Raw genomic sequence first — 116252 nt, 5'->3', positions numbered from 1 at the left:
TCTACAGACGTCCTCATGGAACAGTAAACACCAGAAGCCTGTGAACAGTTTGCTGGACAGCAAATCGTGCCCTCACATTGTAAGTTTCTCAGTAATCAATGGCATCAGAAGTTGATGTCACCGGGACGCCTGGGTGGCTCAGTTGGTTAAGCAGCTGCCTTTGCCTCAGGTCATGATCCCAGCATCCTGGGATCGAGTCCCACATCGGGCTCCTTGCTCCGCAGGGAGCCTGCTTCTCCCTCTGACTCTGCCTGCCACTCTCTGTGCCTGTGCTTGCGCGCTCTCTCTCTCTGACAAATAAATAAAATCTTAAAAAAAAAAAAAAAGAAGTTGATGTCACCGCCATCAGTGAATCGTAACAAAACCCATACTTAATTTTTATAGATCTTTCAAAAGTTCAAAAACAATTGCTATAATATACGCTGCTTAGAAAACAAAACTATTGATGGAAAGATCAATAAAACCCACTTGTAAGTGAGATGAGACCTTCTAGATTACCATGTAAGTAAGGCTGAAGATTTCTTACCTAAAGAAAACCCAATTTTAATAAATAATTCATAGAACATGTTCTGTTTTGCTAATTCAGTTAGGGTGATAGTGAAATATCTTCCCTTCATTTTTATGGTGTTTAAATTTCAGCTGAGGACAGCACGATATAAAAGATGCCTCTTAGCTTCGTGATTACGATGCTGTGGTATCTTTGGCCTTCCATTACCCAATTCGAAGCGAGGAAAGATCAAGTTTTAAAGTGGTGGAGTCTCTTAACAAGGCCATGGGAAACATATACATTCTTTTGATGATCATCTTATATTCTGACTCTGAAACTTTTTTTTTTTTTTACCATTTTTCTATATCCTGTTTGTGGTTGAAAAATTCTGATCACAAAGAATGATATAACACCCACTAAACAATAATTCAAATAAAATAATCTTAACATCTATTCATCATCAAGTGTTCAAATTTCCTAAAACCTTATTCATCATGTTACTAAATCCAGGAACTGGCCACTTTTCACACAGTTTACTCTCCTGTGTAGCCCTTGTAAACGAGGATTACTGAGCATGACTAAACCTACAATCAGGGTGTGTATCAAGGGTCACCACTGTTAGTTACCTCCTCAGCCCAGGCTTCCAAGATGGGTTCATGATCTGTGGCTCCAGCTTGAGGTTTCTTCTGTTCAATTTAGAAAAAGCAGTGGTTGCATGGTAGACTAGGTTTCACAGACATATTGTAAGACTGCTACAAGACAAGATATGATGTAAGCTCTGCTCAACAAGAGAAAATAACAGTTGATTTTTACTTGAAACGCACGCTCCTTTTCTTCACCTGTCCTCTTTCTCTTCTTTCTTGTCTTCCTTCCTTCCTTTTCTCCTTCCAGTACCTACTGAATTTCACCTATGCATGAAGCCCACTGTAAGGCCACTACACACGAACACATTGATGGAAGACCCTATTGCCATGCCTAGAGCAAAGCAGATTGTTCTGGGGTGGGGTGGGGGGGGCAGTAGAGATAGAATTGAGTACATGAATTCTACCTTTGATCCTGACATCATTGAATCCTTTATTTAGACTTAGCCTAGACACAAGTCAATTAATCTAAGCTCTCCTCTTGTGTCATGCAGTCCTTAATAAATGATTCTCCAACTTTTGTTTAAATGAATGAATAGATTTTGCCATGATGCAGTATGGCATGAAAAAAGACCTGTACTATCACTCAGAAAATGCTGAATAATTCACAAGACAGTATATATAAAGCACAGTGTAATAGAAAATGCATTGGAATAGAAACTCTCAGACCTGATTTCAAGTCCAAATTTTGTCCCCAGTGTGCTATGTGACCTTGAGTCAGTCACTCCCTTCATATGAACCTAAACTTCCTCATTTGAAAAATTAGAGGATTCTTTTAATCAAAAGTGACAGAAACTCAGGCAAAAAAAGAGCATTTTTGGACTCAAGCATCTTCAGGTATGGCTGGATGCAGGTATAGGACAGTATAAAAGGAATACTGTCTTTCTCTCAGCTCTGTTTATCTCTTTGTTGGCCTCACTTCCCCTCTGATAGATGGTCTTCTGCCAAGGGCCCAAGGGAAGGATCCACTGTAACTTCAGGCTTGCATCACCCTAGCTTAGTAGCTCTAGAGAAAATAAATTTTAAATATTTTATTTATTTATTTGACAGACACAGATCACAAGTAGGCAGAGAGGCAGGCAGAGAGAGAGAGGAGGAGGCAGGCTCCCTGCTGAGCAGAGAGCCCGATGTGGGGCTTGATCCCAGGACCCTGAGACCATGACCTGAGCCGAAAGCAGAGGCTTTAACCCACTGAGCCACCGAGGCACCCCTCAAAAATAAATTTTATTCCCCAAGATTCGTATACCAGTCTGAGGGAAGAACTTAGGTTGGGTCTGCTTTGGTCCTCTATCTATACTTTGGACCTATTTGGATTGCTAGGGAAGTAAGTACCATCACTGGCCAAGTATAGATCATGTGTCTCTCACTGAAATCAGGTTAGGGGAAGGATCTTCTTGGTTCCTGCCCTCATTTCATCTTCTGGCCAAAGAAAGGAACTAGAGAGTCTTAGGATAGCACAAGTATGTTCTTAGCCTTTCTAGAAAATCTGTTTCTCCAAATCTTTGCTATATTAGGAGATACTGTACCAAAGAGGCATTTTACCTTTAAAGCAAAACTATTGTCCACTTGCTTTGCTCATCCATCTGCCCTGTCCTAGAAGATGACAGTAAGTTTGAATACTTACTAGGAGGGTTTCTAAGTCCCAAAGAGATGAAGTGCTTGCCCAAAGTGAAATGGTTACCTTATGACAAAGACTGGGCTGAAACTCCCATCTACCTTCTCCCATCCAGTGTCCTCTTCATACCACCAGGCTTTTCTTTGGTCAATCAGATAATGTCTGTGGCCATGGGGCTAATGTAGTTTAGAGTCAGATGACAGGTTTGTTCCTTCTTAGTCCCACTTGAAAACTTTTCATTATACAATCTATATTCCTAGAACATGGGCATTTTTAGAGCATCCTGGTCGACAGGCTCAGTCAAATATTAGTGTTTCAGACTCAGGGGATATGCAAAAAGACTATGCTGAATTACAGGGCCTTTTGTAACAAATGCAGTCCAGTCATTTTCAAGCACACACAAAATCAAGGTATGGAGTGTGTACCGAGGAGATTGCAAGCCAGCAGTCGACTCTTTGGAAACTTTATTTCCTTTTCTGTAAAATGAGAAAGTTAGATAAAGTGACTTCAAAGGTCCTCCCAAAGTTTGTGAGTACATGCTTGAAGGTCTGTTGAATTTCCTTCAGACTTTAGACCCACGGGCAGAGATAATAATTTTAATTAATTTTAATTTTAATGTTAGTCATTACGGTAAGTAAAGCAGGTACAGTCTCAGGGTAGAGGGGCTGTGCATGTCTGTCCTGCATGGCTTTATCTCCGGAGCACTGACAAAGTCCTGCCCCCTTAAGCAGAGGCTTGGTGATTCCTGATACTTCACTGCTGGCCCTTCATGCACTTTGCTTCTGGCTTCCCTCTCTCCAGAAGGACATACCACAGCCTAGCAAGAGGCAACTTGTTTCAGTTGTGATCAGTGGCTTAGTTGTATGCCAGTTTTGAAAGGAAGAAGAGTGTAGGTCCTGGGCTTCTGAAGAGGGGACTGAAAGTATGAGGGATGGGCCATTAGGAGGCCAGGGCCACCCTCTGAACAGCAGGCAAGTTTGCAGGGGCTCGGTCTCCTCAGGAACACTTGTCTTTTCATTGTACCTGTGGTCAACACCGAGTACTTGTGGCACTCACACTTTGACCTCAGGAAAACACTCTTGGTTAACCACCAAGAGTGAGCCCTGCTTCCTTCTCAGAGCCTTCCTTGACTAATGTGTTTCACTCTGACATGCCCACGTAGACTAGAAGAACCATGTGAGGTTAGCTGAGGTAAACGACTGGCCCAGGGTCACCGTGGCACTCTGTTGACAGTCTACAAGTCATTTCACTTTTTTCTTATGCTAATAAGGCAGGCAATAATAGACTTTCTAAAGCACAAAGGATTTATTGTAAATGCCAGACATTTCTTGGGCTCATCTACATTTTCTGTTCCAATACAAAGGTGTCAGAAGCTGAGGGATCTTGAATCCGCAAAGCCTTCTACTGCTACCTGAAGTATAATAGAGATGTATAAGTACGAGTAATTATGCTGCTTTTTGGGGGGGAACACATTTTAAGGTGCTCCAGTGAAAGGTGTTATTTAATACTTAAATCTCTGAGAAATATAAAATGCATAATGATTATATGCTGTCCTTAGGCTAAAATGGGGAGATTTCTATCTGTAATTTTGTATTGGTGCTTGGGCTGTCTTTCCTGGAAAGGGGTGGGGCATGGTAGTGACAGGTCCTACCAGCTTATCTGCAGGTTCATTTCACTTGTCTATCCATCCACACCCATCCATCATCTCTCTACTGGAACAAAATATGATGTAAAATAATAAGACATTTATTCATTCGATTATACAGTATGTACCTGCTGCATGCCAGGTACCACTCTAGGTAGTAGTGCACATATACCAGAAACCAAATCAGGCAAAGATCTCTGCCTGCCTGCAGCTTATATTTCAATATGAGTGACACATAAAAAAACACGTAGTATATCATATAGTGGTTACTGAGAAAATAAAACAGCCCTGAAAGAGAAAGAGAGAGTGAGTCTTGTCAGTACCTTTAGAAAGAGCATTCCACATAGAGGGAAAAGTGAGTACAAAGGCCCCAAGACAAGAGAGTACTTTGAGGGCTTGGGGGGACAGGGAAGAGGAGGCCCTTTTGACTAGACCCTTTTGACTAGAGCTGAGGGAGGAGGTGGGAGAAGATGAAAGAAGTCAAAGAAATGCAGTGGGCAGAACAGATTAAAGGGAGATTTTATAGGTACTGTAAGGATTGCCTTTTACTTTGAGGGCAAGGATCCCTCTGGATGTTTTTGAACAAAGAAATGTCATGAGCTAACATCTGAACAGGATGACTCTGGCTAGTGCATTAAGATTTTATTGTACGAGTGAGAAAGGAGGCAGGCGGGGCAATTAGGAGGCCATTGTGCCCTCCCGGTGAGAGATGACAGGGCTTGGACCAAGATGGTGGTAGTAGGGGTGGTGAGAAGTATTCAGATTCTGGACATGTTTTGAAGGTCTAACTGAGAAGATTTGCTGACAGATTGCACAGAGACTATGGATGGAAATATGGGAGTAAAGAATGATTGCGAAGTGTGTCTTAGCAACAGAAAACATGGCATTGCTATTAGTGAGATAGGAAAACCACAAAAGAAGCAGGTTTTGAAGGAGAAGAGCTGGAAGTTTCTTTGGATGTAAGTTTCTGATGGCCGTTGGAAATCCAAGGGAAATCAAATAGAACATTGGATATAAAAGTCTGGAGTTTAAGAGAGAGGTCAGGACTGGAGATACACATTTAGGAGTCAATAAAATACAGATTGAGCTTAAAGACACAAGAAAGAAAGAAGTAGCCAGTGCAACTGGGGAAAGACTAGATATTGCATCCACAGTCTTTCACCCTGGGATAGGACATAATTAAACAGTGCACTCAAAAGTTCATTTTACATTATTGTCCTCTTTCTAGAAAAATGTTGGATTTGGGCTGGGACTCCAATACACTAAAGTCATAGGAATAGAATAATATGATGTCATCAGTTCAGAGAAATCTAATAGGGATGCTTTCCCATTATTCTTCCTATTTTATATCACACTGAAGTTTAAAAGTTGAAGCATTTTATTTAAAAACTATTTGAGTATATTTTTCTGCATAATTCAGAAGGAGTCATTACCATTCTCAACATCCTTCTGTGTAATAACAACAAAAAAAGTTAATTTAAGCTATTTGAAAATAGGTTTTATATGACTTCCAGAATATAGGGGAATCGGGGTTTGTGAAAAGAAAGTTTGGTCAAGTCCATTGACCTCATGGTCAAATTCATACTATTTTATGGTTGGATCATGTTCTAGCTCTATACTAAGAACAATCAGGAAAAGTGCTAGAGATGCTATTCATGTTGAGTAAGAAATTCTGAGATTTATTGATTGATGTTTTTACCACAATTTTCTACCTCATTTTATTGTGCTTCAAGTTATTGGGCTCTATAGCTCTTGTGGGGCTTTTGTTTTGTTTTTGTTTTTACAAATTGAAGGTTTGTGGCAATACTGTGTTGAGCAAGTCTATGGGTGCCATTTTCCCAACAGCATTTACTCACTTCGTGTTTCTCCCTTTTTGGTAATTCTTGAAATATTTCAAACTTTCTCATTATTATTATATTTGTTACATGATCTCTGATCATTGATCTTTGATGTTACTATTATAATTGTTTTGGGGTGCCATGAACAGTGCTCATATAAAATGGAAAACTTAACTGATAAATGTGTGTATTCTGACTGCTCTGTCAACTAACTGCTCCCCTGTCTGTCTCCCTCTCCTCGAGCCTCCCTATTCCCTAAGGCACAGCAATATTGAAATCGGGCCCATTGATAACCCTATAAGGGTCTGAAAGCGTTCAAGTGAAAAGAGTCAGGCATCTCACTTTAAATCAAATGCTAGAAACGATTAAGCTTAGTGAGGAAGGCCTACTGAAAGCTCAGAGAGGCCCAAAATTATGCCTCTGGCATCAGTTGGCCAAATTATGAATGCAAAGGAAAAGTTCCTGAAGGAAATTAAAAGTGCTACTCCACTGCGTAAACAAATGATAGGAAAGCAAAGCAGTCTTAACTGCTGATACCTGAGAAAGCTTTATTGGCCTGGATAGAAAATCAAACCAGCCAGAGCATTCACTTAAGGCTCCTTAAGCCTCCTCCCCTTAAGCCTCCTCCAGAGCAAGGCCCTCACTCTCTTCAATTCTATGAAGGCTGAAAGAGATGAGGAAGCTGCAGAAGAAAAGTTTGAAGCTGGAAAAGGTTGGTTCGCGACGTTTAAGGAAAGAAGCCATCTCCAGAACATAGAAGTGCAAGGTGAAGCAGCAAGGACTGATGGAGAAGCTGCAGCAAGTTATCTGGAAGATCCAGCTAAGATCATTCACCAAACAGCCGGTTTTCAATGTAGACAAAATAGCCTTCAGCTGGAAAAAGATGCCATCCAGGACTTTCATAGCTAGAGAGGAGAAATCAATGCCCGGCTTCAAAGGCAGGCTGATTATCTTGTTAGGGGCTAATGCAGTGGGTGACTTTTGGTGGAAGCTAATGCTCAAAATCCTAGGGCCCTCAAGAAAGATGTTAAATGTACTCTGCCTGTGATCTCTAAGTGGAACAACAAAGCCTGGATGACAGCATGACTGTTTCCCACATGCTCCACTGCTGAGATGTACTGCTCAGAAAAGAGATTCCTTTAAAAATACTACCATTCATTGAGAGTGCACCTGACCATGCAAGAGCTCTGAAGGAGATGTGCAAGATTAATACTGTTTTCATGCCGGCTAATACAACCTCCATTCTGCAGCCCCATGGGCCAAGGAGTCATTTTGACTTCCAAGTCTTATTCTTTAAGAAATACATTTCATGGGGTGCCTGGGTGGCTCAGTCAATTAAGCGCCTGCCTTTAGCTCAGGGGTCCTGGGATCAAGCGCCACATCTGGCTCCCTGCTCAGCGGGGAATCTGCTTTTCTCTCTGTCTTTGCTCTCCCCCACAATTATGCACTCACTTTCCCTCACTCTCTCTCTCCCTCAGTTGAATAAATAAAATCTTAGAAAAAAATTATTTTGTAAGACTATAGCTGCCACAGATAGTGATTCCTCTGATGGATCTGGACAAAGCAAATTGAAAACCTTCCAGAAAGTATTCAGTATTCTAGATTCCATTAAGAACATCAGTGATTCATGGGATAGGTTAAACTACCGACATGTACAGGAGTTTGGAAGAAGTTGATTCCAGCCCTTATGGATGACTTGGAGAGTTTCCAGACTTCAATGGAGGAAGCCACTGCAGGTGCAGTAGAAATAGCAAGAGAACAGAATTAGGAGTGGGGCCTGAGGATGTGACTGAACTGTTGCAGTAGGGATGATAAAACTTAAATGAGCGAAATGTTGCTTCTCATGGATGTTCAAAGAAAGTGGCTTCTTCAGATAGAATCTATTCCTGGTGAAGATGCTGTGAAGATTGTTGAGATGACCCAGAGGATTTAGAAGTCCCGCTGATGCGGCCGTGGAAGCTTTGAGAGGACTGACTCCGGTTTTGAGAGAAGTTCTGCTAGTAGGTTAAATGCTATCGAAATACATCCATGGAATGATACAGAGGAAATTGTTTGTGAGAAGAAGAGTCCATTACTGTGGCAAACATCACTGCTGTCTTCTTTTAAGAAATTGCCACAGCCCCACACAACCTTCAGCAACCACCGCCCCGATGAGGCAGCAGCCACCCAGCACTGAGATGACAGCTCGCAGAAAGCTCAAATGATGGGTAGCATTTTTTTTAAAGCAATAAAGCATCTTTAAATTAAGGCATGTACATTTTTTGGACATAAGGCTGTTACACACTTAATAGACTACAGTGTAGAATAAATAAGACTTCTAAACAGTGTGAGCAGTAGTGGACATTATTGTCGTGAGCACCTCTCTGTGTTGTACAGATGCCTGTGTGGCTCACGGCTTGTTCTTTTGTACTCTTTTCTGTCCTAGATTGGGGACCATCATCACTGATGGCCAACTTTAATGTTCAGGTTTGGGAGCCCCTTTTTTTCAGTGTCTTCCTCAATAATCTGCACTGGGAAACCAAAAAACTCATTTGACTCAATTTATTGTGGGATCTGTTTTATCACTGTGGTCTAGAACTGAACCTGTACTATCTCCAAGGTATTTATGTAGTTAATTTAAGGAAATGTAACTGAATTAAATGTAGGAGTCAATGAAGGAGATGCACATCATCACCACCCCCTTATAAAAAGCGACCTATATATGTCATTCTACAAGTTTAATATTTGTGAATTTTCCTGGATTGAAAATGAAAACTCTGTTCCAAGGGAAATACATCAATCTAATAAGAGTTTGACGGGGTTCTGTTCTGAAGCATCTGTATAATTATCCTGCTAAAAGTAATTATTCACTTTCAGGATATGACTCAATAGCAATTTGCTCTTAATGAAACACCCTCCATTCGATAGTGGACGGTGTCGTGATATCCTCTCAAAGATTTGAAAAGTTCCCTAGAGGTAAAATGGTGTGATTGATGTTGATAAAAGAAATGAGTAACAAAATTTTCTCTGAAGAGAAAACCTCTCTTATGAAACATAATGGCAAAGATGCTTAATAAGGATTTAGGGATCTAAATATACTCTTACTATGATTCAACCCAAAGGGATATTATATGCTAGGACACATCATTGTGGGAAGAAAACAGCTCCAGCTCTCACACATGAGATCTGCTCCTTCCTTCAGGAGGAAAGTCATTCCCCCAAACCTAGAACTTAGTGCATTCTCAAAAGACTGGGCTTCTCCCAAAAGCCCTTCTTAGATCTCATACCACCCTAAGTACTAGAAAGATGTGTGATCAAGAAAATGGTTTTACTTGATTTTTATTTGTACATGTTTTGCATACCTCATCCTGTTTTTGGAAGGCTCAAATAAGAACACTCATGTGTTACATTTGAAGATGTAATTCTCCCTGTGAATGTTGAGCTTTATACTTTCACTCAGTATAGGGAGCCTATATAGGGAAATGGAAAAATCAGACGTGCTGTGCTCTGTTTTAACTTCTACTATTGTAATAAATGCAATTACCACCACTGTCAAGCAGCCTCAGGTATGCATGTGTGTGTGTATGTGTGTGTGTTCTACAGCCATTTGAGTTTCCTGTATGGTTGTACGCGCCTGGATAGGTTGGACAGATGTCTGTGTGACTCACTGTTAGTTCGTTAGCACTGTTCTCTGTCCTTGATTTGTTACCATATTTGTTGATTGGCAAACCTTGTTTCTGTTTGTGAGCCTGTTTGTTGTTCACAGTCTCCTTAATAATTCGGTAACAACGAGCTGCCCTATTTCAGTTTGGGTGCTTGATTACTGTGTTTGTAGGCAGTTTACTGCTATCCTGTGGCATTTTAAATATTACTTCTATTAAGTATCATAGTATTGTTTTCTGTGTCCTCTGACAGTTCTGCTTTATGATCTCATTGTAATTGACTGGCAATAGAGTATATTCCTTATGTTAATGAATAATAATCATTAAAAAACACTGAAGCAGTTTCTTTTTAAAACCTGTAAGTCAAATTAAATATCTGTGTACTTAATTTTCAATTTTAAGAGACATTAATTTTTCAAAGATTTTGAAGTAACACAGGAAAACTTGCCATAAACGAGGAAATATAAATTTGTATCTTGAGTTTACTGTTTTATATAAGAAAAATAGTTCAGTGTTAAAATGTTCTTTTGTTCAAAAAACTAAGAAATTTTCATTTTTGTTAACGACTCCTTTTTTGAAATGCCCTCAGAAATGGCCGATTACCACAACAGCTATAAAACATGACCTACTAACCTGTTTTATTAAATGATCTAGAATGACCATCCTGTTTCTCTCAGTGATCCCAGATTTGTGCTGACAATCAAGTTAATAATACAGGTTTTGCCTTTCATAAATAAAACAATTGCAAAAAAATTATCTCTAGATTTTGATGAAGTATTTACATGATATGTTGTTCAGTTAATCAAGAAAATAGATGTATTCACTTTTCTTTTCTTTCTTTCTTTCTTTTTTTTTTTTTAAAGTAGGGTCCATGCCCAGTGTGCAGGGCTTGAACTCATGACCTGAGCTGAGATCAAGGGTCAAGGGTCAGACGCTTAACTGACTGTGCCACCCAGGTGCCCCCATTTGCTTTTTTTTTTTTTTTTTTAAGCAAAATGTATTTGCCAAATTTTTTACTTAGTTACAGCTTCTAAAACTAAGTAATCTACTAAATTGGAAAACATCATTCAGTGTTATCTTATAAGGGCCTGGTTAGAAAAGCATTAGTGAAAAGTAACAGGTCAAAAATAATTTTTCTTCTTTGCTTTAATAAATGAAAAGGTCAGGCCCATGAAAGCGTATAAGACAAAGCTACGTCACACCAGATAGAACGTGATGTTAATGAAATGTTGGGATCCACGCAATCCTCTTGATTTTATTCACTCTTCAATACAGGGTGATGGCTTAGAATCAATGTTGTCAGTGATGACTAACCTGACCCATTTAGAAATGCTTATTTCATAATTCCCCCTATTTACAGGGGCTTCCTACTGTGTTTGAATACAGTACAAACAGCAGCAAGTTCATCCACGTTTATAGACACAATAGCTGGTGTTCGTGATTTAAAATGAATTGCCTTAAGGTTTCTGTAAAATTAAATGCCCCCTTCTTTCCTTTGGGGAAACTTATTCCAAAGGAATATGAGGTGAAAGCTGAATCTTCAGAAAAATACTGAGAGTATTTAGAAAATAGATAAGAAAATAAATTCTTAAAAGAAAGGCAGGATAGATCTTCAGAGCATATTTAAATGTATTGTAGAGGTCAACGGAGATAAACTGTAACAAAGCAAATCTTAGAGTATCTTTTTATGTAGGTGTTGAGTTTGGCAATGTGCAAGAGGAAAAAAAGTGGGAAACGTACCTGAATTTTTCTCTGCCAAGTGGACAGTTTATATATTAAGGAAAATATGGCATTTTTTTTTCCTGTCACACTGTCAAAAATAAAGACTTTATATTAGGTAGCAAATATTACTGATACAATTCAAAGGCATGTTTCTTTCCAATAGGACTCACAGGCCATTTCATTATAGAGTTCTGAAATCATGTTGAATCAAATATGATTTAACTCTGTGTAGTCAGGAATTATCCTTACTCAGAGAGAGGTCTGATCTTTACCTCCAGCTCCTGTGTTATAATCTAAGTCCTTGGAATGTTCTGCCTGATAATAGTATCTGTTTATCTGGGGCTTTGGGTCACACCATATAGTCAAACAGTATGATTTATGGTGAAGGCTTTGGGCCAGGAGGTATTATCTCAACCTCTGGAGGGGCTTGAGTATGAAAGTCAGCCATGTAGGCAGAAAGTCAACCATGTCTTGTGAACAAGCCCCAGTAAAAACTCTGGACACAAAGGCTGGGGTAAGCTTCCTCTGTGGCAATACTCCATGCATGCTCTTCTAAATACAATTTAGTATTGTCCATGATTCCAGTGGGAGATGACAACTGGTAGCTCACATCTGAAACTGTCTTGAACTCAGCCCCATGCATCTCTTTCCTTCACTGACCTTAATCTGTATCCTTTCATTGTAATAAATCATAACCATGAGTATACCAGCTTTTGATGAGTCCTGTGAGTCCTTACAGTGAATTATCAATCTGAGGGGGGTCTTGGAGATCCCTGGTATCTTATGTTGGTATCAGGAGTGACTGCAGTCTGAGGAACTTCCTCTCCTTAAACTTTATATAACCACCGCCCCTGTGAGATATTGTTTTATGCTTGAATATTTTTGGTGAAATTTTGGTTGCACACTTACTATATGGCAGTCATTATGGGGGTTCTCAAACAGTCCAGGTTTCTCCTTTCAGGTATGTGGTATGATTGCATTTTCTCACCCCTTTAAAAGTAGATGTGGCCATTTTGACTAGCTTTTGGCCAAGGAGAATGGAATTGACATGTGGTTAGAAGCAGAAGTTGCAGTGTATTCATCCCACTCTCTTTCTCTCTGTGACAAATTGACAGTTTACTAGCTAGTAGCTTCTCCATCACCCTTGGTCCCAGAATGAAGACAACAGGGACCAGAGCTATCAGCTGCATTTGGAGAGAAATGCAGTATGACTGAGAAATAAACCTTTGCTGTACTAAATCACTGTGATTTGCTGCTGTTTGTTCCTGCAGCTTAAATTATCCTGATTCAAATGACCAGAATCACTATTTGTTCAAAGCATGACAAAATGACTATACAGAGATGCTGTTTTTAAAAAAATTATTACTGGCGTAATTCTGTGGTCCGTAGTTTGAAAGGAAGTAGATCACAATTATCGGACCAACGCTATTTTAGATATTACCATATCTATCAAAATCTAAAATATTTTAACCAGCAATTCCACTTCTATTAATGTTCTTCAGTAATATTCATAGAAATGCAAGATACATCATCTTCAAAGCATACTTCATAATAACAAAAATTAAATGTCCAGCAATACTTGGAAAACTTGTGATGTGACCACATACATGGAACTTCTCATTCAGCCATAACAAAGTATGCAGCAACCTCTCATTCCAACCAGGATAGAGAAGCAAGGACTAGATTGTTCCTCTGTGTAAATACTCACCCAAAAGCACACGATATATGATATAGGAGCTTTCAAGACACAAGTGATCTGATTCCTTACAAGTGCTCCCATTTTACTGCCTTGAGAGAGTTATAGGCTGCCATCTAGGAAGAGAGAAGGAACCCAGACTCTGTTTAGTAGACTCCCTGAATTTAGGCATCAGTGATAGGCCACTAAGGGAGTATTGAGGGTAATACTTAAAGCACTAAAGCCCATTGAGAATAGAAGAAAATGTCTTACAACAATGTACTTTGCTTCTACCTTAAGAAACTAGAAAGAGAATATTAAATTAAGTCCAAAGTGAACAAAAGAGAAGAAATAAAGGTCAGAACTGAAGTCAGTGAAATATAATACATAAAAAAAAGTTCCAGAAATCAGCTAAACTGATGACTAAAGAAGAGTGTACCAGTATCAGGAGTGAGAGAGGTGACATCCTCACAGATACGATAGACACAAAAGGGTAATAGGATAATATTAGGAACAGTGTTATGCCAACCAATTTAGTCACTTAAATGAAGTAGAGAAATTTCTTAAAAGACAAATTTCCAAAGCTCATTCAAGAAGGAATAGGTAACCTGGGCAAATCTACTAAAGTAGATACCTGAATTTGTAAATAAACACTGTCCTGCAAAAGAAACTCCAGTGTCAGATGGCTTCGTTAGCTGATTCTACCCAGCATTTAATGAATAAATAGTACCATTATTACACACTGCTCCAGAATACTGAAGAGGAGGAAGTACTTCTAGACTTGTTCTATGGACCCAGCATTACTTGATATCAAACTCTGCCAAAGATATTACAAGAAAGGGAAGTTACAAACCAATATACCCCTATGAATATAGATGCTGAAACTCTAACCAAAATTTTAGCAAACTGAATTTAACAATTGGTAAAAAGATAATGAATTATGACTGAGTTTTATCCCAGGAAAACAAGGTTTGATTAACATTTGAAAAGCAATCAATGTAATTCTTCATTTTAACAAATGAAAAAATAAAATTATAAAACCATCTCAGTAGTTATGAGAAAAAGCATTTGACAAAAATCTATTTTTTGTTAACCAAAAAAAGCTCTCAGCAAAGTAGGAGTAGAAGGGAATCTCCTCAACCGGATGTAGAGCATTATGAAAAGCCTATAGGTAACCACGTTCCTTTTTTTTTTTTTTCAGCATAACAGTATTCATTATTTTTACACCACACCCAGTGCTCCATGCAATCCATGCCCTCTCTAATACCCACCACCTGGTTCCCCCAACCTCCCATCCCCTGCCACTTCAAACCCCTCAGATTTTTTTTCAGAGTCCATAGTCTCTCATGGTTCACCTCCCCTTCCAATTTCCCTCAACTCCCTTCTCCTCTCCATCTCCCCTTGTCCTCCATGCTATTTTTTATGCTCCACAAATAAGTGAAACCATATGATGATTGACTCTCTCTGCTTGACTTATTTCACTCAGCATAATCTCTTCTAGTCCCGTCCATGTTGATGCAAAAGTTGGGTATTCATCCTTTCTGATGGAGGCATAATTCTCCATAGTGTATATGGACCACATCTTCCTTATCCATTCGTCCGTTGAAGGGCATCTTGGTTCTTTCTACAGTTTGGTGATCGTGGCCATTGCTGCTATAAACATTGGGGTACAGATGGCTCTTCTTTTCACTACATCTGTATCTTTGGGGTAAATACCCAGTAGTGCAATGGCAGGGTCATAGGGAAGCTCTATTTTTAATTTCTTGAGGAATCTCCACACTGTTCTCCAAAGTGGCTGTACCAACTTGCATTCCCACCAACAGTGTAAGAGGGTTTCCCTTTCTCCACATCCCCTTCAACACATGCTGTTTCCTGTCTTGCTAATTTTGGCTATTCTAACTGGTGTAAGGTGATATCTCAATGTGGTTTTAATTTGAATCTCCCTGATGGCTAGTGATGATGAACATTTTTTTCATGTGTCTGATAGCTATTTGTATGTCTTCATTGGAGAAGTGTCTGTTCATACCTTCTGCCCATTTTTTGATATGATTATCTGTTTTGTGAGTGTTGAGTTTGAGGAGTTCTTTATAGATCCTGGATATCAACCTTTTGTCTGTACTGTCATTTGCAAGTATCTTTTCCCATTCCATGGGTTGCCTCTTTGTTTTCTTGATTGTTTTCTTTGCTGTGCAGAAGCTTTTGATTTTGACGAAGTCCCAAAAGTTTATTTTCGCTTTTGTTTCCTTTGCCTTTGGAGACATATCTTGAAAGAAGTTGCTGTGGCTGATATCGAAGAGGTTACTGCCTATGTTCTCCTCTAGGATTCTGATTGATTCCTGTCTCACGTTGAGGTCTTTTATCCATTTTGAGTTTATCTTTGTGTATGGTGTAAGAGAATGGCCGAATTTCATTCTTCTACATATAGCTGTCCAGTTTTTTTTTTAAAGATTTTTTATTTATTTATTTGACAGAGAGAGATCACAAGTAGATGGAGAGGCAGGCAGAGAGAGAGAGAGGGAAGCAGGCTCCCTGCTGAGCAGAGAGCCCAATGCGGGACTCGATCCCAGGACCCTGAGATCATGACCTGAGCCGAAGGCAGCGGCTTAACCCACTGAGCCACCCAGGCGCCCCATATAGTTGTCCAGTTTTCCCAGCACCATTTATTGAAGAGACTGTCTTTTTTTCCATTGTATATTTTTTCCTGTTTTGTCGAAGATTATTTGCCCATAGAGTTGAGGGTCCATATCTGGGCTCTCTACTCTGTTCCACTGGTCTATGTGTCTGTTTTTATGCCAGTACCATGCCGTCTTGGGGATCACAGCTTTGTAGTAAAGCTTGAAATCAGGTAACGTGATGCCCCCAGTTTTATTTTTGTTTTTCAACATTTCCTTAGCGATTCGGGGTCTCTTTTGATTCCATACAAATTTTTGGATTATTTGCTCCAGCTCTTTGTAGAATACCGGTGGAATTTTGATCAGAATGGCATTAAAAGTATAGATTGTTCTAGGAAGTATAGACATTTTAACAATGTTTATTCTTCTGATCCAAGAGCATGGAATGGTCTTCCATCTTTTTGTGGCTTCTTCAATTTCTTTCATGAGTGTTCTGTAGTTCCTCGAGTACAGATCCTTTACCTTTTTGGTTAGGTTTATTCCCAGGTATCTTATGGTTCTTGGTGCTATAGTAAATGGAATCGATTCTCTAATTTCTCTTTCTGTGTTTTCATTGTTAGTGTATAAGAAAGCCACTGATTTCAGTACATTGACTTTGTATCCTGCCACGTTACTGAATTGCTGTATGAGTTCTAGTAGTTTGGGGGTGGAGTCTTTTGGGTTTTCCATATGAAGAATCATGTCATCTGCGAATAGAGAGAGTTTGACTTCTTCATTGCCAATTTGGATACCTTTTATTTCTCTTTGTTGTCTGATTGCATTGCTAGGACGTCTAATACTATGTTGAACAAGAGTGGTGAGAGTGGGCATCCTTGTCATGTTCTTGATCTCAACAGGAAGGGTGTAAGCTTTTTCCCATTGAAGATGATATTTGCTGTAGGTCTTTCAGAGATAGATTTTATGAAGTTCAGGGATGTTCCCTCTATCTCTATACTTTGAAGCGTTTTAATCAGGAACGGATGCTGGATTTTGTCAAATGCTTTTTCTGCATCAATTGAGAGGACCATGTGGTTCTTCTTTCTTCTCATATTAATTTGTTCTATCACATTTATTGATTTGCGAATGTTGAACCATCCTTGTAGCCCAGGAATGAATCCCACCTGGTCGTGGTGGATAATCTTTTTAATGTGCTGTTGGATCCTGTTGGCTACGATCTTGTTGAGAATCTTAGCATCCATATTCATCAGTGATATTGGTCTGAAATTCTCCTTTTTGGTAGGGCCTTTGCCTGGTTTGGGGATCAGGGTAATGCTGGCTTCATAGAAAGAGTCTGGAAGTTTTCCTTCTGCTTTAATTTTTTGAAACAGCTTCAGAAGAATAGGTGTTATTTCTTCTTTGAGAGTTTGGTAGAATTCCCCAGCGAATCCGTCAGGTTCTGGGCTCTTGTTTTTTGGGAGGTTTTTGATCACTACTTCAATCTCGTTACTAGATATCAGTCTATTCAGGTTGTCAGTTTCTTCCTGGTTCAGTTTTGGGAGTTTATAGTTTTCCAGGAGTGCATCCATTTCATCTAGGTTGCTTAGCTTATTGGCATATAACTGTTGATAATAACTTCTGATGATTGTTTCTACTTCCCTGGTGTTAGTTGTGATCTCTCCCTTTTCATTCAAAATTTTATGAATTTGGGCTTTCTCTCTTTTGGATCAGTGTGGCCAATGGTTTATCGATCTTACTGAGTTTTTCAAAAAACCAGCTTCTAGTTTCATTGATATGTTCTACTGTATCTCTGGTTTCTACCTCATTGATCTCAGCTCTAATCTTGATTACTTCCCTTCTTATGTGTGGAGTTGGTTTGATTTGTTGTTGATTCTCCAGTTCTTTAAGGTGTAGAGACAGCTGGTGTGCTCTGGATTTTTCAATTTTTTTGAGGGAGGCTTGGATGACTATGTATTTCCCCCTTAGGACCGCCTTTGCTGTATCCCATAGGTTTTGGACCGAAGTGTCTTCATTCTCATTGGTTTCCATGAATTGTTTCAGTTCTTCTTTGATCTCCTGGTTGATCCAAGCATTCTTAAGCAAGGTGGTCTTCAGCTTCCAGGTATTTGAGTTCCTTCTGAACTTTTCCTTGTGATTGAGCTCCAGTTTCAAAGCATTGTGATCTGAGAATATGCAGGGAATAATCTCAGTCTTTTGGTATCGGTTGAGTCCTGATTTGTGACCCAGTATGTGGTCTATTCTTGAGAAGGATCCATGTGCACTTGAGAAGAATGAGTATTCTGTTGTTTTAGGGTGGAATGTTCTGTATATATCTATGAGGTCCATCTGGTCCAATGTGTCATTCAATGCTCTTGTTTCTTTATTGATTTTCTGCTTCGATGATCTATTTCTGAGAGACATGTGCTAAAATCTCCTATTATTAATGTATTCATATCAATATGACTCTTTATCTTGATTAACAGTTTTCTTATGTAATTGGCTGCTCCCATATTGGGGGCATAGATATTTACAATTGTTAGATCATCTTGGTGGATAGTCCCTTTAAGAATTATGTAAGAAATTATTTAAGAATTATTTAAGAAATATGCCTGGGTGGCTCAGTGGGTTAAAGCCTCTGCCTTCGGCTTGGGTCATGATCCCAGGGTCCTGGGATCGAGCCCCGCATCGGGCTCTCTGCTCAGCGGGGAGCCTTTTTCCTCCTCTCTCTGACTGCCTCTCTGCCTACTTGTGATCTCTGTCTGTCAAATAAATAAATAAAATTTTAAAAAAAAGAATTATGTAGTGTCCTTCTGTATCTCTGACTATAGTCTTTAGTTTTAAATCTAATTTATCTGATATGAGAATCTCCACCCTGGCCTTCTTTTGAGGCCCATTTGTATCAAAGATGCTTCTCCAACCCTTCACTTTCAGTCTGGGTGTATCTTTAGGTTCAAAATGGTTCTCTTGTAGAAAACATATGGATGTTCCTGTCGTTTTATCCAATCTGCAACCGTGTGCCGTTTTATGGGTGCATTTAGGCCATTCACATTGAGAGTGATTATTGATAGATAAGTTTTTATTGACATCGTGGTAACCACATTCTTACTGGTTAAAGAGTGAATGCTTTCCCCCTAAGATCAGGAACAAGCCAAGGATGTCTGCTCTCACCACTAGTATTCAATACTGTACTGCAAGTACAGTGCAATCAGGCAAGGAAAAGAAATAAAAAGCACTTACATTGGAAAGGAGGAAGTTAAGCTTTTCATTCATAGACAACATGATTGTCTATGTAGAAAATCCAATGGAGTGTACTAGATTCCAATGGAAGCTCTTAGAACTAATAAGTGATTTTAGCAAGGTTGCAATATACAAGATCAATATCGAAAAATTAACTATTTCTGGCAACAATAATTAGAAATTAAAATTTTAAAAATAACACAATTTATATTTAAAAAAATGTGCCATACCAGGAGAGATCTCTGCAAGACCTGTATGAAAACTATAGACCCCACTGAGAGAAATTAAAGATCTAAATAAATAGATATATTGTGTTCATGGGTTTGAAGATTCAATATTTTTAAGTCAGTTCTTCTCATATAGATTTCTAAATTGCAGGCCATCTCTAGCAATATCCAAGCAAGATATTTTGTAGATATTGACAAGATTATTTTAAAACTCATATAGAATGAATATAGAATAGCTAAACAACTTTGCAAAAAGAAAGACTTGGAGGGTGAAAACTACCTGATTTCAATAATAATATAAAGCTATAGAAATCAAGGCAGTGTGATAATAGCATAAAGATAGGCAAATCTATCACACAGAATAAATGGTTTAAAGATAGATCAACTCATACATGAACAATGGGTTTTCCATAAAGGTGCAAGGGCAATTACGTGGAGAAAAAGTCTCTTCAAAAGCTGGAGATGGAATAATTGGATATATGTATACAAAAATAGTGAATTTTGATTCCTACCTTGCACCACGCACAAATATTAACTCAAATGAATCATCTGTCTAAATGTAAGACATGAAGTTATAAATTGTATGGGAAAAAATCTTTGTGAACTTGGCTTAGGAAAGGATTTCTTGGATTTGACATCATGATCCATAAAAGAACAAATTGATAAACTGAACTTTATCAAAATGAAAACTTATGGTCTTCAAAGGAAGAATAGAAAGAAAATCCAAAGATTGGGAAGAACAGAGTTATAAGTCATATGTAGGAGAACCAACCCTATTGACTCCATCTCTCCACCTTTAGCTATCTGTTCCTTCAAGTCTGATCACTGACAGCCCTCCTCCTCCCACCATCACCACTGCAGACTTCTGGGACCCCTTGGGGATTAATAGGCATATCTTAGAAATGCCAGCCAAGGCCAGGATATGGGGGAGGCTTGCTATGGCCCTCTGTAAATTTGTTAAAGATAACCTAATCTCTCGCCTTCCTCCTACAGGTGGTGCCAAAGGATCTAATGGAATATTTGATGTCAAGTAGGTGTATCTGAACCCTTCTGTCTCACTACACTGCCCTTCTGCCAGTCCCCTTGCATTGTCAAATCTGTCGACCAAGGTCCAGACTTTGTGGAGAACAATTGCACAGCTGGATTGTCACCCACCAAATCTTCCCTGTGAGTATGTTACCCTGAAAGTAACTGTGTTAAAACTCTATGGACTGGCCTGCTTCATTTTTCAGTCTCAAAGTGCCTTCTTCTTCTTTTTTTTCTTTTTTAAATTTTATTTATTTATTTGAGAGAGAGACAGTGAGAGAGAACATGAGCGAGGAGAAGGTCAGAGAGAGAAGCAGACTCCCCGTGGAGCTGGGAGCCCAATGCGGGACTTGATCCCAGGACTCCGGGATCATGACCTGAGCCGAAGGCAGTCGTCCAGCCAACTGAGCCACCCAGGCGTCCCTCAAAGTGCCTTCTTGATTTGGGGAATACTTTCTAGTCCCTCCCCCACCTTCTAACAGTTGTATGTCTAATAGAGGAATTTTATCTAAATATCTAAATATTTTTCCAAACGCAATAATGAGAAAATGAACCAATTAAAATTAGGCAAAAGATTTAAATAGACTTCACCAAAGAAGTCATACAGATAGTAAATAACTACATGAAAAAAAAAATGCTCAACATCATTATTCACTAGGGAAATGTAAATTAAAACTGCACTGTTATCTCCCAGATACCTATTGGATTAAAAAGTGTGGGTGAGGATGTGAAAAAAATGGATCTCCAGTAAACTGCTGGCAGCAATATAAAATAGCCTCCTTGGAAACACGTTGGCAGTCTTCTTTAGAAGTTAAACCTATGCCTTATATGCAATGCAACTATTGCACTCCTGGGTATTTAACCAAGAGAAATGAAAGCATAATTGTATATAATGATGTGTACAGTAAAGCTCACAGCACCTTAATTTTGCAGTGGCCCCAAACTAGAAATAACCTTCGTGTCCATCTTCAGGTGAATGGATATACACTGTGGCATATCCATACAATGGAATACTACTTGAAAAAGAAACTAAGTATAACATCCAGTAACCTGGATGAATCTGGACACAATTATGCTGAGTGCTCTGTGACTCAGTTCACATAAAATTTGAGAAAATGCCAACTAATGTATAGTAGTGTCAGAAAGCTGATGCGGGAGAAGTTGAAGGAGGGATTACAGAAGGGTGTAAAGAAACTTTGGAAGATGTACATATATTCATTATCTTGATTGTAGTGATTGTCTCAACGGTGTCAAAATTTACCAAATTCTATGCTTTAAGTGTGCAGTTTGTTCATTATACCTTAATAAAGCCATCTGAAGAAAAAAAAAAAAAGTCTGGGGGGCACCATCTGTGTTAATATGGAACTATGTCCATGACAAGCAAAAACAGAAGTTCCAGAACATTACGTATAGTTTGATTTCAGGTTTTAAAAGAACTAATGTTTAAGAAAAAGTAATAAAATCCTTACCCTATGAAGGTACACTTTTTGTGTGTGTGTATATTGATGGTCTGGTAGTTTACACAATGAACTATTGCGGTAGTTAGCCCCAGGGAAAGAGATGGGGCACAGGACAGAGAGGTAATAAATACATATTTAACACTGACCTCTTACCACTTTTGATATTTTAAGTTTCATCTATTTGCATATTAATAAATCGTGACCTTTCCCCAGGGAGGCTCATTTCTAAGAACTGGAACTCTAAGTTCACTCTCCTTTGGCCCTCAGTTTGACAGCGCAGGGGTCACAGAGGTGTAGCTGAAGACCAGCAGGCAGAAGCCCTCCCACTCACGCCCGGAGGAGGCGCCCCCGGGACCTCGCAGCAGGTGTGCGTCCGCGCACGTGGACCTCCCGAGGAACGGGGAGCAGGGCGCATGTGAGGCGGGGCCGGGGAGGGAACCGGGCGAGGCCGGCCCAAGGGACTACGGCCACTGCCGCCGCCGCGGTCTCGGTCTGCGTCCCCGCGCCTCCAGCTCCCTAGCCGCCACTGGAGCCCCGGCGGGGTGGTGGGTCACTCCCGAGCGGACGCACACAGGCGCCCGCGGAACTCCCGCGGTTACAGGCTTGAAGGTAGCAGTTCCTTGTGGGGGTCGCAGTGGTCTTAGAAGGGTGCACCTCCGCAGACTTTGAGGGAGTCGGGGGCCGGAGCCCGGGTTCTGCCTGGCTCAGGCGAGTGGCGATGTAGGGATGGGGAGGCGCCGTCGGTCCCCGCGCCCGCTCTGGGCACGAGGAGGCGTGACCTGGCCTCGTCGCGGGGCCGCTGCGGACCCAGGCGCGGCCCTAGGATGGGGGTGGTGGGAGCCCGGTGGCGCGGCCCCACTCCAGACCACAGGCCGGGCCGCCTAGCAAAGCCGGCGTTTGATTTGCCAGGGGTGGGGGTGGGGGTGGGGGTGTCGTCTAGCCAGTTTTATGGCTGCGCGGGGTTCGCTTCTCACCGTGTGCGTTTTTCCAACAGGGGCCTGCGCGGGACCCGCCTTCCTGAATTCGGTCATTTTTTTCCCGTCTTTGGAGGGTAAGCTTTGAGGGGATTGTCTGCATCGTAACTCGGCCCTCGAACGCTCCCTCGCGGATATTTTGAATAAGGGTAGTTGGGGATAGTGAGCGGTGGTCACTGATAGACGGGGTCGCTTTTGCAGAACATCTGGAAGGGTTTTAGGAGGGTAGCGGAGCGTTTATGTCTGCCACAAAGAAATGGCCAAGAGAGAGGCAGACACCAGCCTTTCCCGTGGTTTTTGAGAGTCCGCACTCAAAGGTGGACTAGTTTTGCCTTGGCACCTGCGCAGACATTTTTCCAAAAATGTGAAGTTGAATGAATTGATTATATTCTCAGAAAGATGTTGCAAAATGCTTTCTTGAAACCCTTGTATTATTGTTAGATCCCTTAATGTGACCAACCCTAGGACTGGGACCCTCCTCCCCAGTTCTGAAGTTTTCCCTGTAGAGGGCCTGGCTTGGTGTCCTCACAGCCTTTTCTTTTTCAGAGTCTGGCCTGTGAGGTTGGAGTGGGAGAGGGTGGGGAGGGGGAATGGAGAGGGAAAAGCAGCCTAACAGCCTCCCCTCCCCAGTTCAGGGATTCTCACAGATTGCCTGGTTCAGATTCTCTGTAATAGAGGATTACAGGTGCTTTAAGTCTATGTATATTTTGAAAACTTCAGTTTTCCTATGAGTCACTAAAAGGAAAGACGCCTATTTTAAATTTAAAATTTTTCTTTTTACTTTTTTAAAAATGAGTATACTTAATACCACAGAGAGACTTTGGAGACAGTATAGAAAATTGCTAAATCAGTGGTGAAATATGAGAACACCAAAATTCTGGAAATCAGTGCTTTAGAAAAGATTTACTTTTAACTTATTGTTTGTCTTGTTGAACCTTGATGATATTGTAATTTGACTTTTGTATTCTTAAAAAAAATGCAATTTTTAGATTTAGATGGCAACTAAGGTGATGTCAGCTGCAAAGAATATAAATGTTTATTTTACAGTATCTCTAAAAAAAATGTTTTTCTCTGTCCTTGAGTGATATTTATTGGGAGAAAGTGTTGGCCCTTAACATAATTGGCTCTATTATTAGAAAGTTGTGTGTTTGAAAGCTGTATTTTGAAGCAGATCTTCAGTTCTCCTGCTCTAGCCACACTTTCTGATTTTGGTAGCAGCAGTAAGATTTTTAGTGTGCTGGTTTAGAAAGCAGCTTAAATAAAGGACATTTGGTAATTATTTCTGTTCATTTTCATCTTGGTGCTTCTAACAACTTTGTCTAGCCTTTTAGGTAGTTTTGAATCTTTATTCTCTTATCTGTAATATTTATACAATATTCTAGCATTGTGGCGATTGAATACTTGAAACTTTTCAAAGTACTTCCTTTGTCTTCATTTAACCAATCTGGAAGAATCTGGCGATGCTGCAAAAGGTGGTTGTTTCCACTGCAGGCACCAGCTTGGCTTTGGATGTTCAGTCTTTCATTTACTCTTTGAAAATGTTATTCTAAAGAAAACTTTTGGAGGTTTCTTAGATACTCAGAAGATCCAATTCACATGGTCACCTGTTCCACCAAATTAGTAAACATAATAAAAAGGAAAATCGGGTTAGGATGGTTAGCAAAGTCACTGACTGGACTTTGATTCATTGTTACATTCTTTCCCAAATGCTAATAAACCTTTTTCAGGCTCTGGAATATTGCAGTTGTAAGTTTGTCTCATCACTTGATCGGGTCTCATATTCTGGTTTTAAGTTCTCCTATTGCTCAGAATTCTGATAGTGACTCAGAAACAGCAATCAAGTTTCTTCAGTACCCAAGGAAGTAGTTCATCTGGTCCTGAAAACTCCAGTGAATTGATCTGAGATAGGTGCTGGCTCACCATCTTCTTAGGCTTCTAGTGATTTACTGTTTATGTACCATTAGGACATTACTGCTGTATTCTCCAGCACACAGGAGGGCCTGCAAACACAGAGCTGTCTCTATTACCCAGTAGAAAAGTTTCTGCAGTAAGTAAACTTGTGCGTAACATCTGATGAAGGAAATACAAGTCACTTGACTTGTTCCTTCCCTTATTTGTGATGTTCTTTTGAAAATGGTGCCAGTAGCTCCTTTTCTGCCTACTTCTGGAGTGGAATAAAAAGCGGGTGAACCAACCTTGACATTACCTTGTAAATACAGGTAGTGGAGGAAGAAATTAAATTGTGGATGTTGGAGCTCAAATTCTTTCTCCCTATTTGTTCACCAAAGCTCGGTTAGGAGTAAGATTCAGAGAGAAATTGAGACCTGGCAGGTAGCGCACAGCAGTCAAGATTTTAGTGCATTAATGGGCTGTTTCCTCCACCTCCCCTGTAACATTGAATTTGGCTTATGAAGGTAGTAGAGTGCATTTATTTATTTACTTTGACTTTACAACATTTATTCATGATGCCAAGGCAGTGAGTATTATCCTGGTGTAGACCCATTATTATTTTCTTCCATGTCCATAGACTGCTCACAACTCTGGCAAGTTAACTTTGCCTGAAATTGGTCGGACCTCAAAGACAATATGAATGAATGGACTGAGTATGAATGAATCACTTAACATCTGTCAACATAACTGAAAAACTTAAAAAAAAATCTACAGTTATTAGATGAGTCAAACTATATTCAATTAAATTTTTATGTCTTCTTAATTATTGTAACTGTAGTGGCATTATGTGCTCTTAAAATCTAGAACTGTAAGATTTACACAGCCTACAAATAAATGTAAGCTTGGACTACTTAGACACTTTGTAAAATCTCTCCATACATGTTCATTAAAATAGAAATATTCAGAGCCCTTTGTTTGATCCACGGCTTTCTTAGTAGATCTTCTAGCCTGATTCTTGGCAAAGGTTACCATATTCCCGCTCACCTAGCCAGTTGTTTGGATGGACCAGTTTCCTCCCAAGTAGAAAACAGTTGTTTGGGATCAACAATTTTGTAACAAAATCCTTCAACATAATGCGATGATAGGTAAATGTCCTAAGCATAAAAGTTACTGGATTTTTACTTATACATTCTGATGAATTATTTTGTGGTATTTTGCCAAGCTAGGAAGTGAGATCAAATGGATGTTGGTGAGTACCCCATGGCAGCAGTTCGTTTGCTCAGAGTGAACTATAACTTGGAAGCCTTCTTTAGGTAAGAAAGTTGGCAGTTTGAAAAAGCAACCATCAGGTTTTTTTTTAAATGATCCTGTATGTTTAGGTTGGAGTTTTTTATATAAAGGTTTTCAAGCTAATAAAGATTAATTTGCCTTGTATTCTAAGATATATTTAACTGATGTTCATTGATACTGACTTAAATGTAAAACATTTGACTTTTAGAATAGTCTTAGACTCTGAAAATGAATGTCCACAAAGAAAAAGAAAATTAAAATATTATTTTAACAGGATGACTGGTATTCATTGAATGTCTGTCATTTATGGTGATTCTGTCAGTGAACTGGCAATTTAATATTTTGCTGAATAAATGAAACAATCTGTCCAGGTTACCTAGAGTCACTTTAATGTACAGCACAGTCCTTTTGTTTACAACTGCAAGGTAGTTTGCTAACCTGACCTTTCATTGAAATCTTATTTTCCTTTTGGCTGTGCTGTTTTTCCAGTAAGGGATTATATTAGGGTTAACTCTTTTTGTGATCACTTAGTGAAAATTTAACAATCCATTCTGTAAGTTTACCAAATGAAACACATATAAGCAAAATGTCCATTAATGTGCTTCATATCAGAATTTAGGATCCATTGTTCATTCTTTTACCTTACCTGGGCCAATGTATTTCATTTTAGCGAATTAAAATGAAAGAGTAGGGCAGCCCTTTCAAAATAAGCATATTTTGCCAGAATAAGCATGTTTTAAATATGCTTTGAATTATTGGTGTCAGCACTTTGATGTATTCTGTATTATTGGGCCAGCTCTCAGTTATGTGTATAATTAGTCGAGTCATATTTAATGTGTGTGGTAGCTCTTTGCCTCATGCTTGGGATACAACTTTGCACCTATTTTAGTTTTCCAAACCCTAAAGATGTCCTTTCATTTTGTTCAACAACTATAATTATAGGTCAGCCCTGCTTTGGGATCCAGCTCTCTATTATGGCTAAGAAGTATTTTACATCAGGCAGAGATATATATATTTCTAACATTCAAGGATGAAAAGAGAGTTAAGTAGTCAAGCAAAGTTAAATGAAGTTGGGAGCCCATTCCTACCATTATTTTGCCTCTCAAAATAATTGTATATATAAAGCACTTTGCATTCTTATGTAGACTATATGTACACAGTAACCCTATATATTTGGGTATATCTGGACTTGAAATTTGTTGTAACTTAGGTGTGTCTCAAGCTGGCTCCTCCCTGGACAATCATCCTGCCTTTTTGTTGGGGAAGAATGCTCATCCCTTTACTGTTTTACATTTGCCACTGAGGGTCAGGTGTGTTGCTACGCCCAGTTTCTCTAGAGAGAGCTGCTGTGTCCTGGGTGTTACCTGGAAATTGTGCTTCAAATTAAGTAATGAAATTAGTTTAGAAAAATTCACTGGACAATTTAGTACAACAAGAATCACTGCAACATTTCTTAAGCCTTTACTGTGTTCTGGTACTTATGGACTTTAATCCTCCCAACTGCCTTATGAAATTAGGTACTGCTGTTTTCCATGCTTTTTAGATGAGGAACCTGAGGCTTAAATTTATGCAGACAAGATCACATGGTTAGTCAATGGCTGAGCTGGGGCTTTTCCAGGCCTCTGCTTTTGATAATGTTTTACTGTCTTTCAGGACCCCAGGAGTTGTTAGCAGAATTGCATGGTGATGCTTTCTTCTCTGTAGGAGATAGTAAGAATATAGTAATTGACCAGTAATAAACCTGCGAGACACACTGCTTCTGTGGACATTCCCTCCCAGAAGCCTCCCCAACCTTTCCCTCCCAGACACAAACTCAGTCACATATCATTGCTTTATTCTTCCAGTGCGACTTGTCCCAATGTCAGGGAAGGCATTTATCATGGTCCTTCACCATTTTACCGTAGCTCTTGGAGAGCAGGCTCCCTCTTACCTCTGTATCTGTAGCCTGTGGGAGTACCTATCAGTGCAGGATAGTGGAAGATTACTATTAAAATCTGCTTAACTGTTTTTCATTTTCTAATGTTACTCTGTGCAGTTGGAGTATAGATGTCTGATGGAAATGTGGATCTTATATGATCACAAAATCTTTTATTGTTTACAGAATGAAGAGGAACAATTTATCTCTTGTGAATAAAATCGTCCGATCTTCACCAGCAGTGAAACAACCAAAAGTTGGCTTCTTCTCTTCTCTCAATCACACCCACATGCACACTGTCCTTCTAGACTGGGGGAGTTTGCCTCACTATGTAGTATTACGCATTTTTCAGTATCTTCCTTTAATAGATCGGGCCCGGGCGTCTTCCGTATGTAGGAAATGGAATGAAGTTTTTCATATTCCTGACCTTTGGAGAAAGTTTGAATTTGAACTGAACCAGTCAGCGACTTCATATTTTAAGTCCACACATCCTGATCTCATTCAGCAGATCATTAAAAAGCATGCTACCCATCTCCAGTATGTTAGCTTTAAGGTAAGAAAAATAAGCATTAAATAGAAAGAACTTAGGTTATGTTAGTGTCATTTTCGTGTATCTAGATCCTTATGCTGAGGCAGTCGGTGAATTTTGCAGAATTTTTACTCCAACCTATGTCCTGTTTTTCTGTAATCGTTTGCACAGATCGTTTGCACAGATTGAAGTGTAGAACTTGAGCTGTAACTTAAATGTCAGTTTCCTTCATCTGGATGGTACTACTAAAATTTAGGTCATTGTAAAGGATTGGGAAGCATGGAGCACTTAGAAAGTTACGCTGTCATCAGCTCTATTCCTCACTTTTTGTCTGAGACCTTTTGTGGAAAGAAGAAATACTAATTTGTTGTATAGTTTGATGGAATAAATAGAGTTTTGCATTGGGATTCTGTTACATAGTTAAATTGCCAGTAAGTTTCTAATAACTCACCTTCGGGAAATGAAGATTTAAAATTGTTTTTATAGGTGGATAGTAGTACTGAATCAGCGGAAGCTGCCTGCGATATCCTTTCTCAGCTGGTAAATTGTTCTATCCAGACCTTGGGCCTGATTTCAACGGCCAAGCCAAGTTTTATGAATGTGTCAAAGGTAAAGATGCCAGGCTTTTTTGTGAGAGACACAAAAATTCTCAAATATTTCAATCTAGGCAAAAAGAATTATTTTCCATAAAACAGGCCACATCCTCCTTATCTTCAAAGAATTACTTAAAGCAGGTCCCTATTGATTAGCACTTACTTTTGCTGAAATAGCTTATGTATGGCTTCATCCTTTCGACATATTTTGTAATTCTAATTATTGTTTCTATAGTAGCTATCATTAATATAAAATTTAGATGTTATACTTGGAATTTTCAAGTGCCAGTTAGTTTCTTTGAATATAGAGCATGTCTGACTAGTAGTGGATGTTTTTCTTGTAATTCTGTAGCCTCTCCATTGGAGGTTAGAACAACATAATGCTAAATGAACTATACCAGTTAGGGTGACGTCAGATTCTGTGTAATAGAAACTCCAAAACAATAGTAGCTTAAACAACATGGCTGGAGTTTCTTTCTTTTACATTAAAGAAATCCATGCATGAGCAGAGCCTGTATGAAGTTGTTAGGACTGCAAGCTCCCTTGAGGCATCTTGTGTTCTTGTAGGTGTTTCAGATGGCTTTCTGAGCTCCAGCCATCATGGCAGGAAGCGCTGGAGGAAAGGGGGAAAGAAGGGTATGCCCACTGTTTTTCAAGAACCCTAGCCATGAGTACTGGTAATGCTTTTGTTGATATCTCACTGATGAGCACTTAACTGTGTGGCCACGCTAGGTTTCTGGGTGACGAGGAACCATTTTTTAGCTGACGGGTAATGTGCTCAGCTCAAAATTATGACCCGATTAGCAAAGAAAGAAAGGATGAATGGGTGTTAGGAAGCCACCAGCTGTCTCTGATACTCGGAGAGATGCACGACTTTGCCAGAAGCATAAACTAATAACTGTCTTCATTCAGGCTTCAGCTTGGGTCCTATCTCCTCAGGCAGACCTTCCTTGACCACTTTGCTAAAGCAGCACCCCTTCCTCCAGTTACACTCTGATGTGTTACAGTATTTTTTTTAATGTCATTCTTTAACACGTGTATTCTCATCCCCTACAACAAAGTGTATGCTCTTTGAAGGCAGGGACTCTGTTTTGTTTATTTGCCGTTACAAGCCAAGAGTTAGAGTAGTGCCTGATACACAAGAAACATTAATTTTGGTTGTCAGTAAAACTGGCCGATGGAAACCTTCCTGTAGTAAGGTTATCCTCTTCCTGTGGAAGAGGATAGGGGAATAGTAGCATATTCTCGCTCATAAACTAGGTCATGACTCTCAAGCATTTCCACCAGCCTATTTATCTTTTTGAGAGATAGTCAGGGAAAATAGGTCATTTGGGAATTAGGGTAATATAAGCAATCAGATGGAAACTTACTACTTTTCAATAGTTATTTCCTTGTGTATGAGTGATGGAGTCAGCTTCGCCTGAAATTCTTAGATTCTCAGCTATCTCAGATGCCGCACATCAGCTTCGGTTCTGGGGAGCTGGTGCAGTCGCCGGGGTGAGGCAGCCATGATGAGCACGTGTCCTTGCAGGCTCTGCCTCTACAGTCAAATGACTGAGTGGCTTCTGGCAAAGTCATGCATCTCTCTGAGTGTCAGTTTTTTCACCCGTAAACTGAGGAAAGGATAGGGTAAAAATAGAGTATTTTGCTAGGCGTAAAGAGTGCTAAAGGAATTATGTGGACACCATGATGAGGTAGGTCCTATAATGCTGAAATACGTCCTGCAGGACTAAGAGTCCAGTGAGAATTGATTAAAGGGAAAATAAGCCTTGTATTTCTTAAGGAAAAAGTAAAGTATTTCTCTCATGATTTTTGGCACAGTAAAATTTAGCAAAGAGATCTAGCCATCCATCATTTAAAAATTTATATTAATCAATATATAATTATTATAAATCAGTATGGTTTCTAATAAATGAATGAGAGTTATAACCAATTGGTCATTGTCATAGGAGTATTAGTATCTTTGGCAGAATCCACATTGACTTTGAAAAGAGAAAAATGATCATGCCTGTATTTGGTTTTCAGATTTTCTATCTGTGTCAAAAAATACTGGATCTGAATGAACCTTGTGAAGTTTTTTCCATTTTGGAATCAAACTATAAATAGGCTTTTGTCAATTTTTATAATTTTTAAAAAGATTTTACTTATTCATTTGCCAGACAGAGATCCCAAGTAGGCAGAGAGGCAGCCAGAGAAAGAGGAAGGAAAGCAGGCTCCCCGCTGAGCTGAGAGCCCAACACGGGGTTCGATCCCAGGACCCTGAGATCATGACCTGAGCTGAAGGCAGAGGCTTTAACCCACTGAGCCACCCAGGCACCCCTGTTTGTCAATTTTTAAAACATAGTTTTAAAAATGTATCTTTATTGGGATGCCTGGGTGGCTCAGTTGGTTAAACATCTGCCTTCATCTTGGGTCATGATCTCATGGTCCTGGAATTGAGCCCCTCATTGGGCTTCCTGCTCCGTGGAGAGTCTGCTTCTCCTTCTCCCCTGCTCCTTCCTTCCTCTTGTTCATGCTCTCCATCCTCTCTCTTGAATAAATTAAAAATCTTAAAAAAAAAAGTTAAAAATTAAAAATTTAAAAATCTTTTTTAAAATATTAAAACATTTATTTAGATGACTTTCTAGCAAAATGCATATCGCTAAAGAATAAGATCATTTGTTTATTCATTGAGAAATATTTACTGATCTTCTGCAGTGTGCCAGATATTATTGTAGGTGCTGGAAATATAGGAGTGAATAGAACATGGAAGTTCTCTTTATTCTATGGCAGGCATGGAAAAGGTTTAGACAGTAAGTATTATGGGCTTCACAGGCTGTGATTTTGGAGCTCCTCCCCTCCAGCATAGTAGTGTGAAAGCAGACATAGTACGTAGATGGAGGAGTGTGGTTGTGTTCCAGTCAAACGTTAATTGTGGACACTGGAAGTTTCTTGTAATTTTCACATGTTATAAAATATTATTCTGGACAAAATTTCTTTCAACTGTTTATAAATATAATAGCTATTCTGAACTCAAGAGCAATACAGTAACAGACTAGGCTGGATTTGGCTGGCAGGTCACAATTTGTCAACCCCTGTTCTAGGAAATAAATGCAATTATATCCTTTTAATACTGAAAATCAAACCCTTAGAATTAAAGTAATTGGAAGGTATGTACATGAAATGACTAATGGTGTCATTAAAATGCTAATATGTTGATTGTTTTTACTATGTTATTGTTAGTATCTGTTGATATAGTTTCAATGAACTATTTGATTGAATCCGTAGATTTTAAGTAAAGTTTTTTTCCTAATTCTTTTCTTATTGCTGTGCAAGTCTCATTTTGTGTCAGCACTTACAGTTGTCTTTGTCAACTCAAAATCATTATCATCGATCAAAATTGAAGACACACCAGTGGATGATCCTTCATTGAAAATTCTTGTGGCCAATAATAGTGATACCCTAAGACTCCTAAAAATGAGTAGCTGTCCGCATGTTTCCTCTGATGGTAAGTTATATCTTTTTTAAGCAAGCATGATGTTTTTGTTATACTATTAGTATAATATATATCATATGTAATCCATATAATATACACGTTTGTACTCTTATATACTATATACTATATCATAGAATAGTATATATAATATATACTATATGTATAATATACCATATGTATGTATATTCTACTGTACTCTATATTATGTGTAACAATGCAATTTCACATAGAATACTACATGCTTATGAAACATAATGAAAAAAGTAACCTTTTTTCTAAAGAAGTCTTAATCTGTAAGGTAGACAATAGTTTAAATTGCTTTTTTTAATAAATATTTTTAAGGATTTTATTTATTTTTTATTTTATTTATTTTTTATTTATTATTTGTCAGAGGGAGGTGGGGAGAGAGGGCACAAGCAGGAGGAGTGGCAGGCAGAGGATGAAATAGGCTCCCCACCGAGCAAGGAGCCTAAAGTGGGACTCAGTCTCAGGACTCTGGGATCGTGACCTGAGCCAAAGGCAGACGCTTAACTGACTGAGCCACACAGGTTTCCCAGTTTAAATTGCTTCTAAAGATATTTTAGTCATATGTATATTTTAATATACATAGGTTTTTTACTTTTACATGTAATTATGTATATATATCTCGACATCCGTCTCCTCAGAAGTCATTTGATGTCTATTTTATTATATTTTATTTTGAATTATCTTTTTTTTAAAAAGATTTATTTATTTATTTCAGAGAGAGAGAGAGAGTGCCAGAGGAAGAGAGCTAGTGAGTGTGGGGTGGGGAGGGGTAGAAAGAGAGGAAGAGAGAATCCTCAAGCAGACTCCCTGCTGAGTGCAGAGCCCAACATGGGACTCAATCCCAGGACCCTGAGATCATGACATGAGCTGAAATCTATGAAATCTAGAGTGGGTCGCTTGACTGACCAAGCCACCCAGGCAGCCTGTTTGATATCTATTTTAGTAAATAATGAATAACTGATGTCAAATTTAAGTTTATAAGCTATCATATTGGTATCAGTGTTATTCTTTGGTTTTAAGAACTTTTCCCCATTTCCCACAGGAATCCTTTGTGTAGCTGATCGCTGTCAAGGCCTTAGAGAACTGGCATTGAATTATTACATTCTAAGTGATGAACTTCTCCTAGCACTTTCAAGTGAAACTCATGTTAACCTAGAGCATCTCCGAATTGATGTTGTGAGTGAAAATCCTGGGCAAATTCAATTTCATTCTATTAAAAAACAAAGTTGGGATGCACTTATCAAACACTCCCCTGGAGTGAATGTTGTTATGTATTTCTTTTTATATGAAGAAGAATTTGAGGCATTCTTCAAAGAAGAAACCCCTGTTACTCACCTTTATTTTGGTCGCTCAGTAAGTAAAGCGATTCTAGGACGGATAGGTCTTAACTGTCCACGACTAATTGAGTTAGTGGTATGTGCTAATGGTCTTCAGACTCTTGATACTGAACTTATTTGTATTGCTGAACACTGTAAAAACTTAACAGCCTTGGGCCTTAGTGAATGTGAAGTTAGCTGCAGTGCATTCATTGAATTTGTAAGACTGTGTGGGAAAAGGCTAACCCAGCTCTCTGTAATGGAAGACGTTTTGATCCCTGATGATGAGTATAGCCTAGATAAAGTTCACACTGAGGTCTCCAGACATTTGGGAAGAATGTGGTTCCCCGATGTCCTGCCTGTCTGGTGATTGTCTACCAAAGATTCTTAATTTTTAAAAAATTATTAAAATTAGCTTCTTTCTTTCTATGCAACTATAAATTTTAAGATATGTTGCTGAACTATTTTAAGTGAAATATCTTATCATTTGCAAACTGTCTTAATGGATTAGAATAGAAACATTTGAAAAAAATATGAGAAATAGAAAGAGCCAGAAATTTCCATAAATAGGACATAGATCCTGTATTGTGGATTAGGTAGTTGATAGGCTAAAAACTACATATGGTTTGTACTTTTGAGTTCCTTAGCCTTTGCTGAAGGTACATTTTAGCTTGCTCAATAAATTTATAATATTGAGCTTTGGATCCTTAAATTATGACATTTGTAACTTTATATTGCTTTAATTGCTTCTCTTTCATCTTGGTATGAGTATGTTTTACAAGATATATAGGATTAAATCCAAGAGTAAAATAAAAGTATAGACACAGAAGCTGACTTAATTGTACTTAATTTTTAGCACTACATAAGATCATATTATAACTCAATAAACAATTTCTAATTTCTAACACATTGAATTCTACTTCATTTAACTCAGGAGAAGATGGGCATTAGGTCGAAATTAACACTGATCAATTTGTAAAGATACTGTGACTGTTAGTTGATTAAGTATACTTATCAGCCTTTTGGCTAAGCTCTAGTGAAAAAAGTACATTTTGCAGAGTGTCTTTGGGAGGGAATCTGCATATACTGATGGCATACTGCTCTGTCTGGAACCGTGCTAGATATCCTTTGTAGAAGTGATCTTATAATGTAATTAGTAGCATAGCTAAAACTCTTTAGTAGTTATAGATTGCTTTTAGGGTGAAAATATATCCTTAAAATGACCTACAGTACCCTACATGGTCTGGCCTCTCCCTGATTCTTTGCCCTCATTTGCTCTCAGAGCTACCCCTTGCCCTTCTGCTCCATTCTCTTGCAGGTCCGAAAGACAGCCATGCACCCTCTAGTCAGGGCGCCTGAGGATATAGTCTCTTTCTGCCTCCATCGCTCTGTTTGCTTCCTCAGGTCTTTCTTTCCTTTAGATGTCATTTCCTTAGGGAGGCCTCTGACTTTCAGCACTCTCTGACTTCCATTTGTGGCACTTACCTCTATTGTAATTTGCCATTGACTTGTATGATTAGATTATTCTCTGCTAATTCCACTGCCCTGTGAACTTTATCAGTGCAAGATCACTGTCAGGTTTGGCTCACTGTTGTATCCCCAGCATCTAGCATAATATTTAGCAAATAGTAGACAATCAGTACGTTTTACTTAGATACTTTCATTTCCAGAGTTCCCTTGCATCTTCCCCCAGTATCTTCATTTTCTTTCTAAGAAAGCAATTAAACTTAAAAAGTTTATTATTTTCCAGTTTTAAATGTTTTTTTTTAAGATTTTATATATTTATTTGACAGACAGAGATCACAAGTAGGCAGAGAGAGAGAGAAGAGGAAGCAGGTTCCCCGCTGAGCAGAGAGCCCAATGTGGGGCTCGATCCCAGGACCCCGACACCATAACCTGAGCCGAAGGCTGAAGCTTTAACCCACTGAGCCACCCAGACACCCCTTAAAAGTTTTTTAATGAGGAAAAAAATTTTAATCTTCTTACCTGTTAAAGAAATTAGAATTAGGATACCTTGTGGTATGTAAGTGGTAACTTTTTAAAAAGAGCATATTTTCTGTGTCTCTTTTTTTTTTAGAGAGTAACTTGTGCAAGCATTCTCTTGCAGTGTGCCACATCCTTTCTCACTTTGAGCTCTGTAAGAATGGGCATCTTCCCTTCTTCAACTTTGTGTTTGGGACTCTCAGACTACTGCATAGCACATTAGTATACCCTCAGTAAATGTGAGTGGGGTTGAAATACTGGTTAAAAAAATCAGATTCTTGGGCGCCTGGGTGGCTCAGTGGATTAAGCCGCTGCCTTCGGCTCAGGTCATGATCTCAGGGTCCTGGGATCGAGTCCCGCATCGGGCTCTCTGCTCGGCAGGGAGCCTGCTTCCCTCTCTCTCTCTGCCTGCCTCTCCATCTACTTGTGATTTCTCTCTGTCAAATAAATAAATAAAATCTTTAAAAAAAAAATCAGATTCTCAAAGACAGTTGTTACTATTGCAGATCATGTGATTTATACCTTAGGATTTCAGGAGAGTACAGAAGCAGTATATTGTAGGGCACTCAAGGTCTGGTTTGGCTAACAGGACACACATGGAGGAAGTGGCATAACAGAGAGGAGGGTCAGGCTCTTTGGAGGTCAGAGCAGTGGTGGAAATACTGAAGAGGTGAACTCTGGTCTCACGGGATAACGTGATGTGTAGTGGAGGGGTAGGGTGGGAGTATACCTATCTGAATAGTAGGTGATAGGATGCCTGTGTTGGTTTCACTAATGAGCAAAACAGAGAGGGACTGATGAAAGGTGGTCAAGGTGGAGTTTCTCCCTATTGCCTGCTAGCACAGAATGATAATGAGTACCTATCACCTCTCATACATTGAGTGAGATGTTGCCACTCTAAATGGTGGCCTTTAGTAGTGGTCTTCAGTGGTGGTTTTTAGTAGTCGGACTTAGTGAACTAAGCACTATAAGAACTCTTAAAGGCAAATGCAGTACAATTGATCAGCTCATTTTCATGACCCTGGTTGGTCTAACTGCATTTATAAATTCAACAGCAAACATTTGTAGGATAGCCAAAATCAAGACAAGAAAATGGAGAGTATTTTTAATGCTTTATCTAATGAAAATGTCTCCATTTACTTTGGAAGTCTATGAAAAGTACAGTTTACTTAAGATTAGAGGATTCTAGATTAAAATGGCCACTTATCTTGTTCTTCCATTAAATTACTTTTCTGCAGAAAACTCAAAATATTTTACAAGTAAAAACTAATTTTGTTTGCATTATTATCTTAACAGTCATCAAGCCTAGTATGTGTCACAGTTTTTAAAGTATATTTTACAGTCATTTTCACTAAGGAAAAATATGTTATTCAGTACTATTCTGTCATTTGAACCTTAACAATACTTTAAACTGAAAGTTTTGACACTCAAATCTAAAAAGGAAAGGAAATTTTTAACAAAACAAAACAGCCCTCCGATCAAATGCACCAGAGGGCGCTGTATGCTGGTTCTTTCTAAGAGCAGTCCTTTAGTTTAAAGTTTGCATTTCCATTTAACAGCTACAAGAGTGCTTATGGAGTGCTAGACAGAAGGCATCTTGCTCTACCTTGGGGAGGCTCTCTGTTCCAGTCAAAAGGTCTGGTTTTTAAAACAATCACTAAATAAGGTTGATTATTTCTTGTTCAGACGTCTTAGAGCTCCTTTAAAAATTGTTTCGAAGTCTCTGTGCTAATTCCTATTCTGTGTTCTGAATGAGAACACAGCCTAGTCTTTTAAAAGCAACTTTAATTTCCGAAAACAACCTAAGGAGATTATTAAGGTAGATGATCAAACCCAACAGTGTTGGTTATAGTTCTTTTTAAAAAAAAAAAAAACAGAAATTAAAATTCTTAATTTGTTAGCCTTACATGAGATGTTATGATCCAGTAGAGAATACTATGTAATTGCATATGGGAACGTCTCAGTAGAGGCTCTGAATCAAGAGTCATCAGGAACTCTTCTTCCTGACCACCCACCGGCAAGTCTTGTTACTACTATAACATATTATAATAAGTACTCACCTCCTAGCTGTAAAATGACAACATTGACATGACAGTAACTTAAATGTTTCTTTGTGGCTTCTATTACTTAGTCCTGCAGTAACAAGTGTCCATTATTTGCTTGATTTCCTTTAAATTTATTCTTATCGCATATATGTGTTCCTAAAAATTACATTTTGGTTTTAATTGTTTTGACTTTATAAAAAGAGTATCCTACTGTATATAATCTTCAGGACTTTTTTTTAAACTCAAAATTATATTGCTATGATTCATCCATTTGTTATGTTTAGCCGAGGCTCATTTACTGTGACCACTGTATACTATTCCATTCTGTAAATAACTCATAGCTCACTTGTTCATATCAACTGTAGTAAGCGTTTGAGTTGTTACAGGGTTTGCCATGACAAAAGTGATATGAACGTTCTCATACATATATGTTAGCATACAAATGCAGCTAATTCTCCAATAATAAAGCTCAGTTAATTACATTTTCCTCTAGCACATCTGTACTAAGAATGGAATCTTTCTGCTGGAGTTTTCTACATTCCAAAAGGATTTAAGCAAAAATTCATGGAAAATTTCCAGGATGATAAATTCCTGTAATGCCGTCTTACTGAAATCAAGAATACTGATGTATTTTCTTATATTTATGTTTCGAAAATGTTTTGCTCATGTAGTTTGGGCAAGTGCGGATGGGAAAACCAGCGAATTCTGTCTTCTCCATGCAAACAGTTCACCCTTTGACCGGTTTGACAAACCTGAGGATATTGCTGGAGCTCTTCCCTACCTTTACTCAGAGTTTCACTCCAGTTTATTCACTTAATATTTATGGAGTATGTATGTGTGTCCAGCACTGTGCAACACTCTATTCTTGTACCAGGAGAACAGCTTCCGGTTTTTTCCTGTTCTTAGGCAGAAAGGTAGCTAGTCTTAGAAGTGTCAAAAACATGGTCTGGAGAGGCCAGAATTTGTATGTTTATTTATCCTGTGTATTTAGGACTGAGAAAACTTTAAAAAACAAACAAGTAAAACCCCTCAGATCCCATAGGTGACAGAAAAATCAGAGGACTCTCAGAAATTAGTTGACAAACATTCAAGTGGTAATGAGTTGAAATAAAAATGCTATTTTTTTCTTACATTCATTGTGTTTTTATTTGGACACAAATTTCTTGAAGAGTAGGAATGCATCCAGGTTTTTAAGAAGTTGGTTTTCTATTTAGAAGTTGTGGTCATGTATCTTCCACTTACAGGTACATGGTAGGATCACTCAAGTCACAGTTTTCAATATGTATGTGCGACTGTATGCCAGGATAGACTTTCTGCAAGGGCAGTAGAGTTCCTAGTTTTTCCCCCTTCTTGATAGAGCCTTTATATTTAATTGGCTTAATGTAGAACATTTTAATACAGAAACCTAAAAGAAATCAGAAGTTAATTTAGTCAATATCTGGGTTTCAGTAGTCTCAAATCAGAAATTCAAAAAATAAGAACAGGAATGAAAGAGAAGACAAAAAGAAGTGAGACGTGGTTGAACTCAGTGAGGGAACAGAAGAAGACATCAAAATCATATCAGAGATGAAGACTGGATGTCCAAGAGAGAGTAGATGAAAATGAAAATTTAATGAAGACACTGAGGAATAGCAGAAAGCACTAGGCTGCTGAGAAAATTGAAACTTTTATCATATTTTTTATTCTTACCCAGAATAATTTCAACTCCAAGACCTAGTTTAATAAAGTGATTGGACTTAAAAAAAAAAAAAAGAAAAATGGACATAATTGGCACAAGAATGCAAATCTTACTAAGTACTAAAAGAAAAAAAATTAAAAACAAAGACCCACCAAATAAGTAAGGTTAATTTAATACCATAATTATGATGTAATATGACAATGTTGGGATGCATACATGAAGTAAATCTATAAATGTTAACTCCTCTGTTAAAAAAAAAATTCTTACTGGTTTGAAAAGCAAAACCCAGTTCTATGTTGTATCCAGTAAAACACAATACAGTGTTAAGTTACAGTGGATTAAGCATTCATTTCATCTCAGGTCTTGATCTCAGGATCCTGAGATAGAGCCCCATATCGGGTTCCCTGCTGAGCAGGGAGTCTGCTTCTCCCTCTCCCCCTTCCCCTCCCCCTATTTGTGCTCTCTCTGTCTCTTTGTTACTCTTGCAAATAAATAAATAAAATCTTTAAATAAAAAAAGAAAAAGGCAAAAAATTAAGGGCTATATCAAGATTTGTCAAGCAGATGGAAATAATAAGGCAAGCAAGGGTTATGATTCTGTTATCAGAGAGTAAAACTCAAGCCAAAAATCACAGAAACAAGACAAAGGAGGACAATTTATATTGCAGTTATACTGCAATTAAACAAGACAAAGGAGGAGAATTTATGCTACAATATGCAAATATATACAATTATTTATACTGAAAGATACAATGAAGATACAGCAGTTACAATTGTCCATGGACAGATAACACAGAAACCATGTATAGAAAGCAGAGACTATCTGAGATACTGGAAGAAGTAGAAACTCACTAGTAATAGAAGATTTTAACCACATATCCGTGAAAACAGGGCAATTGGACAGAAAACACAAGAAATGCCTGAGAATTGTAGTTATCCACCATGGTAATCTTTAACCACATTTGGTTAGTCTGCACCTGAAATGTAGCTAATCTGAGTTAGATGTACTTAAAGTATAAGATGCATCTGGATTTTGAAGACCATACAAAGAAGGTAAAATATTAGTAATTTTTATGTTGCATTTTGAAATGATAATATTTTAAAGATACGTAGTAAAATAAAACATATTATTAAAATTAACTTTCATTGTTTTTTAACTTTCTTAACATAACTACTAGAAAATTTTGAATTATATGTGTTACTTTTATTTCTGTTGGACAGTACTGCTCTATATAGAAAATCTAAGCAAAATCAATACAGTATGTCTTAGGTACATGTTAAACAGAATATGTGCACACCCTCAACAATATGACAACTACTAATACAACAGTGCAAGGGAGACCTAAATAAATGGAAGCTGTAACATGTTTATACATTGGAAGACTCATTACTTTTAAGATCTCTGTTCTACTTGATTTGATCTATATAATCAGGGCAAACCCAATCAAAGTCCCAGCAGAATTTTTGGTAGAAACTGATAAGCTGATTCTATAAAGTATCTGGAAATGTAAGTGACCAAGAATTGTCAAGGCAATCTGAAAGAAGGACAGAAGTTGAAAGATTTATATTATCAGATATCAAGATGTATTCTAATGCTACAGTAATTAAGGCAGTGTGGTATTTGTGCAAGATTGACACACTGACCAATGAAACACAGTAGAAAGACCAGAAACAGACTTATTTATATTCAGATTACAATTTGTAACAATAGATTCTATACTGCAATACAGTAGGGGAGAAAACAGTCTTGTCGAGTTAATGGTTCTAAGTCAGGCACCAACATCCCTACCTCATTCTTTACACAAAACCAAATCCCAAATGGATTGTAAATTAAAATATGAAAGATGAAAGTATTTTTATGATTTTAGGGTGAGAAATGGGTCTTAGATAAAAAGTATGTTAACAATAAAGGAAAATACTAAATTAGACCGCTAAAAATAAGAATTTTGTATTTAAAAGATAGCATAAGGAAAGTGAAAGGTAGGGGCCCCTCGGTGGCTCAGTTGGTTAAGTGTCTGTCTTTGGATCAGGTCATGATTCCAGGGTCCTGGGGTCAAGTCCCACATCAGGCTCCTTGCTCAGTGGGGAGCCTGCTTCTCCCTCGCCTTCTGCCTGCTGCTCTTCCTACTTGTGATCCCTCTCTCTCTCCATCTCTCTCTCTCTGTGTCAAATAAATCTTTTGAAAAGAAAGTGAAATGGAACTCATGAAGTGGGAGAAGATATTTACAACACACAGATCTGACAGAGGACTCTTATGTACAATATAACAAAAACTCCTATATACCAGTAAGAAAGGTCAGAAAATACAGGGCAAAATACTTGAATAGGCACCTTGCAAAATATAATATCCATGTTATCAATAAATGTGAAAAGGTGCTCAGCTGCGTTAGCCATCAGGGAAATGCATATTAAAGCCAATGAGATACCGCTACATACTTATCAGAATGGCTGGAATGAAAAAAGTAAATAGCATCAAATATTGTGCATGGAGCAACTGGAACTTTTATGCACTCCTGGTCGTCATATCGTCATATAAATTGGAAGTAATACTCGGGGAAACTGTGGCAGTGGTGGCTAACGTGAAGGCGAACACAGCCCAAGTGACCCAGCATGCCCATTCCTACAGCATTCTGCCCTCACTGTGTTGATGCCAATTATGCATCCCGGAACTGGGGAAATGGCCACAGAGTGGACGTGTGGACACACTGGGACCACTATCAGATGGACCCTGATGAGAAACTACGTTGATCACCTGACCCTGGAAGCCTGTAGTCTGACTGGTTGACCACAGTGGCCTTTTGGATGTCCAGGATTAGTGTCCTCTTTGAGTGAGTATCCAGTAATCTCGGAGAAGTCCAAGTGTTTCTTCTTCCCCAGTGTGCACCCGTCCTGCTAAATAGCTGCAGGTCCCATTGAGGATAGCTAGAAGTAAGTTTTATGGTATAAATTTTTGGCCAAGTGACAGCCCTTCTTCAAAGGGACCCAGTCCTGGTTTCTTTCAAGGGGCTTTGGGATCATAAACTGGCTTGAGCCTGGCATTTGGTAGGGGGTAGGGAGAGGTTTTGTGTCCCACTCTTGTGATGATTAAAGTCACAATTTTGTTCATCAGAGTTCCCATTTACACAAATAAATCAGGCTTTAGTAGGCTGCCCATTTGTTCAGCTCCTGGGTCACCGTAATTAACCAGACAATGCCACAGATCTCTGTGCTTCAGACGAATCTGATTAGCACTTCAGCTGTGTTGCCTGCTGGGTAACCATGCCAACCTTGGCCTTGCCTCCTAAGTGCACTCTGTCCAGTGGCAGCAGTTTTCTCTTATCATTTCACACATACAGAGGACAGCCACCATAGAGATCTTTGAGGACCTGATGTCCCTCATGGAATGTTTCTTTCTTACAGTCAGAATGAGGGCAGTGTCCTCCAGCCCCACTCTCAACAGGACAGCACATTTATGTTCGTTACAGGATATGTGCAGGAAAATTCATAGTATTTTCTTAGTCACTTAAAACTGGATGCTGCAGAAATGTCCATTTAGAGAAGGGTAATTACATAGATGAAGATGTATGCATATAATGGAACAGTCTACATCATGGAGAACAAAATTTTTGGCATGCAAAACAAATCTTGCAAACATGAGTGGAATGAAAGAACGCCACAAAAAAGACTGCATACTGTTTAATTCTGTTTATATCATTTCCCAAGATAAGTGTGTGGTGGTGTAGTGATTATCCTTGTGGGAGGAATGAGTATATGTAGCACAGGAGGAGGTCCCTGGGATCCTGCTGATTTTATTTTTTTTTTTTTTGATTCAGGTGCTGGTTACACAGGTGTTCTCACCATTGTGAAAGTTTAGGAGCTGCGTGCTTATGCTCTGTGCACTTTTCTGTGTGAATGTTAGACCTCAGTGGATTTAAAAAAGCAAACAAACAAACAAATAAAAAACCCCAAAAAACAGATAAAGAATAGGCCCATACCTGGAGTACTAGATGACCCAACTTTACCTAGAACATAAAGGCCTTGAAAATATTTCTAGTCAACTTTTGCAGAAATGCCATCTTGGAAGTGTGGGATTTTGGTAAATGAAAGTATTTATTCTAGTAAATACTCTTGAAAGTGATTTTGTTTGTAGAACAAGAAGAAAGTCCTTCGATTGGCTGTGGGGTTAGGTAGAGTGTGTGCATAAACATCTCAGGGGAGGGACTTTTTAGTTCGATACCCTATGTTCTTTCTATTATAGATGTCACCATTTTGAATTAAGTATGAAACTTCAGTAAATGGCAAATGCATTAAATAGATAAGCATCAAACATTTCCAGTATGTGTCCCAGGTGTATACAACACCTCTTACCTCTTCCAGATATCCGAACACCATTATTAATGGCGTTTTTGTTTTTATGTGGCTTCTCCTGGCCCACAATCATTCCGGTGAAAGGTGCATACACGGTGGCTCCATCAGAGCACAAGACATCCACACCCTGGTGAAGCCTGTGAGTTCTAGAATGTAAATAAGAATGCACAGACTGAGGAACTGGCCTTGGAACTTTTTTGTCCAGAAACATGGTGTTAACTCGTTGTTCCCAGGCTAGGATATCTCCTAGAACTGGAGAACGCATTGGGATGTCCTTACTCTCCATTTTAACCTCCCCCACTGAAGTTAGAATAACCCTAAAGATTAAAACATTTTAGATAGTATTTGGTATGTAGAGAGCCTTTAAGAATTTATGAACTATGGTTATTATATGGCATTTTGGGGAAATGAGCCAATCTATGTAAGTAAATTTTATAGATACATGAATCTTGACCCCTTCAAGTCCACTTAAAAAGCTGTCTTTTTACGGAGACCTATTATATTGAATTATATTGCCCTCATCTTACTTTTGTCTTAGTAATCCCAAAGTGATTATAAACATCATTTACTGTTGGGGCATGTGGGTGGCTCCAGCTATGAAGCATCCAACTCTTGGTTTCAGTTCAGGTCGTGATCTTGGGGTCATGGGATGGAGCCCTGAGTTGGGTTGTCTTCTCATTATGGAGTCTGCTTGGGATTCTCTCTCTCCCTCTCTCCAGTAAATAAATAAATATTTTTAAAAAATCATTTACTGTATATGATATTTTAATACAGTGAGTTTAATACTCCTGAGTTTATCAGAGTGAATGAAGCACAAACACAAAATGATTCTGGCTTGTGAGATTTCTAAGTTGTGTCTGACAACCCTCACTGTTGTCCTTATGCCCACTCTTACCAACCTCTTCTCCTCTGTAAAAGGCCAGCACCTGAAAAATCAGATTCATGATGATTGTTGGATGTTTGTCGGCCTCCCTCTTTATTATATGCTGTGTTCCCAATTCAGAGTCCGTCCTTGAAGCAGAGGTCTTGGAAGCTGCTCTAAAGACATTAGTACAACTGCTTTCGCCCCTGGATCCTACTGTCAGAGGGAGATGAGCACTTGAGGCAAGGACATTAAGCAAAGAGGTAAGAACCAAAAGAATACCTTTGGGCCGTGTACTGGCCACAGCCGTGACTGTCACATGTCCTGATCTCATTGGAAGACTTGCCAGCACAGATATTAGCCCATGGTCCAGCCAGTGCTAAAAAAGAGAAACATGAGAAGCAGGTTTTCTGACCTCCATATTTCCAGTCTCTCTTTATCTTATATGTATCCCAGTGGATTCAAAAATTCTGTTTTCACTATAGCTTTTCTCTTTCTGTAGGTTATGGGCAGGTTTTCCTTTTAACTCTTGATTCAGATGGAAAATTAGCTTTTTTCATGGCCATAAAATAACTGTTTTATTACATACAGTAACTGTTTATTTGTAAGCATAAATACATCTCCATCATTATAGTCTGTTTCAGATTATTGACTAATGAGTGACATAGATTGTGCTTTTCAAATTTTCTTTGCTTATTACTTGGGACCATTATGTTCAGGTTAAGCAAAAATGAATAGCATGGTTCAAAGAAATAATTCTAGAAATTCTAAAGTAACTTTGAAATGTTCCCTTACTGCCAGTCTTAATAATCAAATCCAAGAAAACGTTTGAATTAAAAGAGTAAACAGACTCTGAACTAGCAAAGTTTATTTAGTACTAAATAAATCTCTTTCATATTTACAAACATGGAAGAGGGAGATTCTTAGAAATAAGAACTTGTCAGATCAATTTAGAGTGGAAAGAAAAGAAAAGGGAAAGAAGGGAGTAGAAATAATTATATGAAAAATTGTATAGCAATAAAGCATGGAAGAGGGGCTGGCTCTCTCGGTGTATTTTATCCGCACTTGTTTGAGGTATAGCTTGTCTTTAGTATGGTAAGCAGTAAATACTCAATTGAGTTAAATCTCCTAGGCTTTTGATGTTAGTATTCATAGAGAGATGTGGTTAGCAAATTCATCTTTTTATTTTGAAATAAACTAACAAAATAGAAGCAAAAACGAGAATGAGCTAATTTGATTGTTGATTTTATTTAAAGATATTTTACTATCTATTGATATACGTGGCATAAGAGGAGCTACAGAATATGGCCTTGTATATTCTTTAATATACTTTTTAGATGATGGGTTTCAGATGTCTTATACCTTTGAGCCAAGCTTCAAGTCAATATCTTGATCGAGATATAATACCATCACTTTGGCAACAAATATTTATCCCTGGGAATTGAGGCAGATATTAGACAACTTATTAAATGACTCATTTTTTTCTCCTGACTCTTAAGGGAGTGTTCCCCTTGTCTTAGTCCATACCAGTTGCTATTATCAGGAATTCTCCAAATCAAATTCTCACACAGACTTTTTATTTTCTAATGATGTTCCAATTAAATCCTAGACCAAGATTGATAAACCTTTAAGTCCTCCATTCTACTTTTCTGTTTCCCTCATTAAAGAGTGGAAATCATGGAGGACCGCCCACCCCCGACCATGTATTCTTCCTAGCCCATTTTCAGTAGTCAACCATGTAAGTGTCTGTTGTGGCTGTGATATTAATGACTTTTAAATCTTTTATTAATTTTTTTTCTAAATTAGCCAAGTTTCTAAAATTGTTTTTGACTTACCAGTTGAAATCAAGACAGCAGAGAGAAGGACTCCTGTGGAAAACATTTGGCTTTTGCTTTCTTTATGATGTTTCTTCCTCTGATAATTTGAATTGCCCCCACTCTCTGAAGAATAGCCAAGTTTGAATTATTTAGCCTCAGAATGTTGTATCTCTCATTTCTTTAATTTAGTGTGAGACACACACAAAAAATACGAGAATGAAGCAAGTCCAAGTTGAATATTCCCTGGGTACCTATCTGGTTCACATGTAGGACCTATGTAAAAGTGTTTGATCTGGAAAAGAAGGTAATTTTATTGGAAATGCTGACTAAATATTAACAGAAAACGATAAGGCTAGGTGACTGTCTTCTGGGCTGTGGCTGGCTTCCTGAAAGGTTGTATACATAGAAAAACTATAAAAATATACACAGATTAACTTTAGGATAATAAGTACCTCTGAAGAGGGAGGGAAATAGAATTATGGAGGGGTATACAGAATGCTTAAACTCTAAAATACTTTGTAAAAAGCATGAGAAGCCAGTGGATCAAAGTATGAATTAATCATCAGAGGTAGATACATGGTGATTGGTATATTAATATATGTGATTTTCTGTATATTTCAAGTACGTGTCAATACCTCCTTCTTGTTATGCTTAATATTATATGAAGCCCTGGGATTTTCTGTGGAAACATCCCCATGTAAATAATTTGTCAGTGGCTGCAGGAAACTGAGATTGTCGCCTCAGTTTTCGCTCCCTGCATCCCCACCCTTCCCATGTTCTCTTCAGAGGCAGGGGAGCTTTCCCAGCCTTTGCTGTGTGTCTCAGCTCTGCAACTTGCTTTGACCAATCAAGTGAGACACAAGTGACAGTTCATGAGTAGAGCCTGAGCCCTACAGGGAATTGTCTCTCCCCTTCTTGTGTTCTGCCTTCACTGTGCAGACAACCTTCCCAGACTAACTTGCTGGCCCTCCGGAAGAGGGTGAAAGTCACATGGAAGGGATCCACCCTAGCCAGGCCGCCCCACCTACAGCCAGCCTGGCACACCCCTTCATTTACGTTAGAAAACCATCAGCTCTCAGAGTTACAGAGCACAATAAAGGAAATATTAAGGGAGTTAAAGCAAATACAAGCTAGCCAACCAAATGTGCTCTGGAGGAGACTGACTTATGTTCATTTAGAAGTGCTAGCCCAGGGCCTGAAGGCACTCTCACTGTTTCTTGTGTATTGTCAGGGATTGTAAGGAACACTGAGGTGATGGCTACATGGTAGAGATCGTTTGTTTAGAGACTCTGACCTGTTAGTAGACAACATTGAGTTATCTATTTTTGAGTCAGACCTTCCTCTCCTCTGAGCTATACTTCCTCACAAGGAAATGTATGTGGATGTGAGGTTACTTGTTGGGCTATAGTTATGGAAGGATGTTTAACATTTGCAAGGTCAACTATCAGCATAAGTTGACCTCTTATGTCTCCCCCATCCCTCATGTCTGGACCATTTTATTTTTATGAGCACTTTCACAAAAGGTAAAGGGGTCAGGAGGAAGAGGAGAAATTCAAACTGGCTGTAATTCCAGTTTGAGGGCAGTAGTATTAAAAACTACTTCCTGTATCGAGACTAACTAGAAGTGCCTTGCCTCTTTTACCACATCATTCTCCTCTCCTGTTAGAAAGGTTTGCAGTAGAATAACGTGAGAGCTCACACACGTGACAGACTCGATTGTTTCCTCCTGTCTCGTCCCTGCTTCTCTCTAACTCTGTCTCTGCTTTCTCTGACGTAGGAAGTAAACTCACCCCAAAATGCCAGAGTGAGGGGACTGGTTGGATTCCAGGAGTTGATGAACAAATTGGTTCTGATTTAAAACCACTGAATCCTATACTTTGATTAGCCAAAGAAAGCACTTCATCTTATGTTAGGGCTAATACTATCCTTTTGTAATAATTTATTTATTATTAATAAGTAGCTGTATTTATTGTTCTGATTATGCAAGTAATGCATTCTTTTTTTTCTTTTTAAGATTTTATTTATTTATTTTAGAGAAAGGAAGAGGGAGCTGGGGGAAGAACAGATGAGGAGGGAGAGAACCCCAAGCAGACTCCATGCTAAGCTCAGAGCCCCATACCAGACCTGATCCTTCAACCCACATGCAGCATAGAGCCCAGTTCAGGACTTGATCTCATTACCTGAGACCGAGACCTGAGCCAAAATCAAGGCTTGGACGCTTAACCAACTGAGCCACCCAGGCACCACCATACTATATTTTTATGGCATAAATTATCTCCCCCCCTCCCAAAATTTCAGAAGAGTCTGAACATTCCCCACTAACATTTTTGGGTATATGTGTTTCTCTTTTAATTTTGACCTAGTCTCTCTTGTTCAGGAAAATACCCATATCCTATTAAATACTCTCTTCACCTGAGCATAACACTAGAAGTTAAATGCAAGAAAAGACTACAGATTTTAGTAGAATACTAAATAATGGAAGGGTTGACGTTTTGGGTATGTCTGAGTGCTTCCGTTTGGGAACATTTACATGAAACCTTTTTGGTTTTCCCTAGCTGTGGGAATAGTGGGTGAGAGGGCAAGGATACCGTTTCTTAATAACTTTGATATTTGGTTCGATCTGCAATTCAGAGGCCTTTGCAAAAGGGAGGAGGCCAGTGTGTTTTGCAAAGGGTTGTTGGCCTGGATCACCTGACCAAACATAATAGAGTCCTCCTATGTTTCACTGGGATAAACCTATCTAGAAACAGCATGTTGTGTTAAGCTACTGATTTATTAAACAAATGCATTCTGAAACCTGAAATAAGTCCAGAACTGCTCTACTAAAGTCAGCCCTAGTCTTGATTAGAATAAAGAAGGCATAAAACACATGTTCTGGCTGGTAGAAGCCTCAGCCTCATGATGAGGCCCCATCTGGCATCTTCCATCTCTGATTCAAGAATGCTGAGTGAACATTTAAATCCTTTCTACCTTCCTCAACTCTTATTTCCCCTCTCTTGTCATCCCTCACAAATCCTCTGTGTAGACAGAGAACAGTAACAATTTTAAGTATGAGACATTAGTCACCACAGCTTTGAGAGGTGAAATTAGCAAGGGGGTGGCTCTTGATTACAAAAATAATTTTAACATGGGGAATTGTTCCCAAGTTTTCTAAAGTATGGGGTGTTTGACTTCTCCTGGGAAACAGGAACTTAAGCATTTTTTAATAAGCCATTTACTTTGTCATTGATGGAATAATGGAAGGGATAGGTTGTAGTCCTTAGAATGGAGCATTCAAATTTCCGTGTTTTGAGTTAAGTTCTGTACTGCTGAAAGCAGAAAGCTATCTTTACGAAATATAGACACAGCACTTCAAGGTTAGAGGGATGTAACCTGGAGGTTTTCTGGCTAGAGACCCCCGAAGGAACATTGTCTATCTCAGAGTGGCAGCTATGCGGGTATAGGTAGCATGACTTCCCTGCCTGTGTTCAAGGCAGACACTATGTATCAAGCATGTTCCTCTGTCAGACTATTCAGGCATGTCCTCATGATCTTGCTCATTGTGGATTCTTTCCCAACTGTTACTATATTGAAATTAGCATCTCGATTGAAATCTACTTGTCATTCTTGATTGAGGCGAATTTACCTTCATCCAGAATCTGGCTTTTAGTTTTTATTCAGTATCCCAGAGTCTGAGGCAGGGCAGGTGGTTCAGGTTCATCAAGTTACTGGAGGTTAAATAAATGAGCACAGAGGTAGGTAGGTAGGTAAATAGCTATGATTTTCAGTGGAGATGATTTCTCTCTACTGACAGGATGTGCTTCCTCCCTTCTTGGTGTTAGAAATTTGGGAAAGTGGTTTGATGAATATAGAATGAGAGCAATAAGAGATAAAGAATTTTAAGGGGTTTTCCAACCATGTGGAATCTCTCTGTCTCTCTTTTGAGAAAATGGATTAGAAAATGTTTCCATCTTGGGTGACACCAAATGGGCCCACGAACTTCTGTCTCATTGATTCCCTCTCTGGCTCTCTAGACCCATGTTCTTCCATTGGGAGAACCTGGAGGTAGGAAAGGTGACACTTGATATGAGTGTTTGCTCAGGATTTGAGAATGAGCCAAGAGGAATAACTACCATATGTAGTAAATGTGTGTGTGTGTTTTATATCTGCTAACATATTAAATCTTCTTAAAATTAACATTTAATTCACATACCATAAAATTTACCCTTTTAACATAGTTCAGTGGTTTTAGTATGGTTACAAAATCATACAGTCATTACCTCAGTCTGATTTCAGAATACTTTTATCACTGCAAAGGAAAAACCTTACACTTTAGTAATCACTCCCCATTCCTACTATCTCTAGCCTCTAACACCTATTAATCTACTTTTCCTCTTTATGGATTTGCCTATTCTGGACATTTCATGTAAATGAAATCCTACAATATGTGGCCTTTTCTGTCTGGTTTCTCTCACTCAGCATAATGTTTTCAAGGTTATCCATGTTGTAACATGTATCACAACTTTATTCCTTTTTATGATTGAATAATAAATAGTCCGTTGCATGAATATGCTACATTTTGTAGTTGGTGGACATTTGGATGGTCTTCACTTTTGGCTCTGATGACTATATGATGTCTGTATGATGACTGTGATGGCCGTAGTGATGTGTATGTGATGGCCATGATGGCTGTCATGCACATTCAGCTACAAGTTTTGTGTGGACATGTATGTTAGTTCCCTTGGGTCTGTCTCTAGAAGTGGAATTGCTGTGTGTTTAACTTTTTTGAGAAACTGTTAAACTGTTTTCTAGAACAGCTACATCAGTTTATATTTTTGCACCAGCAATGCGTGAAAGTTCCATTTTCTCCACATCCTTACCAACAGTTGTTTTAATTTTTCTTTTTAATTATAACTATCCAAGGGGACATGTGGTGATATCTCATTGTGGTTTTGATTTGAATTTCTCTCATAAGTAATGAGGCTGAACATCTTTGCATGTGCTTATTGCCCATTTGTATATCTTCCTTGGAGAAATGTCTATTTAAATGTTCTGTCCAATTTTTAATTGAGTTATTTATCCTTTTATTGTTCAGTTGTAAGGGTTCTTTTCATATTCAAGATACTAGTCTTTGGGGGTGCTTGGGTGGCTCAGTGGGTTAAAGCCTCTGCCTTCAGCTCAGGTCATGATCCCAGGGTCCGGGGATCGAGCCCCACATCAGGTTCTCTGTTCCATGGAGAGCCTGCTTCCTCCTCTCTCTCTCTGCCTGCCTCTCTGCCTACTTGTGATCTCTGTCTGCCAAGATACTAGTCTAGTCTTTGTCAGATACATGATTTGTAAATATTTTGTCCCACCACATGTGTTTTCTTTTCACTTTCCTTGATGGTGTTCTTTGAAGCACAGAAGTTTTTAATTTTAATGACATTTACTATAATTTCTCCCTTTGGCTCTTGTGTTTTAGGTGTCATATCTGAAAAATCTTTGATCCAAGGTCATGAAGATTTATTTATGCCTTTGTTTTAAGAGTTCAGAATTTTGCATTTAGGAAATGTATTTTGATCCATTTTGAGTTAATTGTTGTTTATGGTATGAAGCAAGGAGTCCACATTTATCTTTTTTGTATGCAGATATCCAGTTTTCCCAGCACCATTTGTTAAAAAGACTTATATTTCCCTCATTTAATTTTTTTTGGCACCCTTGTTGGAATTCTGTACTGTCGATTCTGTTTCATTGATTTATATGTCTGTCTCATGTTACTACCACACAGACTTGATTCCTATAGCTTTCTAGTAAATTTCAAAATCAGGAAGTCTGAGTCTTCCAACTTTTTCTTTTTTCTCATAATTATTTTGGTTATTCTCGATCTTTTGCATTTTAATATGAATTTTTTAGAATTAGCTTGTTGGTTTTTGGAAAAACTGAAAGGCAGCTGGAATTCTGATAGAGGTTGAATTGAATTTTTAGATCCATTTGGGGAGTATTGTCATTTTGATGATGTTAACTCCCCAAGTTTTTGAACATGGAATACTTTTCCATTTGTTTAGGTTCTCTTTAAATTTATTTTAGTAAGTTTGGTAGTTTTCAAGATACACATCTTGCACTTCATTTGTTAAATGTGTGACTTAAGTATTTCTCTCTTTTTTTGATGTTGTTATAAATCAAATTGCTTTCTTAATTGCATTTTTATATTGTTCTTTCCTGGGATATAGAAATACAACTGCTTTTTGCATATATATCTTATATCCTATAGTCCGGCCAAATCCATTTATTTGGTTTAAGAGTTTCCATTTGTTGAGGGGGAGGAGCAAGATGGTGGAGGAGTAGGAGACCTAAATTTCATCTGGTCCCAGGAATTCAGCTAGATAGTTATCAAACCATTGTGAACACCTACAAACTCAACAGGAGATTGAAGAAAAGAATAGCAGCAATTCTGTGAATAGAAAAGCAACTACATTCTGGAAGGTAGGACATGCAGAGAAGTGAATCTGAGGTAGCATTTGGGAAGATAGACCATGGGGGTAGAGGCTGGCTCCCAACAAGCAGTAGAGCAGTAGGAGCACAAAATTGGAACTTTTAGAAATCTGCTCACTGAGGGACATGACTCTAGTGGTTAAACTGGGGTGGGGGGTAAAATTGTCTCTGGGTCAGTGTGGTCTCAGGATTTTGGGGTCACAGAAAGACCAGAGGTGTCTGAGTGTGGCAGAGCCCTCAGATATTGGAGTGGGGAATCCAGCTGTAGAGACAGAGCCTAGGAGTGGGCTCTCAACTTGAGGTTGTCATAAACAGTGAGCCCCAGCACAGTTGGGCTACTGCTCTTCCATCAGGGACCCAACAAGCAGCAGAGCTGGGGAAACTCACCTTCCACCTCCAGAAGGAGCAGTGAGGGAGCGCATGACAGGAATCTGCTGGGTTTGGAGACTCCAAATGGAGCTGTGTGCCAGAAATAGAAACACTTGTCACAGGCCTGGTGAGCTCGGAGTGCAGCTGGAGACCAGCGAGACGGGAGTGATTGACTGCTTTTCTCTCAGGGCACACTGAGGAGTGAGGCCCTGAGTTCTTGGTCCCTACAGGGCTGGAAATTGGGAGGTTGCCATCGTCACTCCGATCCTCCAAAGCCATACGGAAAGCATTCAGGGAACAAAAGCTACCAAGAGCAAACTGAGCAGATTACTTAGCCTGGCTCCTGGCAAGGGTGGTGCAATTCTACCTTGGGCAAAGACATTTGAGAATCACTGCAACAGGCCCTTCCCCCAGAAGGTCAGCAAGAACATCCAGCCAAGACCAAGTTTACTGATAAATGAGAACTGTGGAACTCCAGAGCTAGGAGAATACAGCCCGTGGAATTCATGGCTTTCCCTCCATCATTCTTTAGTCTTGCAAAATTAATTTTTTAATTTTTCGCTTTTTTCTTTTTCTATTTTTTAAAATTTTGCTTCTTTCCTTTTTCAACCAGCATCTTATCTTGTCAATTCCTTTTAAAAAATCTTTTTAAATTTTCATTTTTACAGTCATATTCCATACCTTCATCTTATTTACCCTTATTTTTTACATATATAAGTTCTTCTTTCTTAAAATTTTGGGAGGCAGTTTCTTCTAAGAGACCAAAATATACCCAAAATCTAGTGTGTGGCTCTGTTCTATTCACCAGCCTGATCATATTTTTTTTTCCCTCTCTTTTTCCCCTGGTTTCGGATCTCTTCTGATTTGTTTAGTGTATATTTTTCTGGTGTTATTGTTTCCCTTTTAGCATTTTATTCTTTCATTCATCTATTCTTCGCTGGACAAAATGACAAAAATGGAAAAACTCACCTCAGAAAAAAGAACAAGAGGCAGTATGGACAGCCAGGGACCTAATCCATATAGACATTACTAAGATGTCAGAACCAGAGCTCAGAATGACAATTATAAAGATGCTAGCTGGGCTCGAAAAAAACATAGAAGATACTGGAGAATCCCTTTCTGGAGAAATAAAAGAACTAAAATCTAACCAAATTGAAATAAAAAAGGCTATTAATGAGGTACGATAAAAAATGGAGGCTTTAACTGCTAGAATAAATGAGTCAGAAGAGAGATTTAGTGATATAGACGACCAAATGATGGAGAATAAAGAAGCTGAGAAAAAGAGAGGTAAACAACTAATGGATGATGAGGGGAAAATTTGAGAGATAAGTGATATCATAAGACTAAACAATATTAGAATAATTGGGATCCCAGATGAAGAAGAAAGAGAGAGGGGCAGAAGGTATATTGGAGCAAATTATAGTGGAGAACTTCCCTGATATGGGGAAGGAAACAGGCATCAAAATCCAGAAGGCACAGAGAACTCCTCTCAAAATCCATATAAATAGGACAACACCCTATCATTTAATAGTAAAACTTACAAGTCTCAGAGACAAAGAGAAAAATCCTGAAAGCAGCTCAGGACAAGAGGTCTGTAACCTACAAAGGTAGAAGTATTAAATTGGCAGCACACCTATCCACAGAGACCTGGCAGGTCAGAAAGGACTGGCATGATATATTCAGAGCACTAAATGAGAAAAATATGAAGCCAAAAATACTATATCCAACAAGGTTGTCATTGAAAATAGATAAAAAGCTTCCAGGACAAACAAAAACCAAAGAATTTGTAAACACCAAACCAGCCCTACAGGAAATATTGAAAGGGGTCCTCTAAGCAAAAAGAAAGCCTAAAAGTAACAGACCAGAAAGGAACAGAGGTAATATACAGTAACAGTCACCTTACAGACAATACAGTGGCACTAAATTCATGTCTTTCAATAGTTGCCCTAAATATAAATGGGCTAAATGCCCCAATCAAAAGACACAGGGTATCTGAATGGTTAAAAAAATAAGACCCATTGATATGCTATCTACAAGAAACTCATTTTAGACCCATAGACTCCTCTAGATTGGAAGTGAGGGGGTGGAAAACAATTTACCATGCTAATGGACATCAAAAGAAAGCTGGGATGATAATCAGATTTCAAACCAAAGACTATACTTAGCAATGAGGAAGGACACTTTATCATACTTAAAGGGTCTTTCTAACAGGAAGATCTCATAATTTTAAATATCTATGCCTCTAACATGGGAGCAGCCAATTATATAAGCCAATTAACAACAAAATCAAACACATAGACAATAATACAATAATAGTAGGGGACTTTAATACCCCTCTCAGTGAAGTGGACAAGTCATCTAAGTAAAAGATCACCAAGGCAATAAAGGCTTCAAATGACACACAGGACCAGATGGACATCACAGATGTATTCAGAACATTCCATTCCAAATCAACAGAACACATTCTTCTCTAGTGCACCTGTAACATTCTCCGGAATAGATCACATCCTGGGTCACAAATCAGGTCTCAGCTGGTACCAAAATACTGGGATCATTCCCTGCATATTTTCAGACCACAATGCTCTGAAGCTAGAACTCAATCGCAAGAGGAAGGTTGAAAAGAGCTCAAATACATGGAGGCTAAAGAACATCCTGTTAAAGAATGAAGAGGTCAACCAGGAAATTAAAGAAGAATTGAAAAAATTCATGGAAACAAGAAATGAAAACACAACTGTTCAAAATATTTGGGATGCTGTAAAGGTGGTCTTAAGAGGAAAATATATGGCAATATAAGCCATTCTCAAGAAACAAGAAAGGTGTCAAATACACAACCTAACCCTACACCTAAAGGAGCTGGAGAAAGAACAGCAAATAAAGCTTAAACCCAACAGAAGAATATAAATAATAAAGATCAGAGCAGAAGTCAATGAAATAGAAACCAAATAGAACAGTAGAACAGAACAACAAAAGTAGGAGCTGTTTCTTTGAAAGAATTACTAAGATTAATAAATCACTGGCCAGACTTATCAAAAGAGAAAGAACTCAAATTGATAAAATCATGAATGAAAGAGGAGCACTCACAACCAACACCAAAGAAATACAAACAACTATAAGAACATATTATGAGCATCTATATGCCAGCAAATTTGACAATCTGGAAGAAATGGATGCATTCCTAGAGATGTATAAATACCAAAACTGGACAAGGAAGAAATAGAAAACTGAATGGGCCCATAACCAGTAAGGATAATGAAGCAGTCATCAAAAATCTCCCGACAAACAAGACAGGGCCAGATGACTTCGCAGGGGAATGCTCCCAGACATTTAAAGAATTAATACCTATTCTGAAACTGTTCTAAAAATAGAAATGGAAGAAAAACTTCCAAACTCATTCTAGAAGGCCAGAATTACCTTGATTCCAAAACCAGACAAAGACCCCATCAAAAAGTAGAATTACAGACCAATATCCCTGATGAACATAGATGCAAAAATTCTCACCAAAAAACTAGCCAGTAGGATCCAACAGTACATTAAAAGGATTATTCACCACAACCGAGTAGGATTTATTCCTGGGCTGCAAGGTTGGTTCAACATCTGCAAATAAGTCAATGTGATACAATACATTAATAAAAGAAAGAACAAGAACCATATGATATTCTAAATAGATGCAGAAAAAGCATCTGACAAAGTACAGCATCCTGTCTTCATCAAAACTCTTCACAGTTAGGAATAAGATGTACATACCTCAATATCATCAAAGCCATCTATGAAAAGCCCACAGCAAATATCATTCTCAATAGGGAAAAACTGAGACATTTTCCCCTAAGCTCAGGAACACAGTAGGGCTGTCCACTATCACCACTGCTATTCAACATAGTACTAGAAGTCCTAGCCTCAGCAATCAGACAACAAAAAGAAAATGTACCTGAGTCAGCAAAAAAGTCAAACTTTCACTCTTTTGCAAATTATATGATTCTCTATGTGGAAAATCCAAAAGACTCCACCCCAAAACTGCTAGAACTCTTACAGGAATTCAGTGAAGTGTCAGTATATAAAGTCAATGTTCAGAAATCAGTTGCATTTCTATACACCAACAATAAGATAGATGAAATAGAAATTAATGAGTTGATCCCATTTCTAATTGCATCCAAAACCATAAGATGTCTAGGAATAAATCTAACCAAAAAGACAAAGAATATATACTCAGAAAACTATAGAATACTCATGAAGGAAATTGAGGAAGACAAAAAGAAATGGAAAAACATTCCATGCTCATGGATTGGAAGAACAAATTGTGAAAATGTCTATACTACCTAAAGCAATATACACATTTGATGCAATCCCTATCAAAATACCATCAACTTTTTTCCCAAGAAATGGAACAAATAATCCTAAAATTTGTATGCAAATTTTATTGCATTTATTTGCACCAGAAAAGACGCCGAATAGCCAGAGAGGTGTTGAAAAAACAAACAAACAAACAAACAAACCAAAGTTGATGGCATTACAATTCCAGACTTCAAGCTCTATTACAAAGCTATAATCATCAAGACAGTATGATAGTGTCACAAAAACAGACACATAGATCAGTGGAACAGAATAGAGAGCCCAGAAGTGGAACCTCAACTCTGTGGTCAACTAATCTTCAACAAAGCAGGAAAGAATGTCCAGTGGAAAAAAACAGTCTCTTCAACAAATGGTGTTGGGAAAATTGGACAGCCACATGCAGAAGAAAGAAAATGGACCATTTCCTTACACCACACACAAAAATAGACTCAAAACAGTTGAAAGCCTTCAGTGTAAGACAGAAATCCATCAAAATGCTTAGGGAGAATACAGGTAGCAATCTCTTTGACCTCAGTCATAGCAACTTGTTCCTAGAAACATTGCCAAAGGCAAGGGAAGCAAGGACAAAAATGAACTATTGGGACTTTATCAAGATAAAAATCTTCTGCACAGCAAAGGAAATAGTCAACAAAACCAAAAGACAATCAACAGAATGGGAGAAGATATTTGTAAATGACATATCAGATGACAGGCTAGTATCCAAAATCTGTAAAGAACTTATCAAACTCAACACCCAAAGGACAAATAATCCAGTCAAGAAATAGGCAGAAGACATGAACAGACATTTCTGCAAAGAAGACATCCAAATGGCCAAGAGGAACATGAAAAAGTGCTCAACATCACTTGGCATCAGGGAAATAGAATCAAAACCATAATGAGATACCACCTCACACCGGTCAGAATGGCTAAAATTAACAAGTCAGGAAATGACAGATGTTGGCAAGGATGTGAAGAAAGGGGAACTCTCCTATACTGTTGGTGAGAACAAGCTAGTGCAGCCACTCTGGAAAACAGTATGGAGGTTCCTCAGAAAGTTGAAAATAGATCTACCCTACAACCCAGCAATCACACTACTGGGTTTTTACCCTAAAGATACAAATGCAGTGATCTGAAGGGGCACATGCACCCCAGTGTTTATAGCAGCAATGTCCACAATAGCAAAACTATGGAAAGAGCTTAGATGTCCATCCAACAGATGAATGGATAAAGATGTGGTGTATATATATATTCAATGGAATATTATGCAGCTGTCACCCCCCCCCAGCCAAAATCTTGCTACTTGCAAAGACATGGATGGAATTAGAGGGTATTATGCTAAGCAAAATAAGTCAATCAAAGAAAGATGATTATCATATGATCTCACTGGTATGAGGAATTTGAGAAACAAGACAGTGGATCATAGGGAATGGAGGGGAAAATGAAACAAGGTAAAACTAGAGAGGGAAACAAACCATAAGAGACTCTTAATCTCAGGAAACAAACTGAGGGTTGTCTGGAGGGGAAAGGGTGGAAGGGATGGGGTGGTTGGGTGATGGACTTTGCGGAGTGTATTTGCTATGGTGAGCACTGTGATTTGTGTAAGACTGGTGAATCACAGACCTGTACCCCTAAAAAAAAAATATATGTTAATAAAAAAGTTTTCATTTGTTGATGGATTCCTTAGAATTTTTATATACACACTGATACCATCTGCAAATAAGCTTTTTTATTCCTCTGTTCCTTTATAACTGCCTTCTTTTGGGTTCAGTAGATATTTTCAGTATACCTTTTATTCCTAGCCATTTCTTTTCTATATATTTTTCAGTTATTTTCTTACTAGTTAGACTGATTATAACTTATAAAAATCTAGTTCAGTTTAATATGAACTTAATTGCAATTTATACAAAAGATTTTCCCCTATATAGCTCCATTTTTCACTCCTGTGCTTTGTCATATAAATTATACTGGTATATTTTGTGTGTTCATCAACACCCAGATTTATAATTACTGTTTTATTTGCCTATGTAAATAAAGTAGTTAGTTACCTTTACTGATGCTTTTTATTTCTTTGTATGGGTTCAAGTTATTATCTAGTGTCCTTTCATTTCAGCCTGAAGGGCTTTCTGAACATTTCCTGTAGAGCTTAAGTGTTAGCAACACATTTTCTCAGCTTTTGATTATCTGGGAATAGCTTAACTTCTTCATTTTTGAAGGATAATTTTGTCAGATGTAGAATTCTTATTTGGCAAGTGTTTTTCTTTTAGTACTTTCAGTTTTGTTTTGTTTTGTTTTTCTGTACTATGTCATCCCACTGTCTTTTGGCCGCCACCATTTCTGATGATAAATCAACCATTAACATCATTGAGAATTCCTTGTATGTATGAATATTTTCTCTCTGGTTGCTTTCAAGATTCTTTTATTGCCTTTGTCCTTTGGTAGTTTGGTTATGTTGTGTCTAGTCTTCGAGTTTTTAAGTTTACCTGGATTTTGTTGAGCTTCTCATTTGTGTAGATTGATGTTTTTCTTCAAATACTTAATTTGAAAAAAAAAATTTAGAGACATCACAAGCACAAGTTGGGGGGAAGGAGAGGCAGAGTAAGAAGGAGAAAGAAAATTTTAAGCAGACTTCACATCTAGTCTGGAGCCCAACACAGGCCTTGATTTCATGACCCTGAGATCATGACCTGAGCCCAAATCAGGAGTTGGATGTTTAATGATCTGAGCCATCCAGGTGCCCCTCTTTAAATATTCTTTCTGCCTTTTAATCTCTCTTCTCTCCTTCTGGACTCTGCTATGCATATATTGGTGTTCTTGACAGTGCCCCATGGATCTCTGAGTCTCTGTTAATTTTTCTTCATTGACTTTTTTTTTCTGTTCCTGAGACTAGATAATCTTACTCAACAAATCTGCAAGTTTGCTGATTTGTTCTTCTCTATGCTCAAATTGATATTAAACTTCTGTAGACAATTTTTTTCTTATTTCAGTTATTGTGTTTTCCAACTCTAGGATTCTTACTTGGTTTACACACACACACATACACACACACACATATATATGCACATTTATATTTATATAAATAAATATATAAAACATACATTTTATAATATATATTATATAGCATATAATATATATTATATAAACACATAAAATAAATATATAAATAAATATATTAAAATATATATATAAAATTTCTCTCTCTTGAAATTCTTGTTTTCATACTTTCCTTCAGTTCTTTACATATGATTTCTTTTAATTTTTTGAACATATTTAAAGTAGTTGATTTATAGTCCTTGTCTAGCCTGTGCAACATGTGTTTTTCCTAATGACAGCAGCTATTGGTTGCTCTCTGGGCTGAGTCCTTATGTAAAGTTGTGATCCCATGGGAAGTGCTTGTACCTGTAGAGAATGTAAATGTCCTCTCTCTTTCTACTGTGTGCTAAGGACAGAGGATCAAAAACGGGGAGGTTCCTCCTCATGACTCATCAGATGACATTGTCTGCTTCCACAGCTTATACCACTAATATTTTACCTGAGGTTGCTCGCAGGAACTCTTGTGAACTGATTGATTCGCCATCTATGAGAAACCTTTACAGCTAGAAGTCACTGGTAGTTACCTCCATAAAATAAAATAAGATCACTCTAGTCTGTGAGATTTAAATTATACATGAACTTTTCCTAATAAAATTTTCTTTGTCCCACTGGGCATAAATATACAATCAAGAAAGACCCTACACACATTCTTTATTTAAATCTACCTTTTATTTTTTTTTCCCCAAATGAGAGTTGGTTTTAAAATCCTGCCTGAGAATTTTGTCTTACAGCTGAGCATTTGATTGTAAGATTCCAGAATGTACTAAGCCCCAGTCAATAGACAACCCTCACTCTATCAAACACTTGCCGACTCACAGTGGGTATATTTCCTCACCCACTTTCACCATCTGCTAGTACTTTGACCAGCAGAGAGCAAATAGCCTTGGGCCACCTAGGGAAACACAGACTTAGATTACCTCAAATCATGGTAAACAGATGTAACTGGCCCAATGAGCTTTGAACCCTGAAATTGCACCACACACAGACATGGTCAGAGCATTGCCAGAGGTTACAACACACACATTCTTGGCACCATTGTTCTGATTGACTCAGACCAGCTGAACATCGTAAGTTGAATGATAATTAATTATAGCAGTGGAAGAAATAATGCTCTTCTGTTCAGGGATTAATATCTCTCTTTAGCTACCGATATCCCCTAAAAAAGAAACCATCTGTATGAATGACTTTCAAAGTCACAATACTACTTCACTGTTTGATGACACACGTCATCCCGCATTCAGTAGGCAAAGTGTGCAGGGCACCAGATGCAGCACTGTGAGAATGGAAGATGAGGTTGGAGGCAAGCAAGTCTGGAAAGACTAAGAACCTGGGAGGGGCCCATCCTGGATGTGGAAATGAGGGTAAGAATGAGCCAGGTTGAGTGAAACAGGTAGAGGGAGTGTTGATTGTCCCATAGCTGCCCGAGTCCCTGAAGGATTGCAGAGGGCCTTATAAATCAAGTCTAATCCAACTGTTTGCTTGTTTCCAAGAGTAGAGATGGAATTTTTGAATTTCATTTGCCTCCAGGGAGATCTGGAGCTGCTCCAGGAATATTTGTGTTGGATGCTATGAAAGAGGATAGAGAAGTCATTTTTGGATACATGAATACATTTGTGCAAGGACAAGGTACATTTGTATTTCTCTCTGTCTCCAAAGTTTATTTTTAAATTGTTTTATGAGAAGTTATGTCAGAGATATAAAACAATTTTCTTGTGGTAGCTAAATAGAAACTATCAAGAAAAGAAAGGCAGTTGGACCTTTTGGACATAAAAGACAGAATGTGACCTTCAAAGTACATCACCCCACCTAAACTGAATCTTAGCCAGACAGCAGGGTAAACAGAAGTTTTCGGGGAAAATATAATAGTTCTCGGCTGGAAGTATCTTTCATAGCTTCACATTCAGATAGAGTTGTCCCCTAAACAGTAGGGATCTAAACTCTGCAGATCCACTAACCATGCAGATTCGGGTTTTTAATCAATATGGTATAGTAGTATAAATGTTTTTCTCTTCCTTGACTTTCTTAATAACATTGTCTTTTCTCTGGCTTACTTTACTAGAGAATGGAACATAGGTGTCATTTGACTGTTTATGTTATTAGTAAGGCTTCTGATCAACAGGCTGTTCATAGTTAAGTCTTGGGGGAATCAAAAATCATACATGTCTGCCCAGGGCATCAGTGCCTCTAACCCCCATGTTGTTCTGGGGTCAACCACAATTTCCTTCCTCTGGAGATGTCTTTTTTTTGCACTTAACAAAAGAGTATCCATTTGTATTAATCAGGGTTCTCCCCAGAAACAGAACCAATAGGGTGTGTGTGTGTGTGTATACAAAATAACACTATTATTTTTGTATATATATATATATATATATATATATATATATATATATATATATATATTCTACATATACAAAATAACCCTCTATATGCTGAAGAGAGAGAAAATGCAAGAAGAGTTATTTAAAAAACCGGCTCATGTAATTATAGAGGTTGGCGGGTCCAAAATCTCTAGGCAGGCAGGAGGAAGACCCAGGAAAGAGTTGATGTTGGAGCTTGAAGTGTGAAGACAGCCTGGAGGCAGAATTCCCTCTTCTTTGGGGGACCTTCATCTTTTTTCTTTTAAGATTTCAACTGACTGAATGAGGTTCATCCACATTGTTGAGAGTAATCTGCTTTACTCAAAGTCTACAGATTTAAACGTTCATCTAAAAAAATGCCTTTACAGAGACATTTAAACTGGTGTTTGACCAAATGTCTAGATACCCTGGCCTCGCCAAGTGGATCCATACAATTAACCATCCCAGCACTGTTGCTTCAGAAATAAGAATTTAACTGTGTATTTCGACTTCGAGAGTTGAACTAGAACAGAGACCAAACTTGCCATGCTATGGGAGCCTGTGGCTGTGGGAGCCTTCATGGGACTTGAGGAAATTTCATTTTGTTGCTTTCATTTATGGAAGCTTTATGTCCTTAATTATGTTGTCACTGAAAACTTTCCTTATGGTCTGTCCAATTTAAGACTTTTGATGAGGAGTTAGAGGAGAAGTAAGACATAATGAAAATGACTAAGCCAGAGAAGCCTCCCTAATTCCCACATTTCATTAGCATGTTTTGCATTTTGTGAGAACTCGGTACATCCTTTGTGTTTTACCAGTGCCAAACCATACAGAAACAGAAGGGCTATCGGGGAAGAGCAGAGAGTAGGTGGTTTGTTGGAGCAAACAGAGAACCCCGCAAGGGAGCATGCATTCAGGTTAGCCTGAGGCCCCCACATTTTCAAGAGCAAATAGCACAGGCTGTTCCAATTCATCACTGAAGAACAACATTAGTTGGAAGGGGGATTTCTGGCCAAGGGTTTTGAAACAAAAATCACCTATTGCATGATTTAGTGCATTTGTTGATCATTATTAAATATTTTGAAACATCTTTTCATCATCAGAAGTTACAGTTTGTCCTTTTCTTACCCAAACCATATTGTAAGAAAAGAGAAAAAAAAACATGTTGCTTTGCCCAAATTAGAAGGGTTATGCAAAAATCTTCCATTTCACCACTTAGAGCACTTCATTCTTGGTGTGTTTCTTCTAAAAAGAATGAAGCACTTTTTTTTTTTTTTTTGCATTTACTACCTTTTTTGTTTCTGCTCCTGATTTGTGCCAAAACTGAGGCTCAGTCATGGTACGTGATGACTGTCTGACCTTGACTCCTTCTGCATCCATTGTCCTCTAAGGATGATCTCTCTGGGATGACGGTTACTTCCTGGTCTCTTGGAACCATGGGAGTTCCAGGTCTGAATAGGCAGGAGAGAGCTCTTTCCCCTGTGTATCTCACATTCACCTAAAGCACAAAATGCCCACAAGCAAAGACCGTGCTCTCTCCCGAGAGAGGCTGAAAATGTAAGAGTCGAGGGACCTAATTATCGCTGAGGCAGTGATGTGAGAAGGTGAGGGGGTAGTCTGGAACACAGATGGAGAATATGTGACAATAAAGAAACACTTTACAGTGGTGAAAGTGTGTGTTGGAAAGTTCCTGTAGAATAGCTTCACCGTCCTCTGAGATGGGGTAAGTAGATAATATGAAGATGGTAAAGAAATGACCATGAGCTTGAATTGGAACTGACCACTGTAACTGAGAAATGAGACATGAAGTAAAGGGTTGCCAAGTGGCTGGGGCCTGGGAAACCACACTGGGACTCTCCAGTAGTGTGTGACCACCCTGGAGTGGGGCCAGAGAACATGATGAGCAGAGGGAGGCCGAAAGGTAGCTAAAGCCCAGGGTTGACAAGCTTGAGTAGAAGTGCTGACCAGGAGTTCTTCACTAGACAGGAAACGAGAGAGGTCAGCCGGATACATGGAAGAGGCTTGAAGAGCTAAAGTCATGAGATGTGCCCTGACAGGACTAGTCTGGATACTGTCTGTCCATGGAACTCCTTTCTGCATCAACCACCACCATGAATCATTGTGAGTTTGCCTTCCCTGAGCACTTTTTTTTTTGCTGCCCTTATGCTTGAATGTCCTTCTTATCCTTAAGGTTCAGGTCAAGTGCTACCTGCTCCATGAAGTTCTCCTAGCTATTTCTAGGTTTGTCAGCACCCTTTCTCAAAACTCCCTCAGAACTTTTTTCTGGGACACTTAAATTACTTCAGAATTATAGTCATATATTTTATCCATTGTATATACCTTAATTCTTTGCAGAGATTTGCAAATGTCCTGGTGTAAGAACTGAGTCGTATGCTGCTTTTATTTTTCTAACAAGATAAAATGCTATTTAAATACAACTATGCTTAATAATAAAAAAAAGTACTGATTGATTATCCAGTAAATGACATTACTAGCATATACTTGTTTGGAGACTGGTGGATTTTGTCAGATTGTTTCTATTTGAGAATTTGAAATATGCTGTCCTGGTCACTTATGAGACATTCAAGTATCCGTCAAATAATCCTTATTTACAATATCGTTTATCTCTGTAAACCATTTGATTCTAGTAAGATGTGCATGGGAGATGGGGTGCCTGGGTGGCTCAGTGGGTTAAAGCCTCTGCTTTCAGCTCAGGTCATGATCCCAGGGTCCTGGGATTGAGCCCCGCACTCTGCTCCGCAGGGAGCCTGCTTCCTCCTCTCTCTCTCTTCCTGCTTCTCTGCCTACTTGTGATCTCTCTCTGTCAAATAAATAAATAAAATCTTTAAAAAAGAAAAAAAATGTGCATGGGAGAGGGGATCCCAAGTACTTTATATTCACAGTTACTAAATTATGATAGAATCAGAAGAGGACTCTCTCCAGGTATTTTATATTTCCTTGGATTACGTAGAGAGGAACTTTGCACTTTGTTTTAACATGGTGACTAGTATCTAGTAGAAATAAATATTAAATGATAGGGTGTGATGGGGAACAATTAGTGTATTGTATGGAAGATGACTTTTCTGCATGGTCCAGAATGGCTGCCAACAGGTCAGCCCTACCTCTAATTAACTGGTGACCTTGGGCAAGGCATTTCCTCTTTCTCCTTCAGGTTCCCCACCTGTGAGATACAGAGAGCTCTTGGAACCGCGGCCACCAGCTAGTGTCCATGGCCACACTGGGCTGTCCACTAGTGGGCGCCATTGAGCAATCTTCAGAGCCTCAGCTTCTGCCCTCCAGAGCAGGCCACAGCATTTCCCATCCTCACTGACGCATTTGGCTCTGAAATGGCGCAGGATTATGGAAGTCGTTGGCATAATTCGATTCCATCAGCTCTTCTGAAGGTCTTCCCTGGCTCTCTGGTTTTGAGTCATGCCCACACTGGAAGCTTGCAGTTTTGCTACCACAGCCCGTTGCCATCGAAACTGTTCATTCCCTGTGGAAAATGCTGACTCTTTCTCTTAATAGACAGTTAATCTCTTCCTATATATTGAAGGCAGACATCAACTTCCTTGGGCTGCTGGACTAAATCTCACAGGCAAAATCTTAGCAGTGACTTACCTTGTAGAGGTTCAGAGCAGAGGGAAAACTTAGGAGTCTTTCTCGACAGATCCTCTTGTTTTACAGAAGAAAATCAGGTTCACAGAGAAGTGATTGGTCCAAAGGCACCCAACCCTTCAGGGAGTGAGGCAGAGCTGGGACCCGGGGATGACTGTAACAGAGGTAGAACCAAAAAGGGATTCTCAACTCCATGGTTCTTCTTTCTGACACCTTCAGTGATGTGGATGGTGTGTGAGCTGCAGCTTGCATTAGTCTATTTTTGTATAAACGTCCTTCATGGTGCCTTTTTTGGCAACTCATATATGCCAAGAGCTAGACTAAGCCCCTCAAACACGTTATGTCTCATTTAATCCCAGGCTGGGAAATCCAGGCTCAAAACGATGGTCTCTGGACTGGGCTCAAGTCCCACCTCACTTCTCAAGACCCACGTGGGCTGGCACAAGTTGTATGCCCTCCCTGCACCTCATTTTCCTCTGCTGAGTCTGGGGACGATAATAGAACCTCCTTCTATCCAATGAGGTAAAGCGTATAAGCCACTTAGCAGGACCTGGCCCATGGGAAGCACCCCAGAAATGTTAACTATTATTTCTATGATCCTTAGTCATTAGTGTCCTTCATATTGGTAAGTAACACAAGAGCTATCTACGTTCTCCGTTGCATTTATCATGTAAATGAAGTATTCAAAGTGTACGTAGCTATAAATATGTTCATCATTGTATTGTTTCTTCTTCATCCTACAAATAATGTTACTGGGAAATGGATGGATAAATAAAACCAAAGTGGTATAATTATCCTAAAAGAAAAAAAAAAATCTATGGTAGGGGCACCTATGTGGCTCCCAACGGTTAAGACTCTGACTCTTGGTTTTGGCTTGGGTCATGATCTCAGGATCGTAGCCCCATGTCAGGCTCCACACTCAGCTCTGGTGCTCGCTCACTCTTTCTCTGTCTCCTTCTGCTCCCCCTCCCCCCCGCACGCATGGTCTAAATAAGCAAAAAAATAAACAAATAAAGATTTTAAAACTCTATGCTAGTCTTCAAAACCACTTTATGTCCTCGTGATGCCTCTCTTTACCCCCACATTTAAAGAGATCATAACAGAAACAAAAGAATGCTTGACATCAAAGTCATCCTCATCCTCACACTTCTCCCTGACAGTCACTCTATTTCTTTTAAAGATTAGCACTCCATTTATGGCTCCGACCAAAAGTCTCTTTCGGCTTTAGGACTTTATACTTTTTAATCAGTAGGAGATAATTGTGGTTCACTTTTCTCTTCACGGAAGGGGATGGCGAAAGACTGTGGAGACTTTGATTGCCTACACTGGTTCATGTGGTGGTACAGTCTGAACCGTACGTTAGAGCCCTGTACCCGTATCCCCCACGTGTTTACAAGTTACATAAGCTCCTGCTTTCTGGACAGCCATCAGCGTTAATGCATCCCAGAAGGAAGATTCTGCCTGAATTCTCTTGACAGGCTCAGCATTCAAAGCAATAGCTATGTTCAGTTTGTTGCATTCTGAACCTGAAAGCCGGAGTTCTAGATATAAATAGTATGCACAGTTGGACAACAGGATTGCCATCAGGGTGAGATCACTTCCAGGAAAACACTGAAGTGAAGCAATGGGAATAACATCTGGCCTTTCCACAGTTGCATTTGATTTATCCTTGGACATCCTACATAAAATAGAGACGGTATTTATTAATGACTTCAGTTTCCATGCAGTTCCCTCATTTTAAGTTGAAAAGTAGGACCTCCATAGCTCTTGGTCAAACGGACTATGTTTAGGGTACGGATGCAGAGCTCTTTGGACTTTATAATTGTTTGCTTGCTTGTTCCTCCCTGGTGCATCCCTTCCCACCTTATACCACACCAAAGGAACAGAGGCAAAGAGGACCCTAGAGAACAGTTTCTCTGTTGGGGAGGTAGGGGTTATAGTGATAGGATGGGAAAAAAATGTCCCTTCAATAAGATAAGATCAGAATGGAAATCTTTTGTTTCTCTCTCTCCATTTCAGGATCTGGATATCATTTTAGTTTTCCCTGTGTAGCAATGAATCCCCCTTTTATTTATTTATTTATTTTTTTGCCACATGGCCAACCAAAATAAAACCTCAACCCCCACCTTTCTGTGAAGATAGCTGTGAAAGCAACAAGTTCTAGCCAACAAGATATAAACAGAAATAGTGCTTGCAAATTCTAGAAAGTGTTTTTTACTTTTTTCTTTTTCTTTTTAAATGAGCTCGTGAAATCCCTTTCCTTACCTTTCTTCATCCTGTGTTTGGAATGTGATTCCAATAGCTGGAATTTCCACAGCCATTTTGAGCCGGGGGTAGCCTTGAAAATGGGAGGTATATGCAGCGAAAGCCCAGAGTAGGAAGAGCCTCTCAGTCTTTGGCACGACAGAGGATCTTGATAATCCTAGACAGAATTTCCAGATTACTATGGAAAAAATGGTATAAAAACAGTAATGTGAATAAAATAAAAATATACAGTGCAATGATTCATCAAAAAAGAAAGCTCCATGTAACTACCACTTGGTCACTTTTTGTAAATGCTCCACAGTAGACTCAAGGAAACAACGTATCTCTTGTGGTTTGGCATGAAAATGATGTGTCTATCACAGCAGTTTGCTAATCATGTTGTTTAGATTTACTGTGTTTCTGCTGGCTATTTGCCCTCTCAGTTATCCAAACACCCATGCTACAGTCTCCTGCCATGATTGTTTCTGACACTTTACTCAGGCATTAATATTTTGATGCTATTTTATTAGATGCATGCAATGCTAGAATAGTTAGATCATCCTCTGAATTGAATTATCTATTTATTTTTTAAAGTGTTTATCTCTGGTAATGCACTTTACCTTCAAGTCTTCTTTTGCCTTTGGATATTAATCTAGCAAAACCAAATGTACTTAGTGACTTCCTGTTAATCATCTTTCAGTCCTTCCTTTCAGCCCTTCTGGGTCCCTGTATTTTAGACGTATCTCTTATAAATGGTATACGGTTGGGGTTTTTATTTTTAAATCAGATCTTATAATCTTGGAACATGGGAACTTAGATCTCCATCAGTGGTCTAATGCGTTAGAGCACATAAACTGCCTTAGCCACATGGAAGGAGCACAATAGGGCTCTACCCCAAATGTGTTGGATGTTGGGGCTGATGACACCGTGCGCACATGCCAGCGGATAGGGAAAGGTTTATTACTTACATAATTGAAGCTGTCGGGGAAGACAGGTCAGGCTCCCCACGCAAGCCTGAAATGGCTTAGGGAGAGCAAGGAAGGGAGACAGCGGTTAGGAGACTGAGATGGGGGCTTGTGTGGCGTGAATCTCTTCCTGGTGCCAAAGGAGGGAGCATCAGCTTCTCCCTCTTCCTAGATGTGAAGACAGAAGTGAGACTTAAGAACTGCCAGCAGTCAAATATCCCAAAATGGAGGCAGATGCTGTTCATTACCCAGACCAGCATAATGGATATAACACCTGATGCTTTCGTTTAGATCCATCATCTCACTCAGTTGCTTTCTGTTTTTCTTGCCTGTTCTCTGTCACCTTCTCTCTCCCCTCTTGCCTCCCTTTTGACTATTTTTCTGTTTACATTAATCCCTCTGTTAACTTGAGCATCTTATATGAATTCAGTCATTTTTTTTTCTTCTTTACTGAAGCATAGGTGACATACAGTTTTATATTGGCTCAGATGTACAAAACAGTGATTTGATAATTCTGAACATTACACAGGACTGAGTGTAAGTGTAGTTACCCTCTGCCACCATACATTATTATGATATTATTGACTGTATTCCCTATGTGATAACTCTCATCTTCATGACTCATTTGTTTTATAACTGGAAGTTTGTACCTCTTAATTCCCTTCCTATTTTGTCCATCCCCCCCCCCCACCTGTCTCTCCTCTGGCAACTCCCATTTTGTTCTCTATATTCATGAGTTGGCTTCTGTTTGTTCCTTTATTTTGTATTGTAGACTCCACACCTACGTGAAACCACACAGTATTTGTCTTTCTTTGCCTGACTTATTTCACTTAGCATAGCACCGCCTAGGTCCGTCCACGTCACTAATTGAAAGATTTCGTCCCATTATGGCTGAATAGTATCCCATTGCCTGTGTATTACACCATTTCTTCTTTATTCATTCGTCCAGTGACGGATGCTTAGATTGCTTCCATAGCTTAGCTATTGCAAATATATCTACAATAAACATATGGGTGCCTATATCTTTTTAAGTTGTGTTTTTATTTTCTTTGGGTGAATGCCCCGTAGTGGAATTGCTGGACTATATGGTATTTCTACTTTGAAATTTTTTTGAGGATCTCCTTCCTGTTTTCCGCAGTGGCTGCCCCAGTTTGCATGCCCACCAACAGTGCACAGGGGTTCCTTTTTCTCCACATGCTCACCAACACTTGTTTCTTGTCTTTCTCATTTTAGCCAGACATTTTGACAGGAGTTGGGTGATATCTCATTGTGGTTTTGATTTGTATTTCCCTAATGGTTAGAGGTGTTGACCATGTTTTCATGTGTCTGTTGATTATCTATATGTCTTCTTTGGAGAAATGTCTATTCAGTCCTATTCCCATTCTTCTAAAGATTTATTTATTTACTTGGGAGGTGGGGAAGAGCACAGGGAGAGGGAGAGAAAACCTTAAGCACAGAGGGCATAGGGCTCAATTTCATGACCCTGAGATCACAAACTGAGCCAAAACCAAGAGTTGAATGTTTAACTGACTGTACCACCCAGGTGCCCCCTCTGCCTACTTTTATTGAATTATTTGAGGTTTCTTGCTGTTGAATTGTATGAGTTCTTTGTATATTTTGGATATTAACTCCTCATTGGATATATCATTTGCAAATATCTTCTCCCATGTAGTATGTTGCCTTATTATTTTAGTAATGGTTTCCTTCACTGTGCAGAACCTCTTTATTCTGAAGAAGTCCCAATAGTTTATTTTCGCTTCTGTTTCCCTTGCCTCAGGAGGCATATCCAGAAAAATGTTGCTAAGGCCAATGTTCAAGGAATTAGTCCCTGTGTTTTCTTTTAGGAGTTTTATGGTGTCATTTAGGTCTTTAATCCATTTTGAGTTTATTTTTGTGTATGATAGAAAATGGTCCAGTTTCATTCCTCTGCATGTAGCTGGCCAATTTTCACAACACCATTTGTTGAAGAGACTGTCTTTTTGCCATTGCATATTCTTACCTCCTTTGTTGAAGATTAGTTGACCATATAATCATGGGTTTATTTCTGGGTTCTCTATTCTGTTCTATTGATCTTTGTGTCTATTTTTGTGCCAGTGCCATTCTATTTTGATTACTGCTGCTTTGTTGTATATCTTCAGACCTGGAATTGACATACCTCCAATTTTGTTCTTCTATTTCAAGATTGCTTTGGTAGGCCAGGGTCTTTTGTGGTACAAATTTTAGGATAATTTGTTCTAGTTCTGTGAAAAATACTACTGGTATTTTGATAGAGATTGCACTGAATCTGTAGATCATTAGACATTCTTTTAATATTTATTCAAGAGATCATAGCATGCATTATGACTTATCAGAATCTAATATTAATTGTTTCTATTTCTTTCTGGACAATGCAGTAATTTTATTTAATGCTTTAATTCTTTGCTATTGATTGTATTTTAATTTTTGTGTGTTTTAAGCCCATAATACATTATTATTATTTTACACAGTTGAATGTCATTTTGATTTACTGATGTTTTTTCCACTTGCATTGTTCTTTATTTTTTCTTTGCATCCCCAAACTTCTGTCTGGGATCATTTTTTCTTCTACCCAAAAGATGCTTTTTAATATTTACTTCATTGCAGGCCTGCTGGAGAAAAATTCTCTCATTTTTCATTTGTCTGCATTTTAACATGTCACCATCTCTGAAGAATTTTTGTTGTGAATATAGGATTCTAGTCAGATTTTACATTTTACATTTTTTTGGCACTCTAGAGGTATTCCAATGCCTCTTGGCTCTCATTATTTCTGTTTAGAAGGCTGCCCTTTATCCAATTGGTACTCCTTTCCAGGGAACCTGTTTTTGTGGTTTATTTGGGCTGCCTTTACGATTGTTTTTGTTTGCTTATTTTGTCTGTGGTTTTCAATAGATTTGCTGTGATGGTCCTAGTATGGATCTCCTTTATTTCCCATATATGGGGTTGCTAGAATGTCTAGAATCTATGGCTTGATATCTTATGTCAGTTTTGGAAATTGCCCAGCCACTGTCTCTGAAAATACTGCCTTGCGTCCAGCCTCTCTGTAATCTTGCTCGGAGATGGCATTTAGACTCTGTAAGACTGGGGCCTCCTCATCTTCACTCTGCACCTTACGCTCCCCTTCTCTGTTTCTCATTATTTTTTTTTCCCCATGCTTCGTTCTGAAAAATTTCCTTCTTCTGACCCACATTTCTCAAAGTTCAGTGTCTTTAAAATCACCTAGGGATCTCATTAAAATATAGATTCTGATTCATACTAGGCCTATACTGGGGCCCGAGATGCTGCATTTCTAAAACGCTCCCAGACATAAGGAGAACATTAAATAAAAACTCAGGAGGTATGAAGAAAGTCCAGGATTTAATTAGTAACAACATACAAGTATTGGTTCATTAACTGTGACAAATATACCGTATCGATGTAAGGTATTACTGACTGTAGGAATTGGGTGTGAGTTTTATGAGAACTTCTAGTACTATATTTGCAGCTTTTCTGAAATCTGAAGCTGTTTTAAAATTTAAAAGACTACTTAAAAAAAAAAACACTCCCAGATTATGCCAATGATGGTCTATAAATCATACTTTAAGTATAATATTCTAGTCTGCCTCACCAATTTTCTCTTCAGCTGATTCTAATCCACTGTTAAACACATCTTTTGAGTGTTTTTTTTTTAAGATTTTATTTATTTTTTTGACAGAGACAGCGAGAGAGGGAATACGAGCAGTGGGAGTGGGAAAGAGAGAACAGGCTTTCCAGAGAGCAGGGAGCCCGATGTGGGGCTCGATCCTAGGACCCTGGGATCAGGATCTGAGCCAAAGGCAGACACTTAACAACTGAGCCACCAACGTGCCCCATATTTCAGCTATTGTATTTTTAATTTCCAAAACTAACTTTGATTCTTTTAATAACTTTTGGTTCTCTGACAAAAATTCTCAAGCTTATCTCCTACCTCTTTGAACATAATGAGCATAGTTGCTTTGAAGTCCGTGTTGTAACTCTAACATCTGAAGCCCATGTGGGTTTGTTTTCTTCTCTCTATTGTTTTTCTTATTTTTCTCTCATGCTGTCATGTCTTGGAGTGGCTCTGGTTATTTTTCATCTTGTGTGAAACATTGTATTTACAAAATTTTTTTGTAGAAATAGAGGACTGAGATGATGTTATAATTCTAGAGAAGGGTTATGTTTGCTTTTGCCAGATCCCAAAGCATCCCTAGAAGCCAGGATAAGCTCAAAAGAACTCCAAGATTGAGATGAACTGTGTAGTCCCTGCCAAGGCCTAGCTTCTCTTTTTCCTCCTACTCCCTTGAGCACAGCTCGTGAGCATCTTGGCCCAAAGCGGGGGGTGGGGAGGGGAATGTCTGTCTTTCTCTAGTTGACAGGCTCTGGATTCCATTGCTTGATCACATAGGCTGCATAAAGTTTGTTTTGACTCTATGTCTATGCGGTAGGTTGCATCACTTCAACCAGAGGCCATTGAGAGGAATACCTTTCTCTCATTCAAAATAATTCCTGTAATGTTAGGAATATACTTCTTCTCTCCCAAGTCTTCATAATGTGGAAGTCCTTCACTCAGCCCAAGTACCAGTGACTTCAAATGGGAGATTCAAGAAAACCATGGGCTTTGTTCTATAGCCATCCTTCTCTCTATCCTAAAAAGGTACATATTCAGGTCGAAGAATAAAATTGGAAAATTTTATTTCCTTTCAAGGAGGAAAATTAAGTCCAGTTCTGTGGTTCTCAAATGACCATTCTTATGCCTGGGGCCCATCCCCAGAGGTTTTTGAGTCAGAGTGTTTCCTACAAACTCTGGATGGTTTTGATGCCGGTTTTATCACAAGGTCTTCTCAAAATGCCTTCACAAACAGATTTGTGCCACCCTTCTCCACCCAGCACAAAGCACCTAGTGGCTTCACAATGCATTTAGACTGATCTGTGCCATCTGGCCCCAGCCCGTCCACTTCTTTAATCCCACCCCACACTCCTCACTTCCATGCTGTGCTCCTCAGCCATCTGGACTTCTTCCTGTTACTTTAACATGCCAAGCTGAGTTCTGCTTCAGGGCCTTTGCACTAGCTGTATCCGCCATCTGGATGCTCTTTCCTCTACCTTACTTCTCTTTGTCTTCAGATCTCACTTTAAAGGACTCCTAGCACTCTTTTTTTTTTTTTTAATTTATTTTTTATTTTCAGCATAACGGTATTCATTATTTTTGCACCACACCCAGTGCTCCATGCAATCCGTGCCCTCTATAATACCACCACCTGGTACCCCGACCTCCCACCCCCTGCCCCTTCAAAACCCTCAGATTGTTTTTCAGAGTCCATAGTCTCTCATAGTTCACCTCCCCTTCCAATTTCCCCAACTCCCTTCTCCTCTCTATCTCCCCATGTCCTCCATGCTATTTGTTATGCTCCACAAATAAGTGAAACCATACGATAATTGACTCTCTCTGCTTGACTTATTTCACTCCGCATAATATCTTCCAGTCCCATCCATGTTGCTACAAAAGTTGGGTATTCGATGGAGGCATACTACTCCAGACTCCTAGCACTCTTTGTCATCCTATTTTCTTTCCTTTAACTACTGTTGCTGTTTGATTTGTTTTGTTGGTTGTTTATTATGTGTCTGCTCATTATAGTTAAATGTGGGCAGGAATCTTATTTGTCTTGTTCACAGCTATACCCTCAGGATCTACCTGGCACATAGTAAATGCTCAGTAAACATGCGTCAGTTACAGAAACTGAATGTACCCAGACTGTCTGGGTGGACAGACACAGCTTATCTTCCAAGGAATGCTGTCCTCTCAGTTCTTTAGCGAGGTCTGGAGCTGACTTATTTATTCAGCTTTGCCACTTAATACTGAGCACACAGTCTACATGGGTTCTGTCTGAGGTGAGAAGTGGACAGAATTCCCAACCTGCAGGAGCACAGACTGATAGAGACAGACAGACCCATGGACAAATACGAGACAGTATGAAAGGTGCTTTGGTTCCCAGTTGGGGAACCAAAGAGAAGGCCACGATCTTTTCATTGGGCCCAAGCCCTTCAGGCAGTGAACTCAGGGAAAGCCACAGAGAAGGAGCCTTTGGGATGTGTGCATTTCCCTCTCTTGCAACATTTTGCTTAACGTCTCATTTCAAACTTTAGTAAGTACCATGAAGAACAAGAACATGGTTCTCTTAAACTGAGTAACAAGGGAGCCTGGCCTAGCCTGAGACTGGGAGAAGGCTTCTCTGAGGAAGTAATGGCCTGAGCCAAGATTTGAAAGAAAGGCAGGGGATCAGAGGGGGCTGGGGCAGTGCCAAGGGGTAGGGAAGAGGAGGGCAGCCAGGCACAGGTCATAGCTCATGCCAGTGTCCTGCATGAAGATGACCTATGTGCCCTAAAGGGGGAGGAAAGGAGAATGTGGTGTCAGAGGAGCCCGCAGGTGGGGGTGGGGGAGGAGTGCAGGCACCCACCCCACAGACTTTATAGACCACATGTGAGACTTTGGATTCAGTCTCAGAATAAAACGGGAAGCCCCTGAAGGTGTTTAAGCAGAGCAAAAGCCATGATCAAATTTATGTGTGGGAAGAAGACTCTGGCTATACTGAGGGAAATGGATCGAAGGAAAGAGAGAGATGAAGAAAGGGCATTGGGGAGGACATTGCAGTATTAGTGGATGGGCTTTAGTTACAGTGGAGGTGGAGAGAAGCAGACAGTTTGGAGATATTAAGCAGGAGATAGAAAGACTCATCTGCAGCGCTGTGCTCAAGGCTATGTCCGTCACCTCCCAGCAGAAAGTACCCAGATGAATATCTTTAGTGCTGTCAGCCTCCTGGATTAGCCCAACACACCATTCAGAAGGGTCAGTTCCCACACGTGCCTTCCAGAGCAACTGCAACGAAGCCATCTCATCTGACACGGCTCAGGTGGGTGAAGGTGAAGGGGGCGGGGCAGGTCTTCTGCATGTGGCACCCTTGGGAACTAGGGGTTGCTGGTTCTTAGCTCCCACAGCAGCCCCTAGAGACAGAAAGCTTTCTCCCGTCTTGTCCGTGTGCTCCAGCACCCTTTCCCCCATCCCCTGTTGTCAGCTGGCTCCATCTGTTCCACTCCTTCACACGGGAGTGGGTTTCGACCGGCCTAAACATGGCGGCTGCTTGAGCCCAGAAAGGGTTAAGTCAGCCCAATACATGTTCTGAGCCAAGTTGCCCGTCTCCGTCCCACTCGTTCTCTCCCATTTTATGTTTCCTCTCTTTTCGTCATATTTCTGTGCAGCTTTTTCTCTGGATTTCCCATCCATGGGGAGAACAAATGACATGCTAATGTGTTCAATTGGTATCATATGTGGTAGCTTGGAGGGAAGGTGCCAGAGTGTGTAAGGGAAGTTGTAGGGCAGCGGAAAGTATCCATGGCAATGTTACCCTGTTTAGCAAACATATTAAGAGAATTTATGCTGAGAGAATCAAAGCACAACTTAGAGGTACGTTTTGGCAGGTCCAGATTCAAATCTGGCATTTTCCACTCGTTGACTACAAAGCAAAAATAATTTTCATACAGTTTGTGCCTTGAACTTCATAGCAATAGCGAGGAAGGCTTTCTCTGACCATAGATAATTATCAAAGTGTCATGTGACTTTGGGGTGTATCCAGGACTCACAATACATCAGATTTCCTTTAGGACAAGTCTACACACCTTTTTCCTGCAGCAAGGTGACCTTTGATCATCCCTGTTTCAGGGATGTTCAGATATTTCATGCTTGTTGTTGTTGCCTTACAGATTCTGCAAGTATGTTGAGATATAAATATTGACATGAAGTCCCAAAAGGCTTACTCAGTGCAATCAGTATTTATAAGGAGTTAAGTCCTTGGCCGTCACTCACCAGTGTGTGTGCCCCCATGGCTACTCATTGAAGTCCTCCATGTCCCAGCACCAGGTGTCACTGCCTACCTCAGTGCATTCCAAATTGCTTAGAGTCTATGTCTTATCTAAACTGGCCTGAGAAAAAAGATGTAAAGCCTGATACAGTTTTCTGGAGGAAAATGGAGGGTCTGGTTTTTGTGTTGGTTTTGAAATTGACATAAATTCTGTTTTCATGCACATAAAATACGCCAAAACAAATTAGACATCGGCATAGGGGTTCTCTGGGACTTGAATCAAACTCATCCACCAAGGAACTGTGTCCTGCAAAGCTTTGTCTGCAAAATCCTAAGAGGATTTAAGTCTGGGGCTTTTTAAGAAGTAGAAATTTAGGTCAATCAACTTCCATTGGCAAACGTAATATGTGACCCAGTCAGGAACTATTTGGGTAGTTACAGCAATAAATATCATGCTGTCCTTGCTAATTGTAGATGAGTCACTGTTGAGAGGACTTTTTCCTGGTAGCCTGAGTTAGATGTATCCTAGGTAGTGGTCAGAGCCGTAACTAATATTTTGTCTTAGGTTCTTACAGACTGTGTGCCTTTTTGTGATTCAAACAAGTTTTTCTTTAACTAGTAATATATTATGAATAATACCCTATGCCAATGAAAACCTGGAAATCGGTTTCATTGGGATGTCACATTATCACGGAGCTTTGCACAGGGCTTAGTACATAGTAAGCATTTAGTGCATTTTTGAAACAATAAAATGACAAGGGCAGTGTGGTCTAGCTTTGGCACCAAGTTTAACAGGCATGCACAGGTCTCTCTATAAAACAAGTTGATAACATTTACTCTGTTTTCAGTGACCCTGATAATTACCCCAGCCCGAAAAGTGGCTATCAGGTTTATGGCATTCTTGTCATTCTTTTTTGTCTGTCATTCATTTTGCCAGACTGAACCCAGGCTGCTCTGACATGACACAAGCCAGGTGCCAGGGCTGCCTTTCCAACCCCAGAGTCTTCCCGTGGAAGAACACTGACCATGGGGACCATGGGGCCTCTGCCCCCAGGGGCTCAGTGCAGGGGGGAAAGCATGTCTGCATCCCGCCATCCTCCAAGCCCAGCATGCACTCAGCATAGTGCCCTTGGTATCGTCCTGCTGCTTCTGCCCACCCATCCCAAACTCTCCCCTGAAGTCACAGGTAACCACCCAGCTGATGATGGTGTATAAAGTTATTCAGAACACCTGACGTAAGGTGAGATTGGCAGAGTTAAGCAACCTTCTTCTGTCTCAGAAAATCTAACTGAGTCATTGTTTGGATGAAGTCATTGTCCAATCCATTTATCCACCAGACCTCCCACGTCGAATATTGTAGCTTTACTTCTTCATCTTCCATGTTATGAGAGAGAAAAAATAAGAAGGAGGAGGAGGAGAAGGAGGAGGAGGAAGAACTGTAAAAGGAAAGAGGAGGAGGGGAAAGGAAAAGAAAGAAGAAGAATCTGGATTGTGGCTCTCTGATGCCCCACTCCACTCGGGAACTTGAAAGGGAGGAATAACATCACGGAAAACCAGAGTCCACGTGCAGTAGGACATCACCTACTTTGTCTGAGAAGCACAGGGATCTTCAGAAGGACGTTCTGCCTCCCTAGAAAATCATTTCTAGAGAACCATTCCTAACAAGGACTTCAGAGGAAACAGGCTCTAAGGCGTCAACACCAACAAAATGGATGATTTCAAAAATCTTTGAAATGCACATAGCCAAAGAGCTCGTTTCTGTCGTTGGTGGGGCCTTGGTTTTAGCTCACATTGACTACTTCCCTTTCAAGCTACAAGCTCATGGAGGGCTGCCATGAACATGCCCTGGGAGAGCACTCTGTCAGCCAGCAAGAGGAGAAAGGGCACCAGACCACACTGACCAAGAAGATACTGGAAACCTTCTCCCCAGTGGCCCTCTCCCCTCCTGCCCGGAAATGCCTACACACTCTGCTGTCTGACTCATCCAAGGGCAGACAAAAAGCAATCCATGTTCGTTGATTACAAATCGGCCTATCTAGAATATAAATATTCCTTTCAAGTAGCTATATTACTCTATTTGTGAAGCATGTAGGAAGTCTGCTTTGTGGTCATTTTTCCATTAAAATGCAGTCCTAACAGAATTCCAGCTACCCAGTAACATCTGCTCCACATCTTCACATGATTTATATGACCATGTGGCCGACACCATGTATAAATATAGAGTCTGAGAGGGATCTTGTTCTAAACATGAGTAAAAATGGTAAGATAGGTACTTTATTACATCATCAATTTTTTTTTAAATCCTAGAACATCATATTGTCAACCACATTTATCATTTCACGTCAGGAAGACATAGGAAGGCTGTAGATGAATATGTTCCTTGTAATTAATTCTGAATATTTTAGGTAAGTTATTTCCAGAAAGAGTAGATTCTATCAACTCTGCTCTGTGGCTGGTGAAACTCGGTGGTCACACGACACATCAAATTACCAACACCCCATTCTTTTGACTCTTAGCTTACTTTTTGGTGGATAGTCTCCTCTGAGGGTTGTAAAAGTATTTAAAATAAAAGTAAGAAGCAACAGATGGCCACTTTGGATGGAGGGGAATGACAGAACCCCTCAAATGTCAGCAAGTTCCTGTGTCAGAGTGACCCCCTTCTTTGGTGGGGAATTTTGTGTGACTTCCTCTGGCTGCTGGGTGGGGAGAGGACTGGGCTGGCGGGGGTGCAGGAGGGAAGTAGGGAGGTCTGCCACTACTCCAGGTGAGAGATCATAATGGCTTGGCCTCGGTGCTTGGGTGTTTGCCCTGTGAACAAAGAGCAGAAGGCTAGTTCTAGAGCCATGTGGAAGGCCAAACAAGGAGACTTCCCAATTACGTATGGAAGATGAGGGAACAAGAAGGTGGTGAGAAAGCGTTGCTCAGGTTCCCGAGTGGATGGTCTGACCATTCATTAAGATGGGAAGTTCAGGAAAAGGCCAGGGGTCTGATCTTTAACGGACTAATGTGAGCTACTAATTGTGTGGCTTCATACATAGAGACCACTAGGAAAGCAGGCTGGGCTTGGGCCTCACTCCCCTACACACACACACACACACACATACCTGCTCCTGTCCATGTGATAGGTTACTGTTCTGCATAAACAGTTTTTGGAGAAAATAATCTTTAACCACAGAAAATACTGAAAACCCGTAATAGGCAATGGGGAATCGCCAAAGGATTTCCATCAGGGAAATGAATTTTGTATTTATGTCTATCTCAGAGTGCGAGAGAAGAGAGGAAAGAGGTTTGAATCATGGCAGGGGTCCTTTCCAGCTGTTTAGATTTGGGCAAATTAACTGAGCCCTCTGAGCCCCAGGTTCTTTGTCAGCAAAGTGGAGATAGGACTGCCTTCCTCACAGGGTTGTTATGAGAATGGTAATTAAAATATCTAGGATATTAAATAATTCCTATGTGTTGGTTCCCCTCTCTGTGACTGAGCACATCTTGGTCCAGATCAGCAAGTGGGGTGGCCAGAGGTTAATCCCAGCAGTCTCCGGGTCGGGGCAGTGGGGCAGAATCCAGATTGCTGGGTTATGGGGCGGGCAGGTTGGCCAGGCTGACGAGTATGGGGCTGGGGGTCCTGATGCAAGGCGGTGCTGTTGATCGTGTTCAGAGGTTCACGGGGCGAAGACAAGCCTGGAGCATTCTGGTTTGGTCAGGTGGAGGAGCTATCTGGCAGCCATTTGTATAAACAGGCCCTGTGTCCCCACTAGACCACAGAGCTGCTCTCCACTTGCCTTTCCTCATCAACACCCACTCTTCCCCTTTTAATCTCTGCTGCTCTTCCTAACCACAGCTGAGTACCCAGCCTCCTCCTTCCTCTTCCTGCTCTAGTGATCACAAGGTCCCAAGGCCCCCTGCTTCTCACAAGGCGCTAGCCCATGTGTATACTTTCTTTTCCAACCTCAGGATTTGGCTGCTGCCTCTTTAAGTCAGGGGTGCTGGTTGCTCAGGTATGAGCTGTTTCCTTCCAAAGACAGGAACTGTTTTCTTCTTAGCTGGCTCTTTCCACTTCTGGAAGCCTGCTGCTTTCTCCTTGCTTTCCAGTCACTGCCCTTGCTGAGCCTCCTCTCGTGGGCTGTGTCCTGGGTGACGGTGGGAAGTGGCATAGTGGCTAGCTAACCACAGGCTGCACAAGGCAGCATGACCTGGGCCATGGTCCTGCTTGATCCAGATGAGGAAGCCTTTTATTGGTGGAAGGCCTTGTGGATTTAGAGAGACAGGCTGTGACCCAAAAGCTCTTACTCTGGCCCATGGTGAGGCCTCAGCAAGAGACCCACCCCACCACACAGCACGGGAAGAGCTTGTGGGTGACCTGATTATCTTTGAACCTCTCTTCCAGAACACATGGCCCATCTTTGCATTCCTCTCGCTCCTTTTTCTGGGCTTCAGTTGCTGAGCAGTCCCTCTTTAAGTTGGTTGAGTCACCTTGTAAGCCATATCTTTGGTGTCAGCCTGGGAGTCCATCTCTCAGGGAGAAATGGCTCTCCCGGCGTTCTAGGGGCTGGCTGCCCGAACGTAGGTCTGCAGGCATGTTCCTGGCCTCACCATTTACAAATCCGATGCACATATCCCTTTCAGAAAGGAAGGGCCTATGACATTTCCAACAAAGTCTTAGTTGATTCAGAATATACAATTTTTTTCATTTTAAGTCAAACTTGTGGTATAATTTACATATCATAAAATGCATCCATTTTAAACATACAATTTGATGAGTTTTGACAAATGTTACTTCCATGTAGCCAGCAGCACAATCAAGATACAGAAAAGTTCCATCACCCCAAATCATTCCTTGTGCCCCTTGCCAGGGATGCCCCTGGCCCCCAGGCCCAGGCAGCTACTTACCGACTTTCTGTTATAGATTAGTTTTTGCTTTGTGCAGATTTTTATAGACATAAATCTTACAGTACGTATACCTTCCTGTCTTTGGCTTGGCATAATGTCTCTGAGGTCCAACCATGTGGTGGTATGTTATTAGTAACTTCTCCTTGTTTTAGCTGAGCAGTAGTCCATTGTATGGAAATGCCACAGTGTGTTCTCTTCACCTGATGGTAGACATCTGTGTTTCCAGTGTGAGGGTATTATGACTTCAGATGCCTTTTCTGATTCCAGAGTGGCCATGGGGATTGCCCTGAGAGAGCCTGGAATCTCAATGTGATCCTTGTGGTGGTTTATTATTGGTTGTAATCAACTGCAGGAATGCTTAACAGTTGTGCTGGGGGGATGGAACAGTCAGAGAGTGCCAGAGTACAGTGGGCGGCAGTTGCAAGGGGGTTCTCTTTTGGGGGGGTGGCATGTTAAAGCCCCATCTGATGAACGGGGACCCGGGGACAAAGGGCAGGGGAAGTGCCCCTGGGAGCAGACTGGAGCAGAACACAGAACAGAGCGATCCTGGCAGGTGGCAATGGCCCTTCAGATACCATTGGACCTGGAATAGAGAACTTGTGTTCAGTGAGAGGGTGAGAAAAGGCTGTAAGGCCTTAAACACTTGGGATTAAAAGCTCAGAATTAATGTCCCAAACAAACAAAATGGAGTTGCTGTTTGAGCAGGGAAGGGCATGGGCAAAAGCAGTGTTGGGCAAGATCCCCATCACTGGTGTGCAAGTTGGCTTGAATAGAGCAAAGAAAGCAAGAAAAGAGATAACAAACATTAGGTGTCTATTTGAGCTTGGCTTCTTGCCAGCTTCAAGGGTGGCCTTGTCAGCCGCAGCAGCATGCCTGGTGGTAGAGTGGAGTGAAGTCGCATGGGAGCTGGAAGCTGCAGAATGTACCACGGTTGTGGCGGACTCGTTCTCTGTTGTCGCATGACAGTGACTTCAGATTCAGTGGTTAAGATGACACATTTTTTTTTTTTTAATCTCATAGTTTCTTTGAGTATAGAGTTGACACATAGGTTAGTTGGGTTCTCAGCTCACGGTCTTACCAGGCTGAAATCAAGGTAGGCTGGCTGAGGCTGCGTCCTCCTCTGGAGCTCAGGATCCTCTTCCAGGCTCTTTCAGGGTGTTGGCACCATTCAGGTCTGGCACTTGTAGGGCTGAGGTCCCCATTTCCTTGCTGAGCTAGTGACTGCGTTCTGGGTTCTAGCCCCTGGGGCCCCCTCCATAGACTGTGACAGCACGGCTGTGTGCTTTCTTCATCTCTTTTAAGGACACTGTAGATTAAGTCAGGGGCACCCAGGATAACCTCCCTTTCATTTGACTCCAGGGACCTCAATTAAATCTGCAGAATCCCTTTTCCCATAGAAAGTACCAGTCATTGGAGTGGTATCTCATCATGTTTGTTGGTCCCACTCCTGCTCAGAAGGAGGGGATCGGGAACTATGTATACCAGGGAGAACGTATCTTGGAGCCATCTTAGGATTCTGCCTATCACACGTGGTTTGGTTTCTCTTTGACTTCCTGTTTCCCCACCTCTAAATAGAAGAGTTCTATTCTAGGTCCAACTCAGAGGTGGTTCTATTCTGTATCTTCCCTCATTTCCTGATAATGGAGTCAAGGTGGAAGCGCTCTTACCAAGCACGGCCTCCAAAATGTGACTAAAAGATTGTGGTGACCTGCTGGGCACAAACGGATGACAATCATTGAGAGGGGTGTGTGCTGAGGGAAGGGACAGCTAGTTGACTGTGGGTATGTCATGGAATGGGTGGTTGGTGGAACCAAGCAGCATATGGAAGGGCTGTACCTCCCAGCCCCTTCGTGAGTACCCACAGCCATGTGACTTACTTTGGCCAATGGAATGTGAGCAGCTGTGATCTATATCATTCCGAGCAGAAGCTCTAAGAGCCAGTGTGTGTGTTTTGTCTCACTCTTTTTTCCTCTGCCATGGGAACATGATTTGAGATAGTGGCTGCCCCATCAGCCTGGGTCCCTAAGAGAGAGTATGCAGAGCAAAGTCCTGCCAACCCATACTAGACTGTTGCATAAATGAAAAATAAACCTTTGCTGTTCAAAGACCTTGAGGGGCACCTGGGTGGCTCAGTTGGTTAGGCGTCTGCTGTCAGCTCAGGTCAAGATCTCAGGGTCATGGGACTGAGCCCCGCATGGGGCTCCCTGTTCAGTGGGGAGTCTGCTTCTCCCTCTCCCTCTGCTGCTCCCCCCGCTTGTACTGTGTGTGTGTGCATGCCAAATAAATAAATAAATAATCTTTAAAAAAAAAAGACCCTAAGAGTTGGGGTTGGTTGTTACTGCAGCATAATCTAACCTATCCCTGGCTGATAGAAAGTTTGACTTCTCATCTTGCTGCCACCTTCTTTTTTAATTGAAGTGTAATTAACATACAATATTATATTAGTTTCATTACAATGTAATGATACAATATTTGCATATATTGTAGAATTATGACCACTGTGAGTCTACTTAACATTTGTGGCCATACATGGTTACCAATTTTTTTTCTTGTGATGAGAACTTTTAAGATCTGTTCTCTTAACCACTTTCAAATATGCAGCGCGATATTATTAACTCTAGTTGCCATGTTGTATATTACATTTATTTATTTTATAACTGGGATTTTGTCCCTGTTGATGGACTTAACCCATTTTTCCCTCCAATCCCTCCCACCCCACCTCTGAAAACCTCCAGTCTGTTCTGTGTATCTATGAACTTGGTTTTGTGTTTTGTTTCTCTTAAGATTCTCCACATAAGAGCAATCGTATGGTATTTGTCTTTCTCTGACTCATTTCATTTCGTCAAGTGCCCTCAGGGTTCATCCATGTTGTTCCAAATGGCAAGACCATTCTTTTTTTTATGGCTGAGTAATAGTCCATTGTATCTGGATATATCACATTTTCCTTATTCATTCTTCTGTCAATGGACATTTAAGTTGCTTTCTCTGGGATGTCTCATCTTGGCCAGGCCCCAGTCCATTTATTTCTGTGAGATATAGCTGTAGGACCCACCCCAAAAATCTGCACGAAAAGTGTTTTTTTTCTGGCATTCACACAGAACTACCACCTGCTCACTGAGAGAAGATGATCCCTCACACTCTGGGACCTCAGCCCTCATGACAAACAAGCGATTTTTGTTTGAGAACAAATATGTGTAAGGAGCACATCCAGGGAGAGCTTCCAGCCAGATGTACCCTCACCTGCTTCGGACACTCTCAATGCAGTTTACTTGTCATCTCTTTCTGAAGGTCTCAGTTGTCATGCAATCTACACAGACCCTCACTCTTTTCTTTCCTGCACCTATGACTTGTTTGTCCATCATGCTGGCATCCTTACAATTCCTTTTTTTTTTTTAACAGACTTTCATGTTGATGATGCTGCTGTCTTAAGTCTTTTCTGCCACCACCTCCAAAAGGCCACTGAACTGTCTCTCCTTCCTGAACATTTTGAAACTCTTTGCCTTCTCTGATATCTTCTCAGATTGCATTTGTCTTCTCAAATGCTTCCTGTATGCTCCCCTTCCTTTGGGACCCTCTTTCCCTTTTCTTCCTAGACCTGTCTCAGCAAACCCTTTGCTCTGGGCTTTCTTCTCCTGTTTGTCCATATTTTAAGGCTTCAGGGGACACCGCTCTACTGGGACTGCCTATCAGCCACCCTCTGGCTCTCAAGACTATTGTCCCTGCTACACAACTGCCTGATGGGGGAAAACCCGGGGCCATGTTGAGCGGTTACACAGGGATCACATACGATAATCTGGACTCATCCCAAAGACAACGTAGATCACGGGTGACTACAGATGGAGACCCACAGAGGGTACAGAGGCAGGGACCCACTAGAGACTGAATGCAGTTGCTGCTTTGAGAAGAAATAAGGCCCCCAAAGCTTGATGGAATGTAAATTACACCACGGTGTAAAGAGGAGGGAGAGAAGACAGAGAGAGTCTGGCCATTATAACAATGGCAATAGCCAACTGTCACAAACTCTTATGTGCCAAGCTCCATGGGCACCTCCTGTGTATTATCTCCTGCGGTCATCTTCTCTTCTCTGAGAGAAAGGAAGTCCCATGCCCATCTGTCTCGTGAGGAAATACGGGCTCAGAGAGTTTAAGCAGCTGGCCTAAGGTAACACAACAAGGAATTGGAGAGCTGGGATGATAGATATCCTGGACAGGACCTCTGGTTCCAGAGTCTGGGCCCCTGCCCAGGAAAGTAGAGTGCCTCAAGGCCAGGAAAGGAGGACTCCCACGGGCAGGATGGCTGCCCCCTTGTTGCCACTGTTGGAAATGATTCCCTCGGCTGCGGGGAGTGAGGCTTGCAGCTCTCCAGCCGCTCAGCTTTCCTTCCTGGTTGCTCTATAAAATTCTTTCCCCTGCAGGTCCTAAAATCTCGGATCCTTGGGGTCCAGGCCACAGGTTCAGGGGTTGGCTCGCTTCCACCTGAGGTAGTGCAAGATGGCCTTGAGTTTGCAGCTGGGCCCATGGAGGCGCCCAGCAAGGTTGGACAGCCTTGCCTTTCAGACGAGGAGAGAATTGAATTATTGTTACATCAACTCCCCCAACACTTTGAAAACTATGGCCTCCCACCCTCCTTCCTCTACAACTTTTCTCTGCCTATAAAATGAAAAGCAGATTGCCTTGTCGGGGGCTCCAAACAGACCCTGAATCAGAGGTATGCATGTAGGGAAAGCACAGCATGCGCACGGCGGCTGGGCCATCTGCTTCTCATTGACCGCAGTGTAGCGGTGGTGAGACAATGGGCCAGTGTGCAGCCTGCACCCGGCTCAGCCGCAGCGGTGACCCTGGGCCTGCTGCCTGGCAGGCTGGGGAGTGGCCCTCCTCCGCCCTGGGGCCTCAGAGGCTCCAAGCTCGTTTCCTAGAGTGTGGGGGTGGTTCCCCCTCATCTGGCCATTTCTTCCCTCTTGTCTTCCTAGAAAGATGGGTTTCATCTGTTTCCTTAAGACTCCTGGTAACCTCCTTCAAAAGTGGTATTTATTTTATGTGTGTCTTAACATTGTAACAGCAGCCTGCATTCAGTGCAGAAAACCCAGTAGAGGAAAATAAAGCATAAACTAGTGACCGTCCCACGACCGAGGGTTAGCATGTGTTTGGCCAGGCTATTTTCCGTGAGTATTTTTCAGCCTTGTTTTTAAAAACAGCGATGGCCTAACATACTCTTCTGAGTTAGCATGCTGAGTACTTCAGCTGGATGATCTCAGGCTGCACAGAGTTAGGTTAGCTCTTTCATTACCACCTTTTTTACAAATGAGGACTCTGCAGTTTAGAAGGGGCAGAGACTCTGCCCAGGACTCCCCAGGGAGGTGAGTGGGTCCGGACTCAGTAGCAGGCTGGGCCCTTCAGATTCCACAGTCCAAAATCACCCCACAACACACACCTGTGTGCGATGCAGACAGTGTGTGTCCTGATTTTTCACTAAACAGCAGATATGGTGGGGGGTGGGAGGACACCTGGGTGGCTCAGTCAGTTAAGCCTCCAACTCTTGGTTTCAACCCAGATCATGATCCTGTGTCATGAACCGAGCCCCACGTCACTATTCAGTTAAATAGTTGTCTGCATGTGATTCTTACAGCTGCCTCCATCCCGTAGCCATTTCTCTGATTGTGAGTTGTTCCTCATTTTGCCATAATGATCCTGAGAAGTTTACTCAGTGCACATATCTATAAGCCCGTCTCCCATGATTTGGTAGTAGTGGAATTCTGCATGCGTGGACATTTGCGCCTGAAATAGTTCTGAAAGGTGTGGCAAATCGCCGTTAAGAAAAATTATACAGGCAACATGGGGTATTATAGTCTTCCATCTATCAAATTGGTAAGGCTTTTTAAAAATTTATACCTCACTTTCTAAACTTTTAACTCTTTTTTTAGTGATCAGGCAGTGAACTTTCTTACTCTTTTATTGTCAATTTTGATTTATTCTTTTGTGAGTTTACCGCTTATGCTCTTTGCCTCGTTTTCTCCTGTGTGATTCATTTTCAGATTGACTTACAGAAAATTACTACATTAAGGATATTAATCCTCTGCTGCCCAAATTGCAAATACATGTCTCAGTTTGTCTTGGTTTTATTCAGTTGCATCATAAGATAAAATGCAATTCAATTTATCTTAGGATGTTTTTGCTTCAAAATGTGATTCAGCTGATCTATCTTTTTCTTTGCACCTCCTTCCTTTACTGTTTTTATTTTTTTAACTTCCATCTGTCTCCTCGGCAATATGACATAAACATTCATGTTGAATATAGATTTTATCCTGCTGTTTGAAATTGAACTTGCTGCAGCATGAACTAAAGAACTGAGATGTCAGAGTGGGTGGCTTAGTGATGGAAGAAAGTGAATGGAAACCCTATCAGCTGATTGCCCAGGAAAATGAAACTAAGTAACCCATCCATCCTGAAACTGACATGTAGGCTGACCCAGTTACATTGTTTTATTTTATAACACAAATATGAGAGAAATAAATGTCTGATGTTTATTTCTTGGTCTGGTATTTCAAATTCCTCAGGAAGCTCTCACCATTTCTTACCTAAGTGATGGAATTCATAGGTGTTTTCTTTAAATACCTTAAAGTGTTCCTTAATTTTCTTCATAATTATTAAAAGCTAACATTTTATGACTTTGAACATTTTTTAGCATAGAACAGCACCTAGTATACATGTTCAGTTAAAATGTCATCTTTATTCTGCCACGGAGCTCAGAAGCAGGACGTGCCATCCTGACACCAGCCTAGAGTGCTTGGACCAGATGCCTCTGTGCTCCTCAATTTCTTCCCTGTGGAAAGGAATAGAAATCTTGTAGGTCAACAAGTTTGGGGTAGATACCAATTTGTGGAACTTTTATAGATGATCTCATTTATTTATATACATGGGGAACAGTACCCAAAAGGCAGGAAGGAGCCATACAATATACACATGAGCTATCCACCATACTGTTGAGAAATATGACCGAATGCCAGTGCAATGTTACATTTCCCTGGCCTCTCTTCGTTTCCTTCCTTTGATCTATTCCAGACAACCCATTGACCAAACCCAACCAGAAGCCAGAGGGCAAGAGAGCCTGGGCAGTGTGGCTTATAGAGGTTATAGATTCAGGATCCCAGCACAAGGTAGAAAAAAGTGGAGGACGGATCTCATGATAAGCAGCAGCACAGAGAATAGCTAGGATAAATAATAGAAGAAAATTAAAAATCCTTCAAAAGTCCACCAGCCAGAGGGCGTGCCTTGGCAGCTCGTGCGGTTAACTGTGCCTTTAGCTCAGGTCCTGACCTTAGGGTCCTGGGATTGAGACCCATGTTGGGCTCCCTGCTCAGTTTGGAGCCTGGTTCTTTCTCTCCCTCTGGTCCTCCCCCTGCTTATTCTTTCTCTGTTCCTCTCTCTTTCTCTCTTCTTTCAAATAAATAAATAAAATCTTTTTAAAAAATCTATCATCCAAGGTAACCTTGATTAACAGTTTGGTAAGTTTGCAATGACTTTGTAATATGCATGATTTTTATATAACTGAGATCTACTACATAGTTGCTTTTTAAGGCATTGTTAACCAGGGAACAATTAGAAGTCCACATCAAAAACTATTTAGAGAGTCTTTTCAATAAGTGGTGCTTGGCAAATTGAATAGCTACATATTGAAGAATGAAACTGGACCATTCCCTTACACCATGTACAAAGATCAAACTCAAAATGGATGAAAGACCTCAATGAGAAAAGAATCCATCAAAATCCTAGGGGATAACATAGGCAGTAACTTCTTTTACATCGGCCATAGCAACTTCTTTCAAGACATGTCTCCAAAGGCAAGGAAACAAAAACGAAAATGAACTTTTGGGACTTCATCAAGATGCAAAGCTTCTGCATAGCAAAGGAACAGTCAACAAAACTAAGAGGCAACCCACAGAACGGGAGAAGATATTTGCAAATGACACTATAGATAAAGGGCTGGTATCCAAGATCTATAAAGAACTCCTCAAACTCAACACCCAAAACCAAATAATCAAGTCAAAAAATGGCAGAAGACATGAACAGACATTTCTCCAAAACAGACATACAATTGGCTATCAGATACATGAAAAAATGCTCTACATCACTAGCCATCAGGGAAATACAAATCAAAACCACAATGAGATACCACCTTACACTGTTAGAATGGCAAAATTTAACAAAACAGGAAATAACAAATGTTGGCCAGGATGTGGAGAAAGGGGAACCCTCTCACACTGTCAGGAATGCAAGCTGGTACAGCCACTTTGGAAAACTGTATGGAGATTTCTCAAGATGTTAAGGATAGATCTACCCTACTACCCAGCAATTGCACTGCTAGTGCAAATTACTACTATCCCAAAGATACAGATGTAGTGAAAAGAAGGGGCACATGCACCCCAATGTTTACAGCAGCAATGTCCACAATAGCCAAACTATGGAAAGAAGAGAGATGCCCTTTAAACAAATAGTTAAAGAAGAGGTGGTCCATATATACAACGGAATATTGCTCAGAAAGGAAGAATACCCATTATTTGCATCAACATGGATGGGACTGGAGGAGATTATGCTGAGTGAAATAAATCCAGCACAGAAAGTCAATTATCATATGGTTTCACTTATTGTGGAACATAAGGAATAGCATGGAGGACATTAAGAGAAGGAAGGGAAAAATGAAGTGGGGGGAGGGAATCAGAGGGGGAGATGAACCATGAGAAACTGTGGACTCTGGGAAACAAACTGAGGGTTTCAGAGGGAAGGGGGATTGGTTAGCCCATTGATGGGTATTAAGGAGGGCACGCGTTGTGATGAGCACTGGGTGTTAATATGCAAACAATGAATCATGGAACAGTACACCAAAAACTAAGGATACTGTATAGTGACTAACATAACATAATTAAAAAAAAACCCATTTATGGAAGGGTTTGATGACAGATAATCATCGCATTTGAATTTTTTTTTAAAACTCTACTGGTAAATACATGCACAGACATATGTACCCATACAAAATGACCCAAATCATTCAATGAGAGTATTTTTTTCCCAGGCTGAGTTTTTCAAATGCAGAAAACTATTACTCTGGATTCTTGAACTGCAATTGCTCTCTTTTCTTACACTGTGCAACTATTCTTTTGTGAGAAACGATAAGATTTTTTTGTTCATTAATTTTCAAGTCACAGTATCATGAGTATGTGATCAGGGATGACAAACGAGTGACACATTGACCGCCATGTTCCATTTTGTTTCCCTAAGACAGACATCTCTCATTGATCCCTCCTTCTTTCCCATGGAGTGCCTGTGTGGCTCAGGTTGGTACCCAGCACAGCAATCCTTAGTACAGTAAGTCTCATCAACTGGGGACTATTGATGCCCTTTAAGTTTAGCAATCATTAAGACTGGTAGTATACTGCCTGATAGTTTCTATGGCCATCAACCATAGCAGAAGATTCCTCCTAAATTTGAAGTGTGGAATATGGCACCAAAAAATTCATTTCTTGGTCTCAGCAGAACTGCAGAGGCAGGAAAAACATTAGAAGAAAATAAGAAGACATGAGGCTAACGTTGCACAATTCTCCAGGAGAGCAACGCAACTAATTTTCAGGTTGGAATCTCCATAAAAGAAGAAGTACAAATCCAGAATTCCCTCTCCTCACATTCTTGGAGTTTATAATCTCAGTCATTAGTGGAAGTCTATTTTGCATGCTTAGGTATCTAAGAATGTCTGGGTCCCAACTCTTTCTTTCAAAGCCCTCTGAAAACTGCTCCATATAGAGGGGTGAAGAGAGTCTGAAACCAACCAATTTTTATATTCTTTATAAGAAATTGTGTTTTCCTTCCTTGTTGTTTATAACATAAAAGTAAATTATTCTTAAAATTCAAATATTTTGCTAGAATGCATTTTAAGTGAAGCCCCTCTCTTAGGGGTCCCAAAGGCCATCTATCACTAGGTTTGAACATTCACCAAAACGACGCACAAAACTCTGCATGTAGTGTCCTCATGATTACGATTTATTACAGCAGAGTCATGGGAGTATGCCACTAGCTTATAAGGGAAAAAGCACAAGCGAGTCTGGAAGAATAGAGGTGCAGGCTTCTTTTTGCTCTCTCCCTCCTGTGAAGGGTCACACACAGCTCACTCTTCCCCTGACAAGGAAAACAGAAGAACATATGTGTGAGGTGTCTGCCCAGGAAAGCCTGTTAAAGACTCCATTCTCAAGATTTTTATGTCTGATCATACAGGCACTCCACTTAGTGTGGACCAAAACTCCAGACTGCCAGAAGGAGAGCAGGCATTCAGCATAAACCACAGTATTTGTGAAAAACAGTTTAGGCACTGTGAGCCACTCCTACCAGGTACACAAAGTTTTCTATCAATGTTGGGAACTACTGACCAGCCAAGTTCCCAGATGCCAGCCAGCAAGGCTCCCTAAGAGTAGCAATTTCAGGTCTGCTTTATGAACGCTATTCTGCACAGCCCTCTTTAAGTTTATTTTTCTTTCAAGTGCGATGAGCCCCTTCAAGTTGCATACGAAATAAAGTTTTCTTTCATTATATCTTTAATTATCTCTTTTGTTGAAGTTCTGAGTTTCTTCCTTAGGATGTTCTAGAATTCTTTCTTTTTTTTTTTTTTTTAAGATTTATTTATGTATTTTAGAGAAGGGGAGAGAGTGTGCATGCAAGCTGGAGGCAGGGTAGAGGCAGAGGGAGAGGTCTCAAGCACACTGTGCTGAGCTTGGATCCCAACATGGGGCTCGGTCCCATGACTCTGAGGTCATGACCTGAGCCAAAAATCATGAGTCAGATGCTTAACCAGCTGAGCCAATCAGGCAGCCCATTGGTCACTCTGTAATTCTTGGGTTTGGTAAGATAGTGAAGGGGACACAAGCTCTCCTCTTCTTCCTTGTCGTTTCTGTCCAGTTGCCCTTCTCCTCTGCCTTCTCTCTGAGTTTCATGCTCGTCCTCCCTGTTACTCATTCACTTTGGTGTGGTGTCAGCCCTGCTTCTTATGCCCTGATTGAGAGCTGATTGATTGATTTTTTTTTTCTGCTATTATATTAGAAACATTTAAACTGCAAACCTGAGTGCTTTGTTTCAGATGTATTTTCTTCTTCTTGTGTCTCCCCCTCCGCTCCTCCTCCACAGTGACAGGTCTATCTAGATCCATTATTTCCTTGAGAGAAGATCTGGTGGCTTATGCCTATTGTTGCCTCTGTGATAACGGGGTATCTCAAAAGCCCTATCCAGTAGTTGAGTCATAGACTGTGGTTCCTAGTGACTAGCGGGTTTGCACTGATTGAACATCCATTAACTGAAATCCTCCTTCTCCTACCCCGCTGGAGAGCTCTCTGACACCAGGAAGAAATGGGGATCGTGGAAAGAACAGTGTGCTGGTGTGCCTACCTCCAAGCTGGGTCGTCTGTAGGCTGTGACTTTCATATCATGTCTGTGAAGACTCCCTTCCTGGCTACTTTGGAACCTCATTCCTCTCCATCCACATTTCCAAGATCATGAGGAAAGGGTTGCCTGTAGATGCAAAGAACACTGGATCCTGTCTCAGGGTTTTGGATAGGTCAGCCCTGTGGTTCTGGTTTTAGGGACTGATTCTCTGGCTCAAGAGTGGGGGGTCCTGAAATGGCATTTTGAAAAAGAAGATTTTATTTATTTATTTGACAGAGAGCATAAGCTGGGGAAGGGGCAGAGGAAGAAGCAGGCTCACTGCTGAGCAGGGAGCTGGATGTGGGTCTCCAACCCAGAACTCTGAGCTCATGACCTGAGCTGAAGGCAGATGCTTAAGGACTGAGCCACCCAAGCATCCCTGAAATGGCATTTTTTTAAAAATCCAGTTTGTTGCCTGGCATTTAGTTGAATATTGATCTTAATTCACAGAACGATGTTTTTACTGTTTCCAGTATCATCTTAGGTATTTTCATGAGTTTGGAAGGGCTCACAAGGGAGCTGTTAACCAAGCATCATTTAAAAACTCAGGTTCTAAGGAACCTTCTAATTAAGGGGCTATCCGGGCTCCCGAAGAATAAAGCACTGTAAGCAGCCATTGGATATTAGGTCTCCTTAAGGAGCTAGAACAGATACATGTGGAAAATAAGCCACAATCCCAGATGGTGTGTTTTGACGGTTGCACTGGGAACACAGGGGGCCAGGACTCCGGCACTCTGGCTTCCAGGTCCCACCTCCAGCATGGGTTTGCTCTGTGACTTCAGACAAGGCAGGGCACCCTTCTGGAGCTCTCTGGACTTGTTTACAGATGAGGGGATTGGTCTAGAACATTTCCAATATGCCTCCACCTTTAATGTTCATCATCTTTTTCAGCTGCTGTGATTCAGTGGGAATTCTGTAGAAAGGAGGGATGGGCTATCCTTGGCTGATGGATCACCTCCAAGGACCAAAGAAGAAGAAAGTACAGACCCCTTCCAGAGTCCAGCCTCCAAGCTGGGAGTGCCCTGCATCCTGCCAGGAGGGTTCAGCTCTAGCCTCTCTTGCCTGTCTCTTCGTCAGACACAAAATGGCCTGTAAATGATAGGAGTGTGCAGTTTACAAAGGTCTTGTCTGTTGGAATCATCTGCCTGTGTGCATGTGTTGTTCGGTGTAGCAGAAAAAGGATGTCAGGCCACATCTGAAAAGTGAGGAATCTGTTCTCCCTTTTATAACTGATTCATAATTTAGCCATAAAGAGTTGGGCATTGCTTCATTCTGACAATGAGCTGTGAGCCTTTTGTCAGGCTGTGTTTAGACAAGGGATATTGGGCACGAGTGAGTAAGCTCTGATACATCAGGGTGTGCAAAGACCTCAGGACCCATCCTGGAGCCTCCTCTGCTCCAGGTAGGTTTCCTTCCTGTAGTCAGAATTTCATATTCTAGTGTCTGACAGGCAGAGGTGAGTCAGCACCCATGAGAAAGAGCAGGGAGTGGGGAGGAACTGCTATCTGAGGAGGCTGCTCTTAGGGGTGACATTCCCCCTACCGCCACCTTGGGGCAGTGGTATGAAGACCTGGGGCCTCAGGGACTGTTCTTCCCATGAGGACACTGCTGGCTGGATGTCTTCCTGAGCGGGAGGCCTGGCTTCTATCTACCCTTTCTCTTGTGAGAGCTCCCTAGCCCCAGACAGGATAGGAGGGGCAGTTAGCTAATTTAGCAGATTATAAGACACCTCCAAAACCAGATATTCAGGTTAACGTGAAATTCACTTCTAGGGCATAAATAATCTAATTGGCTGTTGACACACAAACAGAATAGATGATCAGAAGCTCTCCCTTGTATTTGGTGTACTTCTACAAGGACTTATAGCTCACACTGGTGCCTCTCACTCATACCCATATCTGAGGGAGAGACAGGAGTGGGGAGAATCGTTTTTACAATTCATAGCTGTGAGGTGTTGCAAGAGAGGGAAATGAACACATCCCAAAAGCTCCTTCTCTATGGTTTTCCCTGACTTTGCTGCCTGAAGGCCTCGGGCCCAACGGAAAGATCGTGGCCTTCTCTTTGGTTCCCCAGCTGGATCACAGCATCTTTCACACTGTCTAGTGTTTGTTCATGGGTCTGTCTCTCCATCAGTCTGTGCTCCTGCAGGTTGAGAATTCTGTCCACTTCTCACCTCGGACAGAACCCACGCAGACCACGTGCTCAGCACTGAGTGGTGAAGCTCTGTAAATAAGTCAGCTCCAGACCTCGCTAAAGAACTGAGAGGACAGCATTCCCCAGAAGACAAGCTGTGTCTGTCCACCCAGACAGCCTGTGTGCATTCAGTTTCTGTAACTGATGCATATTTACTGAGCATCTACCAAGTGCCAGGTGGATCCCGAGGATATAGCTGTGAACAAGACGAATAAGATTCTTGCCCATGAGGGGTTTAACTATAATGAGAAGACAGATAATAAATAGCCAAAAAACCCCAAATAGCAGCAGTGTTAAAGGAAAGAAAATATGATGACAGGAGTGCCAGGGGTCCTTTAAAGTGAGATCTGAGGGTAAAACGAAGAGAGAGTAAAGAGCATTTCAGATGGAGGACACAGCTAGTGCAAAGGCCCTGAGGCAGAACTCAGCTTGGCATGTTAAAGTAACAGGAAGAAGTCCAGATGGCTGAGGAGCACAGCCTGGAAGTGGGGAGTGGGTGGGGTGGGATTAAAGAAGCGGACGGGCTGGGCCAGATGGCCCAGATCAGTCTAAATGCATTGTGAAGCCACTAGGTGCTTTGAACTGGGTGGAGGAATGTGGCACAAATCTCTTGATGGAAGCATTTCGAGAAGCTCTTGTGATAAAACCAGGGTCTCATCCTTCTGTGGGGATGACCTTTCATGCTCTTGTGCTGCTTTTAAGGAAGGGAGATGACTTTCTGCACTTTTGCTCCAACCTTGTTTGCTTGGGCTTTCTGGTGCATGTCGGGACCTATAGAAGAGAGGGACTGGCTCCCTTGAGGATGGAAAGCACAACTTCGGGCTTGAAGGCACTGAACAACTCCACACTGGCCAGACCTCTCAGTTGTAAGTGACAGAGACCCCATGCAAATTAGCTGAAGTCAGAAAGGGAATAATCTGATAAGGACAGTGGTTGAACTCACCTGAGGGGCTCAGTGTCAGCAGGACTGTCTGTTGCTTGGCTTCTCTTGCTCTGTTTCTTTGTTTTGACTTCATTTTCCCTTAAGCTAGCAGAGCTTCCTCCCAAATGCTCTTTGTCCAAAGTGGAGTCTCTGTCCTGGGCCCTGTGCCTCAGGGGGGCCATGCTTTGGAGTAACTTCTTTGAAATTACCAGAGCTGGAGGAATCAGTCCCATCTGTATGAGCTCTGGTCCTCTTCTCTTCCCTTTAGGGCCTCTGAGCCTCCTCCACCTACATGGATTCTACCAGATGCTCTGAGGAACTTGAGGGCTCACATCCATGGGGTTATCGTGGGGCCCTGTGGACGGGCACCAGTTCCACGATGCTGGCCTGGTGAGTAGGAGCTCACTCTCCCAGAGCAGCATGGTGTTTCTCTCATGGAATCTCACAAGATAGCCCCAGAATGGCACTGACCTGCTGATTTGGGATGACTTTTACTCCTGTGTGACATAGGATGAGTTCAGAGCCCTGGGCTACCCTGGCTCTTGGGCTCCAGCCACATGTCAAGGCTGGAGCAGCAGTCTCTCCTCTTCACTTCCTGGTCGCAATGCACCTATAGTGCATGCCCAAGGGCAGCATGTTGGCAGCAGGCTCCTTTACCCTGTCCCTGTCCCTTGCTACTGCACAAACCACACCCACAGGTCAGGAGCTCTCCCACATGGCCATGCCTGTCTCCCCAAAGGGTTCTGCTCCACAACCCCAGTATGCTATCACAACTGACATGCTGACTTGGTGGCCTCCTGTGTTGGTGGTGATCCGTGCCAGACAAGGGACAGGTCTTCTTGTTGCAGATCAGGATAATAAAACATCTCTGGCTTCTGCCCTCAACCACCGGCATCTTTCTAACCCATGTTTTCCTTTAGCTCTCTTCCATTTATGACTGGATATGAAACCTTGATGGGGGTGCCTGGGTGGCTTAGTCGTTAAGCATTTGCCTTTGGCTCAGGTCATGATTCCAGGGTCCTGGATTAGAGCCTCTCATCAGGCTCCTTGCACAGCGGGGAGTCTGCTTCTCCCTTTCCCACTCTCCTTGCTTGTGTTCCTTCTCTGGCTATGTCTTTCTCTGTCAGATAAATAAAATCTTAAAAAAAAAAAAAAAAAAGGAAAGAAAGAAACCTTGATAAAGCCAGGACCAATGGTCTAGTCTCAAGAAACAGATTATCTAGCCAAATGAATCTCAAAGTTGCTCAAGTTTTTTCATTTTTACTCTGAAAATCCTGAAGGAGATCTGAGTACACGCTTCACGGCAACTCTGTTCATTTACACCTGACAGATCACAGCTGCTCCAACATGAATTTCTTCAAAATTTTTACCCTTGCCAGAGTGCCTGATCTCCCCACAGCCTGTATGGACTTTTTTCTTTACTTCTACTCCGCCTCTTGATCTTTCATTACCTAGATCTCTGCTGTCCAGTGTGGTGGGCCCTGTCCACGTGTGGCTGTTATGCACGTAGAGTATGCTGGTCTGAATGGAGATGGGCACTAGGTGTAAAATACACATGGGATTTTGAAAACTGGATATGAAACTTAAAAAGGAAATTTAGGGGCACCTGGGTGGCTCAGTTGGTTCTTGGTCTCAGCTCAGGTCTTGATCTCAAGGTTGTGAGTTCAAACCCCATGTTGGGCATGGAACCTACTTAAAAAAAAGGGGGGATTAAAAATGTCCAACTATTTTTTTATATTCAATACATGTTGAGATGATAATGTTTTAAATATATCAGGTTAAATAAAATGTGCACTTTTATTTGTTAATTTATTAATGTTACTTGTTTCTTTTTGCTCTTTTGATATGACTACTACGAAATTTAAAAGGACATATGTAACTCATGTTATATTTCTGGAGCCCCGTGCTGAGTCAGATCAACTGAGACTTTGCAATTTTCTTTTTCCTCCTGCTGCTTCCTCATTCCTTCCTGGTTCTTTCTTCCTCGCCCTGATATCTTGATTTGAAAACACAAAATTTCTATCAAGTGGTCTGGGAGAAACGAAGCTCTCCTCAGATGGGGGTATCACAGCGCAAAAGCTCTAGTAGAAATACATCATTCATTTCTGTCTCCTCCCACATATGTTAAACCGTGTTTACATTACAATAGACGTTTCAGGAGATCAGGGACTTCCCTGTCTATTGAAATTGCCATCACAAAATGTACCGCATAGAAAACAATATTGAGTATAGGAAAGACACGATTTTTTTTTCTTTCCTGAAACCCAAGTCCACATTTCACCCTAGAGTTTAAATTATTTCATTCATGACGGAACTCCTTGCTAATGTCTGCTCTTTCCAGCCCTGCCAGGATTCCCTACTTCTTAGTGACACTCTTGTATAAGACAGTTAGCTCTTTTTATTTAAAATTGGCAGGCAACACTTTCCTATTTTGTTTTTCTTCACTTGGATGAATGTCTCATTCCGAGTCCGTCATCACCAATAAATTAAGAGCCATTTCAGTCTTCACTCCGGGCGTCTGTCCTGAGCCATGAAAGCCGTGCTGCCCTGACTCATACCTCACATAAAATAGGTCTGAGCATTTAGGAAAATCAAGCCAAAAGTATTGCTTGATCAAACCTTATTATAAGAGATAGAAAGTAGTTATGAACACAATAAGAGGATTTGTCCGAAGCTTTGAAATATTTTTTATTTGATAATCTTTTAAATCCTTTTTTTTTTTTTTAATAGAAGGGCAGTGCTCAACGACAGCTCATGGGAAATGTCTCCAATGTCTAAGTGTTCACATATGTGAGAACATTGAATGTGGGTTGAACACATGTACTTGAAACAAGTCATGGTTCAAGAACAAGAGAGGATCTTTTACTTGATGATGATTCTCCCTAGGTGAATAAGGGACTCATTTACCCTGTGTGGTTGCAGCCAAAGATTTAAAAGCTAGCTATTTATTGTTATCGGCTTTTGGTTTTATAACTCAGAAACAAACTTGGAAGATGGTTTCCTGGAGTCTCCAAGGACCTGGGAGGGGTGCAGGGAGCGGGGGACGGGCAGGAATCCCGCCATATGCTTGTCTTTGCCCGTGAAGAGCACCCACATATAATTTTAGGATTTATTAGTTAGTGTTCACTGTGTTTTTTCTATTTAATATTTCAGACAACTGCTTGTTCATGTTCACTGAGGAAGAGGAAGTAGCATGTTGCGTAATAAAACAGAATCTGGAGAATTAACGCTGATATTTGGTAAGCCATTTCCTCTTCTTACTACAAGTGTCTAATTCATGCTTTCCCCAGTAAGTAGCAAAATTGCAGTTCTCATCAGAAATTCTGAAGTCGAAATAGAAGTCTCTGAGGGCCTGGTTGACTCTGAGGTGGCATTTTTCTCAAGAGTTTTTGGAAGCAAGGGGCTGTTCAGAATTTTGACATTTGTGCTGTTACCTGTGATGAGATGAAGGTACAGGCAGGTGCAAACAAAAGCTTCTCAGCGTTTGGCTCAGAGGGCTCAAGGGCTTCACACCCTGAGCTGCAGTTCCCATGTGAGAGTGAAACCTTGTGAGAGTGAGGCCTTGCGGTGGGGCAGAAGTTGTACAGTGTGCTGGAAACATCCGTGGAGATAACAGACACTTAAGCAAAAGTTGGAGAAGGATGAGCCATTTCTCCTGACTCAGAATGAAGCAGGCTGCACTCCTCAACGCCCCTTCCTCCTACCCTAGCCCCTCTGCAGTCTTTTCCTCAGCTAGATGTGATCCAAGGGTGTGTGTCCCCAAGGATCTCAGGACACCTCCCAACAGCTTCTGCAACCTGGTCCAGGCCTAACACTGGAGCAAATCCTTTACATATGTAAGGTAAATTTGCCTTGCTCTCATCTGGGGCCCTATAAGGTGCTGCCTTCCCTTCACGTACCCAGGTGAGACGTGGAGAGATAGACTCACTTTTAACTCTGTTAAATATTCTCCATCTTAAGTAGTGTGTACTAAGGAAGGAACACCTCAAATTTCTCTTGAGATCTATGGTTTGGTGCTAAGAAGATAAGAAGGCAGACATTTCTGGCTCTTCAGTAAATTCTGCCAGGTGCCTGCAACCTTGTCAGTACAAATACTGATCTTAGAGGAAAAATGAACTTCGAATGTGACCCACACTGATGCTTATCAGAACCCAGTTTAAAAAAAAAAAGGCTTGCAGAACCCTAGAGAAAGTAGGTACCAAATCATGACCTTGAAAAGACACCTACACCCCCATGTTCATTACAGCACTATTTATAATAGCCCAGATATGGAAGCAGCCTGATGTGCCTTTGATGGATGAGTGGATAAAGGAAAAGGGGAGGTACACACACACACACACACACACACACACACACACACACAATGGAATATTAGAAAAAGTTATCAGAAGAAAAAAAAAAAAGGAATTCCTGTCATTTGCCAGAACATGGATGGACCTTGAAGGCGTTATGCAAAGTGAAGTAAGTCAGACAGAGAAAGACAAATACTGTATGATTCATTTATATGTAGAATCCTACAAAGAACAGATTGGTGGTTGCCAGACTTGGGGGTAGGGTAGAGGATATAGGATAGAGGACAAAATGGGTGAAGGGGGTAGAGAGTTACAAATCTCCCAATATAAAGTCCTGAGTGTGTGGACTGAGTGTGACGTACAACATTGTGACAATAGTTAATAATACTGGATTGCAAATTGGAAGGTTGCTAAGAGAGTAGACCTTAAAAGTTCCCATCAGAAGAGAAAAATAAGTGTAACTATGTATGGTGATGGATGTTGACTAGACTTACCAGGGTAATCATTTTGGGAGATGTATCAAATCATTATGTTGTACAAATAAAACTAATGCAAGGTTACATGTCAATTATACCTCCATTAAAAAAAAAAAAGGTGTGTGGGTGCATGGCAAGGGCAGAAGGTGAAAGTGATGAAGGCCTTCCAACACTAAAGGAGCAGCTGCTGGGGCCCCAGTTCCCTGGGGAGGAAGACACAGGTCACATGGAGGCGGTGATGATAGGGGGAGCCCTTCTCCCTGCATCCTGTTTCTAGACATTAAATATCTGGTTCATTGCCTGAGCAAATCACTGAATGATTTTCATAGCATGAAGGGAAAACAGAGGAGGAGTCCAAGCCTAAATGCTAATGCAGTCTCTGCATTAAAAAAACATTTATTATGGGTTTGAACTGAGGCCAGGCTCAGGCTGCCAGAGGGAGCTGGAAGGAGAGATTGGAGAGCGTGTCCTTTGAAGTTGGTGGTCAGGTTTCTGCTGGCTGTGGTAGTGAACCTCGCTTATCCCACCAAAGAGTAAGGCTATTATTTAGAAGGGAGGGGGCCCACATTTGAAGTTCTGTATTAACATTACTACAAATGATAGAAAACTGTGGATTTCCAGACAGCTTTTATGTTGCAGAGACCAAAGCAAGTTGCCTAATGTGGGTTTTGCCCACTCCCCTTAGAGGAGTAATTTTAAAGAGCTTTAATTTAATGAAACAAATTTCCATGCCAAGAGTCCCCAGGGTGGGTGGGGACAGTTTGCAGGACTGAAGGGCTCTCAGGCCCTGCCTGAATTTTCCAGGCTGTGGAGTTCTCCTGGGCCTGCCTCTGCCTGAGGGTGCAGCTGTATGTGAGTAGCCCTGGGTGCTGAGCCACAAGCCAGGATGAACAAGAGTAAACGGGCCCCACTTCACCTTCACGGCAGCTCCCAGCCTAAGGGGGTGAGGAAGAACGGGGAACGAGGACATCCAGTGTGAAAATAGGAAGGGCCATGTGAAAGTCAGACCATGATGGGGAGATCACCACCAGGCAGAGGGGTCGGATGAAGAAGGCATAGTTATGATGCACTTCCAAAGAGGGGCAGGATTTGGACAAGAAATAAGTGGAAGACAGCTAGAAACGGAGCACGTGGGAAACTTGGAAGCATGCTTAGGGAAGGAAGAGCGTTTAGAGAGAAGGCTGAGAAGACTTGTCAGGGTCAGGTGGGGAAGGGTCTGGCCTCCGGAGGGAAAGAGCCAGGGGCAGCTACAGTGGCCCAGGTGAGAGGAGCCCAGCCTGGCCGTGCCATGTGGACAGGACTGAGACAGTGGCTCTCAGCAGTGGCTGCACCCGGGAATGGCTCTGGGAGCTTAAAAAGTGTGGCTGGGACGACAGAGCCAGAGTTCTGGCTTAACTGGTCTGAGGTGTGGTGGGTGACATTGGGTTTTGCACAAATCTCCCCATTCTAAGATGCTGCCAAGGTAAAGATTGGCTCATTTGCAGCAGATTTGGATTCAGTGGGACTTGTTCTAGAAGTTTGAGGTGATGCCAGTAATTCTGGTCCATAGACCACTCTTGGAGTAGCAAGAGGGTCTACAGGACTTAGCCATGCAGAGCACCTGTCTGCTGTTTAACCTGGGGAGGAAAAGCAGAGAACATTTGACCTCTTCCATCTGGTATGTTCTGGGATGCTGACCCTTGATGAGAGAAGGCAATCTTGTTCACTTGTGGTCACAGCCCTTCAGGGACATGTGGGGACTTTAAAAAATGAATCACAGAGGGACGCCTGGGTGGCTCAGTGAGTTAGGTGTCTGACCCTTGATTTCAGCTCAGATCATGATCTTAGGATGGTGATATTAAGCCCAGTGTCCAGCTTGGCACTGAGCGTGGGAACTGCTTGGGGTTCTCTCCTTCTCCCTTGTCCCTCCCTGCTCATTCTCTCTCTCTCTCTCAAAATAAATAAATGAATTAAATAAATAAATAAATAAATAAATAAATAAATAAATAAATGTATATCTATATAAAACAACAGATAAAACAAAGCACACATAACCTCAGGGCTAGAGGAAGATCTCCCAGGGGTTGTATGGACAAGCATAGCTTGTACCAGATTCCATTTGTTCAGCTTCCATAAGTGTGCTCTCCCACAGCAGATCTGCCTGGGATCACCTCCTCCATGCTGACCTGCCTAGCCCTCCTCCCTCTCCCTCCCTGTCTCTTCTCTCACATTTGGTAAAGGCAAGATTTCCCTCTCATTGGGCTTGCAGTGGGTGGGGCATTGCAGCCACATACAAAGATCCCCAAGATACCCACCGAAGGGGCCATAGAAAATGCAGGCTCTCAAGATCAAAGCAAGAAGTAGTGACGATATTGCACCTGGCTTCATGGGCATAGAGACTTCTCTGTCTCTGCTAGAGTCAGAACCCATAAGGGAGATGGTTCTCAGGAGGGCCCACAGCAATGTGTTTATTCAAGTTAAAGAAATGAAATCAGGGGAGCCTAAGTAGTTCAGTCCATTAAGCTTCTGACTTTAGGGCAGGTCATGGTCTCAGGGTCCTGGATCGAACCCCATGTTGGGCTCCCTGCTCAATAGGGAGTCTGCTTCTCCCTCTCTCTCTGCTCCTTCTTCCCTGCTCATGCTTTCTCTCTCAAATAGATAAAATCTTTAAAGAAAATGAAATGATACTTTTCCAACCATAATTAAGTCAGCTTTGGTTAATATTGACAATGAGAAATGACTTTGCAATTAGATCATGTAAAAAATCTAAATAATAGTAATAATAATAGCACACACTTGTTTAGCAGTATGGACCAATCCTTATTCTAAACACCTCATATGCGTCAGCTTATTATAATTCTCCCAACAGCCCTATAATTCAGTACCACTATTATTCCCAATTTATAGAGAGCCCTGACTTAGATGAGGTTAAATAACTACCGCAAGGTCACATGGCTGGTAAGGGGTAGAGTGATAGAAAGCAGGCATTTTCCATAAATTGCATGAACTAAATCTATATTTCCAAACTTGACAAAAATATAATGGGATGTCCATATTCAAAATACAATACTCTAGCATCTTTGGCAGTTATTTAAATGTACAATTAAAATCTTTAAATATCACCTTTAACGTTTGACTCAGTGGCCATGCACATTGGCCCCATCCCACCTTTGTGAGGTTCAGTCCCTCATCTGCAAAAACAGAACAGCCATCTCTGCTCAGCAGGGTTGTTGAGAGAGCCCAAGAAGTGGCCTGGCCTGAAGCCAGTTCTGGATGAATGGCAGATATTATTAACATGGTTGGCATCTGGAAAACCATCTTGGCCTGTGGTGGGAGCTCCCTGAATAGAAGCACCCTTCCGCCTCATTAATGATTCGCAGATTGTATTCCCATGGAATAGAACACCCTGATTGGGGTGGGGGGTAGCCTGATGCAACTAGGTTGCATGCCTCCTCTTGTCTTCCCTGCCCCAGCTTCCTCGAAGAAGACATCACAGTGCACCCCCTCCGGCATGCCAGTTCTGAGGGATAAAGCTGCACAATGACATCTCTTTCCTATGATCATTTGACTGGTTTACATACCAGGTCACCACGAAGAGATCCGTGAATCAGTGATCGAAAGCTGGGAATAGGGACATGAGTGAGGCAGGCACTTCCTTGTCTTCACCAAACTTGCAGTCTGCGTATCACCAGATAATTGCAACACTGACAAGTGCCATAGTATAGAAGAAATCAGGGTGAATGCCAGCCCAGAAAAGGGTTATCGAAGAAGGGAAGGTTTCCTGGAGGAGATGTCATCCAAACTAAAATCAAATGGACAAGTAGAAGCCAGACGGCAGAAGCAACATGTCCATCATCGTGGAGGTAAGACAGAGTGTGCTGAGCTTTGAGAACAGGAAAGCTTAGTAAACTTGACCACAGAGCTGAAGATTTCCCAGTCCAAAGCATGATTTCTTGCCTTTTTTGGCCCTCCCAGTTGATGGTATGCTTCTGGAAAACACAAAGAATTCTCTACATCTTTTGTATTTATCCCCAAATTTGCTCATTTCTTGCCTCCTAGGGCTCATCTCATGCATCCCTGGGTCTGGGCAGCACTGCATGGAACCCAGTCTAGCCAGGGCCAGGAAAGGGGCTAACAGAGCCCTGTCTGCTCCTGTCTGCTGGCCCCTAAGATAGGAGTCCCCAGGAATCCATGCTCTAAAATATCTTTTCATGCATTGTTCCAAATCCAAATTATGTAAGCAGCATTTCACCTGCAAGTGGCATACACACCCAGTAGCCCTGGGGCTGGGGTTTTGGGCCTGTAGAATGGAGGATATGTGTGGCTTGTCTCAGCCTGCCTTTCCATTCCAAGACCTGAGAAGGGCACAGAATCAGCAGCCAGGACGGGAGAACAGGAGTGTCCATTTACGCTCTCGCTCTGTGACCAAAAAGATCCCATCCCCAGCAGACAGACGCAGCCTCTTTTGTTGCTTCCCTAAAGTGACCCTGGCCACTCTCTCACCCTCGCACTTCCTGGGGCTTTCTGTTCCAGTCTGCAAAATTAACTCCTGCAAGTGACACAAGAAACAAGGTCTGCTCTCTGCAAGGCCAAACCAGCTGAGGTCAGATGTCCTTTGAGGCATGAAAGCCAAGATTTTCTGCGACTTTTCAGAGCATTCCCAGTTGCAAGATTTTCTTGGAAATCCACAAGTAAAGAGCTACTTGTGCTCTAGAATGAATGAAGTGCATTCTTAGGGTTGGCTCTGGAGTGCTCAATGATACCATCACACAGGCAAACAGACTCCCTATTTGTGTGCTAGAGAAGGCCACGTTGATGTCCGACTAATTTATATGTTTCCAGTTTGAGCAATTCAGTTTATTTTCCTTGTGATTGTGATGAGCAGGTTGGCTAGCAAATAAAAAATCAATAGAAGGAGACTTCCCCAAAAGTGAGAAGAAGACTGAAGCAAAAGGCCAGAGCCCTCAGCTCTACTGGCCTGGCCTCCAGGCCTGGGACCCCTGGCAGCCTGACTGCTCCATGGACCAAGGTCTGAGGTTGAGGAAGAAGTTCCTCCACACACAGGGACTGGCCACTTGAACCATGCTGGAGCCTGCCACTTCTAGGAGCTCTTCTTTTTGCTCTCGAAAGTAGTCCTGACTGTCCTTTATGAGACCCCGAACGTGTGTGTTTTCCAGGATGTCTCTCCTGACAATTCTCTTTTGGCCTGGGTTACTCCTTTGGCTGGGTGGGCGTGTGCCCCATCTCAGCCGGTGAGCTCCCTGAAGCTGGGAGCACAGCAGCTCCTGTCTCCTCAGCAGCTCTGGAGGAAGCATTTCATCGATGGTAAACCCAGGGTCCCCTGCTATGGATCGAATGTATGCCATTTCTTTACTGCCAGGATGTGGGACCCAAAATCCAGGTCCTGTCTCTCCCCATGGTCCAGGACTGTTCTTCTAAGTGTGCAGTTTTCCCCGCCACCTTTTTCAGGAGACGCCTTGCACCAAGGTGCTCGTGTTTAGCCTCAGGCAACCCCACTCAACAAGGGCCATGCTTCCAGCCAAGGGAGTCCCTCTGAAACGCAAACACAAACAGGCCATCCTGCCGGGACCAGTAGCCGCCTGCTGTTAGCTGGGGAGGAAGGACTTTCATTCATTCTTGTCACCGAGCTGGCATGGCGCCAAGCCCCACATCTGGAAACAGTTATGAAGAAAGAAAAGGCATGAAAGCCTGGACTTCGTGACCCTGCCGTCTTCCTTTCTGCTGCTTTATTTATTAATTTACTGGTGTGGGGTGATCCACTCAGGTCCCCAGCAGAAAGTTACAGGCACCAAAGTTACAAAGAGGCCACGACAGCCACCATACGCTCTGAAAACGGGCCAAGATCTTATTTATGGGGTCTTGGAAAGACTTTACATCTAAATAAACATGTTTTGAAGTTGCAGAGTGTATTGGACTTTAATCAGCAAGCCAAGCCTTTCTAAGCTCTGCCTCGAGCTTCGTGCTTCTCCCTGATTTGGCCAGACCCAGCCACATCTGTCTCCAGGGCTCACTAGGATTTGTGCTCATAGGATTTGGACACAGAGATAGAGTCTGCTGTTTGCACATCACACAGACACACACACTCACACTCATGCTTGTTGCTTACCCCCACGTACCTCCTTTAAACTGCAAAGGTGGCTGACCTGTCTTTGCATGGCCCTGGTGTACTATGCCCTTAGTGGTGGATGGGACCCTGAAGACAAAATGTTCCCCAGGCTTAGGGGCACATTCCAGAGTGCTGATCGGTTGTGAAGTTTGGAAAATGTCCACACCGAAGATGGGTTTTTTTGTAAAAAGGACCAAATATCAAGCCTTAAGATATGTAGTAGATTTCTATACAGTGGTGGGGGGTGGTTCTAAATAGAATAATCAAGATGGCCTTTTCCTTGGCCATTAAGAATGGATACATGAGAAAGCAATTCTTCTAGGCTCCTGTATGTCCCAGGAACTATAGAGCTCTGATGAGAACCAGAAACCTAGACGAGCAATATGTATGTCGCTGGTACTAACCCTGCCTCTGGTTTTTGGTTTGATGAGTTGCAGTCTACCTTTGCTGACTTGGCTTCCCTCCCAACCAAATGATGAATCACCTCTTCTGGGAAGTATCCCCCCCCCAACCCCCGCCACTGCCCTGCCGTACTCCCTCACCATTGACTAGCCACCACCACCCCCTCACACCCTGTGTGGTTGGGTACTTTCCTTTGGAACGCCTGTCCACGGATCCATGTATTAAGCTGTTATTTCATTGTATATGCGCCTAGCTCCCCCACCAGACTGAGTGCCTCACGAACAGAGAATGACTGAGTCATTTCTGGAACTGCCACATGCAACCTGTTGCTGAACTTGTAGCCTGAGTTCTGTGAGTGGAGAATCAGTCCCAGACCATTTTCTGGAGCAACACCATTGTCCGTCCATACACCGGCAGTAGCGTTTTTTGGTAAATGAGGTAGAACAACAGGACTTACTCAAACTGTGGCTCAACCGTGACTTCAGAAATGTGCTCATTAATCTAGACAAATCTTTTCTACAGATGCTGGGGTCATTTTAATTCTTCTGTTGTCCTGGGATTTTGTTGTATTAAATGTTAATTCAAGGGACTGTGCCATTCGTCTGAAGAATTCTCAGGCACGGATAATTGGTTTGAGCACTAATTTAAAAAGGTATCAAAGGGAAGTTTGGGGTGTTTTGTTTTGTTTTGTTTTTTTCAGTGAGCCTGGATGAAGTGTTGTCACATGACGGGTTGTGCCAACAACCCAAAAAATTACCTCTCACTTCTTATTTTACCCACTTTTACCATACTTTAAGAGAAACAATGACTGCTCAGTATACACAGTCCATCCCCAGTGTGAAATATATTAGGAAAGAAAATGATCCGTCCTGCCAACCAAAGAGTCAGGCAGAGGTTATTGCCGAAGCACAGAAGGCTGCAAAGAGGGGTCTGGATAAGTAAAGTGCTTGCTGCAGTACGTTTAAAAATCCACGTGAGCTGAGACCCTAAGTTAGCAGTGGGAACCTAGAGAATACCCCAGGGTAAATTGGGGTGTGGCTGGAGAAGGTCCCATCTGGATTGCTCCAGGCCATTGGGAGCCCAAAGTCAGTGCTGCAGACAGGTCTAGACCCTGGGGGAAAAGACCGGGATGTGCTTCACCCAAATTCAAGAAAGCAGCCCCCTTCCTGCCCATGCCGGCAGAGTAGCATTTTTATTGGTTTAACTCCCTCCCTTCTGGAGACTTCCTCAGAGGAGGACTGTGCCACTGGGTGATTTGGAGGAGCCGAAAGTTGCCACAGCAGAAGCCAGCTGAGAATCCCCCCGCCTGTATCTCAGAAACACTGGCTCACTTAGATTCACCCAGCGGTAAATACAGATGGTCCTTTTTGCAGGTGGGGAGGGGCCTAACGGTAAGCTTGCGGAGGACGGCTGAAGAATTCTTGTGGATCCACTCAAAGGAACGCTGAAGTTCCCGTGAGAGTAAACAGCGGTGCAAGCTGCTCAGGCCACTGTGTCTCCGTCCCCCGGGGCAGGAGGGGAGTGGTCGAGGGTCACTAGTTTCCTCTCCCAAACAGCCTCATTCACCAGAAACCCACAGGGGTTTGCTCAATGAACGTCTGTGCAAGGGAGAGAAAAGAAGGTTCAAGGACTCTCAAAAAGTGTGCAGCCCACCCTGCCGAACAAGGGGGCAGCACACGGCGGTGTAGGCAGGGCCGGTGCCAAGAACTGGGCTGTCTCTGTTCAAAGCTTACTAGCTCCATCGCTTCTCCCGCAAGTCCCTTCACCTCTCCCAGCCTTGCCTTCCTCGTCGGTAAAACAAGAAAAATACCCAAACCACAGGATTATTTTAAGGACAAAATGACTTCATGGGTGGAAAGTAATTACAGCAGTACCTGCCCTCGGTGAGCTGCGTCCGTGGGCTCGTGTTCCGTGTGGTGCATGCATGCTCAGACACGCTTTCCTCCTCGGACTGCCTCCCTGCCGCCAGGAAGCTCATGGTCATTCCCAGACACAGCCTCGTCTGGAGGAACCCCGGGCTCCTCCCTACTTTTGCTGTCTTTAGAAGCAGCAATCCAAGCCTCTTTCCAGGGCTCCTCTAATTACAGCGTTTAGGCCATCCCACCCCAGGGAAAGGTCAGGGGCCCCCAGGGTGGAAGGCTGAGGAGGAGATGCTGGGGTAAGGCTGGGGGTGGCGGGGAAGCCAGCAGCAGAGAGGGGCGGCTGGGGCTGACAGGTGTGCTCTGGGCCGCGTCTTCTGGGACGGGCCCTGAGCCCGACTGCTGCGTGAGCAGAGTGGAGGGTCCAGGGAAGTCGGGGTGTGTATCACGGAGCACTCAAGTGGGGGGAAGTTTTGCCCTTTCATACCAGGGTGAAGGTGCTGATCTTGAGAAGGGGCATGTTCCAACGTGTGCAAACCAGCAGGCAGAATGTTGTGTCTCTTATCGCTCAGGCAGTCTGGCCTGTAGAATCACCCTCTGTACCATGAATTCCAATGTCCAGAGTCATTTTTGTTGAGGCAGGGTGGATCAGGGTCAGAGCATTTCTCAGGCACTTTTTTTTTAAAAAAGATTTTATTTATTTAACAGAGAGATAACAAGTAGGCAAAGAGGCAGGCAGAGAGAGAGGGGGAAGCAGGCTCCCCACCGAGCAGAGAGCCCAATGCGGGGCTTGATCCCAGGACGATCCCAGGACGATCCCAGGACGATCCCAGGACGCTGGGATCACAACCTGAGCCAAAGGCAGAGGCTTTAACCCACTGAGCCACCCAGGTGCCCCTTCTTAGGTGCTTTTAACACGCTCTCAGAAAGGCCGCCGTAAGAGCCGTGTCCCTCCCAGGCTCTAAATTCTTCCCCTTTCTGTCTCTGAAGCTTGCACAGCATGGGGCTGAGGAAGTGGAGGCTTTCTCTGCATTTACCAAGGGTGTGTGTGGTGGGGGGGCAGTCAGAGAATCAGGATCTGATGTTGGGAGCACCCAGCCCCAGAGAAGCGGAGTCCTTCCTGTGGGGACTGAACACCCACCCCATCTGGGGAAGATGGGGAGGGGAGCCAGGACCACTGTTCTTTTAGCCCCTTGGGTCTCTGCCTGACCCAGAGGGCCACAGAAGACTGGCAAATCTTAGGTGTCGGTGGGGGGAGCAGCCACGTGGAGCGGTGTCAGTCCCCGCCTTCCCCAGACCAGTCAACTGCAATGGGTGGGAATTGCACCAGAAGGGGTTCAGGCTGGACTTTCCAAAACATAGACAGCAGTCAATTAATGAATCTGTAAATGCTGACTGTGCTGAGTTATGCTGAAGTTCTAAAAGAAGCGCACGTGTAAACACTTGGGTAACAAGTGTCACGGCAGACCTAAGGGCTAATAGACAGTCGACATGGGAAAGAAGAGCCTCCCTCAAGTGGGAAGGCCAAGGAAGGAAGACCTGATGATTACACAACAGCTCAGAACGGTTAAGGAACTGCTGGGGGCACAGAGCTTCTCAGTAGCAATGTTGTTCTTAAAGGCAGAAGAGTATACAGGTACAGGAAAGTGGGGGCCAAGAGGAGCCCAGTGCTCTGCCTAGGGAAAGCAGAAGCGGGGCTGTGTGGGCTGCGTGTCCCACAGGAGCCAGGGCTCATGCCAGGACCGTGGGAAAGCAGGCAAAGTCCATCACAAGGAGGAATTCTACAGAGACCCGTAGAGGCCAGGCACAGTTGAAGAAGGGCAATGCATCAAAAGTACCTTTTGGTGTAGAGATGGTGGATGGATCCGTTTTATTCTATGATCTAGCCTTTTCGGTATTTTCCAAACTTTGTATCATCAGCGTGCATTCTTTTTGTAACCAGAAAAAAAAAGGGGGGTCCATTAAAATGAAAGGAAAAAATGCCCATTAAAATGAAAGAAAACAGGCAGAGAAGTCTGGATTTTATCTCATAAACATTAGAAGCCATTGGGAGTGTCCTAGGAGAGCAATGTTTTGGGAGAAGGGATGTTTGGGGAAGATAAGACAGGCAGTGTTGGGAAAGACAGATGGCTGGGGTGCTGGCTAGGGGCTGCCGCTGGTGGGAGGCGAGGCAGTGGGGTATTGGAGCGCTAGATGGGAGGAATAGAGACATCTGGGAGAGGTGTGGAAGAAAGGCTTGGAGGATCTGGGGGACGTTTGCACATGGAGGGGCAGGATGAGGAGAGAGGCAAAAGTGCCTGCTGGGCTTCCAGCCCCGGGCAGTGCCCTTGGCAAGAGCACAGTAGTGAAGCAGAGCCATGGGGGCTCGCTGGAGTTTGGAATGCATCGCCACTGGGTGGTGTCTGTTCCGTGAGGCCTTTGTCCTCCAAGCAGGAAAACTTGAGGGACACCGAGGAAAGGCATGGGTCTGCTTTGTCTCAAGTTCCCTACTGTGGGCAACAATCCTCGAAAGTATTTGAGGTCAGGTGATTGAAGCAACCTCAAAAGTGCCTGTGGATTATTTTTCCAGGACATTTTTATCCGAGCCAAATCAGAGCAACTCTCTTGTGAAAAATCCATTTCCCTGGAAAATGAAGTTGGGTTCTAACCAACAAGTAGCGTTTGGCAAGCCCTGATTAAGAAAGCCAGTGTTTGGAGAAGTTGTGAAAACAGCAAGTCATTTAGGAAAGTAAACACTGGGGGCCTCATGCCATTTGAGGGCTGCAACAGCTCTTCTGCCCCCATCAAATGTAGAGCCTGAAGCCGCAGGTTTGTTTTCAGTGCTGGCTGTGGCAAACCCGTGGACCACCTGGGTGCCCTTTGCAGGCCCTGAAAGGCAAGAAGAATTGCAAGTGACCCTGCAGAACACAATTGTTTTTCCCTGTTCAGTGGTGGAAGACATTGACTATCCAATGGCTGGACGATGCTGGAGGTGGGGGGAGGGGGGTACACCTGCCAGTCACCCAAGCACCTTGACTTTCGTTCACAAAGTCACCTAGGCCTCGGTGCAGCACCTGGCCACATTTTCAATGGGCTCATGTCACTGGTAAACATTTTCAGGTTTCTTTCTTTTGGTCAGTGTCTGTATTTCTTGAAAAGCTTTCCATAAGTTGAACTGTAGTTGAAACTTATCTGAGCTTTACCTGTTTCACCCAAAACCCTGTAGGCCTGTGCTTTTCAGACTTGGCTGTGCACACAAATGACCTGGTGATCTTGTTAAAAGGCAGAGTCGGGAGGGTGGGAGTGGGAGAGGGGCTCTAAGATCCTCGTGCACCAACAAGATGCACACATTTTCAGTGACAAGGTCGTGGAAAACCCTTGACAACCCAAATCCGAATTTCCTAAATGGCACTGCAGTCACCCCTTAATTTTCGAAAACGGCTGTTTTGTGCATTTGTTTGTTAGGGGGATGGATAATTGCTGTGTGTAAAGTACTGTTCTAAATGCTGTGTGTTGTACAAAGAATGGAAACTTTCCTCAAAATGCGATTTGCATACTCTTTTAAGTGAGACATCTCGTGCCAAAACCCATCCTTCCTTCTCCCCAGCAAGTCCAAGGGTACTGAATTTTAAGAGCTGATTCGCTACAAGGTGGCAGGTTAGAAAGGCTGAGTGTCCTCTGGACATTATGTTGACCATCTCGTCTGTCCCCGTTGATGCACGGGCATCACCAGGGACCCTGGGGAGGATGGCAAGAGGTAGGCATGAATTTGGCCAGGGTGCCAACGCCAGCTCTCCCACCGGCAGACCCCAAACCAGTTTCTGTCGGTTTTCTTTGTGGCCAACTTGTTGGAAACCACGAATTCATCCCGATGTTTGAGGCCTGTTGTCAAGCACAACAGAGTGATTTTTCAAAAACGAAACCGTTTGGGGGGAATGTTACATGAGCCACAGAATGTGAAAGTAGTCATTTTTATAAAGTGCCTGAAAAAGTCTAGTAATTATTGTTCCAAACAAGCCGCTCTTTCTCTTCGGTTTTTCTGACATGGAAAGAAAAAGAAAATCCTTTCCAAGTGAGCGGTCTCTTAGTGAGCTGTGTGAGCCCTGGCTGGCTCCAGGTCGGCGGGGATGGAGGACCCTTGCTTTTCCCGCCGGCTGCATGTTGTCCGGTAGAACAAAAACACTCCCAGAGCAGCTATCTCTGGTGGGAGAACATGTTTACATTCGCGGGGCTCTGTGTTTTATGGTTTTCTGGAGGGGACAGTGGTGGGCATGAAGGTGAATTTTTTTTCCTACATCTAAACAGTAAATGAAATACCGCTGTAATCTCTTACTGAGCTCATGGAAAAACTCAAGTCATCGAATGTTAGTTTTACAGATGAGGGAAGTTTTACAGAGATTACCTGGCTTGCTCCGAAGCCCATAAATCTTGCTACAGGGAGAGCTGGGCCGGGAAGGCGGGGTCCTGGGGCCCTTTTACACAGGAGGCATCTTCCCTACAACCCACATGCTACCAGGGCTCTGGCCCCCCGGGGGAATTTCAAGCCTTAGCTTGGATCTCTTTGAAGGCTTCCTCATGTCCTCGGCCAAGCAGTCTTGTTGAAACAGAGAAATGTTCTTCTTGAAATTAATTAAATGATCATTTTCACATGATTGCTCCTATTCTTGCTAATCAGTGGCTTCTATTATATAGAACTATTACCAGGGAGAACAAGCAACTCCTATTTATTGGCCGTTTTACTTGAGTTATGTAATGTAATCTACGCTGAAGTCCTGTGAGGCAGGTTTTATTAGCATGTCTATGAGATAAGTAGCAACTTAAGCTCAGAGGAGTTGAATAACTTGCCCAAGGCCACACAGTTTATAAGTAGGAGGACTGGGATTTGAACTCAGGCCACCTGCCTCCAGCACCTGAACTTCACAGCTCTGCTGTCCCAATGCCATTACTCAGGCAAGGCTGGCTATCTACTCGGGGGACCTGGTGTGGGGACTTCAGTGACAAAGGTGAACCGTCAAGCAAGATCGCCAAGGGCTACTTCCTCGCTTTCCTTCCCAGAAACTTCCTATTGTTACCCCACATTTACAAAGGAATTATTTTCCAGTAGGTCAGGCTCAGATGCTTGTTAATGGAGGCTGCCATGTGTTCAGACCTCAGCCCAGCCAATGCAGCCTTCCCAGCCGGTGATCCGAGCAGCCATCCAGACTGACTCACTGAGTGGGGTCGTTGCCAAAGACACCTCTTTCTTTGTGTGACCCCTGGCTGAGCAGAGAGTCAGCACACAGGATTTCTTGATGTGGAAATCATCAAAATAGCTCTTCCTATCCTGTTCTCTGGATTTTTTCCCAGAAGTTGCAGGGGGAAAAAAGGAAATGGTAATAAAACCCCACGATGAGGGAAAGAATTCACAGATCAAGTGGAGCTAAACCCTGGAGACTCGAACCCAGAATCTAAGGCAGCAGGAGAGACATTCTCCTCTCTCAGAAGGTTGTTTTCGGGAAAGTTCACTTATTCCTGACTGAGGTATATGCTTGACAGTGCTCACCAGCGAGCAGACTGAGCCTCATCTGGGTAGAAACAGGCAAAGGAATATTTTCCTCAAAGTGACAGAGCCTTCCCTCCCAGAGCTAGCCAGGACAGTGAGTGTCCCACCCCTTCATTCTGGGGAGATGGGGGTGGAGAGAAAGGCCATCAGGTCAAGACCACCCCACCTCACTCCCTAGTCTTCAATGCAGAAGATACAAACTAGGGTTCCAGGAAACTCTCTACAGCCTTCCGGTCTTTGGTTTCCCGAGTGCCAGTGATAGGCTAGAACCCACTCAGTGATAGGATCCAGCCGGAGCTCTCCGCCCCACCTGGCAATGATGGTGCTCTC

At 41.4% G+C, this 116252-nt stretch overlaps 2 protein-coding genes and 2 long non-coding RNA genes across 7 annotated transcripts; 2 read left to right on the top strand and 2 right to left on the bottom strand.

The window, feature by feature from the left end:
* Positions 1-22077: 22077 nt before the first annotated feature.
* Positions 22078-35540, top strand: LOC309861764 (F-box/LRR-repeat protein 21). 4 transcript variants are annotated; one of them, XM_082724988.1, is made up of 6 exons: positions 22078-22167; positions 22797-22853; positions 28058-28424; positions 28887-29009; positions 32309-32480; positions 33538-35540. In XM_082724988.1, exons 3-6 carry the CDS (start codon positions 28059-28061, stop codon positions 34179-34181), a joined length of 1305 nt encoding a protein of 434 aa, XP_082581114.1. In that variant the 5' UTR covers positions 22078-22167; positions 22797-22853; position 28058; the 3' UTR covers positions 34182-35540. The 4 variants fall into 4 exon arrangements, with proteins under 4 accessions (XP_082581114.1, XP_082581113.1, XP_082581112.1 ...); XM_082724987.1 differs by lacking the exon at positions 22078-22167 and adding an exon at positions 22232-22411; XM_082724986.1 differs by lacking the exons at positions 22078-22167; positions 22797-22853 and adding an exon at positions 22870-25979.
* A 3418-nt stretch (positions 35541-38958) lies between these two features.
* On the bottom strand, positions 38959-46828 carry LECT2 (leukocyte cell derived chemotaxin 2). The gene is made up of 4 exons (XM_082724990.1): positions 46561-46828; positions 45008-45104; positions 43864-44009; positions 38959-39244 (listed from the first exon to the last, which is right to left on the bottom strand). The coding sequence occupies exons 1-4, from the start codon at positions 46604-46606 to the stop codon at positions 39078-39080; spliced, it is 456 nt and encodes a 151-aa protein (XP_082581116.1). The 5' UTR covers positions 46607-46828; the 3' UTR covers positions 38959-39077.
* Positions 44040-100505, top strand: LOC309861767. Its single transcript, XR_014310188.1, has 3 exons — positions 44040-44988; positions 65096-65234; positions 100420-100505. It is a non-coding gene; the product is annotated as an uncharacterized lncRNA (long non-coding RNA).
* On the bottom strand, positions 89402-110661 carry LOC309861766. The gene is made up of 2 exons (XR_014310187.1): positions 110417-110661; positions 89402-89514 (listed from the first exon to the last, which is right to left on the bottom strand). It is a non-coding gene; the product is annotated as an uncharacterized lncRNA (long non-coding RNA).
* Between the last annotated feature and the right edge of the window lie 5591 nt (positions 110662-116252).

This window comes from Mustela nivalis (assembly GCF_964662115.1).
Source record: "Mustela nivalis genome assembly, chromosome: 3".
NCBI lineage: Eukaryota > Metazoa > Chordata > Mammalia > Carnivora > Mustelidae > Mustela > Mustela nivalis.
Note: the sequence above shows the minus strand (reverse complement) of the source record. Positions and strands in the feature narration are given on the sequence as shown.

What these genes read in the sequence shown, in the direction of transcription:
- LOC309861764 (XM_082724986.1), top strand. Translation starts at nt 25,906, where the DNA reads ATGGATGTTGGTGAGTACCCCATGGCAGCAGTTCGTTTGCTCAGAGTG. An exon ending in AACTTGGAAGCCTTCTTTAG is followed by an intron (nt 25,980 to 28,057) that starts GTAAGAAAGTTG and finishes TATTGTTTACAG; the next exon opens with AATGAAGAGGAACAATTTAT. An exon ending in TCCGCATGTTTCCTCTGATG is followed by an intron (nt 32,481 to 33,537) that starts GTAAGTTATATC and finishes CATTTCCCACAG; the next exon opens with GAATCCTTTGTGTAGCTGAT.
- LECT2 (XM_082724990.1), bottom strand. Translation starts at nt 46,606, where the DNA reads ATGTTTTCCACAGGAGTCCTTCTCTCTGCTGTCTTGATTTCAACTG. An exon ending in TGCTGTCTTGATTTCAACTG is followed by an intron (nt 45,105 to 46,560) that starts GTAAGTCAAAAA and finishes TCTCTTTTTTAG; the next exon opens with CACTGGCTGGACCATGGGCT. An exon ending in TGTTCGGATATCTGGAAGAG is followed by an intron (nt 39,245 to 43,863) that starts GTAAGAGGTGTT and finishes GATTTCTTTTAG; the next exon opens with GTTTCTGTATTAAAATGTTC.